This window comes from Scyliorhinus torazame, chromosome 13 (genome assembly GCF_047496885.1).
Source record: "Scyliorhinus torazame isolate Kashiwa2021f chromosome 13, sScyTor2.1, whole genome shotgun sequence".
Classification (NCBI taxonomy): Eukaryota; Metazoa; Chordata; class Chondrichthyes; order Carcharhiniformes; family Scyliorhinidae; genus Scyliorhinus; species Scyliorhinus torazame.
The window spans coordinates 195,643,032-195,787,210 of NC_092719.1; the positions used below are offsets into that span (position 1 = coordinate 195,643,032).

Below are 144,179 nucleotides of genomic sequence, written 5' to 3' on the forward strand. Positions count from 1 at the left end.
CCACATTGGAGGCATTACCTGGCCGGCAGGAGTTTCACTCTCCTCACTGACCAACGGTCGGTAGCCTTCATGTTCAACAGACAGCGGGGCAAGATCAAAAATGACAAAATCGTGCGGTGGAGAACCGAGCTCTCCACCTATAACTACGAGATTAAGTATCGCCCTGGCAAACTCAACGAGTCCCCAAACGCCCTATCCCGAGGTACATGTGCCAGCGCACAGGTAGACCGACTCCGGATCCTGCACGACAGCCTTTGTCACCCAGGGGTGACTCGGTTGTACCACTTCATTAAGGCACAAAATTTGCCCTACTCCGTCGAGGAAGTAAGGACGATCGCCAAGGACTGCCAGGTCTGTGCGGAGTGCAAACCGCACTTCTACCGGCCGGACCACGCGCACCTGGTGAATGCCTCAGCGTGGATTTCAAAGGCCCCCTCCCCTCCTCCGACCGACACACGTATTTCCTCAGTGTGATCGATGAATACTCCCGTTTTCCCTTTGCCTTCCCATGCCCCGACATGACGTCTGCCACCATCATTAAAGCCCTTAATTCTATCTTCACTCTGTTCGGCTTCCCCGCCTACATCCACAATGACAGGGGATCCTCATTCATGAGTGATGAGCTACGCCAGTTCCTGCTCAGCAAGGGTATCGCCTCCAGCAGAACGATGAGCTACAACCCCCGGGGAAATGGACAGGTAGAAAGGGAGAATGGGACGTTATGGAGGGCCATCCAGCTGGCCCTACGGTCCAGAAATCTCCTGGCCTCCCGCTGGCAAGAGGTCCTCCCTGATGCACGACGTTCCATTCGCTCATTACTTTGCACTGCTACTAACAGTACACCACATGAACGCCTTTTTGCCTTCCCCAGGAAGTCCACATCCGGGGTATCACTCCCAACTTGGCTCACAGCTCTGGGAACCGTGCTTCTCCGTAAACATGTGCGGCTCCACAAGGCGGACCCGTTGGTGGAAAGAGTGCACCTGCTCCACGCAAACCGTGGAGTTGATTTCAGCGGGAGCGGAGCAGGTTAGTCAATTTCAGCGGGAGCAGTGCGCAAGTGATTTCTGGGAGGTAAGTCTCTCCTTTAAAAACACTTGTCTTTGCAGGAGCAGGCCAGTCGATTTCAGCGGGAGCGGAGCAGGTTAGTCAATTTCAGCGGGAGCAGTGCGCAAGTGATTTCTGGGTGGTAAGTCTCTCCTTTCAAAACACTTGTCTTTGCAGGAGCAGGCCAGTCGATTTCAGCGGGAGCGGAGCAGGTTAGTCAATTTCAGCGGGAGCAGTGCGCAAGTGATTTCTGGGAGGTAAGTCTCTCCTTTAAAAACACTTATCTTTGCAGGAGCAGGCCAGTCGATTTCAGCTAAAGCGGAGCAGGTTAGTCAATTTCAGCGGGAGCAGTGCGGAAGTGATTTCTGGGAGGTAAGTCTCTCCTTTAAAAACACTTATCTTTGCAGGAGCAGGCCAGTCGATTTCAGCGGAAGCGGAGCAGGTTAGTCAATTTCAGCGGGAGCAGTGCGGAAGTGATTTCTGGGAGGTAAGTCTCTCCTTTAAAAACACTTGTCTTTGCAGGAGCAGGCCAGTCGATTTCAGCGGGGGCGGAGCAGGTTAGTCAATTTCAGCGGGAGCAGTGCGGAAGTGATTTCTGGGAGGTAAGTCTCACCTTTAAAACACTTGTCTTTGCAGGAGCAGGCCAGTCGATTTCAGCGGGAGCGGAGCAGGTTAGTCAATTTCAGCGGGAGCAGTGCGCTCGTGATTTCTGGGAGGTAAGTCTCTCCTTTAAAAACATTGTCTTTGCAGAAGCAGGCAAGTCGATTTCAGCGGGAGCGGAGCAGGTTAATCAATTTCAGCGGGAGCAGTGCGCAAGTGATTTCTGGGAGGTAAGTCTCTCCTTTAAAAACACTTGTCTTTGCAGGAGCAGTCCAGTTGATTTCAGCGGGAGCGGAGCAGGTTAGTCAATTTCAACGGGAGCAGTGCACAAGTGATTTCTGGGAGGTAAGTCTCTCCTTTAAAAACACTTGTCTTTGCAGGAGCAGGCCAGTCGATTTCAGCGGGAGCGGAGCAGGTTAGTCAATTTCAGCGGGAGCAGTGCGCAAGTGATTTCTGGGAGGTAAGTCTCTCCTTTAAAAACACTTATCTTTGCAGGAGCAGGCCAGTCGATTTCAGCGGAAGCGGAGCAGGTTAGTCAATTTCAGCGGGAGCAGTGCGGAAGTGATTTCTGGGAGGTAAGTCTCTCCTTTAAAAACACTTGTCTTTGCAGGAGCAGGCCAGTCGATTTCAGCGGGAGCGGAGCAGGTTAGTCAATTTCAGCGGGAGCAGTGCGCAAGTGATTTCTGGGAGGTAAGTCTCTCCTTTAAAAACACTCGTCTTTGCAGGAGCAGGCCAGTCGATTTCAGCGGGAGCGGAGCAGGTTAGTCAATTTCAGCGGGAGCAGTGCGCAAGTGATTTCTGGGAGGTAAGTCTCTCCTTTAAAAACACTTGTCTTTGCAGGAGCAGGCCAGTCGATTTCAGCGGGAGCGGAGCAGGTTAGTCAATTTCAGCGGGAGCAGTGCGCAAGTGATTTCTGGGAGGTACGTCTCTCCTTTAAAAACACTTGTCTTTGCAGGAGCAGGCCAGTCGATTTCAGCGGGAGCGGAGCAGGTTAGTCAATTTCAGCGGGAGCAGTGCGCAAGTGATTTCTGGGAGGTAAGTCTCTCCTTTAAAAACACTTGTCTTTGCAGGAGCAGGCCAGTCGATTTCAGCGGGAGCGGAGCAGGTTAGTCAATTTCAGCGGGAGCAGTGCGCAAGTGATTTCTGGGAGGTAAGTCTCTCCTTTAAAAACACTTGTCTTTGCAGGAGCAGGCCAGTCGATTTCAGCGGGAGCGGAGCAGGTTAGTCAATTTCAGCGGGAGCAGTGAGCAAGTGATTTCTGGGAGGTAAGTCTCTCCTTTAAAAACATTGTCTTTGCAGGAGCAGGCCAGTCGATTTCAGCTAAAGCGGAGCAGGTTAGTCAATTTCAGCGGGAGCAGTGCGCAAGTGATTTCTGGGAGGTAAGTCTCTCCTTTAAAAACACTTGTCTTTGCAGGAGCAGGCCAGTCGATTTCAGCGGGAGCGGAGCAGGTTAGTCGATTTCAGCGGGAGCGGTGCGCTAGTGATTTCTGGGAGACCTTCACAGGAGCAGGCTAGTCAATTTCAGCGGTAAACACTTACCTGGTCCCGTTTTCGGTCCCTCTTTGCTGTTTTTTTTTAATTTTAGTGTTTAAGGCGGGAACAGGAAGTTCGACCCGCGGACTTCTGGGAAGACCCTCACCAATAAATTCTGGTGGAGAGGAAACCCGAGACACTACACGTGTAGTGTCTCCCACCCGCCCTCCTCCTCTAACCTAATAATAAAACCCATTGGTGTGAGGTAAGTACCATATTATTTTATTATTATTATTACTTTTTTAAAAATTTAATTTAGTTGTTAGCCAGATCTTGGTAGAAAGTTCGAGGGATGGCAGGGAAGGGAGTGCAATGTTCCTCCTGCAGGATGTTTGAGGTGAGGGATGCCGTTAGTGTCCCTGCTGATTTTACCTGCAGGAAATGCTGCCATCCCCAGCTCCTCCAAGACCGAGTTAGGGAACTGGAGCTGGAGTTGGAAGAACTTTGGTTCATTCGGGAGGCAGAGGGGGTCATAGATAGCAGCTTCAGGGAATTAGTTACACCAAAGATTGGAGATAGATGGGTAACTGTAAGAGGGACTGGGAAAAAGCAGTCAGTGCAGGGATCCCCTGCGGTCGTTCCCCTGAGAAACAAGTATACCACTTTGGATACTTGTGGGGGGGACTGCTTACCAGGGGTAAGCCATGGGGTACGGGGCTCTGGCACGGAGTCTGTCCGTGTTGCTCAGAAGGGAAGGGGGGAGAGGAGCAGAGCATTAGTAATTGGGGACTCGATAGTCAGGGGCACAGATAGGAGATTTTGTGGGAGCGTGAGAGACTCACGTTTGGTATGTTGCCTCCCAGGTGCAAGATAACGTGATGTCTCGGATCGTGTTTTCCGGGTCCTTAGGGGGGAGGGGGAGCAGCCCCAAGTCGTGGTCCACATTGGCACTAACGACATAGGTAGGAAAGGGGACAAGGATGTCAGGCAGGCTTTCAGGGAGCTAGGATGGAAGCTCAGAACTAGAACAAACAGAGTTGTTGTCTCTGGGTTGTTGCCCGTGCCACGTGATAGTGAGATGAGGAATAGGGAGAGAGAGCAATTAAACACGTGGCTACAGGGATGGTGCAGGCGGGAGGGATTCAGATTTCTGGATAACTGGGGCTCTTTCTGGGGAGGGTGGGACCTCTACAGACAGGATGGTCTACACCTGAACCTGAGGGGCACAAATATCCTGGGGGGGAGATTTGTTAGTGCTCTTTGGGGGGGGGTTTAAACTAATGCAGCAGGGGCATGGGAACCTGGATTGTAGTTTTAGGGTAAGGGAGAATGAGAGTATAGAGGTCAGGAGCACAGATTTGACGTCGCAGGAGGGGGCCAGTGTTCAGGTAGGTGGTTTGAAGTGTGTCTACTTCAATGCCAGGAGTATACGAAATAAGGTAGGGGAACTGGCAGCATGGGTTGGTACCTGGGACTTCGATGTTGTGGCCATTTCGGAGACATGGATAGAGCAGGGACAGGAATGGATGTTGCAGGTTCCGGGGTTTAGGTGTTTTAGTAAGCTCAGAGAAGGAGGCAAAAGAGGGGGAGGTGTGGCGCTGCTAGTCAAGAGCAGTATTACGGTGGCGGAGAGGATGCTAGATGGGGACTCATCTTCCGAGGTAGTATGGGCTGAGGTTAGAAACATGAAAGGAGAGGTCACACTGTTGGGAGTCTTCTATAGGCCTCCAAATAGTTCTAGGGATGTAGAGGAAAGGATGGCGAGGATGATCCTGGATAAGAGCGAAAGTAACAGGGTAGTTATTATGGGAGACTTTAACTTTCCAAATATTGACTGGAAAAGATATAGTTCGAGTACATTAGATGGGTCGTTTTTTGTACAGTGTGTGCAGGAGGGTTTCCTGACACAATATGTTGACAGGCCAACAAGAGGCGAGGCCACGTTGGATTTGGTATTGGGTAATGAACCAGGCCAGGTGTTGGATTTGGAGGTAGGAGAGCACTTTGGGGACAGTGACCACAATTCGGTGACGTTTACGTTAATGATGGAAAGGGATAAGTATACACCGCAGGGCAAGAGTTATAGCTGGGGGAAGGGCAATTATGATGCCATTAGACGTGACTTGGGGGGGATAAGGTGGAGAAGTAGGCTGCAAGTGTTGGGCACACTGGATAAGTGGAGCTTGTTCAAGGATCAGCTACTGCGTGTTCTTGATAAGTATGTACCGGTCAGGCAGGGAGGAAGGCGTCGAGCGAGGGAACCGTGGTTTACCAAAGAAGTGGAATCTCTTGTTAAGAGGAAGAAGGAGGCCTATGTGAAGATGAGGTGTGAAGTTTCAGTTGGGGCGATGGATAGTTACAAGGTAGCGAGGAAGGATCTAAAAAGAGAGCTAAGACAAACAAGGAGGGGACATGAGAAGTATTTGGCAGATAGGATCAAGGAAAACCCAAAAGCTTTCTATAGGTATGTCAGGAATAAGCGAATGACTAGGGAAAGAGTAGGACCAGTCAAGGACAGGGATGGGAAGTTGTGTGTGGAGTCTGAAGAGATAGGCGAGATACTAAATGAATATGTTTCGTCAGTATTCACTCAGGAAAAAGATAATGTTGTGGCGGAGAATGCTGAGACCCAGGCTAATAGAATAGATGGCATTGAGGTACGTAGGGAAGAGGTGTTGGCAATTCTGGACAGGCTGAAAATAGATAAGTCCCCGGGTCCTGATGGGATTTATCCTAGGATTCTCTGGAAGGCCAGGGAAGAGATTGCTGGACCTTTGGCGTTGATTTCTATGTCATCATTGGCTACAGGAATAGTGCCAGAGGACTGAAGGATAGCAAATGTGATCCCTTTGTTCAAAAAGGGGAGCAGAGACAACCCCGGCAACTATAGACCGGTGAGCCTCACGTCTGTAGTGGGTAAAGTCTTGGAGGGGATTATAAGAGACAAGATTTATAATCATCTAGATAGGAATAATATGATCAGGGATAGTCAGCATGGCTTTGTGAAGGGTAGGTCATGCCTCACAAACCTTATCGAGTTCTTTTGAGAAGGTGACTGAACAGGTAGACGAGGGTAGAGCAGTTGATGTGGTGTATATGGATTTCAGCAAAGCGTTTGATAAGGTTCCCCACGGTAGGCTATTGCAGAAAATACGGAGGCTGGGGATTGAGGGTGATTTAGAGATGTGGATCAGAAATTGGCTAGCTGAAAGAAGACAGAGGGTGGTGGTTGATGGGAAATGTTCAGAATGGAGTTCAGTTACAAGTGGAGTACCACAAGGATCTGTTCTGGGGCCGTTGCTGTTTGTCATTTTTATCAATGACCTAGAGGAAGGCGCAGAAGGGTGGGTGAGTAAATTTGCAGACGATACTAAAGTCGGTGGTGTTGTCGATAGTGTGGAAGGATGTAGCAGGTTACAGAGGGATATAGATAAGCTGCAGAGCTGGGCTGAGAGGTGGCAAATGGAGTTTAATGTAGAGAAGTGTGAGGTGATTCACTCTGGAAGGAATACCAGGAATGCGGAATATTTGGCTAATGGTAACGTTCTTGGAAGTGTGGATGAGCAGAGGGATCTAGGTGTCCATGTACATAGATCCCTGAAAGTTGCCACCCAGGTTGATAGGGTTGTGAAGAAGGCCTATGGAGTGTTGGCCTTTATTGGTAGAGGGATTGAGTTCCGGAGTCAGGAGGTCATGTTGCAGCTGTACAGAACTCTGGTACGGCCGCATTTGGAGTATTGCATACAGTTCTGGTCACCGCATTATAGGAAGGACGTGGAGGCTTTGGAGCGGATGCAGAGGAGATTTACCAGGATGTTGCCTGGTATGGAGGGAAAATCTTATGAGGAAAGGCTGATGGACTTGAGGTTGTTTTCGTTGGAGAGAAGAAGGTTTAGAGGAGACTTAATAGAGGCATACAAAATGATCAGGGGGTTGGATAGGGTGGACAGTGAGAGCCTTCTCCCGCGGATGGAAATGGCTGGCACGAGGGGACATAGCTTTAAACTGAAGTGTAATAGATATAGGACAGAGGTCAGAGGTAGGTTCTTTACGCAAAGAGTGGTGAGGCCGTGGAATGCCCTACCTGCTACAGTAGTGAACTCGCCAACATTGAGGGCATTTAAAAGTTTATTGGATAAACATATGGATGATAATGGCATAGTGTAGGTTAGATGGCTTTTGTTTCGGTGCAACATCGTGGGCCGAAGGGCCTGTACTGCGCTGTATCGTTCTATGTTCTAAACCCACAGTACGCCCACGTGGTGTTCCCCGACGGCCGCCAGGATACCGTCTCCTTCAGGGACTTGGCACCAGCAGGTTCCGCCCCCACACCAACCCGTCGCCCCCGGCGACACCCTCCCGTCCCCCGCCACCCCCATCACACCCTGGCTAGGACCGTCCGTCCTCCCCCTGCCCACCCCTGTTGATGAAGAGGATTTTGGCACGCTCCCGGAGTCAACTTAGACCACGACAGCACCAACATCGCTGGCTCCACTTCGTCGATCCCCAGGATGATCAAGGTGCCGGACCGGCTGAACCTCTGACCGGCCCACCGGATAACCAGAGACATTTATTTTTCACTGTTCTGTAAATATTAAAGGTTGCGAATTGTATATAATTATCCACCAGCCCCGCTGGACTCAATTTTAACAGGGGGTGAATGTGGTAAACCACTGTGTTCCTATATTAAGGGTGTACGGTAGAACCTGCACTACAGGTTCACCTGGGCCCCTGCATGCTAGCTCCGCCCAGGATCCGGGTTATAAATATGCGTGACATTCAGCTCGCAGCCATTTTGTCAGCTGCTGTAGGAGGCCACACTTCAGGTACTAATAAAGCCTCAGTTTGAATTCAACTTCGTCTCCAGCCAAATTGATCGTGCCTCAATAAGTGTTTTCCAGAATGCATTGATGCCACTGTTGAGGTGCTGCAGAATTGTGATTTGCAGTCAAATCGGGACCTGCCGCGATTTTGCCATTGGTACCGATTCTCTGCCCGTTTGCCTTTCTTGATTTTGAATCCCGCCCCAAATGTAATGGAGGCTGAGTTGAAAAGACTGAGATTGTGCATGCACTGCCACATTTGCATGGGGAGTGATGTGCATGCTTGTGATGTTGTAAGGTAGTCTTAGTTGCATCTGCTATTCCATGTGCTATTTATAGTTTATACTGACTGAAATTAGTCTAGTAATTCATGTTTAATTTATGTTGACTTTGATTAATGTCGAAGTAAAAGTTTAAAAAATTTAATCTTGGTGGAAATTTCTTCATTTAGGGGTCATTTCGTTATTTTAGTTCAGTTTCCCCACAGAGATTGTAACATTTTTTTGATTGCCGTTCTGCAATAGTTGGGCACATCGACTGTCAGATCTGCTAGATAATCTTCAACTTACTTATCAACTATTCAACACCATTCACATCCACCATTATGTTATCTACCTTTTCTTCCTATGTGTAGTGCTTTACAGAACAAAATAATTGAATAATTTTTCACGTGCCTGCATAAAATTTCAAGTTCCTTCATTTATTGGTAGACTTAGTAGTCTTACAGATAGGTCCTGGTGAAAATGATGAAAATTAGTCAAATAAAAATATTTCTAAAAAACAGTAGGTCTTGGTTAAAATGACATGTTTTGTGCTTTTTTAACTTGTTTTCTATGGGAAGTGTGCCTAGAGTACTACTTTACACTTATGCATATTAAATTTAATCTGCCCACTTACATATTTTGTAACTCTTGAACTGAATCATGAGAATCAATCGTTTCTCATAGTTTTTAGACGGTACCAATTTTTCTTCAGTTTCTGACTCCAAATGATTAACAATAGATGTTCCAGCACTGATCCCTGAGGTATCTCACTCCATGGTCCCACCAACCCCCCTTTAGCAAATAATCCAGTACTCTCTTAACCTTCGATCAATATTTATCAATTTCCAAATTCTATTCACAATCGTCACTGCTTTGATTTTATCGCAGAATCCCTGCAGTGAAGGAGGCCTTTCAGCCCATCGAGTCTGCACCAACCCTCTGAAAGAGCACTCCACCCAAGCCCACTTCCCCCCCATGCCAATAACACCTTAACCTAACCTATACATTCCTGAACATTAAGGGGCAATTTATCATGGCCAATCCATCTAACCTGCACATCTTTGGACTGTGGGAGGAAACCCACATAGACACAGGAAGAATGTGCAGACTCCACATAGACAGTCACCCAAAGCCGGAATTGAATCCGGGTCCCTGGCACTGTGAGGCAGCAGTGCTAACCACTATGCCACCGTGCCACCCTCTAACCAGTGTTTCAGGTGCAGCTTTATAAATTATTTTTGGAAGCCTGGGTTCACCATATCACCGCTTTACAAAGTTCTTTTCTTAAAAACACAAAGACCTTTGTTAGGTATCCTCTTCCCGCAACTGAGGGCATTTGCGAGGCAACAGGTAAGGGAATTCCCGCAGCTCCCGACGCAGGAGATTCAAGATAGAGTGATCTCAGGGACATGGGTGGGGGATGGTAGGGTGTCGGATATATATAGGGAAATGAGGGACGAGGGGGAGATCATGGTGGATGAGCTGAAGGGGAAATGGGAAGAAGAGCTGGGGGAAGAGATTGAGGAGGGGCTGTGGGCTGATGCCCTACGTAGGGTAAACTCGTCCTCGTGCGCCAGGCTAAGCCTGATACAATTCAAGGTTTTTCACAGGGCGCATATGACCGGAGCAAGGCTCAGTAAATTTTTCGGGGTAGAGGATAGGTGTGGGAGATGCTCGAGAAGCCCAGCAAATCACACCCACATGTCTTGGTCATGCCCGGCACTGCAGGGGTTCTGGGTGGGGGTGGCAAAGGTGCTTTCGAAGATGGTGGGGGTCCGGGTCGAGCCAGGCTGGGGGTTGGCTATATTCGGGGTTGCAGAAGAGCCGGGAGTGCAAGAGGCGAAAGAGGCTGATGTCTTGGCCTTTGCGTCCCTAGTAGCCCGGCGAAGGATATTGCTTATGTGGAAGGAAGCCAAACCCCCGGGCGTGGAGACCTGGATAAATTACATGGCAGGGTTTATAAAACTAGAACGGATAAAGTTCGCACTAAGGGGTTCGGCTCAAAGGTTCACCAGGCGGTGGCAACCGTTCATTGACTACCTCGCAGAACGATAAAGGAAATGGGAAGGCAACAGCAGCAACCCGGGTGGGGGGGGAGAGAGCTCGGGTGGGTCCTCAGGGGTGTTTTTGTATAGATATTTGTACTTGGTTATGTATATTGGATTGTTTGATTTTATCTCTGGAGAGTTATTTTTGTTATGGCAGTTGCCATTTAGTTTATATATTATTTATTTATTTGTTAAAACGGTCACTGTTATTTATATTGTTTTATTGTTGGAAAAAGGAAAACCTTTGTATTGTTTTGTTTGGCCGAAAAATTTGAATAAAATATATATTTTTAAAAAGGTAGCTTCTTCCCATTCTGAGTTTTTAAAAATTCGTTCATGGGATGTGGTCATTGCTGAGCCAGTATTTATTTAAACGTCACCACATTGCTGTGGTTCTGGAGTCACATATGGGTCAAACCAGGTAAGGATGATAAATTTCCTTCTTTAAAGGCCATTAGTGAACGAGGTGGGTTTTTATGACAATCGACAATGGCCTCATGGTCATCATTAAACTTTTTAAATTTCAGATTTTTTATTGAATTCAAATTTCACCAGGGTGGGATTTGAACCCATGTCCCAGAGCATTACCCTGGGCCTCTGGATTACTAGTCCGACGACAATACCACTACGTCACTCACTCCCCTTGAATCTGTGTTTGCTCCTGCTTACTAGCTTATTATCATAGAGGTAATGCTCCAATTTACTCCTGAAAGTGAGCCCCATTATTTGACCTATTACTGAAGTGAGAATAAGAGATTAATAGTTGCGTCCACTTTGTTACCAGTCGTACCTGGCCATGCAGTCAGGCTCCATTATTGGAACATATCCAAACATAATAGCCTGATTTTAGTTTCTTGTTCCACTCTTACAAGATGGCAGTGTTTTGTGTGCAGGCGATGACTTCTCAGTCTGATCGATTACATGTAAGATTATCTGCTGTAGCACTAACTCAGGCACATGCGTGTAAATAAAGAGCCAGTTTGAGGAACGCAATTGTAAACTCAGCATTTTATGCTATGGTTTTGGAAAATCACTGATTTGGTCTGAGTCTCAAACCAAATCCTACCTTCTGATCAGCGAATAATAAGTCAATATTGTGAACCCAATCTGAGCAAAATATGCATGTAAATAATTCACAGAACTATTTAACAGTTCAGCCTCATCACTAACATAAACAAGTTTCTGGTAGCAAATCTCCTTAGCCTCAAAGAAAAGTGACAATAAATCTAATTACTTTGCTGTGTCACCTTCTTGATATGTCCCATGGATGACATCTTCTTTATTATTTCAGTGGGAATAACTTGGCTGCAGTTTAGGGAGAGTTGTACCCATATCCTATTCACTTTTCCTTTAAATTGTTACAGATCTCCTGGGCCTTATTATAAACATCTTGTGTGTCTTCAAGTTCCATTATTGAGAAAATTCTCCCTATATTATCTTTTCCAGAGCTTCTATTCCCTCTGGCAGTTTGTGGTTCTACTTCTTCGGTCTTACCCAGCTCCAGCAAGTCTTCCTCTGAAGCTGAACTTGAAATGCCACCATGTTTACTCTGAGTGAAGAGTCTTTTGCCTTCTGCTGTGAGGTCTAGAAGGTCAAATGAGTCACTAGAAATGATGCTGTCGTCACTAATTACACTCGAGGGGCGGCTCATACTTCTCTGATCTCTCCCGTTTGATAAGATTAGGTCTTTCAAAGAAGCAGAAAGTTTTAGTGATGAACAATCATCTGGCAGATCTAGACTGATGGAAAACTTCCCATTGCGTTTTAGAATTCCCTTTTTCCTGTATTTAACTGGTCCTGATGGAAACATTTCTGACTGTTTTCCATCTGCTTTGGAGAGAATGGCAGCTGTATCGCTGTCTATAGATTCACTGCGTTCTGGAGAAGAAGAATAGCCAGACTCTCTTTGGTACGAGTTCTTGAGGATCCCTTTCTTTGGTGTACTAGTGAAGACTGTAGTTTGCACCATGTGCACCTTGTGAGAGATGTTTGCGGGTTTTATGACGGCTTTGCAGGTTTCAGTCAGTTGTGATTGTATATTGATAGCTGCAGATGAAAGAAGATCATTGTCAAAACTACTCCTGGTTTTTAGAATCCCCTTCGGCTTTCTCTTTGCGTCTTTGGAAGTTGGTTTCGGCTGTTTCACATCTTGCTGTGGTTGCGTCATATCATTTTCTTTCTTTGACTTCTTTAAGCAAGCCTTTTGCCTATCCTCTGCAATGTGAGTAGATATCTCATGCCCAGATCTCTCCATTCCTTGAATATTTTCAGTTTCCTTCATCCCTTGATTTGCATACCCTTCCCTGTTTTGCCAGTCAATATAACGGGCCAGTAGTGGCGAATGGCAGTCTTTATCAGAATTACAGTCACAAATTGATGTATCATAACCCCAGTTGACCCACCAATGGTTTGCAATATCTTCAATTGTTGCACGTTTCTCTGAACTTGCTGTTAACATCCAGTCAATCAGGCCACACGCATCTATTGGTGAAAACATGCCACCATGTTATAATCAATCAACAAAAGACTTTACAATTCTTACATTCATACAAAAGAGCACCCACTGTAGTCCATCGGTAAAAATACTTCATTACAACAGAACAAATCACCATTTCCCCCCAGACCCCCCAACTCTTCCATTGTCTAAACAGGAAAAACTAAGCAGGGGAGTTGCTGAAATAAGATTGACTTCATGGGAACAAGAGAGGGAAGGCGAGCACAATGATGTGTATTTTCATTGTTCAATGACATTTTATTATGTCACATTTTAAATTATTTCCCTTGCATTCCATCACTTTCTTTTCCCCTCCAACATCAGTATATTGTAACTTATCTATGTAAAATTCACAAATTGTAGGCTGTCGTCAATTTAAGTGCCAGCAAAAACATTTACTTGTAATTCTGTTCCCTAAGTAAACTTGGCCCTATTATATGGAAAACAAATAGTAACATCGGCTGTGATTAAAACAACTGATCCATTGACCTGGTGTATTTGTTCTTTCACAAAACCATTAAAAACCATTTTTACTCAGTAGATACCTCTTGAGTTTGAAGATTATGACGTCAATCCCAATGTCGACTTTGAGCACATAATCTAAACTGACATCTTAGTACAGTAAATGATGTGAAACTAAGGTTTCAACTGCCGATCAAAGTTAAAAATCCCATGATGTTTTTCAAACAGAATAGAATTATCATGGTGGTCTTGCTGACATTTCTCTTTCAAACAGCACCGTCACTAGTGGATTAGTTGGTCATTTATTTAATTTGCTGGTTTCTTTTTTGTATGCAAACTGGTTGTCATATTGTCTCCATAACAAGTTATTACACTTCAAAAGTATTGCATTGGTTTTGAAGTACTTTGGGATATCCTATATCCTAGTGTTACATAAATGAAAATGTGTTAGTGCTCCAGAGGTTTAATTATTTTTTTTAATTTGCTCTTGACATGGATGCCAGCAAGGCAACATTTTTTGCCCATCTGTAGAGGCAGTAAGAGGTTAACTACATTAAGACTGAAATTATCTATGAGTCTGATCACATAGGGGTGGCAAATTCCCTTAACTGAAGGACATTAATTAACCGATTGTGTTTTCTCAATGGTCTGCAAACTTTCATGGTCATCATCTGGCTACCAGAACAATTCAGTTTCACTAGCTGTTCAGTTAAGACTTGAGCTCAAGTCTTCCAGTTCATAATTCAGCACCATAAACCCCAGACCATCAGACCTTTACACAGAAACATGCCATTGTGGAATCATCTTTCGTGCAGAAACCTGCAACTACTTTGTGAGATGATGTGTTCACTGAAATCTCTGTAATTCCTTACCCGAGCGTTGGTGCGGTTTCCTGTATTCTCCATGACTGATCTGCTGTATCAAAGTTTTGTAACTCCTACTATCAAATGGCATTGTTCCGTACACCAGTGTGTACAACAGAACTCCCAAGGCCCAGCAATCAACCTAACACACAGTAAAATATTTGATCATCAGTCCAGTGAACAGAGCAAATGGAAGATAGTCTCAAATACGACCAGATAATTCCACTTCAAAGGGTATCAGCATGTGTTCCTTTGTGTTAACTAAACAAGATTTGATTTTTAATTAGCAAGTGCCAGTCAACTTTCAAAACTGTCAACTTTCTAACCGACTTATGCTGTGATGTGACAGTAACCTCTCTCAATCTGAGGCAGGTGCCACGTCTGTACTGCAAAATACATCCGTGCTCACCAAAATATTTGGATGTCCCCCAACCTAGGAAGTGTACTGCTTGCAGGCAATAAAAGAGCCGGGAGTCTATGTTTTGCAGCATCTTTGGGTTGTGGAAATGCTTTTTAAAAGATGACGATTTATTCCGAATTAACAGCCCATTTGTCTCCCTTACCTCAGGTCCTTGATAAGGAAATCCATTCACTATTTCAGGTGAGGCATAAAGGGGGCTTCCACAGTATGTCTCCAACAGCTGATCCTTGTGATATAAATTCGATAAGCCAAAGTCAGCAAGCTGAAAAACACCAAGAAATAAGGAAATGGGATTATATGATAGCCAGTGTAAACTCAACGCCTCACTCACATTTGAGGTTCACAGAAAAGGGGTTAAATAATTATATTTGGTATAATGGCTTGCAATATGTACCTTGAGTCGCTCATTATAAAGCCAATGGTCACACTAATCAAGTTTCTATCAAACTGTAGTGCAAATGCAGCTGGGTAAACCAGAGTTGCAGTACAGGATGATGAAAAAGTCTGACATTTCCAGCAATTTTCCACCACTTTTATTTAAGACCTATGAACAATGATGTGCAGTAGTTAGCATATGCTTAATATATAAGTAACGTTCAAAATGGTATGGAATTTAGGGGCAGTTCATACAGCCGTTTAGCTTATCTCTCATCTGGGCATCATGGGGACTCTTAAATGTTGTTGTGTGCACGGTAGCATAGTGGTTAGCACAGTTGCAGCACAGCTCCAAGTTCGATTCCCACTGTCTGTGTGGAGTTTGCAAGTTCTCCCCATGTCTGCATGAGTTTCCTCCGGGTGCTCCGGTTTCCTCCCACAGTCCAAAGTTGTGCAGGTTAGGTGGATTGGCCATACCTTAGTGCCCAAAAAATGTTAAGTGGGGGTTATTGGGTTACGGGGATAGGGTAGATATGTGGGCTTCAGTAGGGGTGCTCTTTGTAAGGGCCGGTGCAGACTCGATGGGCCAAATGGCCTCCTTCTGCACTGTAAATTCAATGATTCAAAGTGTGAGAGAATGAAAATGGTGTGCAAGTAAAATTTTTATTGCTGAGGTGCACATTGTGAATTTTAACATGCGAAGATTGACATTCTTCAAATTTCGCTTATTTATTTTAGTCTAGAAGTCCTTGCCAAATAAGGCATTGTGTTCTTAGCTATTTTTAAATTATTTAGAGAAGTCTGGAAGCTAACCTAATGTTTTGTATTTGTTTCAATCAGTTAAATTCATTGAAGAAAATCAGAGGTTAAAGAATGGCCATATTTCAATTGAATCTTATCCCAAATACCTTTTATATGGTTGTCTGTTAAAACGTCTGCCACCATCTATAATTTTAAACTCAACGTTTATCATTCACGGTAAACTGCCAATATTATGGTGGCACATGTTTATATTTTCCATCAATTACTGTTTGTTTTTCCTCTTCACTGTCCTCAAACAGGGTCCCTGCTGGACATGGAAAACCTGACAAAGTTACAGAATTTTATAAAGACAGGGATGAAACTTTTCTGACTTTGGGCAGAATTCCAAGCTTTTCCAGTGTTTTTTCCTGATGCCCACTTCCCCCCTTCTCTGTTATCATTTGGTTTGTCAGCATGTCTGGAATCCTGTACAGGTTTTGTTTTGTTCCTGCCTGATCCTGCCTGTCAACCCCTGACTGGCTGCTTTGGAGATGGCCAGAATAACAACGGTAACTGGCCGAGTAGTTTGCACCAAATTCCCCAGTCCTTCCTTTCTTGCTTTCTTCATGAGGAGAGCTGTGTTTGTTGGTGACACTTATCTATTTTTGTTGTTGTGGAGGTGGAGGACTCAGCAGCCACTTTCTTCAGGATTTTTAAAAATTCATTCATGGGATGTAATAATCTTTATTGTCACAAGTAGGCTTACATTAACACTGCAATGAAAATCCCCTAGTCACCACATTCTGGCGCCTGTTCGGGTACACTGAGGGAGAATTCAGAATGTCCAATTCACCTAACAAGCATTTATTTTGGTACTTGTGCAGGAAACCCGTGCACCCGGAGGAGGAGGAGGGGGATTGAGAAGGATAGCGTCAGCAAATACGGGAATTGAACCCACCCTGTTGGCGTCGCCCTGCATCACGAACTAGCTGTTCAGCCAACTGAGCTAATTGACCTTTAAAATCTTACAGAAAGGGAGCTGAATGGCTCATGGAGAGGGAACAAATGGTAACCAGAAGGTCAGCAAGAATTTGATCTACCTCTTTTGCACTGATAGAATTAACATATAAGAGGCCCGGTGATAAATATTATAACTTCCTCAAAGAAAGATCTTCTCAAATTGCATGTAAACATCTTAATTATATCAAAGAAGTACTGATGCGAATAATTGTTGTCAGTGGACAGATTCAATGTGGTTAGATAAATAACTAGACACCAAAAATAACTATGAAAGAAGCCAAAGCCATCCAATTCTTTGCTGCTGAAACTATAAAAGTTTGGGAACATTTAGATAGGAATTAGCTCCACAGACTCTCACCATTTAATAGTGGAAGTATAAACTATATTTGCCAGATGCAGTGACTGCACTAAAGGGAAACATTTACTTGATTGTTTATTTAAACCAATAGATCTTTTATGGCTGTAAATATCACAGTGACCTTACAGCTCTCCTCTTCTTGTGGCTTTGTCCTTATTTAGCATTGAATTGATCTCATGGAAAGGGGTATTTACAAAGGCATTGTAAGACTTCAAATGCATGTAAGTGTCCATGGGCAGGATTTTTTGGATGGCGTGATTTCCTGCCCACGTGGGTGGGGAATACATCCCTGCCAACCACACCATCCCAAAAGCTATTTATTGGTTTGAGGAGTGTTAACTAACTTGCACCTCACTCGAGTAGAAGTCCAGGCCAGTCCAGAGAGCTGCTGGTCAATCTGATTGGCCGTCAGCTGTCCAATACCAGTAATGTCAGCTGCAGTGGACACGGCTGGGAATGCTAAGTCTAAGTCCCGGTAGTCCAGGAACAGATAAGTGCTGGTCTCGGGGATGGGAAGGAAGTGAGGTGCGAGTGGACATGTTTATTTTTATAATATATTTTATTCAAAATTTTGTGGCCAAACATAACAGTACATAGTTTTTCTTTTGAACAACAACAAAGCAATATAAATAACTGTGGCCAATTTTAAACAAATAAATAAATAATATATAAACAAAAACAAAACTAAGTGGCAACTGCCTTGCGAGTGGACATGTTGATAGAGACGCCAGGGATGGCTGAGATGCACTCAGGAGCCAGACCCGATTTGGGGGACGTATCCAATGTTGAAAGGAAGTTGTTGTTGGAGGTGCACCCCCCGCCCCCCACCCTCTTCCACCTGAGGCTTGAGCAGGGTACATTTTCGGGCTCCCTGCCACCCATAATTTCCTCTCACCAACCTGAAAATTGGAGCTGGGCAGGAAACAGCCGTTAAGTGTTTATTCATTGGTCACCTCGTGGTCTCAATTGGGGCAAGGATGGGTGGACCGGCCCAGGCTTTCTGTACCACTGTATAATTGTGGAGAGGTAGAGACAGGCAGCAACCTGGTGAGAAGGACATCTGAGGAGAAATGTTACGGGTTTCTCCCTGCCTGAAAACCCAGGGGTGGGGTAGAGGGGCTTGTGTAAAATTCTGCCCAATAGGTGTAATTGCGAAAATGAAAAGGTTACCCATACAATATGTAATAAGCCATTTGTCAAAATGTTTATGATGTAAGAACTTGTTGTATTTCAGAGTTAACTCCAACCTTCACTACAATAAAACTTTATTTTTATCCAATGGATATATGAGCAAATCTGTGCTTTCAAATGAAATCTGTATTTTCTTCAGGTAACCCCTAATTAAAACAGAAACTGAAAGAAGATGAGAAACAGAAAGAGAAACAGAAAAGGTAAACATAGAAATGAAACTGACCCTCTCTGTTTCTACAGAAACAAGAAATAAACTGAGTGGCAAACTGAACCTAGTTGAAAGATATAAAAGATTACAGATCGGTCCAAGCTGAGCAGTAGCAGTTGATGAGTCCGCTGGTGCAGTACAAGCAAGCTGAAGACTGAAGAAGACTGCCCAGTTCCAGACGCTAAGCTGCACCTTTTTCTGTTATTTGAAGATCACATTGGTTGATCTACCCCACCTAGAGTGAGTTGAACAGTTTCTGCAGACTTGGGGTGCCATATGTGATAGAAGGCAACATGCCCACAGAACTTGAGTTGGTTGTGCGCTGCTGTCGGTTAATAGAGAGGAGTGGAGCTACGATTCCTCATGAGGAAGAGAGATTTGAAAGACCATGGGCGAAATTCTCCGTTATCGGCGGAAAGTCCGCCGATCGGCGCAAAAAACGGCGCAAATCCGACTTGCGTCACGTCGGAAAAATGGGTCGATAGTCTCCGGCCCGAAATGGGCTAGCAGCGACGTAACGGGATCCGCGTTTGCGCAGTGGTTCACGCCATGCAGCGTCATACGTGCTGCACGGCGTGACGGCTCATAAGGCCGCGCTGCTCCCCCCCCACCCAACCGCAACACCCGACTGGATGGCTGGCCGTCGCTCAGCCCCGAGGTTCGAGTCACGCGATGTGGAGGCGCTCCTGGACGCGGTGGAGCAGAGGACGGACGCCCTGTATCCCGGGCACGGCCGCAGAGTTGCCCCACGCCACAGCCGGCATCTGTGGAGGGAGGTGGCAGAGGCCGTCACCGCTGTGGCCCTGACACCATGGACAGGCACCCAGTGCCACAAGAAGGTGAATGACCTCGTCAGAGCAGGCAGGGTGAGCCTCCCCCATATCCCCCCCTCCCCATATCCCCCCTCCCCCATAATCCCCCCTCCCCCATATCCCCCCTCCCCCATATCCCCCCCTCCCCCATATCCCCCCTCCCCCATATCCCCCATATGCCCCCTCCCCCATATCCCCCCTCCCCCATATCCCCACCTCCCCCATATCCCCCCTCCCCCATATCCCCCATATCCCCCTCCCCCATATCCCCCCTCCCCCATATCCCCCCTCCCCCATATCCCCCATATCCTCCATATCCCCAAGTGAATCCAGCCCTAACCTTAACCTCTGCAATGCACGCGCAACCGATGGCGTGCATTCATATACCTGCCTAACACTGTTGCCTTTTACCCCTGCCCCCCCCCCCCCCCACAGGAGAAGCGCGCACACAACAATAGGGAGCATGTGAGGACTGGAGGAGGGCCCGCTGACGAGAGGCCACTGACCGTACACGAGGAAAGGGCCCTGGAACTGGCTGGCGGACCTGAGGACCGGGAGGTTGCTGATGCAGAGGTCGGGGGCGTACTAGCGAGTGAACCACCGACAGCCCGTCCCCATATCCCCCCTCCCCTATATCCCCCTCCCCCGTATCACCTGATCACTGCCTGATGTCTAACCATGCATGCTTCATTGTGTATCGCAGGACCAAACGTCCAGGCACCCATCCCCGCAGATGCAGACCGCCCGCATGGTGCCCCTCGGAGACCACGGGAGACGGAGAGACCCGCACACTCCAGCATGCGACGCCCGCAGGATGCCCCTCGGAGACCACAGGAGACGGAGAGACCAGCACCCTCCAGCATGCGACGCCCGCAGGATGCCCCTCGGAGACCACGGGAGACGGAGAGACCCGGACCCTCCAGCATGCAACGCCCGCAGGATGCCCCTCGGAGACCACGGGAGACAGCGAGACCCGCACCCTCCAGCATGCGACGCCCGCAGGATGCCCCTCGGAGACCACGGGAGACGGAGAGACCCGCACCCTCCAGCATGCGACGCCCGCAGGATGCCCCTCGCACACCACGGGAGACGGAGAGACCTGGAGCAACAGGGAGACGACACCCCCGTCACGTGCGGGAGCGACCACCCAGCGACGAGGGGGGCAGCCACAGGCCCCCGTCACATCCGAGCCAGGACACCACTACCCAGGACACCACTACCCAGGACACCACTACCCAGGACACCACTACACAGGACACCCCTACCCGGGACAGCACTACCCAGGAAGACGAAATACCGGACAGTGAGTCAGAGTGGATGGGTGGAGACGAACCCCCACCCCAAAGTGGCATGGACTCAGAGTGGGACGAAGAGCATGACACAACGCCACTGCTGTCACCAACACCTTCCACCATCGCAGAAACACTCACCACGGTTGGGCACTTTAGTGATGAGGCGTCTGGTACACTCACTGGTGCGCACAACTCAGCCGTCCCGGTACAGCAGGTGGAGGTAGGAGCAGCAGAGGGACCGGGCGGTCAGAGGGCAGCCCAGCCCAAGCGAACATCTGCCGCCCAGATGGATCCCGGGTTCCTGCAGTTACCACACCCACACATAGATCCGATGCAACCACCGACCCGGAGACGAGCGAAGGGGGTGACGGGCGGCTGCGGTCGCAGGTGGAGGAGTCCACCCGCGTCCAGGAGCTGGGAGTGGTGCCGGTCATGCGTGCCACCCAGGCTGACACCGCACGGGTGGCGTCCGCGGTGGAGGCAATGGGTGCGACGGTGTCAGACATGGGGAACGGTTTGCGAGGCCTGGGGCCTTCCGTGCAGGCGGCGTCTGTGGCCCAGGAAATGGCTGCCCTCTCACAGGAGGCCATGAGCCAGTGCCAAACAATTAGACACTGAGTAAGTTGGCACGGGTGCAGGGCACAGATGTGTTTTAGGGGCTAGGGCACGTGCATGAACTCCTTTGGTTATTAAAGTCAATGTTACACCTACTGAAGCTGCCTTTGTGCTCTGTCCAAAGTGTGCGGGGGTGTCATGTACGTTGAGCGCAAGTGTGTGTGGGAGGGGTGGTCTTACCTCAGCCCCAGGTGAGTCTGCCCCCTTCCCCCTGGGCCGCCATCAACATCCCCCGGGCAGAGGACGGGACCGTGCGCTGCAGTGTCACAGCCGCATGCAGGGATGGTCCGGGTGGATGGTGGTACTGTGGCCATGGGTCAGACATAGTCCAACGATGTAGAGCCAGGAGCTCATCGCAGGGCGGGTTGTCATCATCCTCCATGGCCTGCGATAGACACGCGTCCACCCGCAACTGTGTGAGCCCGGCCCGTTGTGCCGCAGGTGGATCGGCAATGGGGGGGGGGGGGGGGGGGGGGGGGGGTGGCGGGGGGTGGTGTGCATGCGGGTGGGGTGGGTGGGGTTGGGGAGGGGGGGTGAGGGTGCTGGGTGGTCGGCTGTTGCCATGATGTGCGGTCTGTGGCCATACTACCCGATTCCCACGCCCATCTAGTCAGTGAAGCGGGCGTCTATCAGTCTGTCCCGTGCCCGCTGGGCCAGCCGGTAACGGTGGACAGCCACCCGCCTGTGTCTACCCCGTCTGCCCTGACCATTGGCCCCATCCCCCTCATCTGGGGAGGACTGGGCCTCTTCCTGCTGCTCCTCCACTCCGCCCTCCTCTGCCTGCGGCACATCGCCCCTCTGCTGGGCTATGTTGTGCAGGACGCAGCACACCACAATGATGCGGCCGACCCTATCTGACCGATACTGGAGGGGGCCCCCAGAGAGGTCCAGGCACCTGAAACGCATCTTCAGCACGCCAAAGCACCTCTCGATCACTCCCCTTGTCGCTACATGGGCATCATTGTAGCGGTTCTCCGCCTCATTGCGTGGCCTCCGTATAGGCGTCATCAGCCACGATCGCAATGGGTAGCCCCTGTCGCCCAGCAACCAGCCCCTCAGCCGGGGATGGCGTCCCTCGTACATGCCGGGGATGGATGACCGCGACAACACAAATGAGTCGTGTACACTGCCTGGGTGACGGGCGCAGACGTGCAGGATCATCATGCGGTGGTCGCAGACCACCTGTACGTTCATCGAATAGGTCCCCTTCCTATTAGTGAACACGGCCCTGTTATCTGCAGATGGCCGCACGGCGACGTGCATCCCATCGATCGCGCCCTGGACCATGGGGAACCCGGCCACGGCAGAGAAGCCCACGGCCCGGGCATCTTGGCTGGCCCGGTCCACGGGGAAGCGGATGTAGCGGTGCGCCATGGCATATAGGGCATCTGTCACTGCCCGGATGCACCGGTGCACCGATGTCTGCGATATGCCGGACAGGTCCCCACTCGGTGCCTGGAATGACCCCGTTGCATAAAAGTTCAGGGCCACCGTAACCTTGACGGACACGGGGAGAGGGTGTCCCCCCGCCAGTGCCACGCGGTGACAGGTATGCCAGCAGGTGGCAGATGTGTGCCACGGTTTCCCGGCTCATCCGGAGTCTCCTCCTGCATTCCCGGTCCGTGAGGTCCTGGTATGACTGCCGGGGCCGGTACACACGGGGCGCCCTCGGGTGCCTCCGTTGCCGTGGGGCCGCGACGTCCTCCTCCCCCTCCTCGTCCTGTCGGTCAGGTGTCCCTCCAGCCTGGGCGGCTGCCGCCTGCCCCTCTGCGGCAGCCTGCGCCGCCTCTCTGGCACGCTCCTCCTCCTCCTCCTCCTCCTCCTCATCCAGGGCAACATAGACATGAGCGGCTGCCACCACGGCGGCCAACATCGCTGGATGATCTGAAAACATGACGGCCTGGTGGGGGGGAGGGGAACGACGACATGTCATCATTGCCCATATCCCCTCCTCCCCCCAGCCAGGTGGCATGGACCGCATGGGTCCAACTGTTGGAGGCTGGCACCTGGCAAGGTGGACCAAATCACTTGCCCTCCCAACCCCCTCCTCGGCACGGACCCCCCCCCCAACGCCCAACCTCCACCCCGGCACGGCACGGACCCCCCCCCAACCTCCACCCCAGCACGGACCCCCCCCCAACCTCCACCCCAGCACGGTCCCCCCCCGAACCTCCACCCCAGCACGGACCCCCCCCAACCTCCACCCCGGCACGGACCCCCCCCCCCATCCTCCACCCCAGCACGGACCCCCCCCCCCAACCTCCACCCCGGCACGGCACGGACCACCCCCAACCTCCACCCCAGCACGGACCCCCACCCAACCCCCCAACCTCCCCCCCGGCACGGCACGGACCCGCCCCCCCAACCTCCACCCCGGCACGGACCCCCCCACAACCCCCAACCTCCACCCCAGCACGGACCCCCCCCCCAACCTCCACCCCAGCACGGCACGGACCCCCCCCAACCTCCACCCCAGCACGGACCCCCCCAACCTCCACCCCGGCACGGCACGGACCCCCCCCAACCTCCACCCCAGCACGGACCCCCCCCAACCCCCAACCTCCACCCCAGCACGGACCCCCCCCCCAACCTCCACCCCGGCACGGACCCCCCCCAACCCCCAACCTCCCCCCCCAACCTCCACCCCGGCACGGACCCCCCCCTCAACCCCCACCCCGGCACGGACCCCCCCTCAACCCCCAACCTCCACCCCAGCACGGACCCCCCCCAACCCCCAACCTCCACCCCGGCACGGCACGGACCCCCCCAACCTCCACCCCAGCACGGACCCCCCCCCCACCTCCACCCCGGCACGGCACGGACCCCCCCCCAACCTCCACCCCAGCACGGACCCCCCCCAACCCCCAACCTCCACCCCAGCACGGACCCCCCCCCAACCTCCACCCCGGCACGGACCCCCCCCAACCCCCAACCTCCACCCCGGCACGGCACGGACCCCCCCCCAACCTCCACCCCAGCACGGACCCCCCCAACCTCCACCCCGGCACGGACCCCCCCCAAACCTCCACCCCAGCACGGACCCCCCCCAACCTCCACCCCGGCACGGCACGGACCCCCCCAACCTCCACCCCAGCACGGACCCCCCCCAACCTCCACCCCAGCACGGACCCCCCCCCCCCAACCCCCAACCTCCACCCCGGCACGGACCCCCCCCCCCAACCTCCACCCCGGCACGGACCCCCTCCCAGCACTCCCCCGGAGCCCAGCCTACTCTAACCACGCCCCCCGCCGCACACACACACACACACACAACCCGAGACGCACCTCTCCTCACGCAATCAGACTGCGGCCACGCCATTGCCTGCCCAGAGCCAACCCCCCAGGCCGTCACTCACCTCCACGCTGGTCGGCGTGAGCCTGGAGCACCGGGTCACGCCGATGAAAAGGAGGTTTGATTCACGTCGACGTGAACGGTCATCATGTCGACGGGACTTCGGCCCATCCGGAAGGGAGAATATCGGCAGGCCGAAAATCGGCTGCCTTGCGCAGACACGTGTCATTCTCCGCGGCAGCGGCGCCATTAACGCCCCGCCGACTTTTCTCCCTTCGGAGACTTCGGCAACCGGCGGGGGCGGGATTCACGGCGGCCAACGGCCATTCTCCGACCCGGCGGGGGGTCGGAGAATGACGCCCCTTGGCTGCAACACCCCCACCCCCCACCCCCGCCCCCCCCACATCCCCACCTACGTGGTGGGTTTTCCTGCAGCGGAGGCGGCGCGCCATTGGCTGCTGGTGGGATAATCTGGTCCCACTAAATTCAATGGTTTTTTCATGGCTCTCCCGCCCCCTCCACTGGTAAACCCATGCCGGGTGCTGACTTCGGCAGGACCTAAAGATCCCATCAGTGGGGAGGGCCAGATCCCACCCTTTGTGACTGAGTGTGATCCCCAAAATCTGAGTAAACTGCTGAGTCAGTTCATAACTGTCCTGGTTGCATCTACCATTTGATGTGCAATTTATAGTTTATAATCAACCACAATTTTCCTGTTAATTCGTATTTACATTCACATTCTGGATTCTGGCGTATCGATGATGGTATTTAATGCTTGCTTTGTTTGACTCTTCTGTAGCAGTAAAAAATATTCAAACTGCGGAATCTTGTGGCTCCATTCTTTTAGCAAATAATTGGGATTTGAATTCTGTCAATTTTTAAAAAAAGTTACTGGTTTCTTGAGATCGTAACACAAGAGTGATAGGCGCCTTCATCTCTGAATTCATGGGCACTATTCTCCCCCCCCCCCCCACGCCGAGTGGGAGAATCGCTGGGGCGCCGCGCGAATTGCGCCACGCCGCCCCGACCCCCGCACGCGATTCTCCCAACCCCCCGGAAACCAGCGCCACGCGATTCGCACCGGGCCGCTCGGAGAACCGGTGAGCAGCGATTCTCCGGCCCGGATGGGCCGAGCGACCGCTACGACACGACAGGTTCCCAATGGCGCAGTCCACCCCTGGTCACTGCCGGTGGGAACTCTGCGGGTACGGTGGGGGAGCGGCCTGTGTTGGCTCCTTCACCGGGGTGGCCTCCGATGGGGTCTGGCCCGTGATCGGGGCCCACCGATCGGCGGGCCGGCCTTTCCCCCCGCCTGGGCCTACCTCGTTCCGTGCACGGCCCCAGAACACCGGCTCCATGTTGGTGAGGGGCCGGCGTTTGTAAGACGTTCCCCTCGCATGCGCAGGATGGCGCAGCCCAACTGCGCATGTGCAGGATTGGGCTGCCACAACTGCGCATGCGTGGGTTCGCGCGGGCGCCGCGTAAGGACGCTGGTCCCCTGTGGGCACCAGAATAGGTCGTGTCCAGGCCCTGTTTGCGCCCTTGTGAAACGGGACGGCGTTCACAACGGCGCGAACATTTGGCCTCAATATCGGAGAATCGCCCCCATAGTCTACTTCAGAATTCAGAGTAAAACCAACAGTTTTCTGTAACAAATGCTGGCAAGTCATTGAAGGAAAAAAATGTGTTTTGAAGAGATTAATTCAACAACACAAAAAGGGTAAAAGTGATATTAAAAAGCATCCAACCTTTACATTAAAGTTTTCATCCAGGAGAATGTTCTCTAGTTTCAAGTCACGGTGCACAATTCCTTTCTGTGTGGGAAAAGACAAATACCAGGGTCAATGGTTTGAATCAATTTGGTTTGGTTAGATGTAAAAACTTTAAAAACCTCAAAGCTAAACCCAGTCCCCCTCGGAGCTGTCCCTTCCAGTTTTAGCAGAGACAGGAACAGGGCTGGACAACGAACCCACTCCCAGGAGGCAGGTTCATAATGTAAATATTAAAATAAGGCTGCATGCCTCAAATTCTATCTTCCTTCTAGGTTTACCCATGGCAGACTGGGTTTCCGGGGCCTCAGGAAACCCAGCGGTTGAAAGGAAACAGAAACTGCAGCATGGAATAGGTACGTGGGTTTCCAGCACTGCTTGTGGGTCAGAAGCTAGAGTGCTTCCTCCCAAGCTAACAAGCTTACCTGTTGCCTCCAGGATTGTTTGATCCTCTCCCTGGGATCAGACCCTGTTCAGGTTTGCTGCACCGTTCTTTTTTTAACATAAAAATAAATCTACTTTAAGAATATAAGGAAGTACATAGCGGTAGATTTTTCGGTGCCGCCCGCTGTGGGAATCGTTGCAGGTGGAATGGACAATTTGAAGGATGTTTAAAGGTCTGTTGACCTCGGGTGGGAACTTCCAGTCTCAGGGTGGGCGCAACTGGAAAATCCCGCACAGAATGTATCAGAATACCCACAACCCAGATGTGCTGGGCTCAACCCTTCATGTAAATTGCTCAAAATTAGCAATTCATTTCAGTAAAATTTCTGAAATTATTCCTTAAGGGATGGTCAAATAGATTAGATTCACTACAATGCAGGAGGCCATTCATCCCATCGAGTCTGCACCAACCCTCTGAAGGAGCACCCTACCTATGCCCACTCCCACGCCCTAGCCCTGTAACCCCACCTAATCTTCACGTCCCTGAACACTAAGGGGCAATTTTATCATGGAGAATCCACCTAATCTGCATGCCTTTGGACTGTGGGAGGAAACCCATGCAGACACAGGGAGAAAGTACAAACTCCACACCTACAGTCACCCAAGGCTGGAATTGAACCCGGATCCTTGGCACTGTAAGGCAACAGTGCAAACCACTGTGCCTCTGTGTTAATAATTTTAAATCATACTTATCTCTATCAGTGAGTTCACTGCTGCTTCACAGCCTCAGTGACCCGGGTTTGATTCCCGACTTGGGTCACTGTCTGTGTGGACACTGACACGTTCTCTCCGTGTCTGCGGTTTCCTCCCACAAATCCCGAAAGACATGCTTGTTAGGTGAATTGGACATTCTGAATTCTCCCTCGGTACCCGAACAGGCGCCGGGGTGTGGCGACTGGGGGATTTTCACAGTAACTTCATTGCAGTTTTAATGTAAGCCTACTTGTGACACTAATAAAGATTATTATGCATGTGTATGTGCGTATTTATGGTTATCGGTATTGCTGCGTGCTGCTTATGGTAGCCGCTAGAGTATTTTATCATTGTAGGTATTGCTTTGGGTGTAATTACATCGTTGTCTTTAAGGCTGCGCCCATTGCTTGTTATGATGACTGCAGAATTTGCTGTGGGTGGGCTCATTGTTGCCCTGATCACAGTGTCTATATTTATAGCTGTACATAAAGATCAAGGTGTGTTTATATGGGTGGAGAATTACTATGCGGTGTACTGTGTAAATGCCTCTGTTTTGGTGGCAAGAGAGGGGAGGGAACAGACAGAATGGAACTATTCTATTGCGACTGTGTAATCCTGTAGCAATTTAGAATTTATAATGAATTCGCATCACCCCCCCCCATCACCTCTACTCTCATCAATCCTTCTGGGCAGAGGTATACAAATGTGTAAGGATTTATTAATATGGTAGCATTGGGAAGTGTAATTTGTGGGCACCAGTCAGAAAGCTCCTGCCAAGAATATGGTGGAAGTATTTTTTACCTTATGACAGTAGTGAATTGCTGAGACGATTTGCCTGAAAGCTTTGCGTGCTTCATTCTCGGAAAGTCTGTGACGCTCATTTACATAATCATACAGTTCACCATTACTGCAGTAGTCCATTACAATGACAATCTTGTCCTTATTTTCAAAAACTGCAGAAAAAACACAAATGATCACTGAATCTGGAACATATTGGGCAAAATTCTCCCCAAACTGCGCGATGTCCGCTGACTGGCGCCCATAACGGCGCCAATCAGACGGGCATCGTGCCGCCCCAAAGGTGCGGAATGCTCCGCATCTTTGGGGGCCGAGCCCCAACATTGAGGGGCTAGGTCGGCGCCGGAGGGATTTCCGCCCCGCCAGCTGGCGGAAACGGCGTTTGTTGCCCCGCCAGCTGTCGAGGAAATGACATCCCCGGGCGGCGCATGCGCGGGAGTGTCAGCGGCCGCTGACAGTTTCCCGCGCATGCGCAGTGGGGAGAGTCTCTTCCGCCTCCGCCATGGTGGAGACCGTGACGGAGGCGGAAGGGAAAGAGTGCCCCCACGGCACAGGTCCGCCAGCGGATCGGTGGGCCCCGATCACGGGCCAGGCCACCGTGTGGGCACCCCCCCGGGGTCAGATCGCCCCGCGCCCCCCCCAGGACCCCGCCCACGCCGCGTTGTCCCGCCGGTAAATACCTTCTTTAATTTACGCCGGCGGGACAGGCGATTTCTCGGCGGGACTTCGGCCCATCCGGGCAGGAGAATCAAGCGGGGGGGCCCGCCAACCGGCGCGGCCCGATTCCCACCCCCGCCCAATCTCCAGTACCGGAGACTTCGGCAACCGGCGGGGGCGGGATTCACGGCGGCCAACGGCCATTCTCCGACCCGCGGGGGGGTCGGAGAATGACGCCCATTGTCTTTCTGCAAAGAAAAACCAAGGGCGGGATTCACTGATCCTGAGGCTAAGCGTTTCTCGACGGCGTTAACATGGCCTCAGGAGCAGCAATTCTGACCCCTACAGGGGGCCAGCACGGCACTGGAGCGACCCACGCCGCTCCAGCTGCCGATCCCCAGCAGCAGATAGGTGCCACGGGCCTGCGGCAACACGTGTATGCGCAGTGGGACCGGCGTGATTGCCGCGCATGCGCAGTGGCTCCCTTCTCCGCGCCGGCCCCGATGCAACATGGCGTAGGGCTACAGGGGCCGGCGCAGAACAAAAGATCCCCCAGTCCGAGAGTCCTGCCTGCCGATCGGTAGGCCCCGATCGTGGGCCAGGCCACAGCGGAGGCCCCCCCCCCCCCAAGGGTCCGATCCCCCTCCCCCCCCCCCCCACCCCCCGGGGTCGGACCCCCCCCCCTCCCAACCAGGCCGCCCCCAGATGCATTCACGCCGAAAGTCCCGCCGGCTAACAGCTGGGGCGTCATTCTCCGCCGGCGGGAGTCTCCGTTTTGCCGGCGCCCGGGGGTTTCCCGACGGCGTGGGGCTGCCCCACAATGGGAAACCCCATTGACCGGCCGGTGTTACGGAGACTCCCGCCGGCCGGTCGGGGCAGAAATGTGGCGGGGCGGGTAGGAGAATTTCGCCCCAGGTGTGGCCGGCGCCGGCGGGAAGGGACTCGCTGTTTTTAGCATGGCCGCTTGGCCCATCCCAGACCGAGAATCGCCAGGGGCCCCCCGCAGAGCGGCCCCCTACCAGTGCCAATGGGGCCGGTTCTCCGCTCTCCGGAGAATCGGCGGACAGGCGTCGGGATGGCATGGCGCGATTCGCGTCGGACCCGGCAATTCTCCGGCCCGGTCCCGGGGTGAGAGAATCCCGATCAGAAATCGGAACTCTTAAGGTCATTTTCATGGCATTTGCAATAAACACAATAAAGAAATTATTTCCTTGGGAAAGCAATCAGCATGCTCCAATTCCCAACGGTTGGGATTTTACAGTATCCCTCCACATCAAAGTATAGAATCTGGGCACAAGTCCGTTCTGGGTGGGATTAACGGTGCCGTTCTCGGGGCTTGTAGCGCCTCCCGGGAACAATGCCGTCATCTAAAAGCATTCCGGGGGGTTTATTGGCCCTCAGGGGGGGAACGCCCCCACGGAAGCCGCACTCAAGTTGTATTTCCTGCACTGAAGAACTCCGCTTGTCAGTGCAGGGAGAGATCAGGGCTGGTTTAGCACAGGGCTAAATAGCTTGCTTTTAAAGCAGACCATGGCAGGCCAGCAGCGCGGGTTCAATTCCCGTACCAGCCTCCCCGAACAGGCGCCGGAATGTGGCGACTAGGGGCTTTTCACAGTAGCTTAATTTGAAGCCTACTTGTGACAATAAGCGATTTTCATTTCATTTCATTTTGCATTCATTATTAAATGGCACCCCAATCTCTCAACCCCCCGACTCCCCAACTCACTAGTTGGGGGGTCCTCGAGCACCCCATACCCCTCCTCATATGGGCAGGGCACTCCCGGGCCCGATCCTTGGCATGGGCAAAATGCTACCTTGGTACTGAAAGGCTGGCAGTGCCACCTGGGCATCCTGGAAGTGCCAGGCTGGCAGTGCCAGGCTGCCCCGGTGGCATCAGCAGTCCTATGGTGCCACCCTGCCCAGCTACCAACCACCCAGTGGCCTCCGATCGTCTAGGTCTGGAGACACCCCCAAGTGCTGTTTTGCCAATGCTAAATGGAACCCGGTTGGGGTCTCCTCAGCGAGGCCGGTAGATCCCGGGAGCCGGTTTGATATAGCGTACGCAGAGCTCACTTAACTCTTCAAGTCTGGATCCTACCCGTTGTGGGTGGGATCTAGATCGCAAACTCTCACAAGATCTCACGGGGCGTAACGACCGTCGAGAATCCTGGAAGAGGCCTCTCGCGGTTCTACTGGCTGCGTCCCATCCCGATTCTGGCGGGATGCGTTCAGTAAATCGTGCCCTTGATTTCTCTACCCCTTCTGAAGACATTAATAATATGGGTGCGATTCAGCGATTGCGTTGTGTCCGGAGCAGAGCAGGGCGCACCGGGTGTATCCTAGGGGAGCCCCAAATCAGGCTCTGCACCAGGCTGATCGCGAGTCATCTGACTCGCTCCACCTGGATCTCACCGTCACTGGGCGAGAACCAGTTCTGCATATTTAAATGAGCCGTTTTGGGATATTTAACTACCCGGATGCCGGATTCACCCGGCTCCAGGGACTCAACGACTGCGCCTATGAGACCTCACCAGGGTGCTGTTTAGTTCTGGTTCACACAAACGTGAACCAGGCGTAACGGCATCTCGTAGGGTATTAGAGACCCCAGGTGGTCAGCGACAGGGAAGCTCCCCTTGCACTGTAGCACTGCTAGCCTGGCACCATCAAGGTGGCACTGCCAGATTGCCAGGTTGGCACCTCCAGGGGTTGGGCCTGGCCGGGGGGGGGGGGGGGGGGGGGGGGAGGATGGATCGCGTCTGCTGCTCACAATGGTGCGCCAATCTACGAACAGACGTTCCTGCTGGTGAGATCAGCTCGCCAGCAGGAAATCTCTCTAAATGTTGCCTCGGTGGGGACAAACTCCCCGAGGCCAAAAAAAGCGGCAAAGTTATGTTGAATAGTGGGGTGATTCTCGGCGCTGACTTAAACTTTTGTCCACTGAATCGTGCCCTGTATCTCGCCATCCCATAGGTACAGAGTAATATAGTCCCTCTAAAAGTATCAATATTGTGTCTCGCTAACACATAGCTAGAGGGCAATGTTCACTGTGGACAGTAATGATGTAGCCCAACCCACACATTGACAGTAATACCTTTCAGTCTTACAGACATGTGCTGATTCTAGCACTTGGGGCTGATTTGAAATGTTGATGGGTGTGGAAGATGGGCAGTAGCAGACTGACTGATCTTCATTCACTCTCCCTCATTTTCCATTCTGGGAGATATAGCCCATCTGCTATCATTGGTTTTCCACTCAAGCCAAAAGTTAAAATCGACACTGTTTTTCTCTCAAGGTCACTGACAGATGTTCGCACTCTGGGGATAATCATCATTTTCTGATTTTACTTGACTGGTAATATGACAGACTATGGGTTGAATGATACCTGAAAGTGTTAAATATTTTGCCTCTTGAGCACATTTTCATCCCCTCCTAGAGTAATAATGACACTCACCTTCATAAATGCGTATGATATTAGGATGATTAAGAGATGCCATGATCTCCATTTCTCGCTGGATGTGGATCCGATCTAGTTCCTCTTGAACTTTATCCTTTCGGACAGATTTAATAGCTACCTATGAACAAGAATTCAAGATAACTCATAAGAACCCAAATCAGATGTTGATAAAAATTTCTGTTCAATATCTTCACAAGATGTAAACAATTATTTCAGACCCTCCAGATATATAAAGGAATTACTTGGTTTAGAATTGCTCCTGCTCTGCTATGTTGGAGGATATTTTGCAAACACCTTGTTCCAGTGGACAGCAAGAGCACGTTGAAGAACTGGGGCTATGGGTGCTACCCGATTGCTGTCCAATCCTAACTGTGAGCAAGGATCTTAACTGAGAACCAAGGATCACAGATTATAGGTATATTTTTCCACTGTACACAGCCAGCATGTTCATGTTTCCGAGACCCAAGCATCCTAGTGTTTTCACTGGTATACTACGCAAATACTTAAGACACTTGTGCACACTTGTGGGGATGAGATCTTCTTCTGTTCACTGTAATGGCGTCATAAGCAAAGCTTTCCTCTGGCTTAGCATTTTAAAATTAAATTCTTTAATGTTTTTCTGAATTTGCTGGAAATAGCAAGCAGAAGAAATCTTGCTACAGTTAATTTTTTTTAAAACAACAACTAGAGGGAATCAACCTCACTGATGAGTCAGAGTGTCAATTCTTTACCGAAACCCCATACACAAAGGTTTCTGCTTTATTCTATGTTGCTAAGTTCTACTGCAATTCTCCTTTTGTTAAGCAACACTATGCAGTGCTGTGTCTCTTTGGGGCACTGTTCACTTAGCTCCTCCTCAATTATTTGACCGAGCCTAAGCATTCCAAATTCAGATTTGGTATTGTCATTCTGAATTTCTCCTCTGGTCCAATCACGTTTCATTGAAGGAGATTTAAAAAAGTACGAGACGGCTATCACTATCGGACACAATTCAAGTTCTCAAGCAAGATAACATTGTTTTCAATAGGACTCCACATACTTTCTGATAAGTTTTATCAGACAGTTTGTGTTGTTGTACCACTCCAGGTTATTTTTATACAATTATCAACTGGGCAAATGGAAAAGCGCCTAACTCAACAATTCCAGAAATACACAAAGGTTATTTCAAGAATGCATCACGCCAGGAATGTTTGCAGATACCATTACTGAATTTCAGCTCTTGACATTTTGTGACTGGGAGCTTGGGAACAGTTTATGTTCAACACTAATAGTAAGAACTCAATAAATCTTCACTAATGGTGAAAACGAACTGTAAATATTAGACTTGCTGCTGACTTAATGAACGTTTCTCTATTTACTCTGCCCTTTAGCTGCTTGACGATCACTAAATGAATGTTTCTCCAACTGCTAGGTCAACAGTGCCCTCGGACACTTATTTTTATAATATTTTGCTTGTTAAGAACATTCCGTCACTATTTTCTTGCAGGTGTCTTTATCCGATGCTGCTCACATCAGAGTCCTCCTGTAAATCTATTTACCCTCATCAACCCGCAGTGTGTACAAATAAATCTAAAGGTTAAATTCTCTATTGTAAATAGTGGCTCAGTTATTGGTCTTCTTCCCTTATTTCCTCATCTCACCTGTGCCTTTCCTGTCTAAGCTTTCATTGAAAACCTGCAGCTCCTCATGACCTTATCTTGCCTCTTTCATGGTTTTCCTTATCTTGCTTCAACTCTCCTTCTTTTCCTCCCTTTGGTTGCCTTTTCAAATCACCTTTTAACCTTTCTTTTCACACAACTCCATAAATATGGGGCAGGATTCTCCCAAAGGGCGGCTAAGTGCCGACGCCGGAGTAAAAACGGGAGTGTTTTACTCCAGCATCGGCGCCCGTTCCGGGACCCCATTCTGCGGCCCACAGGGGGCTAGGACAGCAGCTGCCGATCCCAGCCGGAACCCGGCGCCGCAGGATATGCGCATGCGCAGTTGGACCGGCGCCAACTACGCATGCGTAGTGGCCTACTTCCCCGCGCCGGCCCCCACGCCAAATGGCACAGGGCTACAGGAGCCAGCATGGAGGAAAGGAGGCCGTGGGGCAGAGAGGCCAGCCCGCCAATCGGTGGGCCCCGATCGTGGGCCAGGCCACTGCGGAGGCCCCCCCCACAGGCCGCCCCTGGACCCTTCAACACTGAGGTCCCGCCGGTGCCATTCTAACATCCTCTGAGCCGTCGGGACCTCGGCGTTGAAGGGTCCAGGGGCGGCTTGTGGGGGGGGCCTCCGTAGTGGCCTGGCCCGCGATCGGGACCCACCGATCGGCGGGCCGGCCTCTCTGCCCCCCGGCCTCCTTTCCTCCGCGCCAGCTCCTGGAGCCCTGCGCCATTTGGCATCGGGGCTGGCACGGGGAAGAAGACTTTTTGATGACGGCCGCTCGGCCCAGAGAATCGGCGTGCTGGCCTGTGCCGGAGAGTCGCCGCATACCCCGACCGGAGTTGCGCCGACCATGCTGGCGACGATTCTCCGCACTGCAGAGTATTGCGTCCCGGCATCGGGGCGGTGTGGCGCGATTCGCGGCGCCGCGCCAATTCTCCGACCTGGCGGGGGGTCGGAGAATTCCGCCCATGACCTCTCTGGGCTAAAATACATAATTGACATTCAGAACCAAAAAATTGCTCTTGAGCCGAATTCTCCGAACATTGGGATTCTCTGTTCCCACCGGAAGCACACCCCGCTGGCGGGTTAGCCGGCGGTGTGGGGTGGCATTAGCGGGAGGGATTCTCCAGTCCCCCGGCTGTGACGTGTCATTCACTGGCGGCAGGATTCTCTACTCCCGTCGATTGTCAATGGGATTTCCCATTAAAGACACCCCACACCACTGGGACACTCAGCCAGGGAATTCAGGCCCCTATTAACAAGCGGTGACAGGAGGGAATCCCACCGCCATAGAACGGCGCACCACCGAGAATCATGCGGCTGGGAGAACGGAAAACCCTACCTGTGGTGTTATTAATGGATCAGTACTTAGCATTCCTTGATGGAATTCCTTTATTTGCTGTTTTAATGAGACACTAGCTTTAAAATAACAAATTGCAATTTGTATAAGCTTTGTACAAAGTTAGGATGAAATTGGTCATGGCTAGTAGCATGGTAACAGGGTGGTTGAAAGTCAGCTTTCTATCTTACACTATCCTCAAATTTCGTTCCTATTAAAATTGAACAATTCCACCCCCAGGCTGCTTATATCGTAACCAAAATCTTCTGTATCTCCTTTATTTCGCTCTAGATCAATGGCTGGATTCTCCGCTTTACGAGGCCAGAAGAGCGAATCGCGATCGGGCGGAGAATTGTGCAAAATTGAAAAATCAAGGTTTGCGCCTGGCGCCGATTCCAATGCCATGTTGCAGTCCCTCACTGCCGGAACATTGATGTTTGTGTCCTGCGCCAGCAGATCCAAGCAAAACCGATGGAGAATCCCGCCCAATGCCTTTCATAACCTCAGAGCATCCCAAACTGTTTTACAGTCATTGAAGAATTTTTGAAGTGTATTTATCGCTGTAATGAATAGTTGCTTCTGGAGGTGACAGCACTTTTACATGCTGTCACCTCAACCAGGTATTGCACTGCAAGAGTGACTGCACTTCAACAAGGATACGGACGAGCATTTCAGCAATAGATGAGCCCAGGCAAGGTGGAAGTGGATGCTACAGAGATGGCAAGAGGTAGCCTGGGTGGTTGAAAGAAGATAGGAGATCAGTGCTAAGTGATGTGAGCAAGTGGTTTGCGATGGTGATGTCATTAGTGGGACCATGGGAGCAGAGAGAGACCACGTGGAAATGGCAGATCAAGCGGGTGGACATCTGGGGAAGTCCATATGGAAGGAACATTCAAGGCAGGCCAATGAATTTGTAGGAGAGACTGTAAGGGGATTTGAGATGAAGATTGAAAATGTTGTGATGAGAAATTGCTTGTGGAGAGGCTCTGGAAAGGAAGATTAGGAAAAATCTCAATGGTATTTTAGAAGTAGATAATGGTTTTAAAGAAAATGCAAGAGATGCTGCAACAGGCTGACGTGTTTATGGGAGAATAGGATATCAGAGGAGTGCTGGGGGAGACCAAGTTGTAACTTGGCATTGAAAAGCAGTTGGAAACTGTGATGGAGAAATCATTATTTTCTACGTAAGGTTACACTAGATAGGCCAAATAGTTTATTTTATTTTTTACCAAGACACCACCCTCAGAATAACCAACTGAGCCTTCATCATTGCAAACTTTTGCTCTGGCATTTCACATTCGCTTGTATTCAAAGCATATTGTGTACTCTTATCTTCTTTTCAGGCCTTATAGTTTTGTCCAGAGTCATACTGCGTGGCATCATTGTGTTTCTAAGGGATCTGTAGCTTAATTTGATTTGGCAGCATTTGACTTCACAGAACGTGTGAAGCATTAAGGGCTTTGTGTGTTTATTCCAATGGAAACCTTCTGCTTGACATCTTGTTTAGATAATTTAATCCCTTTCTTTATCGGAAGTTCCTCATTGCTCACACATTTCTCCCCACCACCCTCAGAACACGCAAGCCACAGATTAACCATTTTCAGAGTTAGTTTCTCGCTTCAATGCAACCAATGCTCTTGTTCTAATTCCTGAGTCCAGCCACGCGCCTCAAACCGGTGGAAGATTAATGACAGTAGACAGATTGGGGGTGAGGACTGGGAGGGGGGAGGTCTCAGTACTAATAAATCCTCTCATTCTCGTGTGCTTACGCAGATGGTTTTTCTCTGCACATCAACAATGGCAACAGACAGAATATTAAAACAAGGATCATCAGAACTTTCTCCAAGGGAGTATTTTAGAATAACTTGTACAACAGTGTTGAGTCCTAATTCCAATAGCTGTGGTTTGAATATTTCATTCTCTTGCAGGAACACATTTGGTTAGTCACTAAGAACATTTCACTTATACCAGTAAAGATTTACTTAGGGCGGGATTTACCGGCTGTTCATGCCCATGCGAAATTCCAGTCTCATGCCGGAGCACGGGTTTCCCAATGACGAGGGGTGCTGTTGACAGGAAATCCGGTTGCCAGGCCGCCTCTCCCCCGTCGAAAAACACTCAGCGGAGTGGGTGGTAAATCCCGCCCCAAATGTAGTAATTGTCATCAATATTATAAATAGGGGGGCAGCACAGTGGAGTAGTGGTTAGCACTGCTGCCTCACGGCACCGAGGTCCCAGGTTCGGTCCCGGCTCTGGGTCACTGTCCCGTGTGGAGTTTGCACATTCTCCCCGTGTTTGCGTGGGTTTCGCCCCCACAACACAAAGATGTGCAAGGTAGGTGGATTGAACACTCTAAATTGCCCCTTAAATGGAAAAAATGAATTGGGTACTCTAAATTTATTTTAAAAAAATATTATAAATAGGGGGTGGAAACTGTTCTTCGACTTCTTTAAGGACTATTTAGTCGTCAGCGGAGGGGGGTTCTTTTTTCTGTTTGGTTGGATTAGAACTTTAAAAAGCAGGGGGGAGGGGGGCACCGGGTGGCAGCAGGTAGAGTGGAACATGCTGACTTTTGATCAGATTATGACTTTCCAAAATAAACTGTTATTCTCTCCTTAATAATTTTAATATTTTCCCAATAATGGAAGTTAGACTAACAGGCCTGTAGTTTGCTGCATTTTGCCTCCTTCCGTTTTTGAACAAGGGTACCACATTGGCAGTTTTCCAATCCTTTGGCACAGTTCCAGAAGCCAAGGTTTTTTAAAAAATGCTTACCAATGCATCCACGATCTTTGGAGCTACCGCCTTTGAGATCCTGTGGCACATCACTCGTTGCACCTTGCCAAACAGAAAATTACCCATTTATGCCGACCCTTTGTTTCCTGTTAGCTAGCCAATCTTTAATCCAAGCCAATATATTACCCCCTACACCCATGTGCTTTTATTTTCCGCAATGTGGCACCTTATCAAATGCCTTCTGAAAATCTAAGTACAGTACATTATATCCATCCACTCCCATTTATCCACAGTGCATGCTACTTCTTCAAAGAACTCCAATAAATTGGCTAAATATGATTTCCTTTTCACAAAACCATGTTGACTCTGCCTGACTACCGTGAATTTTTCCAAGTGCCCTGCTATAACAAATTTAATAATAGCCTCTTTTAACATTTTCACTTGTGCAGATGTTAAGCTAGCTGGCTTGTAGTTGCCTGCTTCCTGTCTCCCTCACTTTTTGAATAAAGGAGTTACACCCGTTATTTTCCAATCCAATGGAATCTCGGGAGTTTTGGAAAATTAAAACCGATGCGTCAACTATTTCAGGAGCCACTTCTTTTAAGACTCTAGGATGAAGTCCCCGTGGGTGCAGGGATTTATCAGCCCACAGTTCCAACAACTTTCTCCTTGCCGCGTGGTTGTAATTTTCCAGGGTTTCTCCCTCCCTTTAATTTTCTGATTTACAGCTATTCCTGGGATGTTACTTGTATCCTCGATAATGAAATCTGATGAAAAATACCTGTTCAATTCATCTGCCATCTCCTTAATTTCCATTATTAAGTCTCCCCCTCACCTTCTATAGGACTAATGCCCACTTTGTTAACTTTTCTTTTTTAAATATCCATTAAAACTTTTACAATTTGTCTTTATATTTCCAGCTAGCTTTTTCTCAAACTCTTAATTTTTCCCTCCTTATTAATCTTTAGGACATTCATACATTCTGTCCAATCTTCTGGCCCGCCTCCCATCTTTGCACAATTATATGATTTTCTTTAAGTTTGATATTGTTAACTATTTTAGTTAACCACAGACGATCCTCCCCTTGGGGTTTTTCTTTCGTATAGGAATCTATATAGGAATTTGTATCTATTCTGTGTTTTCTGAAATATCCCCTTAAGTGTTCGCCACTGCATCTCTATTGACCCATCCCTTAACCTAATTTGCCAATTCATTCTCCTTTCATGCCCTCATAATTGCCCTTATTAAAGTTTAAAATATGAGTCTTGGACCCATCCTTCTCTGCCTCAAACTATTGCAAAATTCAATCATATTATGATTGCTGCTCCCTAAGAGTACCTTCACTATGATGTCATGAATTAATCCTATCTCATTGCAAAATGCCAGGTCTAGGAAAGCCTGCTCCCTGATTGGTTTCAGAACATGCTGTTCTCAGAAACTATCCCCAAAACATTCTATGAATTTCTCATTTTTCAATCTATATATAGCTTAAGATCCCCCATTATCATCGGCATACCTTTCTGACAAGCTCCCATTATTTCTTCCTCATCCCCCCTCCTACCGTATGGTTATTGTTAGGGGGCTTTAGGCCACACTTGTCATAATATCCGTTCATGTATATAATGAGATGCAGACAGGCAGTGATTGACACACAGGATAACCAATGAAAACACACGACACATAACAACCAATCACCAGACAGGACACCACCACTATACAGCACCCAGGGCATTAAGACTCTCCCTCTCTCTACAGGACACAGCTACTGAGATAGGAAGAGTGCACAAGCCAGTGAGCACTATCACCATGAGGTAGAGAGTTAGTCTGGTCAAGCCAGTAGGAGGTTATCAGTTAGATTGATGGAGTGTCAACTCACAGCAGACTATGTACAGCAATCAGGAAGTTCAATAAAACAGTGTTGGACCATCTCCTGTGTCAGAAGCCTGTTTCTAATTTCACTGCATGCAGTTGCAGTTAACGTTGAACCAACTTACTTAACACATCATGGTACCAGAGTGCTATTAATCCTAACAAACCTACCTTGAGTGCATCTGCAACGACCAGCAAGCAGCCATCCAGCGGCATGGAAAACATCCAGCCTCCTTCGCAACTCCGGATCTCCGGCAACCTCGGCGCCAACTGGAAAATCTTCAAACAAAAGTTCCTCCTGTACATCGAGGCCTCCGACCTCGAGGCAGCATCGGATGCCAGAAAGATTGCACTGTTCCTGCGGGGGATCACGCCATCCACATCTATAACTCGCTTACGTTTGCCGATGGCTAAGACAAGTCAAAGTTCAAAACAGTTCAGCTGAAATTCGACAGCCACTGCGACATTGAGGTGAATGAGAGCTTTGAACGGTACATCTTCCAACAGAGGCTTCAGGGTAAGGATGAACCTTCTTGACCCATTTCCACATCCTAGCACAGTCATGTAATTATGACTCGACAACTGATTCCATGATCTGGGATCAGATTGTTTTTGGGGTCCAGTCCGACTCCCTGCGGGAGCAGCTCCTCAAAATCAAACAGTTGACCCTCTCCGTCGCCATCAAAATGTGCGTTGTCCATGAGCATGTCAGAAATCGCTACTCCTGCATCAGGGCAGCAGAAACTGCAAAGCTGGCCTCCCACGAGGCATAAAGGGTGCAGGCCATAGCGAAAATGCAAGGCCTGAGCATCGAGGAGAGTGGCCGTTCCGCGCGCTTTTCTCGGTTCCCCACGCATGCGCGCCACGACCGGGTGGACGATGAGGCCAAAGACCCTGAGGCGCATGCGCAAACGTCGGCCGACCGCACTGCGCATGCGCGATGGTGCACAGAACGTGCTGACATCAGCGTCCGCTCCACTGTACAACAGCCAGCGATCCCAGCTGCAGCGCAGTGTGTCTGCTGCATACAACAAGGCATGCAGGATTCTGATCCAGACAGCCCAACGGACCCCAATGCTGACTGCCTCGAGTCTCCATATCGGGTGGGCATCATCACCACACGCGAGTTGGTCTCTACCGTGCCTGCCAACCACCTTTCGATCCTCAGTGTGGATCCTGACGACGGGTGGTGTGCCGTCATCACAGTCAATCAGTCTCGCATCCGATTTAAATTGGACACTGGCGCGTCTGCGAACCTCATATCACAGTCGGACCTCGACAGCATCCGACACCAACCTAGCATTCTTCCACCAGCCTGCCAGCTCCTTGACTACAATGGTAATGCCATAGCTGCCAGTGGGTCGTGTCAGCTAGGTGTCTCTCACAAGGCAATCAAGGCGACGTTGAGATTCGAGATCGTCCGGGCTGACAAGGCATCTCTGCTCGGTGCTCGCGCATGCAAACTCCTAAATCTGGTTCATGCCATGTCCTCGACACCGGCGACAGCCTCGCCCAATGCGACTCTCCAGGCTGAGATAGATGACATTTGATGTGTTGGGTGTTCTGGATCACATACAGGTCACCAACACTTGAAATAGTGCAGCACTATTTTATTGAATCATTAACTGTTTAAACATATTCAGACTGTGGGTTAATACGATACTAGCTTTAACTAAAGATCTTTGCCTTGTCCTAACCAGTCGATGCACTCAGCACATGGTGAATGTCTGTGTTGCAGGCTGTGAGCTCTGTCTTCCTAGCTAGCTGCAACTCAAATGAGCAGGAACTCTGATGCCACTGTCTTTATAGTGCGTGTGCTCTCACTGGTGATTGGCTGCGGTGTTGTGTGTGTGATTGGTCCCACTGTGTGTCCATCAGTGTGTGTCTGCACCATGATATACTGGTGTATATTATGACAACATGCTCACACAATATCACAGTGTGTTTAATGGGATGGGCACGCTCCCATATCGCTACAAGATATTGCTCAAGCCGAATGCCACCCCAGTCATCCATGCACCACGCCGGGTGCTGGCTCCTCACAAGGATCGTCTGAAAACACAGATACGAGAGCTCCAAGTCCAGGGCATCATCTCAAAGGTCACGGAACCCACAGACTGGGTCAGCTCCATGGTCTGCGTCAAGAAACCCTCTGGCGAACTCCGCATTTGCATTGATCCCAAAGACCTGCATCACAACATCATGCGAGAATATTACCCGATCCAGAAGTGTGAAGAATTGACCTGTGAGATGGCTTACGCCAAATTCTTTACCAAGCTGGACGCCTCCCGTGGCTTCTGGCAAATTCAGCTGGACGAGTCCAGTCGGAAGCTGTGCACTTTTACCACTCCGTTCGGCAGGTATTGCTACAACCACATGCCTTTTGGTATCATATCAGCTTCCGAAGTATTTCATCGCAGAATGGAGCAAATGATGGAGGGCATCGAGAGGGTGCGAGTCTATGTGGACGACGTGATCATCTAGTCCATGACGCCCGAGGATCACATTGCTCGCCTCAAACAGGTTTTCCAGAGGATTCATGAAAATGGCCTCCAGCTCAACAGGGCCAAATGCTCGTTTGGGCGGTCCGCGATCAAGTTTTTAGGTGACCACATTTAACAGCGAGGTGTGCAACCTGACGCCGACAAGGTGCTGGCAATCAATGCCATGAAGACACCAGAGGACAAAAAGGCGGTCCTCCGCTTCCTTGGGATGGCAAATTTTCTCGGAAAATTAATTCCCAATATGGCATCCCACACCACGGCCCTCCAGCATCTCGTTAAAAAGTCGACAGTGTTCCAGTGGCTTCCCGCACATCAAGCGGAGTGGCTTGAGCTGAAGGCGAACCTCACCACAGCCCCAGTACTGGCGTTCATTGACCCAACCAAGGATACCAAGATATCCACAGACACAAGCCAGGACGGCATTGGGGCGCTGCTCCTCCAGCGAGACGATTCCTCGTCCTGGGCTCCAGGGCATATGCCTCCAGGGCCATGACCCCTACCGAACAACGGTATGCCCAGATCGAAAAGGAGTGTCTGGGTCTCCTGACAGGAATAGTCAGGTTTCATGACTACGTATACGGTCTGCCGAAGTTCACGGCGGAAACAGACCACAGGCCTTTAGTCCACATAATCCAGAAGGATTTAAATGACATGACACCTCGGCTGCAGCGAATTCTTCTTCGTCTCCGCCGATATGACTTTGAACTCGTCTACACACCGGGCAAGGAGCTGATCGTCGCGGATGCCCTATCCCGATCCATCACCATGCCGTGTGAACCTGGCGACTTCATTCGCCACATCGAGGCACAGGTGCAGTTGTGTGCCAGCAACCTCCCAGCCACTGATGAATGAGTTGTCCAGATACGCAAAGAAACTGCCAAAGATCCTCCACTGCAGCGTGTGATGCAACACCTTGCCCATGGCTGGCAAAAGGGGCAGTGCCCCCAGATCTTCAACTTTAAGGACGAGTTAACGGTTATCGAGGGGATCCTTCTTAAACTAGATAGAATTGTCACTCCCCAAAGCATGCAAGCCATGGTGCTCAGACAGATCCATGAGGGTCACCTTGGGGTCGAAAAATGTTGACGCAGAGCTCGGCAGGCAGTCTACTGGCCTGGCATCAGCCAGGACATTGCCACACGGTCCTCAACTGCACAACATGCCAGAAGTTTCAACCAGCTCAGCCCAAGGAAACACTGCAACAGCACGAGATCATGACTTCTTCATGGTCCAAGGTGGGGATAGACCTCTTTCACGCAAATGGGCGTGATTACGTGCTCCTGGTCGACTACTTCTCCAGCTACCCAGAAGTGGTGAAACTGTCGGACCTCACGTCCAAGTCAGTGATTGAAGCCTGCAAAGAGGCGTTTGCCAGGCACGGCATACCACTCACAGTAATGAGTGACAACGGCCCATGTTTCTACAGCCAAGAGCGGTCTGACTTTGCACGATCCTACCACTTCAGTCACATCACATCCAGTCCCCATTACCCGCAATCAAACGGGAAGGCCGAATAATTGTCAAGCGGTTGCTGTGCAAGGCTGCAAACTCTGCCTTGGACATCAACCTGGCGCAGTTGGCATACAGGGAAACCCCTCTGTCGACTAGTTTGACTCCGGCGCAGCTGCTCGTGAACCGCAACCTGAGGACGACTGTTCCAGTCATCCATGTTCCAGACCTTGACCACCTCACGGTGCTGCTGAAAGTGCAGCGATCCAGGGACCAGCAGAAGATCACGTATGATGCTCATGCCAAGGATCTACCTGCGCTGGCTCCAGACGATGTTGTTCGCGTCCAGTTGCCTGAGGGGGGTTGGTTAGCCCCAGCTACTGTCGTCAGGCAGGCTGCCCCCAGGTCCTTCGTTGTCCAAACGGCTGATGGCTCCATTCTATGGCGCAACGAAAGGTTCCCTGCCCACCGCCTGGCCGCACTCTCTGCATGTCATCATGCCTCCTCCGGACATCTCGCACCACGAGGCCACCGATCTGGCAGCGATACCAGCTCTCCATGAGCCACCAACATGGCAGCAATCCCGCCTGTCCAAGTGCCGGCGCCCCCCCTCCACCTCTGAGGCGATCAACAAGAATTTGTCGCCCGCCACAAAGACTGAATCTATAGACTTAAATCTTGAACATTTTGTTTAGTTTGCTCTGTATCTGCACGATAGACACCTTCCCATGTACATATGTTCATTCACTCACCACTTGTATATAATTATGCATGTATATATATCGCTATGTTCCAAAATTTACTTCAAAAAGGGGAGATGTCATAATATCCACTCATGTATATAATGAGATGCAGACAGGCAGTGATTGACACATAGGATAATCAATGAGCACACACGACACATAACAACCAATCACCAGACAGGACACCACCACAATAAAGCACCCAGGGCATTAAGACTCTCCCTCTCTCTACAGGACACAGCTACTGAGATAGGAAGAGTGCACAAGCCAGTGAGCACGATCACCATGAGGTAGAGAGTTAGTCTGGTCAAGCCAGTAGGAGTTATCAGTTAGATTGATAAGAGTGTCAACTCACAGCAGACTATGTACAGCAATCAGGAAGTTCATTAAAACAGTGTTGGACCATCTCCTGTGTCAGAAGCCTGTTTCTAGTTTCACTGCATGCAGTTGCAGTCAACGTTGAACCAATTTACTTAACACATCAACTCCCACCAGTGATTTCCTGCTGTTATCATTTTTCATCTCTTCCCAAACAGTTTCTACATCCTGGTTTCCTGAGCTTCGGTAAACCCTTTCTATTGTGCTAATACCACCCCATCACATTTTCTTAACTTCCTGTCCTTCCTACATGTCACATTCCTTTCAATATTCAGGTCCCAATCTATGTCACCCCACGGCCATGTCTCTGTAATTACTATCAGATCATACGTACTTATTTCTATTTATGCTGTCAGTGCAGCTGTTTTATTTTGAATGCTAAATGCATTCGGACACAAAGCTGTTAGTTTTGTCCTTTTATTATTTTTGTAATATCTGGCTTTATCTGCTGATTTATTCTTAGGTTCTGTGCTCTCTGTCCCATTCCTGTCATGGTCTGTTTATCTTTTCCCACATTAATACCTCTCTCTCCTGCCTTGCCTCTTTTGTTTGATTTGCCACATCATTCCAGATTTAATTTCTCTCTATTTCTCAACTGATTCTCCCACGACCACTATATTTTCACTTCGACCCTGAGCAAATGTCCTGAGCCCTGGCATCTGGCAGGCAGCATAGCCATCTGGACTCCCACTCTTCGCTGCAAAGAACAATGTCAATGTGATGTCACTTTGAGGGAGATGATGCAGGAAGTTTACAGGTAAGCCTGTGGGGCCAAGCCAAAACACTCCTGCTGGCCCACAAGCAGTACTGTAAAGGTACTTATCTTATGGATCTCACTCCTTGCCATTTTCTTTTTGAATTTTCTGCCAATTTTGGGGATTTTCCAAGGCTCGGGAAACTAGCCAAAATGGGTTACAAAAACATTGAACGAGTGGAGGCGTGCTTAAAAGATTTAAATGACCAGCACATTTCTTAAGAGTGGATTCAGCACTCGTCTCCTCCTCTTTGTTAAGTAATAGTACATAGAACATTACAGCGCAGTACAGGCCCTTTGGTCCTCGGTGTTGCGTCGACCTGTGAAACCACTCTAAGGCCCATCTAAACTATTCCCTTATCGACCATATGTCTATCCAATGACCATTTGAATGCCCTTAGTGTTGGCGAGTCCACTACTGTTGCAGGCAGAGCATTCCACGCCCTTACTACTCTTTGAGTAAAGAACCTACCTCTGACACCTGTCTTATATCTATCTCCCCTCAATGTCCCCTCGTGCTAGACATCACCCTCTGAGGAAAAAGGCTCTCACTGTCCACCCTATCCAATCCTCTGATCATCTTGTATGCCTCAATTAAGTCACCTCTTAACCTTCTTCTCTCTAATGAAAACAGCCTCAAGTCCTTCAGCCTTTCCTCATAAGATCTTCCCTCCATACCAGGCAACATTCTGGTAAATCTCCTCTGCACCCTTTCCAATGCTTCCACATCCTTCCTATAATGCGGCGACCAGAATTGCACGCAATACTCCAAATGCGGCCGCACCAGAGTTTTGTACAGCTGCAACATGACCTCATGGCTCCGAAACTCAATCCCTCTACCAATAAAAGCTAACACACCGTACGCCTTCTTAACAACCCTCTCAACCTGGATGGCAACTTTCAGGGATCTATGTACATGGACACCAAGATCACTCTGCTCATCCACACTGCCAAGAATCTTACCATTAGCCCAGTACTCTGTCTTCCTGTTATTCCTTCCAAAATGAATCACCTCACACTTTTCTGCATTAAACTCCATTTGCCAACTCTCAGCCCAGCGCTGCAGTTTATCTATGTCCCTCTGTAACTTGTAACATCCTTCCGCACTGTCCACAACTCCACCGACTATAGTGGCATCTGCAAATTTACTTACCCATCCTTCTACGCCCTCCTCCAGGTCATTTATAAAAATGACAAACAGCAGTGGCCCCACAACAGATCCTGTTTTGTAATGGGTTAAGAGACATTCCAATTAGTTCTCTCATTTATGTTGAGTATCCAATAATTGACACTGATAAGTAAAGGGGCTTCAGGTGGCCTTTGTGTCAGGTGATGTGAAGATAGCGTTTTGTGCAGAGTCTGTTAAAGTGAAATAAAGGTGTTTGTAAAAAGGAGCAGAACCGTTAACTGTTTATACAGCTAAACGTCTAACAAATGGTAGAAGAGGATGGTTGCTGTGCATATGTGAAGTGTTGAAAGATACATCTTTTACAGACCAAACCAAGGAGTGAGTGAGAAGAAAAAAAAAAGAAGATATATGGCTGAACCGAGGATAAAGATGGACAGATATGACTACCCCCCTTTATTTTCTGAAAGAGGTTTGTACGACCAATGGAGAAGTGCAGTAGTTATGTGGACTAAGGTAACTGCCTTGGGAAAGAGAAAACAAGGTATGGCATTGGTTCTTTCTCTACCTTATGACAGTAAAATCCGAAGCAAAGTGTTTTCTGAGCTGGAATTGAAAGAGTTAGACTCAGAAGAAGGTCTGGAGACTTTATTACATTATATGGATAAGATTTATAAAAAGGATGATTTGTTAAGTGCATATGAAGCATGGTCGGATTTTGATAGGTTCCGGAAAATAGAGGATTTCTCCATGGAAGACTATATAATGGAATTTGGCAGACTATATAAAAGGCTGCAGAAACACAACCTGGAATTTCCACAGTCTGTGTTGGCCTTTAAATTACTTGACTGTGCTAGAGTGAGCAACATGGATAGGCTCCTGGTTTTGACAGGAGTTCAGTTTGCGGATAAGGAAACCTTATTCGATCTGGTGACAGAAGCTTTAAAAAGGTTTCCGGGGAAACATTCGATTCTGATGGCTCTGATGACCCAAATAGGTCAGTCTGCAATAAAGCAGATCCGGCAATGTTTTACCGACGTTATAAAGGAAATCTTTCTGGCATCTTTATGATGCAAGTCAATGATTTTTTTTGTGGGGTGGGACTAGTGATTTCGAAGCTATTGTAATCTCTAGTTTGAGGTAAGAATTCAGGGTCGGAAGTCAGGCTTCCAGTGCATTTAAATATATTGGACTGGAAATCGGACAGACTAAGTTAGGGGCAACTTTACGTCAGCAATCTTATTTGGAACGCATCAGCCCAATAGCAATTAGTCATGGCCGGGTTTCACAAAAAGACGCAATGGTTTCAAAGATGGAAAAAGAGCAACTGCGAACCTTAATTGGGCAACTGAACTGGTTAGGTAAACAGACTGGACCAGACGTGAGTTTTGATGTCTTAGAGTTTAGTACAAAAATGAATGATCCCAAAGTGGAAGACATAATAAGAGCAAATAAAGCGTTGGCCAAACTAAAAATGCAGGAGTGTGTTTTGAGGTTCCCGGTTTTAGGTGACCTTAGGCACTTGAAACTCATAGTTTATAGTGATGCGTCCTATGCAAATCTATGTGATGGGGTTTCAAGCGCAGGAGGTTTTATAATTTTCCTTTTGGGGAACAATGGTAAATGTTGTCCTCTTGTGTGGGAAACAAAGAAAATAAGGAGAGTGGTCAAAAGTACTTTGGATGCTGAGACGTTAAGCCTTGTAGAGGCTGTGGAGATGGCCTTTTATATATCTCAGATAATGACAGAAATTTTGGGATTAGGGGATTTGGGTAATATACCTATTGACTGTCACATTGACAATAAATCCCTGTGGGAAAATGTGCACTCTACAAAAAGTGTCAATGAAAAAAAGTTAAGGATAGACATCGCAAGTTTGAAGCAGAAGTTGGACAGAGGGGAAATAGCAAAAATTAAATGGGTCGACAGTAGCTATCAATTGTCAGACTGTTTTATAAAAAGAGGGGCTAGTTCACAGAAACTTTTGGATATTGTTAATGAAGGGTGCCTTTTCTGTGACTGTTTTTTTTTCTTTCAAAACAAAAAAAAAGGGGGGGGAATTGCTTGTGTGTTTTTGTGTTTCTTGAAATTTTGTTTTCACCAAATAATTTTGTTTTCTCCAAGGAGAGACTGTTGCATAATGGGTTAAAAGACATTGCAATTAGTTGTCTCATTTATGATAAGTATCCAATAATTGACAGATATGTAAAGGGGCTTCAGGTGGCCTTTGTGTCAGGTGATGTGAATATAGAGTTTTGAACAGAGTCTGTTAAAGTGAAATAAAGGTGTTTGTAAAAAGGAGCAGAGCCTTTGACTCTTTATACAACAGCAGCTAAACGTCTAACATTCTTGTCTCATTCAACTTCCATATAACCAGAAGTGGGCAGATAAGAGACAGGTTGGATTCCTCCTTCAGATTTTAAACTTCCTATTTAATAGGTTTATAACTCTTTGCACTGAGTATATACCAGAAATCAGCTCCCAGTTTTTTAACTGGATGATAGTCAATCTCTCAAACTATTTGATGGTTATGCATTAGTTAACATCACAAACTAGTTCAAGACTGTCATTTCTGGTTTTAGTTTTCTGGTATATCTTTTAGTTGACCACCAAATGCCTACGTTACCTCTGAGATGCAGAAAATTTGCACGATTATGCCACTAAATGAGATGTTCATACTTTGCCGCTTTATGTCTTCCCCTCTTGTGTAACTTTTCAGCTCCCACTGGAACCAGTTTCCCTAACAGTATGGCATAAAGCTGCATTGATCCTCAAGGCGACAATAAAGTGTAATGAAGAAGTGAACAGGCCTTTTGTCAGCATCAGGACAACTGCTGTTTAAAGGATGTGATGCTGGCTCCAGTTTAAGTTGGTGTTAATGTCAGAACTTTGGCACCAGATAAATCATAGAAAATTATGGAATCCAGAAAAATCCTCCAGAGTCCCAGCCCACAGCTGTTGTAAAATGGAGTTGATAATCACTGACACAGTTCATTTTCCACACTTAGATTAAGCTGCCAGATACCAAGAGCTATTTTGCCATAATATGGCATAAATTCTGGATAGATCGCAAAGATCCACCAGGAAAATACATAAATGTTCTGTTGCTAATTCAGGTGGAAAAATAAATGGTTTCAAGTGAAAGAGAGCGATTAGCCTGCTCTGATCTCAAGTTTAATTCTTCTCCACTGAAAGGTCACTTTTGTATCTAAGTAAAACTGTCCAATAATAAATCTAAGACTAACAACACTAAATAATTGAACAGAAGATGGATTTTCCTGGTAAAATGTGGTAAACCTTATAATAAAAAAACTTTTGAATGTGCATCAAACGTTCAACCATTCAGTTACTTCAAAGTAAAGTTTGCCAAAGTGATCATTGGCCCTTGTTATTTGAAACTAAGTTTATCAAATAGCTTGCTAGTTGGTACATAAAGTATCAAAGCCATGCATTTTCCATAGAATCCCTACAATGCAGAAGGAAGTCATTCAGCCCATCGAGACTGCACTGACCCTCTGAAAGAGCGCCATACCTAGGCCCACTCTCCCGCCCGCCCTATCCCCATAACCCCGTAACCCCACCTAACCTGCACATCTTTGGACTGTGGGAGGAAACCCATGCAGACACGGGGAGAAAGTGCAAACTCCAGACAGCCACCCAAGACCAGAATTGAACCTGCGTCCTTGGTGCTGTGAGGCAGCAGTGCTAACCACTCTGTCTCCCCACAATATATTTTTTTTAATTTTCAGGTGTATTTGAAAAAGCAAAGAAAATGTGATCTTTTTGAAATTTTCAAACTACGCAAGGATTTGATCAAATTGTTCAGCGTGATTTGGGGCTCAAAAGCAGGGGATAGCGTTAAACGTTTGGTAAGCATGTGGAACCTTTCCATTGGGTAACAGATGTTGTGAAAGGTTGCCATCCAAAAGGCAGAATAAATGGATCCAAAATACAATTGGATGCATTTCTCAAAAAAGTGGAATGAAAAAGGTTGGCAGGTGAGGCTGATCGATGAAGAAAAAAAGAATGGACCTTTTTTGGCTCTAGTTGGATTTTCTCTTTCTGAATATTTTCATAGAATTTACAGTGCAGAAGGAGGCCATTCGGCCCATCAAGTCTGCACCGGCTCTTGGAAAGCGCACCCTACCCAACCCCACACTTCCACCCTATCCCCATAACCCAGTAACCCCACCCAACACTAATAGCAATTTTAGACACTAAGGGCAATTTAGCAAGGCCAATCCATCTAACCTGCACATCTTTGGATTGTGGGAGGAAACCAGAGCACCCGGAGGAATCCCACGCACACACGGGTAGAACATGTTGACTCCGCACAGACAGTGACCCAAGCCGGGAATCGAACCTGGGACCCTGGAGCTGTGAAGCAATTGTGCTAACCACCATGCTACCGTGCTGCCCCTGTACTTACATTCTTAGTTTGGGTGGTGGATATTTCCTGTAAACATCACAATCTAAGGAATTTCTCGACTGTGAAAAGTTCGACATTAATTTTGGGTGATTGCCAATTGTATCTGACTGCAATTACCATTCAAAACACTGCACCTTGCTAATATCTTCAGATAGCAGTCAAGAGTCAACTACATTAGTGTGGGATCAGAATCATGTATAGGCAGGGCAAGAATCAAGTGTAGGAGGGACTGACTTACATACAGGCTAGACTGAGTGAAAGCCAGTTGAATTCCTTCCTTAATTAGTGAACCAGTTGGGTACCACATCCAATGGGCTAAATTCGCTGCCTCGCGCTGTAGCAGCATTACTGATGAGACGGAGAATGCAATGGTATTGAAGAAACCGTTTCCATGCTCAGTGCCCTCCCCACCCCCACCCCCCACTGGCGCCAGGATCGAGGTTTGCAATCTGCACTCGCACCCTGCACCTTAACTTAACGGATCTGGGACTGTATTCTCTGGGCCCGCCTGATTCTCCAGTCCTTAAGGCAGGGAAACACGTGGCTGAGAATCTCTACTCATCCTGACAAATGTGTACCTGGCACGGTGGATCTCACGGTGGGCCAAGGGGGTAACTCTTTAAGAGAGATGACCCAAAGTCCATCAAGGACCACCCTACCCCCACCAATCCAATCACCTCCCTACACTGTTGAGTGATTTTGAAGTGGTCAGCTAGAAATTGACAACATTCAATTCTATTTGAAGTGGTCCAAGAGCTGTCAATCAGAGCTTGATGTTTATAAACATTGCCGATTAGAGCACTTTAGCGTTACTCAACCATGAAGGGAGCTGAATGGAACAATGCTGACAGCTGTGGTGTGGAGAAGCTGTCAACCACAGCCCAGTAAAATCAATATCAAAGAATGAATGGCTTGCAGATCAAATATCTGCGGGGGTTTAAACCCAGCTGACTGATTTTCGCTTTCCAGGAATTGACAGATGCTGCTTCCTCTCTCTGAGCCAGCAGGTATATTGCCCAGGTGAGTGTTAGAGCAGTGTTTTTTTTTTAAACTGCCTCCATCTGGACTGCTCTCCAGCTTCCAGATAGGGATTTCTATTCGGGGGGGGGGGGGGGGGGGGGGGGGGGGCGGCTTCCTGACAGGGGTCTCTTTTCTGAGGGGCTTCCTGACAGGGGTCTCTTTTCTGAGGGGCTTCCTGACAGGGGTCTCATTTCTGGGGGGGGGGGGGGGGTCTGCCTGCAGATCTATATATTTAGTGGGTCTCTGTGGGACAGTCTCTTCATTTAGGGAGTCTCTGTGGTGGGGTGTGAGGTGGGTCACGTCACCCTCATACTGACGAATGGGGGCGGACCTAGAAAATCCAGGGGTGAGGGCTGAATTGCGATGCAAAGGAGGGGGTGGCCATCCGCGGGACCTCACTATTGGGCTACCCACTAAAAATGGCGGCCCAATCGCAGGATTCTCTTGGGAATCCCTCGCAATCCTCACCGTGCATAAATTTGTATGGTGAAGGTTTGGGAATCGTTTCCTCACAGCAGGAGCAATAAACAGGTGCATTTCAGCTCCAGCGGGAGAACGGTGTTCCAAATGGAGAATTCTGCCCATTGGCTTAATGATCATTTTAACTGATAATTGCATTTTATTTACAGATTTTATAACAAAGAATGAATTCAAACTTTCAAAGTGCCATGGTGCAATTTAACTCATATTCTTTGGGTTATTATTAGCCCAATAACATAAAAACTCATTCACTTAATTATGTTGTCACCAAACTCAGAACTATACAAGATACAGACCTGTGCTCACTGGGAATGAAGATGTATGTGAATCATTTTCAAATTAACTAAAATATGAAACTCTTCATCAGGGTCAGTAACTAAAGGTGTTTCCTCTGTAACTAACCACATTCTTACCACATTCAATGTCAGCTACATAGTGACAAACGCCTCTGCTGCAGTTACATGCGAAATAAGTTAGTTTGCTAACAAGCCACAGATGTGTAATTTGATCATCTGTCTGGAACAGTCTGTAGATGATATGATTTCTTTTCGCAACTTTATGGTGAATTTGAGCTTAGAAATTTGATTACTGAGTGCCCACAGAGGGAGAGGAGCATCATAAGGAGGTTGGAGTCAGAGGAGTGAAGCACAGGAATTGGGGGGGGGGGGGGGGGGAAGGATGGGCTGAATGACTACAAGTACTACAACTGCGTACGGCCAAGATGGCTGCCATGGTTACAATTTTCTCTCATCCACTTTTCTCATGGTCACAGCAGAAAAACTGTTTTCCTAAACTTACTGAGTCTACGATGAAACAAAACGCATGTTTTTAGGTGTATGTTATTGTATGTAAGCACTCATTTTTCATCGTGGGAGAAATGCCATGTACAATATATATATTGGCTTTTTAAAAATTCATTTGCGGGATATGGGCAACGCTGCTTAGGCCAGCAATTATTGCCCATCCCTAGTTGCCCTTCAGAAGGTGGTGGTGAGTTGCCACACCTGTATTAATTTCTCAATGGAAGTGCATTTCTGTAGTTTAAATAGGTTACAGGTGCAGAACAGGGCGAGAGAGAGGTCCACAGTCGAGTGTCAGCCGTGACTCTGTTAGCAGCACTCTTACCTTTGAGTCACCAGAAGATTCTAGGTTTACAGTCCCATTCCAGCACTGAGCACAAAAATCAAGGCTATTCCAGTGCAGTGCTGAGGGAATGCTCCTCTGTTGGAAGTTCTGTCTTTACGATCAAACATTGAACCTGGACCTCATCTTCTTGCTTGGGTGGATGCGAAAGGTCGCATGGCAATATTATAAAGTATTCTCCTCAGTGTTCTGGCAAATATTTATTCCTCAAATCAACATCACAAAAACAGATTAGCTGGACATTGTCACATTGCTGTTTGCGAGGGTTTGCTATGCTCAAACTGGCTGTTGTGTTTGTACTTCATTGATAATGAAGTACTTTGAAATGTTTGCTGGTGATGTAATTGGGCAGCACGGTAGCACATTGGTTAGCACTATTGCTTCACAGTGCCAGGGTCCCAGGTTCGATTCCCGGTTTGGGTCACTGTCTGTGTGGAGTCTGCACGTTCTCCCTGTGTCTGCGTGGGTTTCCTCTGGGAACTCCGGTTTCCTCCCACAAGTCCCGAAAGACGTGCTGTTAGATAATTTGGACATTCTGAATTCTCTCTCTGTGTACCCCAACAGGCGTCAGAATATGGCGACCAGGGATGTTTCACAGTAATTTCATTGCAGTGTTAATGTAAGCCTACTTGTGACAATAAAGATTATTATTATAAGTGGCGATATAAATACAGGTCTTCCTTTTTTTTGTTTACATTCTATGAAATTATAGGATGGAAATGCACTCAAGCCAATCCATTTCATATAATACAAAAAATAGTTTTGTGTTACACTTTTAGTTTGTCACTTCAAATTTCCTACCAGCTTTCGAACTGGCGCATGCTGTGACCTAACTTGAAGCTAAATGATATAGATGTAAATTCTATCAAGGAAAGGGTATCCAGATTACAACTACTTATCCTACTGGATCAACGTCTGTGAAGAATCAATTTAAATTACTTAATTACCTGTTAGCTAGCTTATTCAAAATAAGATCCGACTCCTGCTGGTCCCACAACTCCCATGAAAATTCTCAAGAAACGTTCTGGTGTGAATAATGCGGTGGACAGATCATTGAGGTTCCCTTAGAACACTACACATTTCACATACCCGCCATTAAGCTTCAGTAGCAACAGTGCTGCACATGATTAACCTAGGCTGTGAGGTGACAAGACAATGGAATCCAGGTGGAGAAGAAGGGAAATAGCTGTCTCTAGACCAGAAATTTTCACAAAGGGGCTTGCTGAAAACTGGGAGACTTTACTGCACTTTCAAGCTTCAGGTTTCAAACAGTAACACTCTGGAGATGAAGTTAGGAGAGTTACAAGTCTCCAGGACATGATTGGAAAGATAGGACCCCGAGACCAGAGTAGGTCAGGAAATACTACCAACTATATATCATATCATAGAATTTACAGTGCAAAAGGAGGCCATTCGGCCATCGAGTCTACACCGGCCCCCGGAAAAGTACCCTACCCAAGGTCAACACCTACACCCTATCTCCATAACCCAGTAACCCCACCCAACACGAAGGCCAATTTTGGACACTAAGGGCAATTTATCATGGACAATCCACCTAACCTGCACATCTTTGGACTGTGGGAGGAAACCGGAGAACCCGGAGGAAACCCACGCACACACGGGGAGGATGTGCAGACTCCGCACAGGCAGTGACCCAAGCCAGAATCGAACCTGGGACCCTGGAGCTGTGAAGCAATTGTGCTATCCACAATGCTACCGTGCTGCCCGCGGGGTCTTGTGACATAGTGGCAGTGTCTCTGCCTTGGAGCCAGAAGCTCTGGTTTGAGTCTCACCCCAGGACTTGATGGCTAAGGAAGGTGTGTTCATAATGTGGTCAAACAGATTGAGTGTGATGACCTGCAAACCCTTCCAATGCACCAATGGCTGGTGGTAGAGTGAGAGACTCCTGGAGTGGTGCCCCCAAGATACTGACCTGTTCAGGGAAATACTATCTATGGAAATGGACAAAAGTCTGCCTTAGTGTACCACTAGGTGTGGGAAGAGGATTGGAATATGGTGTAAGAATATTTAAAGATCATGACCTAGATGTGTGTCCAATTTTGGGTGTACTGAGTGCATGCCCAACTTCTGAATGGTGAGGCTTGAGGCAGCCTCAAATATTGGGCCCCATTACAATGGAACCAGCGTGGGTCAATAGCCAGCTGGCAAACAGAGCAAGATCAGGCTGCTACTAACATTTCAGTGGTCCTCAAGTAAGTGAAGTTGAGATCAGGATTGGACACTTGTGTGTGTGCGTTTGGGGGGGGTGTATTTTCTGAGAATTATAGGAGGCTGCAGAATGGGTGTCAGAGGTCAGATGGGATGGTAAGAGATTGGGTGTCAGGTCAGGAGGATGGGGTTGGATGGAGGGGGTGCTATTGTTTGGAAAATTGCTGCTGTGTGGCCAAATCTATTAAATGAGGTTCAAGAGCCACCAGCTTTCAAAGCAGACCGGGGAGATATATTAGCCACGAAGACTAAACCTAAGGGATTATTGTCCTGGGGAATGAAGTTGCAAATGATACCAGCCAGCCAGTCAGGTTGGAAGCAACATCAACCCCACATACTGAGGATGTTGGACAAACGAACACACTGAGCTGGAGGAAATATCAATCTCTGAGGATTGAAACTGTAAAAAGTAATCATCCCTGAGACAGGCTGGCAGTTTGGAGATGTTTATTGGCTCCATTCCAGAGTAATTAAAGCAAATCTGGAAAGTTTCCCATCCCTCATACATTTTTAGCCAATCTTACTGGAATACATTTTCCAAAAATAACGTAATATTGTTTGAGGAAATGTGCGGAATGCGGTTCCTGTGTAAATTAACCTTGTATAGAAATATGAAGACTGACAAGAAGCCAAAAATATTCACTTGTGTTATTGCCCTGTTGAAAGTACCAATGCACTGAGACAGTCTGGCACTAGAAACCCAGTTGAGTTCTAACGTGGGAGGTCTTGTAAATTTGAGGTGCTGCTAAGCATGACGTTATGGCTTTCCAAAGATGTTTGTGATCACGTTGAATATACTTGCCTCATTTACTGCGATTGATTGAGGCAGTGGTGTGTTTCATTCTTGTTCAGCCTTGTCAACATAAATATGTCAATCACACATACCTGACTAAGTACTGCAACATTGATTCCAATTATTTGACTATATCTGATTAATGAACAGCATTTTGAAGCAAAAGGATAGCCTCCGCATAAATTGATTTTTTTTGTAGAGCTCTTTGGCAATTAAAGGAATTATGCATTTTTTGACATTTTTAAACTTTTGCTGCAGGTACTTAGTTAAAGGTAAACAGTGGTGATCACGTGAGAGGTTAGATGGATAAGGCTCAGTGAGTAACATCAATACTTAACTTCTTGTCTCAACACCGCAGAAATAACAGAAAGTGGCCTTGCTGTTCGTTCAGGTTCTTACCCTCCATCTCATTTGAAATGACTGACAGTAGAATCAGCAATTTTGATGGAGTTCGGCACCAAAGAGTCTGAACCGAGATCAAAGGAGGCCCAGGGAAAACCCCTCCAGAGACTGGTGATAGAACTGACAAGACAGAGAATGGTCATGGCTTTTTAAGATTAATCATATTAACCTCAGGACATGACTGCAGGAATTCCTCAGGGAAGTATACGTGGCCCAACCATTATCAGTTGCGTTATCAATGGTCTTCCCTCCATCATAAGGTCAGAAGTACATTGTTCACTGCTTGATTCTACAAGTGTTCAGCTTCATTTACAACTCTTCTGATGATAAAGCAGGCATGTCAGCCTACAGCAGGCCCTGTGCAACAGCTATGCTTAGGCTCACAGTGGCGGATAACAATCACATAATACAAGTGCCAGGAAATAACAAACAAGGAAAGGCCTAACCACTTCCCTCATATCCCTGATAGTACATGGTATCATCAGTAATAACATCCTGAAGAGTCACAATGGATCATCAGCTTAACTAAGCTGACCATTTTAGCAATATATCGGCACGAGCAGATGAAAGCCTCGGCACTCTGCAATGTGTGACTCACTTCCCATCCATTAATGTCTCTCCACCAGCTACAATACTCCAGAAGGACTGCAATAGAATATTCGCCAGTCACTTGAATGGGTTCAACTTCTTAAAATGTCTTTATTTAATGTGGATACCACTGGAACGTTCAGCATCTATTACCCGTTCTTAATTTCCTGAGAGACGGTGGCAGTGAGCAACTTTCTTGAACCACTGCCGTGGGTAGGGTGAAGGTCCTCAGGCGCTGTTGAGAGTTCCAGGATATTGGCCCAGTGATGTTGAAGCAGCAACGATATGTTTCCAAGTCAGGACAGTATGAGGCTTGGAGGGGAATTGCAGATGGTGGTGTTCCCATATGCCCTCTGCCCTTGTCCAGCCGGTGTTGGTTGTGCGTTTGGGAGGCATTGTTGGCGAAGTGTTGCTGAGAGGCTGCAGTGCACCTTGTCGGTGATACAGACTGCTGCTGCACTGGTGGTGGTGGAGTGAGGGAATGTTTAAGGTGGCGGGTGAAGTGTCGATGAAGCAAGCTGCTTTGTCCTGCATGGTGTTGAGCTTCTTGAGTTTTGTTACAACTGCACTCACCCAGGCAAGTGGAGAATATTCTATCGCACTATGACCTGTGTCTTCTAAATGGTGCAAAAGGCTTTGGGGAGCCATGGGGTCAGTTATTTGCCACAGGATCTCCATCCTCGGACCTGCTGTTAAAGCCATAGAATTGTATGACTAATCCAGTTATTTTCTACTCGATTGTGACGCCCAAAGATGCTGATAGTGGGGAATTTGGCAATGGTAATGCCATTGAACAGCATCAAGGAGAGATGGTTAGATTTTCTCTTTTTGGAAATTGTCACTGCCCAGCACTTGTGTAATGTGAATTTTATGTGAAGATCTTGCATAGGCTGCTCAAACTATGAGGAGTTATAAACGGATCTGAACATTGTGCATCCCACTTCTAACCTTGGGAGGGGTGGGGGCCATTGATGAAGCAGTCGAGATGGTTGAGCGTAGGTCACTGCCCAAAGGAATTCCTGCAGTGATGTCCTGAGGCTGAGGTAATTGGCCGCCAACAACCGCAACTATCTTCCATTGTGTTCAGTAAGACTCGAGCCAGTGAAGAGCTCCTCCATGATTCCTACTGACTTCAATTTTGCCAGGGCTGCTTGCTTTCACTCAGTCAAATGCTGCCTTAATGAAAAGGGCAGTCATTCACCAAAGGAATTCAGCTGCTTTGTCCATGTTTGGGGCAAGATATAATGATGTCTAGAGCTGAGCAACTCTAATGGAACAGAATTGTTGACTAAGTGCTGCTTGATAGTAAGGAAAATTACACATTCAACACATTGCCAATGATTGAAATGTGATTGATGGAGAAGTAATTGATCAGCTTGGATCTGTTCTGCTTCTGATGAGCAGGACATATCAAGGCAATTTTCCATTTTGTTGGGTAGATACTGGTGTCGTACCTGTACTGGAACAACTTGACTAGAGATGAGTTTTGTTCTGGGACACATATTTTCAGCACTACAGCCAATATGGCACAGAATTGGATGGAAATTGGGTGATGATGATGATCTCAGTAAGGAGGCTGAGGTGGATCATCCACTTGCCATTTCAGACTGCACGTAGTTGCAAATGCTTTATCCTTGTCTTTTACAATTTTGTACTTGTCTCCACTATACTTGCGGATCGGGGTGTTGCTGTTCAACCAAAATATATTCCATCAAAAAAAAACCTCAGTAAGAACGAACGTGGCTTACTAGGAAGTTAAGGATAGCATTAGATTAAAAGGGCTTATAATTTTCCAAAAAATAGTAGTAAACTTGAGGATTGGAACAGTTTTAGAACCAGCAAAGAGCCTCCTTCTGCACTGTAAATTCTATGATAATCTATGAAAAAGGAAAACGATGGCCTGAATTTTACTCTCTCCCCTCTGAGGTGGGTTTTGAGATGCTGGGATGGGAGGGTGGGGGTGGGGGGGGGGGGGGGGGGGGGGGTGCATACCCCTCTGAGATCCCACTTGCTACAACCTGGGCACAATTCTATCATGGGGTGGGCAGGGTCTTGGGCGGGAAGCCCATCCTTGCCCCTATTAACCCCTTAAGTGGCCACTGAAGAGTCTTTTCCTGCCCAGCCTCAATTTTCAGGCTGGCCGGCGCCACATATCTCAGGATGGGAAACAGAAGACGTCAATAGCCTTGGTCCCAGATAGGAAGTGGGAGGACGCCTCTATCAGAAGCCCCCCTTCTGACTGGGAGGCACCCTCCCCTCATGGAGTGGACACCTCCAGGCCACTCTCTCCCCCCCTCCCCCCGCTAACCCAAGGTCTATACCCTGATTACCCAATCCCCGTGACCTGCACAAGACATCCCCTACCCTCCTCTCCCCGGGACCCCTGCTACTTACATTACACCAGCTCTTTGCACTTAGTCCCAAGCAGGGTGCTCCAGTGCCTCTTCTGGCCACTGCAGCGCTGTGTGTGGAGGTGCTAGAGAACATTTGGCCAATCTGATTGATTGACAGCTCTCCCAGGCAGGATTTTCTTCCAGGGGCAGGTGGAACTAAAAAGAAAACAGAGTCCCGTTTTGGGCACGTTTAGCAGGGCGTTTCCAGGCGCCTGCAGCACGGAGAATGATCCCGCCATTAAACAGGACTCTCTTTCTTTATAGGACCTCAGCGAGGAAAGCCCCACCGAGGCCACACTTTTCCTGCACTGAGCTCATTAATGCAGGAAGAGATCAGGCTGCCATCTTTTAAGTGGTGCCCCGATCTCTCGATCCCCCGGATCCCCCCCAACATGCCAACATACCCATTAGGGGGTCCTCGAGCCGGTCCTCACCCTACCTCATAAAGGCAGGGCATCCCTCAAAGGGGAGATCAGCCTATGGTCATCTGGGACTATGGTGACTTTACTTACTTACCAATTGTCCATCACCATTTATGACTGGATGCAACAATACTGTAGATCTTCTTTTGGATCTGTTTGTTTTGGGATCCATTTTGCTCTGACTATAGCATGCTGCCTCTGCTAGTTAGCATGAATGTAATCCTAAATTGTAGCTTCCACAGGTTGGTACCTAATTTTGAAGTACTCCTGGTGCTGCTCCCCAAATACTCCTTTACACTTCTCATTGAACCATGATTCATCCCCTGACTTGATGGTAATGGTAGAGTAAGGAATATGCTGGGTCATGAGTTTGCTGCTGATGGCCCACAGTGCCCATTGATGAAAGAAATCTGAGCTGCTAGACCTATTCTGAACCTATCCTATTTAGCATGGTGATAGCAACAAGTAGCACAATGGAGGGTGTCCTCAGTCTACCAATGGGCTTTTGTCTCCACAATGTATCTGCAACAGATAGATAGTTGTGCTTTTTCCCTCGTGTTGGTACTTTCAACATATGTTTCAAGCCCAGCCATATCTTTCCGTGCGCGGCCAGCTCGATCAGTGGTGGTGCTACTGAGCCACTCTTAAGTGTCCCCCATCCAGAATACATTCTGTATCCCCAACAACATTTAGGACAGAGTAGTCAGCTTGATTGGTGCCATTGAGAACACTCAATGTTCTCCCCCCTTCATCACTCTCTTTTGTCAAGCTTACCACCCAGTCCTGCAACCTCAGCCATCAAGAAGGACAAGAGCAACGGGTTTATGGGACCATCATAGTTTCCAGCTTCCCTTCCCAGCCACTCCTCATTCTTAATTAAACATATACTGCCATTCCTTCATCATTGGTGTGTCACGGTCAAGGAAAGTTAAATGTTCTTTTGCCAGTATTGCCCATATCCTGCGAATAAATGTGAAAACTATCTAATTGATCAGTCAGGATCTGAAGAAATTCTACAAACGTTACTGCTAAATGGAATATCTGGGATATAGGAGGTGGCATCACTGGGAATGATGATTTGATAAGTTGCGATGTCTTAAATCACTGACACTGAAAGAAAACGCATCATGAGCAGATTCAAAATCAAACTCATTTCCAAATAAGTATTTGTCCATATACCCTTCAACTTATTATCTTTTAAACGTGCCAATTTAAAAAATAACACTCACCTGTGTAAGTGGAAACATAATTTTCTATTTTGCTGAAATATAATTCTACTAAATGATATGCTGGATTGTGTTCACTGTACTGATTGTTAACTAATCATATTTTATCCTATATTGCTAAATTGATCTGAACTCTACTGATGGGATTGTCTTGTGATTGTGTTGATTAAGATTGAATTCTTTGGGTGATTATTGATCTTACCCTGATGGCATTTCAAGCTTGAAACTGAAACTGTCACATCTAGAATTTGTGCAATGTTGACAATGGATGACTGGACGTGAATACAGAACTGGTTTCTAATATTATTATGGTTGTTAGTTCCAAAATCATACATTGATGCGCTCGGAAGGAGTGATAGAAAAATAGACTGAGCTTCTCTTTTGCTAACACTCAGGTTAACATTTGTTTGCTGTTCATCCTTCTGTCATCACACTGGTACATTCCTTATTAGCTCTCCAAACCAGAGCTACTTTAAATCCCATAATCCACGTAATTCAGACAAACTGAAAGCACCAATCTGTGCTAAATTAGCTGTCCTCAGCTGAGGTGGCAGCTGGGACATTGCAATTGGTCTCAGTAGTGCCAGAGTAGGGTGGAAAAAATTGGCTTGGATTCTAGCTCCTGATCACAATCCAGCAATCCTCATGGTGCGAATGGATGAAATCGGGATTGGTCACAGTTGTAATGCCCATGTGGTAAACTAGCCTGCAGGCCCGAGGTGGTAGAAATGCATTGTGCACATTTATCAAGTGTAAAACAGAAATAATGCTCACAATTACCGTCCCTAATCTGTGTATCTATGAACGTATATATCCGGAACAAGAGTAGACAACACGGCCCCTCAAACCTGCTCCCCTATTCAATAAGAACATAGCTGATCTACTTGTGGCCCCAACTTCCCATGTCACCCCCCCCCCCCCCCCCGAAATCTTTGACTCGCTTCTTAGTCAAGAATCTATCTCCCTCTGTGTCAAAAATATTCGATGACCCTACCTCCGCCACTCTCTGGGGAAGAGAGTTCCACAGACTCAGTACTCTTGGGTGAGAAGAAAATTCTCCTCACCTCAGTCCTATGTTGAAACTGGATCCCCTAATTCTAGTCTCCACGTAAGCATATCGGTCACTGTTAAACTGACACGGACAACTTTATTCTGCAGTTGCTACCAAAATGTGTTGATGAAGAGCAGAATTTCCACCATGATCACCCACTGCCACACGTTGCATGTCACAACCACCGCACAGAAAGTACCTTCAAAGCCAATGACTCCACATTGGCATTTTCAATGTGCAGAGTGCCTTGCACTGAAATGTATACTGAGGTCCAACATTGACTGGCCCTTGGACCTCCTGGTTGGTTTAGCTGTGCAGCGCTGAGCCTATAACACAGACCTGACTGAATTTCTATGAAAAAGGTATCCGGGGATATCCTGCACTGTACTCTAGCAAGCTGCTTCAGAAGCAAGGGGAGGAGGTTAACAAGAACAAGACAAAATATAGCTAAATACAAACAGAGCTAGCAAGAAATAGGGTCATGTGGGATCTGGAACGTTAACCTTGAGATTTTGATAAGGTGCCTGTTTACCAAGAGCTTGGATGCAAATGACAATAATAATCTCACACTAACTATCCAGTAGTAACCTGCGTTTATAGAAAACCTTTATTTATGATCACATCCCAAGGCACTCCCCCGAGACAGTTACAGAATAATCAGAGAATTACAGAATCCCTACAGTACAGAGGAGGCCATTCGGCCCATCGATTCTGCGACGACCCTCTGAAAGAGCACTCCACCCAAGCTCACTTCTCCAACTATACCTATAACCCCTTTGCCTAACCGACACATCACTGGACACTAAGGGGCAATTTTGCACGGCCAATCCACCTAGCCCGCACATCTTTGGGCTGTGGGAGGAAACTGGAGCACCCGGAGGAAACCCACAGAGACACGGGGAGAACATGCAGACTCCACAGAATCACCAAAGGCCGGAATTGAACCTGGGTACCTGGCGCTGTGAGGCAGCAGTGCTAACCACCGTGTCTTCCCTTAGGAATCCTAGGAATACCAAATGCACCAAGATATGTATCCCGAATCCTGGCCCCTTCTTACTACAACAGCCCAGTTCATTTAATTCCGTGGAAACTTTTGGAAATAGACTAGACATATTTACATATCTATTTAGAAACTATTTGCATCGCCAGCACAGCATGGTTGCACTGTGGTTAGCATTGTTGCTTCACAGCTCCAGGGTCCCCAGTTTGATTTCCGGCTTGGGTCAATGCCTGTGCGGAGTCTGCACATTCTCCACGTGTGTGCGTGGGTTTCCTCCGGGTGCTCCGGTTTCCTCCCACCGTCCAAAGATGCGCAGGTTAGGTGGATTGTCCATGCTAAATTTCCCTTAGTGTCCAAAAAGGTTAGGTGGGGTTACGGGGATAAGGTGGGGTTGTGGGCTTGGGTGGGGTGCTCTTTCCAAGGGCAGGTGCATACTCCATGAGCCGAACGGCCTCCTTTTGCACTGTAAATTCTATGATTCAATGATCTCCTGTTGCTGTATTGGTTTTTTTCATTGGGTTGTCCCTTGTCTTTTAGTTCCTGGTAGTGGAGAGCCTGGTTGTTGGGGTCAGTGTTTGGAACCAACACACTGGACTTTCACAATAACTGAGAACTCTCTCCAAAAACAAACTTCTGTGTTGACCTCTCCAATCCCACAAACCCCCAAGCTCAACCCACACAGTCCGTTTACAAGAGATAATTTCCACACACACTTTATTCTGATGGGATTACTACTTACTGTCCTGCCAGTGGCTGTCTCCTGTGCTTTCTTGACTTTCCCATAGGCTCCGCTGCCCAGAGTCTGCAGGATCTGGTACCTGTGCTTCAGGTTGTGTTTGTGTTGGTGTTTCTTTACAGCGCGGCACAACTTGTTGTCGGAAGTCTCTTTGCAGTCCTGCTCCTCGGCACTGTCGTGTTTCCCCCTGGTTATCATCTCGCCTCGCTGACACTTCTCTTTCTTCATCTTTTCCTGCTCGCTCCCTCCATCCGCTCTCAGCCCAGTTGTCCTGGATCAGGGCTTGCAGTCGATTGCACAGGGGAGGGGTAGACTCCTCGGGGAGTCCCCACACACACAGTAACCAAACACTTGGGAAGGTCGAGAAGTCAAAAGTCAGGAAAGCTGAAAGAGTTTTATCTACATGTGTGTGTGTGCACAGTGGCTCGGAGTGAAACAATGTTCCAGCCTGGTGGCTGTGTGAAGCCAAATTGCCGCCCTTAAACACTAACTTTCAAAGCCCCAATCGCCTCTGGCCAGGGTCGGGACTCAGCTCTTGGGCAGGTCAGCAATGAATCAGCCCTCAGACAGTGCAGAGCATTCCACACGCCTGGCTCACCGCAGCTCCTGTGCAATCTCTCCACAGCCACACTCCTCCACAGGCAGACAATGCCACAACACATTCTCTCTCTCTCTCTCTCTCTGCCTCTCCACCCCCCTGCGCTTTATCTTGCCTTGTGTCTGCCTCATGATCCGTGTCCCCGCCTCTTTATCTCCTCCAGTCTCGCCATCTGTTTGCCAGCCCCTTGGTGTCTGGCATTGTTTCCCCTCCCAGTCAGTCCACGCTGCTTGCTGGGTACTCCCTTGCACACACTTCCCCGCTCCCAGAGCCCACCCTGCAGCTCTGTTCTCTCTCATTCTCTTCTCTAAATGTTTCACTTTCAGTTGTAACAACACTCCCAATATATAAAACCTTCTGTCCTTAAAACTTTCAACTCTTCAGTATTTTGGTAGCTTTGCTCTAAAAGAGTTGATGGACTGCGGGTCATGCATGTTTGATTTATTCCCAGCTGCGTGTTCCCGATTTAATTTTTTTTAAAATCAATTGGATTCATCCAAATGGGGATCAGAAACCGACCAACCAGCACCCTCCTGAAGCAGGCGAATTGCTTTGTCTGTGGGGGTAATCTGTGAACACCACACTGAACTCAGTGGGGATTACGGAAAAAGGGATTTACAAATGGCCCAAGCAAAGATTTGGTAAAATTAGCAAAATACTGGGGATGCTGGATTCTGAAAGAAGCTGGAAAACTCAGCAGGTCTGGCAGCATGTATTAGGAGAGGAAGCAGAGTTAACAGGCAGCATTTTCCAGGGGTCCCACCATGTGGTCCTACGAATCGTGAACCCGGCATGGCGGCTGTAGCGGTGTCCAGCGGTGCCACGCTCGGCCGGGATCCGTACCACTGGCCGGGCGGCTTCAGCGAGGGCTGGGGAAACTGGCAGGAGTGGCCAGGGGGTGAGCTGTGGGGGCGCAGATGGCGGGTTGGGTCTGCCCACGGCCAGCGTCATGTTATACGGCGCGACCCCTGCAGGTCGTCAGCCATGCGCGTACGCAGCCCGGGACCCAGCCATTCTCCGGACGTTTTCACCGCAGGAGGCAGGGGTTTCACTCGGCGCCGGTGCTAGCCCCTCACCAGTCTCAGAATGGATGAGGGTTGACAACAATTTTTTGGTCATAAAAGATCACACGCTTCGCTGAAATGGAGAATTTAGCCTAGAATCTTTAAGAACAAAAGACCGATGGCCTGGCATGGGAGGGGGAAGGTATGGGTTGCATTGAGATAATTCCCACAGGTTATATTTGATGCATGATCAATGACCACTAAAGCGAGGTTGTAGTCCAACTGAAAGCTTTAATAAGCTAGATGTTTCCCCCAGCAGCTCAGGTACAGAAAGCAGGTTGTTGGGGCGGCACGGGCTCTTATACCCCGCCTTGCAGGGCGGAGCTACCATACAGCTTGACCAATAGGAAGCATACAATATCTACCAATGGTGTTCCAGCATTACCAGGTACCGTAATACCTCTACACAGACTACCACATTCACCCCCTGTTAAAAAAGAGTCCGGCGAGAGTGGTGGGTTGATATTACAACATGGTAACGTGGTAGAAATTATAGTTATGGAGGTACCGTAATACCTCCGTACAGCGTCTTGCAACTATTTACAGATTCACAATTAACTATACACTTTAAAATGAAGCAATCAGTCGATCGGGGGCCCTGGGTGTCCTCTGTGATCGTCAAAGCTTCGGTGGTGACGCCGGTGGAGGCTCGGGCGTCTGTGACTCCAGGAGCGTGGCCTCGATCTCTGTGGCAGCTTCAACACCCCTAGACGGTGCTGGTGGGGGAAATGGTTGACCTGGGAAGGGATCATCTGCGGGGTGCGTCGGTGGGTGGGGGGGCCTAGACGGGGCCGGCAGAAGGACCGATCCTCCTGTAAGGTGCACTGGTGGGAGGGAGGGTGGGACTGGTGGCTGGGGTGTGCGTGGGATCCAGCGGGCGCCAGGTCTCATAGGGAGACCGTATCTTGTCGGCCGTTGGGATACTCCACGTAGGCGTACTGGGGGTTAGTGTGGAGAAGATGGACCCTCTCGACCAATGGGTCCGACTTGTGCACCCGCATGTGTTTTCGGAGCAGGATGGGTCTGGGAGCTGCCAGCCATGTCGGGAGCGAGGTCCCAGAGGAGGACTTCCTGGGGAAGACAAGGAAATGTTCGTCAGGTGTTTGGTTGGTCGTGGTACAAAGCAGTGACCGGATGGAGTGGAGGGCATCCGGGAGGACTTCCTGCCAGCGGGAGACTGGGACATTCCTGGACCGTAGGGCCAGGAGGACGGTCATCCAGACTATTCCGTTCTCCCTCTCTACCTGTCTGTTACCCCGGGGGTTGTAACTGGTCGTCCTGCTCGTGGCGATGCCCTTGCTGAGCAGGAATTGACGCAGTTCGTCGCTCATAAAGGAGGACCCCCTATCACTATGTATGTAAGCGGGGAACCCGAACAGTGCAAAGATGCTATGGAGGGTCTTGATGACGGTGGTTGCGGTCATGTCTGGGCAGGGGATGGCGAATGGGAACCGGGAGTACTCATCAGTCACATTCAGGAATTACGTGTTGCGGTCGGTGGAGGGGAGGGGGCCTTTGAAGTCCATGCTGAGGTGTTCAAAGGGACGGGAAGCCTTTATCAGGTGCGCTTTCTCTGGCCGGTAGCAGTGCGGTTTGTACTCCGTGCAGATTTGGCAGTACCTGGTGGCTGTCCTGACCTCCTCGATGGAGTAGGGCAGGTTGCGGGTCTTGTTAAAGTGGAAAAAGCGAGTGACCCCCCGGGTGTCAGAGGTCCTCGTGGAGGGCTCGGAGGCGGTCCACTTGTGCGGTGGCATATGTGCCGTGGGATAGGGCGTCAGGAGGCTAGTTTAGCTTCCCGGGACGATACAAGATCTCGTAGTTGTAGGTGGAGAGTTCGATCCTCCACCGTAAGATCGTGTCATTTTTTATCTTGCCCCCACTGTGCATTATCGAACATGAAAGCAACTGACCGTTGGTCAGTGAGGAGAGTGAATCTCCTGCCAGCCAGGTAATGCCTCCAATGTCGCACAGCTTCTACTATGGCCCGAGCCTCCTTTTCGACTGAGAAGTGGCGGGTTTCGGAAGCATGGAGGGTACGTGAGAAGAAGGCCATGGGTCTGCCCGCTTGGTTGAGGGTGGCTGCCAGAGCTACGTTGGACGCATCGCTCTCGACCTGGAAGGGGAGGGACTCGTCGATGGCGTGCATCGTGGCCTTTGCAATGTCTGCTTTGATGCGGCTGAAGGTCTGGCGGGCCTCTATCTACAGGGGAAAAGCTGTGGATTGGATCAGGGGATGGGCCTTGTCCGCATAGTTGGGGGCCCACTGGGCATAGTAAGAGAAAAACCCGAGGCAGCGCTTCAGGGCCTTGGAGCAGTGAGGGAGGGGGAACTCCATAAGGGGGCGCATGCGTTCAGGGTCGGGGCCTATAACTCCATTTCGCACTACGTAGCCGAGGATGACTAGGCAGTCGGTGCTAAACACGCATTTATCCTTGTTATACGTAAGGTTAAGGATCTTTGCGGTCTGGAGGAATTTCCGGAGGTTGCTGTCGTGGTCCTGCTGGTCGTGGCCGCAGATGGTGACATTATCGAGATACGGGAATGTTGCCTGTAAACCGTACCGGTTAACCATTCGGTCCATCTCGTGCTGGAAGACCGAGACCCCATTGGTGACACCGAAGGGAACCCTTAAGAAGTGATAGAGCCGCCCATCTGCCTCGAAGGCAGTGTATTTGCGGTCACTAGTGCGGATGGGGAGCTGGTGGTAGGCGGACTTAAGATCCACCGTGGAGAAGACCTTGTAATGCGCGATCCTGTTTACCAGGTCGGATATGCGGGGGAGAAGGTACACATCGAGCTGCGTAAACCTGTTGATGGTCTGACTGTAGTCGATGACCATCCTATGCTTCTCCCCGGTCTTTACCACCACTACTTGAGCTCTCCAGGGACTGTTGCTAGCTTCAATGACTCCTTTCCTCAGTAGCCTTTGGACCTCTGACCTAATAAACAGACACTGTACCGTCTGCTCCTGGTGGCGACGGGTTTGCAATCCAGGGTGAGGTTCGCAAACAGGGAAGGCGGATCGACCTTGAGGGTCGCGAGGCCGCAGACAGTGAGGGGGGTATAGGGCCGCCGAATTTGAAAGTTAGACTTTGGAGATTACATTGGAAGTCTAAACCTAGGAGTGTGGCCGCGCAGAGGTGGGGAAGGACGTAGAGCCGGTAATTTTTAAACTCCCTTCCCTGGACCGTGAGGTTTGCTACACAAAACCCCTTTATCTCTACTGAGTGGGAACCGGAGGCCAGGGAGATTTTTTGATTAACGGGGTGGACGAGGAGAGAACAGCGCCTTACCGTGTCGGGGTGTATGAAGCTCTCCGTGCTCTCAGAGTCGATTAAGCAGGACGTCTCGTGCCCGTTGGTTAGTACTGTTGTTGTAGCAGTTGAGAGTGTTTGAGGCCGGGACTGGTCCAGGGTCACCGAGGCTAATCGCAGCAATTGAGTGTTCTCTTCGGGCGGTGTGCGGTAGCCGAGCTGGGGTCCTGGGAGTCCATCTAAGATGGCGGCGCCCATCCATCGAATGTGGCGCCCGCGGGACAAGATGGCGGTGCCCGGGAGCCGCATGTGGTCCTGGAGGAGGAAGATGGCGGCGCCCGCTGGCCACACGGGGACCGTGGAGAGGTTTGTGGTGGCGGTCCGCATTCGCCGCCGCAGACCGCGGCGACCGCACGGGCCTGGCATACCACCATGAAGTGGCCCTTTTTACCGCATCCTTTGCAGGTGGATGCGCGGGCCGGGCAGCCCTGACAGAGGTGCTTGGCCTGACCGCAAAAGTAGCAGCGGGGCCCCCCGGGGTTGCCAGGCCGCCTTGAGCACAAGCTTGTGGGGGGATGGGGGATGTCTTGGGGTCGGCTATGGAGGCGTTCCACGCTGCCCAGGGGGCTGCCGCGCAGTCGGGAACGTAAGCGCGGGCATTTCTGGAGGCCACATCCAGGGACCCTGCAAGAGCCCGTGCCTCCTTGAGGCCTAGGGTGTCTTTTTCCAGCAATCGCTGGCGGATTTGGGAGGACAGCATACCTGCCACGAAAGCGTCCCGGATCAAGAGTTCTGTATGGTCGCTCGCCGAAACTTGCGGGCAGCTGCAGTTTCTCCCCAACACCAGGAGCGCACGGTGGAATTCTTCCAGCGATTCCCCAGGGATTTGTCGCCTCGTTGCTAGCAGATGTCGGGCGTAGACATGGTTTACCGGGCGAATATAATGTCCTTTTAGCAGATCCATTGCTGCATCAAAGTCGTCCGCGTCCTCGATGAGGGTGTCAATTGCAGGACTTGCAATTTCTGTTCTCCCGTGGGTGTGTTTTCGGCCGTTCCGAGATATCCTTTAAAACATGCCAGCCAGTGCTTGAAGGTTGCCGCTGAGTTCGCCACGTGGGGGCTGAGTTGCAGACACTCCGGCTTGATTCGAAGCTCCATCCTTTTAAATCTAGCTTATTAAATTGATGCACGATCAATGACCATTAAAGTGAGGTTATAGTCCAACTGAAGGCTTTAATAAGCTCGATGTTTCCCCCAGCAGCTCAGGGACAGAAAGAAGGCTGCTGGGGCGGCACGGGCTCTTATACCCCGCCTTGCAGGGTGGAGCTACCATACAGCTTGACCAATAGGAAACATACAATATCTACCAATGGTGTTCCGGCATTACCAGGTACCGTAATACCTCTACACAGACTACCACAATGTTTTTTTGAAGATTTAAGATGGGAGCGAAAGGTCACAATCTAAAGCTGGCGAACAAAACGTTGAGCCCCGAGGGCTGCCAAGTGCCCAATCGGATCTGGGGTAATGCCCCTGCAGTTTGCAGTAGGAGTCACTGGAGAATTGAAGCAGGCCAAGAGCGGGCATGTGGGCATGATAGCAAGGTGCTGAGTTAAAGTGGTAAGTAACAAGAAGGCTGGGGTTATGCTCACAGACTGACCAAAGGTGCTCTGCAAAGCGGTCACCCTGTGTGATGTATCCGGTAAAGTCCGTTTCACTGGCCCAAATGCAGAAGTCCCGTCAGCGAGCTTGGCTCCTTGAACCTCCTCATTTTGCCCCTCCCTGGGCTGTGTTTTTTCAATGATGGATTTTGTTTTCTTGTTTTGCTTCTTTTCGATGCTAAAACCAGATTCACTAAATAAATAAAAAAGTCTCTTCGAATGCCGAATATTTCAGGGGAAAGAACATACATCTGAAATGAAATGAAATGAAAATCGCTCATTGTCACAAGTAGGCTTCAAATGAAGTGACTGTGAAAAGCCCCTCGTCGCCACATTCCGGCGCCTGTTCGGGGAGGCTGGTACGGGAATTGAACCGTGCTGCTGGCCTGCCTCGGTCTGCTTTAAAGCCAGCGATTTAGCCCTGTGCTAAACCAGCCCCTCTTGTCGGTATCAGGGAAATGTAAATGGCCGGAATTCTCCAGCCTTTGCAATTTGTTTTTCCTGCTGGAAGCGCATCCCTCGCACGTGGATTTCCCAGCGGCGTGGGGCAGCTTCAATGCAAAATCCCGTTGACAAGCGGCGGGAGAATAGAATCCCACCGCCAGCGACCGGCGCCACTGAGAAACACGTGGCTGGAGGAACCAAAGAATCCAGCCCGATATGGAAATGCCATAAATTGTATCATTGTTTAAATTACTTGATTTATTTGTTAATGCCAAGATGTGCTGCCATTTGATGTGATCCAGCAACTCAGGTTTTTGATAGGGTTTACTTGTATTCATTTCCAGTAAGCTATTGACACAGGGATTTAAGTTGGGCAGAGTCCGATGTTATCACCTTGAAGACAGTATCTGGGAAGCTCAGGCGTTTGCTAAGGATGTTTGGCAACCTGATATATATTTGTTTTCTTTTGTTCACTCTTTGGACTGCAGAGGACTTGGAAGGTGTAATTCCAAACAATTTTTATCTCAATTCCGCAATCTCTCTGAAACCAAGAAGGAGTTTGGGGGTGGGGGTGGCAGTAAAAGTTGTAATCTAGGACCTAAACCCAGATTTTACACATCTATTTCCAACAAGACCAGGCCCTGTAAGGGGTTAAAAGATCATCAGTGTGGCAGTCACCTCGCCCCAGTCGTACCGTGTGCCATTTTAACAGACCTGTTTTCAAATGCAAATATTGGATTCTATTGAGGAGGTCATTTAGATCTGGCAGGATTTTAACGTTTTCAATAGAGTTAGGCCTGGTGCAACAGGCCCAGAAGAGTCCCTGAGAAGATGTGTTTATTTCTTATATTGTGGGTCAGGAAAGGGCAGATGAGATTCCCCTCTCTATTCTGACTGTGATGCCCTCCATACCCCTTCATCAGCTGACTTACCTTAGTCCTGGAGCATAGTCCTGTGAATCTCTGGAGCAGCCTCCTGCTACAAAGTCCAAAGATGTGTGGGTTAGGTGTGATTGTGGAGATAGGGCAGGGGAGTGGGCCTAGGCAGGGTATTCTTTAAGAAGGTCGGTGTAGACTTGATGGGTCAAATGGCCTCCTTCTGCACTGTAGCAATTCTTTGGTTCTATGGTGCACTTGCCCTGGACCTGCCCATCAGCCTCATGTCTTTGGTTTGGAAAATGTCAGGACTGGAGTATTTAAATGAGGACCAGGGGCGTCATTCTCCGACCCCCTGCCGGGTCGGAGAATGGCCGTTGGCCGCCGTGAATCCCGCCCCCGCCCCCGCCGAAGTCTCCGAAGGGAGAAAAGTCGGCGGGGCGTTAATGGCGCCGCTGCCGCGGAGAATGTCACGGGTCTGCGCAAGGCAGCCGATTTTCGGCCTGCCGATATTCTCCCTTCCGGATGGGCCGAAGTCCCGTCGACGTGATGACCGTTCACGTCGACGTGAATTAAACCTCCTTTTCATCGGCGTGACCCGGTGCTCCAGGCTCACGCCGACCAGCGAGGAGGTGAGTGACGGCCTGGGGGGTTGGCTCTGGGCAGGAAATGGCATGGCCGCAGACTGATTGCATGAGGAGAGGTGTGTCTCGGCTTGTGTGTGTGTGTGTGCGGCGGGGGGGTGGGGTGGTTAGAGTAGGCTGGGCTCCTGGGAGTGCCGGGAGGGGGTCCGTGCTGGGGTGGAGATTGGGGGTTGGAGGGGGTCCGTGCCGGGGTGGTGGTTGGGGGGGGGGGTCCGTGCTGGGGTGGAGGTTGGGGAGGGGGTCCGTGCTGGGGTGGAGGTTGGGGGTTGGAGGGGGTCCGTGCCAGGGTGGAGGTTGGGGGTTGGAGGGGGTCCGTGCCGGGGTGGAGGTTGGGGGGGGGGGTCCGTGCTGGGGTGGAGGTTGGGGAGGGGGTCCGTGCTGGGGTGGAGGTTGGGGAGGGGGTCCGTGCCGAGGAGGGTGATGGAAGGGCAAATGAGTTGGTCCACCTGGCCAGGTGCCAGCCTCCAACAGTTGGACCCATGCGGTCCATGCCACCTGGCTGGGGGGAGGAGGGGACATGGGCAATGATGACATGGCGTCGTTCCCCTCCCCCCCACCAGGCCGTCATGTTTTCAGATCATCCAGCGATGTTGGCCGCTGTGGTGGCAGCCGCTCATGTCTATGTTGCCCTGGATGAGGAGGAGGAGGAGGAGGAGGAGGAGGAGCGTGCCAGAGAGGCGGCGCAGGCTGCCGCAGAGGGGCAGGCGGCAGCCGCCCAGGCTGGAGGGACACCTGACCGACAGGACGAGGAGGGGGAGGAGGACGTCGCGGCCCCACGGCAACGGAGGCACCCGAGGGCGCTCCATGTGTACCGGCCCCGGCAGTCATACCAGGACCTCACGGACCGGGAATGCAGGAGGAGACTCCGGATGAGCCGGGAAACCGTGGCACACATCTGCCACCTGCTGGCACACCTGTCACCGCGTGGCACTGGCGTGGGACACCCTCTCCCCGTGTCCGTCAAGGTTACGGTGGCCCTGAACTTTTATGCAACGGGGTCATTCCAGGCACCGAGTGGGGACCTGTCCGGCATATCGCAGACATCGGTGCACCGGTGCATCCGGGCAGTGACAGATGCCCTTTATGCCATGGCGCACCGCTACATCCGCTTCCCCGTGGACCGGGCCAGCCAAGATGCCCGGGCCGTGGGCTTCTCTGCCGTGGCCGGGTTCCCCATGGTCCAGGGCGCGATCGATGGGATGCACGTCGCCGTGCGGCCACCTGCAGATAACAGGGCCGTGTTCACTAATAGGAAGGGGACCTACTCGATGAACGTACAGGTGGTCTGCGACCACCGCATGATGATCCTGCACGTCTGCGCCCGTCATCCAGGCAGTGTACACGACTCATTCGTGTTGTCGCGGTCATCCATCCCCGGCGTGTACGAGGGTCGCCATCCCCGGCTGAGGGGCTGGTTGCTGGGCGACAGGGGCTACCCATTGCGATCGTGGCTGATGACGCCTATACGGAGGCCACACAATGAGGCGGAGAACCGATACAATGATGCCCATGTAGCGACAAGGGGAGTGATCGAGAGGTGCTTTGGCGTGCTGAAGATGCGTTTCAGGTGCCTGGACGTCTCTGGGGGCGCCCTCCAGTATCGGTCAGATAGGGTCGGCCGCATCATTGTGGTGTGCTGCGTCCTGCACAACATAGCCCAGCAGAGGGGCGATGTGCCGCAGGCAGAGGAGGGCGGAGTGGAGGAGCAGCAGGAAGAGGCCCAGTCCTCCCCAGATGAGGGGGATGGGGGCAATGGTCAGGGCAGACGGGGTAGACACAGGCGGGTGGCTGTCCACCGTTACCGGCTGGCCCAGCGGGCACGGGACAGGCTGATAGCCGCCCGCTTCACTGACTAGATGGGCGTGGGAATCGGGTAGTATGGCCACAGACCGCACACCATGGCAACAGCCGACCACCCACACTCCCCACCCATCCACCCACCCAGCACCCTCACCCCCCTCCCCAACCCCACCCACCCCACCCGCATGCACACCACGCCCCCCCCCCATTGCCGATCCACCGGCGGCACAACGGGCCGTGCTCACACAGTTGCGGGTGGACGCGTGTCTATCGCAGGCCATGAGGATGATGACAACCCGCCCTGCGATGAGCTCCTGGCTCTACATCGTTGGACTATGTCTGACCCATGGCCACAGTACCACCATCCACCCGGACCATCCCTGCATGCGGCTGTGACACTGCAGCGCACGGTCCCGTCCTCTGCCCGGGGGATGTTGATGGCAGCCCAGGGGGAAGGGGGCAGACTCACCTGGGGCTGAGGTAAGACCACCCCTCACACACACACTTGCGCTCAACGTACATGACACGCCCGCACACTTTGGACAGAGCACAAAGGCAGCTTCGGTAGGTGTAACATTGACTTTAATAACCAAAGGAGTTCATGCACGTGCCCTAGCCCCTAAAACTCATCTGTGCCCTGCACTCGTGCCAACTTATTCAGTGTCTAATTGTTTGGCCTTACGGGCCCTTTGACTATGTCTACGTGGTTCCCCAGACGGTACAGCAGAATTGGAGGTGGACTCCTGTGATTCCTGCCCTCTGACACTGGATCCCTTTGGCGGCCGTTTCCTGGGGCGTCCTGGCCTAGATGGGCCAGGCTGCGGCCCGGGCGACTGGGATGGCGAGCTGCCAGCCTGTCCTGCCCGTTGCCCACCCGATGCACCTGGGACGGAAGGGGGGGAGTCCGAGGTGTCGCGGTGTACCGGGACCTCCCCTACAGAGGGAGCCGGGACGGACCACACCACCTCCTCCTCCCTCGGGGTGCCCGATGGCCCCCAGGCCTCTACATGGGTGGGGGATGCGAACGGACTGGCCATCCGACGCCCCCCCGACATCTGGCGCTGCCAGTCCTGGAGGCCCGTGCTGGTATCGACAGGGGTCTGCAGGTTTGCAGCCATGGAGCCCAGGGTGTTGGCCAACCCTGTCTGTGACAGTGCGACGCCGGCTCGCACATGGCCACAGGCGCCGATGCCCTCAGCGATGGCCTGCTGAGACTGGGCCATGGCCTGCAGAGACTGGGCCATGGCCTGCTGAGACTGGGCTATGGCGTTGAGCGCCTCTGCCATCTGGCGCTGGCACTGGCTCATGGCCTCCTGTGAGAGGGCAGCCATTTCCTGGCCCACAGACGCCGCCTGCACGGAAGGCCCCAGGCCTCGCAAACCGTTCCCCATGTCTGACACCGTCGCAACCATTGCCTCCACCGCGGACGCCACCCGTGCGGTGTCAGCCTGGGTGGCACGCATGACCGGGACCACTCCCAGCTCCTGGACGCGGGTGGACTCCTCCACCTGCGACCGCAGCCGCCGCAAGCCGCCCGTCACCCTCTTCGCTCGTCTCCGGGTCGGTGGTTGCATCGGATCTATGTGTGGGTGTGGTAACTGCAGGAACCCGGGATCCATCTGGGCGGCAGATGTTCGCTTGGGCTGGGCTGCCCTCCGACCGCCCGGCTCCTCTGCTGCTCCTACCTCCACCTGCTGTACCGGGACGGCTGTGTTGTGCGCACCAGTGAGTGTACCAGACGCCTCATCACTAAAGTGCCCAACCGAGGTGAGTGTTTCTGCGATGGTGGAGGGTGTTGGTGACAGCAGTGGCGTTGTGTCGTGCTCTTCGTCCCACTCTGACTCCATGGCACTTTGGGGTGGGGGTTCGTCTCCACCCATCCACTCTGAGTCACTGTCCGGTATTTCGTCTTCCCGGGTAGGGGTGTCCTGGGTAGTGCTGTCCCGGGTAGGGGTGTCCTGGGTAGTGCTGTCCCGGGTAGGGGTGTCCTGGGTAGTGCTGTCCCGGGTAGTGGTGTCCCGGGTAGGGGTGTCCTGGATAGTGGTGTCCTGGGTAGTGTTGTCCTGGCTCGGATGTGACGGGTGCCTGTGGCTGCCCCCCTCATCGCTGGGTGGTCGCTCCCGCACGTGACGGGGGTGTCGTCTCCCTGTTGCTCCAGGTCTCTCCGTCTCCCGTGGTGTGCGAGGGGCATCCTGCAGGCGTCGCATGCTGGAGGGTCCGGGTCTCTCCGTCTCCCGTGGTCTCCGACGGGCATCCTGCGGGCGTCGCATGCTGGAGGGTCCGGGTCTCTCCGTCTCCCGTGGTGTGCGAGGGGCATCCTGCGGGCGTCGCATGCCGGAGGGTCCGGGTCTCTCCGTCTCCCGTGGTCTCCGAGGGGCATCCTGCGGGCGTCGCATGCTGGAGGGTCCGGGTCTCTCCGTCTCCCGTGGTCTCCGAGGGGCATCCTGCGGGCGTCGCATGCTGGAGGGTCCGGGTCTCTCCGTCTCCTGTGGTCTCCGAGGGGCATCCTGCGGGCGGTGTGTCTGCGGGGATGGGTGCCTGGACGTTTGGTCCTGCGATACACAATGAAGCATGCATGGTTAGACATCAGGCAGTGATCAGGTGATACGGGGGAGGGGGATATAGGGGAGGGGGGATATGGGGACGGGCTGTCGGTGGCTCACTTGCTGGTGGGCCCCCGACCTCTGCATCAGCAACCTCCCGGTCCTCAGGTCCGCCAGCCAGTTCCAGGGCCCTTTCCTCGTGTACGGTCAGTGGCCTCTCATCAGCGGGCCCTCCTCCAGTCCTCACATGCTCCCTATTGTTGTGGGCGCGCTTCTCCTGTGTGGGGGGGGGGGGTGGTGGCAGGGGTAAAAGGCAACAGTGTTAGGCAGGTATATGAATGCACGCCATCGGTTGCGCGTGCATTGCAGAGGTTAAGGTTAGGGCTGGATTCACTTGGGGATATGGGGGATATGGGGGAGAGGGGATATGGGGGAGGGGGGATATGGGGGAGGGGGGATATGGGGGAGGGGGGATATGGGGGAGGGGGGATATGGGGAGGGGGATATGGGGGAGGGGGATATGGGGGATGGGGGATATGGGGGAGGGGGGATATGGGGGATATGGGGAAGGGGGGATATGGGGGAGGGGGCATATGGGGGATATGGGGGAGGGGGGATATGGGGGAGGGGGGATATGGGGGAGGGGGGATATGGGGAGGGGGGATATGGGGGAGGGGGGATATGGGGGAGGGGGGATATGGGGGATATGGGGGAGGAGGGGATGTGGGGGAGGGGGGATATGGGGGAGGGGGGATATGGGGAGGGGGGATATGGGGGAGGGGGGATATGGGGGATATGGGGAGGGGGGATATGGGGAGGGGGGATATGGGGAGGGGGGATATGGGGGAGGGGGATATGGGGGGGATATGGGGGATATGGGGGAGGGGGGATATGGGGGAGGGGGGATATGGGGAGGGGGGATATGGGGGGGATATGGGGAGGGGGGATATGGGGGATATGGGGGAGGGGGGATATGGGGGAGGGGGGATATGGGGAGGGGGGATATGGGGGAGGGGGGATATGGGGGAGGGGGGATATGGGGAGGCGGGGATATGGGGGAGGGGGGATATGGGGGATATGGGGGAGGGGGGATATGGGGGAGGGGGGGATATGGGGGAGGGGGGATATGGGGGAGGGGGGATATGGGGAGGGGGGATATGTGGGAGGGGGGATATGGGGAGGGGGATATGGGGGATATGGGGGAGGGGGGATATGGGGGAGGGGGGGATATGGGGAGGCTCACCCTGCCTGCTCTGACGAGGTCGTTCACCTTCTTGTGGCACTGGGTGCCTGTCCGTGGTGTCAGGGCCACAGCGGTGACGGCCTCTGCCACTTCCCTCCACAGACGCCGGCTGTGGCGTGGGGCAACTCTGCGGCCGTGCCCGGGATACAGGGCGTCCCTCCTCTGCTCCACCGCGTCCAGGAGCGCCTCCACATCGCGTGACTCGAACCTCGGGGCTGAGCGACGGCCAGCCATCCAGTCGGGTGTTGCGGTCGGGTGTTCCGGTCGGTTGGGGGGGAGCAGCGCGGCCTTATGAGCCGTCACGCCGTGCAGCGCGTATGACGCTGCACGGCGTGAACCACTGCGCAAGCGCGGATCCCGTTACGTCGCTGCTAGCCCATTTCGGGCCGCAGACTATCGTCCCATTTTTATGACGTGACGCAAGTGGGATTTGCGCCGTTTTTTGCGCCGATCGGCGGACTTTCCGCCGATAACGGAGAATTTCGCCCCAGGTGTTAGAATAGCTTGGGCCTTGTCCACATGATTTGGGGTGAGCTTGATGCTTGCCGCACCATCTCAAACTCATCACTCACCCATCTGGGGCTCCAGACTCGAGTCCAATTTTTATGTGAGATGTGATTGGTCATTATTTTCTGTGTGTTAAGGAGAATTAGTTATATTAATGCAAATTTACAGTCTGCCTTTGCTCTTGTTCTCTGCCCCGTTTATTGCTTGTTCTGCAGTTTAAAACTCAGGACACAGCCTGGTGGATTTTTTATTCCACAGCTTTATAAAGTAAAAGAGATCATGGGCTGAACACTGTACTTCACAGTGCCGGAAGGGCGAATCGCGATTGGGCTGAGAATTGCGCAAAAGGAAAAAAATCGGTTTTGTGCCTGGCGCCGATTCCGACACCATTCTCCGGTCCCTCACTGGCAGCGATATCAATGTTTACACCAGCGGATCCATGCAAAACCGTCACTTGTGTGAAATTTAATCTCATTAATGGCTTGGATACTTCAAGCTCCACCCCTCTGTAATGCTCTGCCCCTCTTAGGCGGATGGCTCATCGATGCAAATGAGTGCAAGTATTTACAAGCGGAGCGTGGGCGTCATGGCTGCAGTGGGGGGGCTGGAGACTAAAGAAACTCTGCAAAAGCCTCAATGTGTCTGGCATGCTGGGAGGTGGCTGCCAGGGCCAGGAGCAGTAGTGGGGAATAATGTGGAGCCAGGTTCATGAACTCGGGTGTCCCCTCTGGAAGGTCTGGCTCAGACCAATTGCTGCTTTAAACCCCTCTGCTGCTACTCACAGGCACCTGGCTGCTCACACTGCTGAGTGCTGCCTGTATCCTTTGATGGCTTTGACAGCTTTTGGTGATGTTGGAGCCCACCCAAGCCTCATCTCTGGACTCCCTCATACCGTCAATCCGGGGTCCACCAGGTGTGGGCACTCCTCAGAAGCGCTTCCCCACTGCAGAGGAAGCAGGGGATCAGCAGAGCTCACTCCAACCAAAGGACACCTGCACAGTGGCCTTTGGAACCCTCCCTGGTTCTCTGCCCGTCTCATGGCAGAGACCTCACCCGTGGCCTCCAGTCCTCAGGCTCACCACTGTCTCCTGCCGGTAAGACTGGCAGCACTGACTGCCTCTGCCACCAGCTCCAAGGCACTGTTGAAAAGGGTGGGCGTGAGGTTGCGGCCCACCAATGGGAAGAGGGTGTCCCTCCTCTCCTAACTGGCATGAAGTTGTGGGTCCACCTCGGACTCCCGAACTTGGAAGGCAGGTCTTCTGTGAGCCATTGTCGTAGCTGCAGTGCGTGTGTGGCAAATGGAGTGCTTAAAACAGCTGCAGCTGCCAGGCTCTTTGGCGTTAATTCCCATCCCAGCGGGTACAACGCCCACTGGGCCGGGAACTGCTCTTACTTCGGGCTGGCAGAGGGCTGGCCAATTTGCATTTCCTGACTTGCTTACTGAATAGTGTCCCCAATGGAAATGCGAATCGCACGTTTTCAGTCCTGACGGGAACACTTTAGGCATGTTTTAATGGAAACATTTCTAAGTGCTATTTTGGGCGCGATTGATAGGGTGTTTCTCGATGGCCGTGTTGGCAAGATCGCAGCTCATATTTTTCAGCACATAGTGCCCATATTTTTCAGCACATAGTGCCGGAAGAAAACAACCCACAAGCTTCATGCCATTACTGGCTGCCTCGCCGTCTGATTCACCAGACTCACGCCTCAGTGACTCGCCACTAAGAAGGGGGAGCTGCATTTGAATGCTCCCTCAGCACTCACTCCCAGTCAACACACAAGCATGGCAACGCAAATATCTACTCCTTGCTTTGGCGATGCCGACCTGGACAGGCTTCTCGACGCTGTGAATGAGAGACGGGGAATCCTGTTCCCCGAGGGATTTGGAAGACCAGCAGTAGGGCCATGAATACCGCCTGGGAGGCAGTGGCAGCGGCTGTCAGTGCGGGCAACATGACCAGGGGAATCAGCATCCAATGAAAGAAGAAGACCAACGACCTCCAGCGAGCTGCAAGGGGAAGTTACCACCTCTATCCTGGCATCAATTCTGCCTGCCACCCTTCAAATTCCCAGCCTCCTCCGCCACAAATCACTGGCTGACACCTCACACCCTCCCCACATCCGATCTTTATGCTCGTTCCTTAGCAACCCCTTGCATCCACCAGCACAGCCCCTTCATGTCTAGGTGAGGTGTCCACACATGCCACCTGCTAAAGACCCACTGATCCATCAAGCACACATCAAGCTCCTGTTTCCTCGCATAAGTCCCGAAAGACATGTTGTTAGGTGAATTGGACATTCTGAATTCTCCCTCTGTGTACACAAACAGGCACCGGAGTGTGGCGACTAGGGGCTTTTCACAGTAACTTCATTGGAATGTTAATGTAAGCCTACTTGTGACAATAAAGATTACACCAAGTGTAGTACTACTCAGTAGAGAAGATGCGTGGAGATCAATCCTGTCCATAAGAGGATCATTCAAGAGTCTGGTAACAGCGGAAAAGAAGCTGTTTTTGAATCTGTTAGTTCATGTTCTCAGACCTTTGTATCTCCTGTCCGATAGAAGAGGTTGGAAGAGAGAATAACTCAGGTGGGAGGACTCTTTGATGATGTTGCCTGCTTTCCCAAGGCAGCGGGAGGTGTAGACAGAGTCAATGGATGGGAGGCGGGTCCGCGTGATGGACTGGGCTGTGTTCACGACTTTCTGTAGTTTCTTACGGTCTTGGGCCGAGCAGTTGCCATGTCAGGCTGTGATGCAGCCAGATAGGATGCTTTCTATGGTGCATCTGTAAAAATTGTTAAGAGTCAATGTGGACATTGGATTGGATTTGTTTATTGTCACGTGCGGACATGCTGAATGTCCTTAGTTTCCTGAGGAAGTATAGGCGCTGTTGTGCTTTCTTGGTTGTAGCATCGATGTGAGTGGACCAGGACAGATTGTTGGTGACGTGCACACTTAGGAATTTGAAGCTGTCAACCATCTCCACCTCGGCACCACTGATGCTGACAGGGGTGTGTACAGTATTTTGCTTCCTGAAGTCAATAACCAGCTCCTCAGTTTTGTTGATGCTGAAGGAGAGATTGCTGTCATTACACCACGCCACTAGGTTATCTATCTCCCTCCTGTATTCTGACTCGTCGTTGTTTGAGATCTGACCCACTACGGGCGTGTCATCAGCAAACATGTCGATGGAGTTGGATCCAAATCTTACCACACAGTCCTGTGTGTATAGGGAGTATAGTAGGGGACTAAATAAGCAGCCTTGAGGGGCCCCGGTATTACGGACTGTCGTCGAGGAGCCATCATTGTTTATCCTTATTGACTGTGGTCTATGGGTCAGGAGAGTCAAGAATCCAGTTGCAGAGTGAGGAGTTTTGATATGAGCTTGGTTATGATTATGGTGTTGAAGGGGAGCTGTAGTCAATGAGTAGGAGTGTAACGTCGGAGTCCTTAATGTCGAGATGACCCAGGAATGAGTGTAGGGCCAGGTAGATAGCGTCTGCTATGGTTGTGGCAGTATGCAAATTAGTGGATCAAGGCATTCTGGGAATATGGAGTTGATATGTCTCATGACCAACCTCTCGAAGCACTTCATAATGATAGATATCAAGGCCACCGGACGGTAGTCATTAAGGCACATTGCTTGGTTCTTCTTTGGCATCCATATGATGATGGTCTTCTTGAAGCAGATGGGAACATCGGAATGGAGTAGGGAGAGGTTGAAGATGTCCACACTCGCCAGTTGGTCTGCGCAGAATTTGAGTGCACAACCAGGGACTCCATCAGAACCCATTGTTTTTGGAGGGTTCACTTTCAAGAAGGCCAATCTGACTTTGGAAGCTGTGACGGTAGGTATGAGTGTGTCTGAGGCTGCTGGGGCAGTTGACAATGGTTTGTTAGTTTCCTGCTCGAAACGAACATAGAATGCATTGAGTTATCGGGAGGGGTGCGCTGTTGCTGGAGATTCTACTCAGCTTTGCTTTAGAAGTAGTCCGTGATGTTGTTTAAGCCTTGCCACAACTGACGAAAGTCTGTGACGTCTAGCTTAGTCTGGTATTGTCTCTTGGCATCCCTGATGGCTTTGCAGATGTCATACCTAGATTTCTTGTCCAGGTCAGGGTCACCTGTCTTGAACATCTCAGACCTGGCTTTCAGCAGGGAGTGAATTTCCCAGTTATACCATGATTTCCAGTTGGGGAACACACTTCTTTGGCATTGTTGCTAACTTTTGGTTGGCTCTTAAATCGTAATTTTCTGTTTGTTTAACCTTTGCTCGAGAGTCGCCAGGTATCTTTATGATACCGCCACGAGGTTCAAGTTCAAGTAATGATCAACAACTCAACACACCAATTAGTAAGATTCAAATCAAAGCATATTTATTATACACAGTAAATCACTACTCATGCATAAACTCTACTTTCTAGGTTATTTCTATAACTAACAGGCCTATACTTAGCTTTGGACTGGCCCACCAGGTCAGGGGAACAAATGGCCTTTCGTTCAGGTCCTGAGTCTGCAGGATTCAAAAGCTGGTATGGACTGGTAGCTAGGAGCGCCTATCTCATAGCGAGCGTTGACTTGACACTTACTTGGTTGATGAGGCAGCTTGAGCAGTTCACTCTCAGGGGTTGATTCGCTGCTGAGTGACCCTGCCAAGAAAAACGATTTGAACTTGGGAGCTTTACTTTATAGTCCCCAGGGGCTTCCCGTCCTTCGGGGCGGACCCTGTACCTGGTTCCAAGTGATTGGACTACTTTCCGATCACTTGGATCGATTTCTCCAATCCTGGAGCGGTTCCCTGATCGCTGGGCGGTCCTAAGTGTCCGTTGGCCTTCCTTTGTCTTGGCTCCTGCTGGCGCCGAGGAGTCTGGCTTGGCTTTACTTACCTTAACTGTTGCCATTGTGCCTGGGTATCGCACATTACTATGCAGATGGCTGCTGTATTACTATGCAGATGGCTGCTGGTTTCAGTGCTGTTTGGTTGTTTTACAGGTTCCAATATACATGATTTCTGTATTTCCTAGTCTTTGCCTGTGTTGGCTGAATTTCCCTTCGGCCTTTGCGGTTCTCCATTTTAAGTCGGGAAGTGGCCAACTCAGGTGGTTACATACCCTCCTTGTGATCCTAACGCGAAGCGTGAAGGATCACATAACTGCATTGTCTTCATTCCCTGACCCGGCGAGCACTCTTCTATGGCCTCTACACTGACTATAACTATGCAAGAAAAATTTTAACTAACAATTTCTAAGTGGCGCTATGTCAAACAGGGACATGCATTACAAAATAAGAAAACGGTACCTCTAACTGTCCTTAATAAACTACACTCACTCAAACATTCAATCATACTAACTTCCTAAACAATACAAAATGAAAGCAGCATTTACATTTTTCCTGGCTTGGCAGTCAAGCACAGGGGTGTACAATCTTTCCATTTCTTTATTTACAGAAGAACGCAAACGAATGTCCTTTATTATAGATCGAGGGGTTCGGGGGCCTGGTGAAAACCGAAAATAGGGGATCTCATTCTGTATACCAGGGTGCTAGTGTGGTAGGCTCTCCTTCGCCATTTCCTCATGCGGATAGTCTGCATGATGCTGCAGAGTATCGCCAACACTAATAGGGATTTGACTATGTAGGAACGGGATTACCACGTTATGAACTTTTCACATCATGATGGTGTGGTGTTGCCTGTTACTGGGCTCTGGGTGCTATGGGGAAGTGAATCAATAACGGCTGGGGAGTCAGGGGGTTCGCGTTCGCGCGCAACCAGTTGTTCATTCGGGTGATGAGCAACACGGAGGATGTCCTCATGGTTCTTCTTCTTTCTCTTCTCCTCTTCGTTGGAGCTTCTGGGGTACTGTGGGATCGAGCATAGTGTCTGTTACTATCTTGGTTTAATATCTCGTCTGTTAGTATGTCTGTCCTTCAGTGCCAATTCTCCCTTTACAATTTGTCACCTTGTGTGATTCCCTCATTTTTTAAAAAAACGAATATTCAGGACAAGACACACTTAAAAATACTGAAAGAGTGCGAGCCGTTTCGCAGGCTGTGCGATTTAACATCCAAATGTTTGAGGATGTAAATAGCACAGGGATAGCAACCTAAGGGTCGCCTGAAAATAAAACAAAACGTTTTGAACCCAAAGTACCGAAATGAGGTGCGTATGGGCCGCGACGGGTAAGAATTGGATGGAATCCCCGGGTAGGACGGCGACCAATGCCGCGTGTGCTCTACCCGAGCGTAGCTGACCAGAGTGGGGGTCCTCAGGCAGGGCGGAGACCAATGCCGTTTCTCCACTGCCTGAGCAACCGACAAGAACGGGCAAAAATGTAGTCATTGTGGGGGGTTGCCGTATTGGTTCTACCTTCGAACCAGAAGAGCAGTTATGAACGGGGGCTGGCAAGCTCTCAGCGGTTTCGGCCGATGAGTGAGCTGGCACATTCTCAAAGGTTACTGCCGAAAAATATGGCGTGTGACCGTGGAAAAAATTTCCGATCTTACGTACAACATTTTACACTAACAGTAACAAACAACATTAAACATGCTGCAGGTTCCATCAGAAAGGACACCGTTTTCTCCCAAGCGGTTCCTTTTTAAAACATCATCTGGACACCTGTTATCAGTTGCGAACAGGGTCGCAAAGGGGTTCTCGCTTAGGGAGTCAGATTCAAAGTCGCCATCTTCTCCCGGATGCCAAACTCTAGAGTGTATAAGGGCGGATAGGGCTGCATGGTGCGATTTGGGCTTTATGAGCCTGTATGAGTTGGCGCGGTGCCAAAAGGTGGTGTCTAGTTCTGTGGGGACGGAATCGGGGTCGTAATCGTAGGGCGGTGGTGTTTGGTGGGGTTTGTTGAGGAAAATGATGAGGAAGGGATCACTCGAATCGTGGTCAGATTTGCTGGGTGTGGGTCCTGTTGCCTGGGGATAGTAGGGAGGCGTGCTGTGGCTATTGTCTGAGTCACAGTCGCCGTCTCTGCTGTTGCTGTCTGTGGGCATTCCGGGGTGGAGTCTAGAGTTCGGGGGTGGAGTCGAGGGCGAGTCTGTGGATGTGGTGGGTGTGTTGGGGGAGGGTAGGGATACGTTGGCTGTGGGCGGGGTATGGTCTGCTGCGCGATCTGACGTGATGTGCGTGGTTCGACTGTGGTCCATATGCCTTAAGCTGGTTAATATGGAACCACGCAGTCTTTCCGTTGGGGTACTTTATTTTGTAGACGGAAGGGCTTAGTTTGTCCGCAATGGAGTACGGACCCGAATATTTAGGTGACAGGAATGTACTGGGGTTGTATATGGAGAGCATGACTTGCTGTCCTACACTGAACTCAGTCGCATGTACTGTCTTATCGAAACAGGCCTTGCTCTGTTTCTTTTGTGTGCCTAATCATACCGCGGCTGCTAGCTGAGCCATTTTAAAATTCTCTACCAGTTGTTCTACTGCTTTCTCGTGTGTGAGGGCTGTCACTTCGGGGCTGGTCAAATCTAATCCCAATAAAAATTCTGTGCCTTTCATGGGGCGTCCGGTCAGGAGGGTGTGTGGGGTGTAGATGTTGAAACTGTATTTCGCAAAAACATCAGCGCAAAAGGGAGGACTGAATCCCAAGTGGTGTTGTTTTGCTGGACCATTTTTCGGAGAGTAGCTTTTAGGGTCCGATTCATGCGCTCCACGATACCACTCGACTGGGGGTGGTATGCGATGTGGAATTTTTCAGTAATGCCAAATATCGTGAGGACGTTCTTCATGACACGTCCTGTAAAATGGGAACCTTGGTTGGATTCAATGCTGCGGGTGAGTCCCCATCTCGTAAAGATGTGGTGGGTTAAGATCTTTGCGGTGGTCTTTGCCGTGTTCGTACTGCATGGGAATGCCTCTACCCATTTCGTAAAAGTGTCTATGACAACTAATACGTATTTGTAACCATTCCTGCAAGGGGGTAATAGTCCTATAAAATCGATCTGGAGGTTAGTCCAGGGGCCATTAACGGGGCGGGTGTGACTAAGCTGAGTTTTCTTGGCATATCTGTCCAGATTGTTCTGGGCACAGATAAGGCAATTCTCAACATAGTGTGTTAAGTCTTCTTTTAAACTGGGCCACCAACAGAGCTGCCTGAGGTGGGCTGTAGTGGGATCAATTCCCTGATGTCCATGACTGTCATGGAACAAACAAATGAGTTGATTCCTGTCCTGTTCAGGAACCACATAAAGGGTGTCTTTTAACACCACACCGTCATGTGTGGTCAGAGTATTTTCAAATCTATCGCAAGGTGCCATAAATTTTCCTTTCAAAATCTCCCTGAGATTGCTATCCTGCTTCTGGGCCTGCACTAAATCCTCGATATTAGTCTGCAAGACGTGAACTGCATTCACTGGTGTGCCCTCGGGGGGTGTCCAAAAATATCCATGCCTGGAACCTGCTTTTGCCAGTGCATCGGCTTTTACATTTCCAGGGGGGGAGGAACGGTGGTGACTTCGAACTTTAATGATTCCGAATGTCCTGTCCTGTGTTTTTTCTAAAATGTGGCGGAGCAATGGGGCTGAAGGGAGGGGTTTTCCGTCTGCAGAAACAAAACCTCTTGCTTTCCACAGGGGTAGGAATTCTGTGAGGCTGTTGCAGACATAGAGGCTGTCCGAGTATATGTCTGCTGGGCTGGGGAAGGAATCTGGGTGATGTATAATGTACGCCACGACTGCTAGTTCTGCTGCCTGCGCGCCTAAGTGGCCTGGTAGCTTTAGTGATATTTCTTCTAGGGCACGTCCCTGCGTGTCCTCGACATAAATGCTGCATCCTGTAATGCGCTTCCCTTCTAAGACTGAGGAAGAACCATCCACATATATTCGCAAAGGTGCACACGTGTCTGTGTGCTGGGGGCTCTGGGGTGAACTATCTATCTTTCGGGGGGGTGTTTTCGCGATAAAGGGGCCTGTGTTGTGGTGTGGTGAGATGATTTCACATTTGTGGGGGGTGCTTGGGTACTGAAGGTTATCGGCAAAGAAAGTGTGGGTCTTGGTCCTTTTAATGGTGATGTCCCGTCCCTGCAAAAGAAGGGTCCATCTGGCTGCTCTAATCTGACTAACTGTACCGTCCTTGTGTCGTCCGTCAAGTAAAAGTTGGGTGAGGTTTAGTCCGGTTATGTATGAAAAATATTGTACTGCCCAAAAAACTGCGAGCAGGTGCCTTTCACAGGCTGAAAATCCCTGCTCCACAGCATCTAAGACTCTGGAGGCGTAAGCCACGGGCCTTAACTGTTCGTACCGTTCCTGGAGGAGAACGGCCGAAAGGGTGCGGTCTGTGCTTGCTACCTCTATCGCATAGGGGGAAAGCGGGTCTGGAACTTGTAGTGTGGGGGCTGCTGTGAGTGCTCTTTTCAAAGAGTCCACAGCATCCGCATGCTGCGGAAGCCATTCCCAGGGGGCTCCTTTCTTTAGGAGGTTTGAGAGGGGTGCTGCCTTACTGGCGAAACCGTCAGTGTGGTTACGGCAATAGCTAACCAGTCCTAAAAATGACCAGAGGTCTGAAACGTTCTGGGGAAGGGGCAATTTGGCAATCGAGTCAATCCTTTTATGCTCGATCTCGCGTTTACCGTGCGTGATAATTGTACCCAAATATATCACCTTGTTCTCCAAAATCTGGGCCTTTTTGGGGTTTACTTTGCAACCAATTTTCTGTAGGAGTTCCAGAGTTCGGACAGAAGCTCGATGTGCTCTGCCTTGGTGTCTGTCTGCAGTAGTAGGTGGTCCACATACTGGACCAGACATTCAGGCGAGAAAATTTTGATAATCCATTTGCCAGCTGTCGGTGGAAAATGGAAGGGGAGTTGTGGAATCCTTGTGGAAGGCATGTCCACGTGTACTGCTGATTTTTAAAAGTGAAGGCAAATTTGTATTGGCATGCTTTTGCCAATGGAATGGACCAGAATCCATTACTGATGTCACAAACCGTAAAGTATTGTGAGTTGAGTCCCTGTTTGAGCATGAAAAAAAATGAAAATGGTCTCGGGACTTGTGGCTACCGTGGGGGCTGCTGCGGGGGTGGCTTTGTTGAGTTCCCGGTAATCGATGGTCAGTCGCCATGATCCATCGGGCTTTCTCACTGGCCAAATCGGGGCATTATTAGTGGAGCCTACTGATCGGAGTACGCCCTGCTCTCATAAGCTGCCGATCACTTTTGCGATTTCTCCCTCTGCCTCTTGGGGAAATCCGCATTGCTTTTGGGGTCTGGGGTCAGGTCCTGTGACTTGAACGGAACCAGTCATCTGGCCACAGTCGTGTTTGTGGGTCGCGAATGCTGTCCTGTGCTTCTGCAGAACTGCCCTAACCTGCTTGTCTGTGCTAATTGTGGTCGGGTCAAACCAAAATTCGCCAACTGCGCTAATCTTGTTGGCGTATTCACCTATTGTGAGCGTTGCGGGGGCTCTTGCAGATTTTGCCATTCTCCAAACACATTGGTTGACAGGATCAAAGGATAGGTTGTGGGAATTCATAAAATTGATTCCCAAAATGTGTTCTGCTGTGTGGGGCAGGTCGACTAAGACTATGGGGTGCTTGGTGGTGATGTTGCCGATTTGAATGGGTACAGGGGCGATGATGTGTCCCTGTTGTGAGTGGCCTGTAAAGCCGCTGAGGGTGATGGTGGCTGTAGTGGGCCACGTGTCTTTCTGGAATATGGTGGAGGAATTGATTGTGGTGCGGGACCCTCCTGTGTCCCAGAGAAATTCGATGGGCTGCCCCCGTATCTTTGCTGCAACTACTGGTCGGCCGGACCTATCCCAAAGGGTGTCGCGGACCCAACTGGGGGAGCCCGAACACCGTCAGTCCGTTCAGATCTGTCTGGTCTGAACAGGTGCTCACACTATGTATGGGCTTTGTCCTATTCTTATTCAGAGTGCCTGCCTGCTGGGCTCTCTGTGGCTTTCGTGGGGCATTGCATTCTTGTGCAAAGTGTTCTAACTGTCCACAGTTGTAACATCCTGTGGCTTTTGTGGGGGGCTGTTCCTGCCTTCGTTCACCCATGTGGGGTTCTGGTGAGTTTTAACTGTGTTTGGTGTCTGCTTCTGCCTGCTGTTCCTCGGGTTTCCTAACTGCGGGTTTGTTTTGTACAGACTGCTCCCAGGCGCGGGACAATCTTTTTAAAACCCATTTCTCGTTGTGGGCTTCCTCTGAGGGGTCATAATTCATACAGGCTTTTTGTCCCTCCTCTGTGGCATGGGAGATAAGGGTGTGGGCCCATTTGGCCATACTGTCTTGGGACAAATGGGCACGTTCTAAATTACCGAAAACTGCTGTGAAATGAATCCACAGGCGTCCAGCAAATGCTGTGGGGTATTCTGTCTTTTTCTGCCTGCACTTATTCAAGCCTTCTACGGGGTCCCCTCTGTTGTAGCCGATCGCATCTAGGATCGCTGCGTGCATTTCCTCAAGGGTGCCTCCTCCTACATTCTGTGGGTCGGGTAGGGCTGCTACGACCGAAGGGTCCAAGCTTAAAACTGTGAGCTTCACGTGCTCACGCTCGTCCAGGCCTGCTGCTTTACTCTGGCAAAGAAGTGGTGGGGGTCTGAGATGGGGAGGAACGGTTTGATTTTATCGCACGCGTCCCGTAATTGGGTCACTGTTAAGGGGGTGGTGTACGGAAATTCCGTGTCGTCCGATGTGGCTGTGCAGTGGGTGGTGTCTGGGTTCATTGGTGCCTGAACTATCTGCGATGTGGGTGGTTGGGGCGCTTTTCTCTTCTGGGGCTTTCCCTGCGCACATGTTCCATGAACCTATCTCTGCGCTGTCTCACTCAAATCTTCCTCATCTAACTGTGATCCAAAGGTTTCCTGGAATCCTTTTTGAACTGAAAGCAGAGATTGCAGTTCTGCAATCTGCTTCCGGCACTTTGCGTGGTCTAGTGAGCTTTGTCTTTGCTCCGTGGTAGCAGCATGGAGTACTCTTATGTAGCCTTCAGGTCACTACACTGCCTCTGCAAAGCTTCTACCTGCTTCTCGGTTTCCTCTCGTACCAGGACTGCACGTTGAGTGTCCTGATAGGCCTTTTCGTACTGGGATTGGAAGCTGCTTAAGTGTGCCAGACAAGACTGGTGTGCCCACTTGGCATCATCCACCTCTCCATCTTTTGCTGCTAACTTCCTCGTTAACTCTACGTTCTCTTTCTCGACCTCACTGACATCGACCTTGTTCATTCGATGTATGCCTTCTATCTCTTTTCGGAGCGTCCTAACGACCTCCTCTGTGCCTCGCAATTGTGCCAAACAGGACACGATTGCCATCGGCTTGCAAGCTTTTCCTAAGCTCTTCTTGTGAATCTCGCTCAGGTTCTCCCACCAAGTATGTCCTATACTCCCGGGACCGGTTTCCTCATTTTCACAGAATTCACTCCAAAGGGGCCATCCTTTCCCTTTGAGGTACTTTCTGATTTCTTCTTCCCAAATGGGACACTGTCCTACTCTACTGCTGGTCGCTGCGACCATGAATTCTTCAGGATTCATGAGGCATTGCATTGCCAGCATTGCCATCTTTCCTCTCTAAATACTTCTCTTAAAATTTGGAACGAGGGGTATTAAGGCGGTGCTGTAATTACGGGTACGACTTTCGCTATTTTCCAGAATACAAACTCCCGACAGTTTTGTCGCAACAAAAATCTATCAGTTTACCGTATAGCCCTGTTAGTTACGCATGCATTAACACACTTCCGACTTATGAGGATTGATCAGAACTGCTTGAACACTTGTGGTTTTCTGTTCCCAATTGGATTTCTAATTCAAATTTTGGGTTCTCCCAGAGTGGTTAAGCCACTTCTAGATCGGGTCCCGTCAGGATGTCGCCAGTAATATGTTGCTAACGTTTGGTTGGCTCTTAAATCGTAATTTTCTCTGTTTGTTTAACCTTTGCTCTTGAGTCGCCAGGTATCTTTATGATACCGCCACGAGGTTCAGGTTCAAGTAATGATCAATCACTCAACACACCAATTAGTAAGATTCAAATCAAAGCACATTTATTACACACAGTAAATCACTACTCATGCAGAAACTCTACTTTCTAGGCTATTTCAATAACTAACAGGCCTATACTTAGCTTCGGACTGGCCCACCAGGTCAGGGGAACAAATGGCCTTTCGTTCAGGTCCTGAGTCTGCAGCATTCAAAAGCTGGTATGGACTGGTAGCTAGGAGCACCTATCTCGTAGCGAGCGTTGACTTGACACTTACTTGGTTGATGAGGCAGCTTGGGTAGTTCACTCTCAAGGGTTGATTCGCTGCTGAGTGACCCTGCCAAGAAGGACGATTTGAACTTGGGGGCTTTACTCTATAGTCCCCAGGGGTTTCCCACCCTTCGGGGCGGACCCCGTACCTGGTTCCAAGTCATTGGACTATTTTCCAATCACTTGGATCGATTTCTCCAATCCTGGAGCGGTTCCCTGATTGCTGGGCGGTCCTAAGTGCCCGTTGGCCTTCCTTTGTCTTGGCTCCTGCTGGCGCCGAGGAGTCTGGCTTGCTTTATTTACCTTAACGGTTGCCATTGTGCCTGGGAATCGCACATTACTATGTAGATGGCTGCTGTATTACTATGCAGATGGCTGCTGGTTTCAGTGCTGTCTGATTGTTTTGCAGGTTCCAATATACATGATTTCTGTATTTGCTAGTCTTTGCCTGTGTTGGCTGAATTTCCCTTCAGCCTTTGCGGTTCTCCATTTTAAGTTGGGAAGTGGCCAACTCAGGTGGCTACAGCATGCAATCTACTACACGATGAAGCCTGTGACGGTGGTGGCATACCCGTTTCGGTTGGCCACTGAGTTCTTGAATATGACCAGTCCACTGACTCCAAGCAGTCACGTAGGAGCTCTTCTGTTGCCTCGGATCAGCTTTGCCCGACCTTCTTAACCGGATTCTCCCGCTTAAGTTTCTGCTTGTATGCCGGGAGAAGGAGCACCGTCTTGTGATCCAGTCACCCAGTTTCTCTGGAACTGTGAACAAGGGGATCAATTTGTGCCTCTTTGCGGGATTTGCCTTGCATGAAGGGGCACCATTGCCTCAATTCCTGATTTCCTGCATTGACATTGAAAGGCTCCTAACATGTCTCAGCTCCCCATTTGATACTGCACAGTTTAGTTCAGTAACCCGCACAGTGCATGCACCTTCTCTCCAATCTGCCCAAAGCCCTTACCGGTAAAGTTTCTCCTCAATTTATTTTATACTACATCATAGCTGCAGGTTGGAAGATAGTGGTGCAGAACTCTCACTGCCAGACCAGCATAGAACCTCCTTGTGTGAGTATGGAAACCCCTCCCAACGTCCCAGAGGAGCTCAATTACCCTCCATCACAGACCCCTCAATCCTCTCCCTGTATTCCTTGGAAGTGGAAAATCCCGGCCATTGGTTATGTAAGGGCACGCTTTGGGTGTGTGAGGTGAAAGGACTTGCTTACAGTCATGGTTGCTGAACATGAGTAAAGTATCTTGAGTAAAACTCCAACGAGCAGGAGATCTCTCCGAATGCCCTGGCCAACATTTATTCCTCAATCAGCACTGCTATATTATCTGGCCATTTATCACATTGCTATTTGTGGGACTTTGCTATCTAAAAATTGGCTATATTACAGCGACTGCCAATATTCCGTGAGTGCAGCAACCTTAAGGTTTCATGCTGGCTGCGTACATGTCAGCACCTTAGATATCATGGGGACACAGCTACGCAAAGAGGGTACTTTGGCAACTACACTTCAAAATTAAACTATTCCAGTGGCTGTAAAATGGGCGACCTGAAGGTGTGAAAAGTGCTACGTGAATGGATGTTCTTCTGTGATATCTCACACATTGAAAGACTGCCAGAGATTCTAAAATAGAGATTTTGCTAAGGCTCTGTTTATACATTTTTCTCTTTCTCAATGTAATTCCCATTCAGATTCTCCTATTGTTATCTCGCTCAATACCCCATAATTTCACCTTGGTCTTTACTCTAGACAGTTGCTGCACTTTAGGGTTCCATAAATTGCCGTAAGTTCTTCAAAACTGGTATCGTCCACGATGTTGGTTTCAATCATTCATTTTAACCTAAACCTATCTCCTATAACTTCATCCATGTATTCCGTCTACTTTACAAGTGTTATTGTTTAAATATATAAATAAAACAAATATGAACTTATCTGCTGGAATGAGAGCACTTTTTAAATGACGGTCTGGCATTTGAATTATTTCCTATTTCCTGTCAGCAAAGTCTTAACAATTTTAAATAGTGAAATTCTTCCTCTCAACCAGCCATCCAAAATTATTTCAACAATTCCCCAGGATTTGCATTTTGGAAGTGGTAGTTCTACAGTCTTTTGTACCCTCAGACAGAGTCAAAGCTTTTTCTTTAATCTCTGAATCACTTGAGTTTTTTGACATTTGGAGGATGAGGTGAAGAAAAAGAAGGTGGTTGGTGACTCAACCTCAGATTTTGGGTCTGAGATGAGGTAAACAAGGCTTGATTATTCAGCACTCAAAGCTTTGTAAAATAGCGAATCTATTCAGTTAGTGTGAGTCATCTTAGCATTCAGTAACACTGCACGTAATCTTTGGACATTTAAATCTGTATCCCAAAGGCAGAAATTTATTCAAGCGGAGTACACATTAAATAAGTGTAATTGCAATTTATTTCAATGAAGAGAGGGCAAATTAAAAAATATAGATTTTTAAGTCTATTGTTACGATCTCCATAGAGACTAATCTTTACAAAGAAACGAATCCCGCCAACCCCCTCGTTGTTGGAAGGGGCGTTGAAGGCAGGGGGAATGGAGAAGGGGGTGGTGTCGGCGATTTATGGAAAGATTCTGGAGGAGGACGGTGTGTCCATGGAGGTGATTAAAGCCAAGTTGAAAGAGGAGTTGGGGGAGGTTATGGAAGACGGTTAGTGGTGTGAGGTGCTCCGGAGGGCAAACGCCTCAACCTCATGTGCGACGTTAGGGCTGATATAGCTGAAGGTCTTGTATAGGGCGCACCTCATGAGGGGGAGGATGAGCCGACTCTTTGAGGGAGTGGAGGAAGCATGTGAGCGCTGTTGGACGGGCCCCCCAAACCATGTTCATATGTTTTGGACCTGTCCGAAGCTGGAGGGAGGTTTTTAGTATCATCTCAGGGGTAGTACACGTGAATTAGAACCAGATCCCCAAGAAGCCATTTACCGGGTATCGGACCAGCCGGGGCTGTAGGCGGGTGCGGGGCAGATGCCTTTGCCTCGCTGATTGCCCGGAGGTGGGTCCTGTTGGGGTGGAGGTCAGCTTCTCTGCCCTGTGCCTCGGCATGGTCGGGTGACTTACTTGAATTTCTGACCCTTGAGAAGGTGAAATTTGAGCTAAGGGGGATGAAGGAGGGGATCTACAATTCATGGGGACTGTTTATTTTGCACTTTTGGGAACTGGTTCCCATTGAACATTGGGTGGCGGAGAAGGGGTGGGGCGTTGGGTTAATTATTGTTGTTTTTGTTGCATTGTTCATTGTTTGATTGTTAACTTTTACCTGGTGTCGCAGGATCCCCTTTTACCTCCACCCCCGTGGGCTTCTACCAGGCTTGGCACCCCGTCGTCCAAGCCCCACCACTGCCCGGGTGATCCTCTCTCTCACCGGTGGATTCGCTACCACCTGTGCCTGCTTCACCAGAGCAGCGCCCCAAGGAGAGAGAGGAAAGGAAAACCTCTGCCCACCTGTACCTGGCAGCCTTTCCTGAGTGAGCGGGTTCGAATCGCCCAGGGATTTCCCTCAGTTCTTGACACCGAATTTATGGTAAGGAGTATTTTAATAGAGTGACTTGGCTAGAGCGCGTTGGTGAGGGATTGAAGGAATTGAGACAGACTCCAATTCCAAAATCCAAACACATATATTTATTAATTGCCAAGATCAACCACCACCAAATACAGAAAACACACAATTATCTTATACTTTAATGACTATTACTATGGAAGGAATACTATCGCAGCACAACGTAAAACTTACATACACAATTTTAGCAATCTTTTTAAAAAGGACAAAATAGGAGCATGCACCCCCTTTCCCCAAAGCCTCAAACCACTATTCTAGTCCCGGGAGCTTCGCAAGCTGCTGCGGGATACTTACAATCCAAGGCTGATGTTGTTCAGAGAGAGAGTTCAGCACGAGCAGAAGATCCTAAGAGAGCGAATGGCCGTTTGACCACCCTTTTTATAGTCCAAAATCCAAGTTTTTTCGCTCCAGTCCAGCTTCTTTTGTGTGAGCATGTCAGTTAGCATTTCAAAGTTCCCGCAGGTCCCGCCCCTTCTCCTGATAGGTCCAGGTAGCCAGCTCCAGTCTCCGGGCAGTTTCCCTCCAGGGTAAACTGCTTCCTGCCCACTCCATTGTCCTGGGAGATCGCAGTCTTCCACACCTCGTTAAGAAGATGGGATTTTTGAGTCTGCCATTCGCTCGAGATTGCTGCCATTATGACCTGATTATGCTGATGGGTTTTTCAGCTCCGATGGAGACAAGGTCATTATCATATGTAAGGAGTTCTTACCAACACATTGTTTCTTGGCTGGGGGAGTTTCAGGGCTATTAGCATTCCCATTGTGCTCTTTGCTGATCTAATTAGTGCTGTCTGTCTACTGATGAGTTGTAAGTCCAGGGGGGGTTGCTGCAAACATTCCTTTCACACTCACAGACAGCCCTGCAAGCCAAGCTTGCTGGGAAAAATTTGGCCAAGAAAGGTGTCCATTTTACAGTTTGAGTTTAAAGTCCGGTTTCCCAGTTCAAGGGGACCAGGGGTTGCCCGAGATTCTTACACTGGAATGCAAATGGATGCACTGGATTGTATATTGAGGGGGATCAGTATCCAGGCAGTGCTCGGGGGTGCCCAGGCAGTTACCTGTTGTTGCTGGGGGATTGTTATTGTGGTTGTTCTTTTTTATTTGTTTTTCTTTTGTTATTTATTGGATGAAAATGTGGCGAGTAAAAAGATTTTTTTTTTAAACCAAGAAAGGAATCCCCTCAATACCAATGGAAAAAAAATAATGGACAAGATTTCACTTTTTAAATCCTTTACTGTAACAAACTAAGATCAACATAATTCAAACGCTAAAAGGTGAATGCTTTCTGAAAAAGGTAAATTTCACTTTAAATAGTCGATACACAAAGGTTTACAATCTTAGTGTTTCCAACACAGCCTCCAGTATGTAGGGTCTCTCACTTCTTGCTCAATGGATTTGGCCCTTAAATTGGTTTCAGTGATAGCTCTGCTCTGAGGTATCTGGCTATGGTTAACACTGACAACATAGATTTCCAGAAATCTTTTTCAACTGACCAACCAACACACACATTTCTTGGTCTAGTCCTCTGATACAACCACTAAACTTGTTGCTTCACCAAGATGGAGTTGTATTTTCTTCTTAGCGTCAAACAGAAAACTAATCTATTCATAGAGAGCTTTGCTTGCTTCCCTTCACATGAAGTGCAGGTTCTAAAACCAGCTGCAAGTTGATTTCCATTTAGTTTTTTATTTACCCTCTACTTTTTAGCTTTTATTCGAACAACCGGAGGCCCCGTGAGAATTTCTTGGAACTAAAATGCTTGCTAGCAAGTTCAATTACACTCTTTTCAGAATACGGAACAGTTACACTTTGGAAATAAAGGGACATACCCAAAAGAAAATACAGGCTTCTTCCCAGAGCACAAGGGTCATCACAATATTATGGGTAAGATTTTCCCGGATACCGGCAACAGCTTATGTTGGGTAGGTAAAACGGCATAGAAGCTGCCAACAGCAATGGTGGCTTTCTCAGTCATATAGTCCGGGACTTTGATTCGCCTGCCCTGCCAGCAACTTATAAATGTGACGATTGGGGTGCCATTTTTAAAGGTCGCGGCAGTGCACAGCGGGCACTACCTCGGCTATACTGCCATTGCCCGGGTCCCCTACCGGCATTATCCAGGCAGTGCTAGGGGGTGCCAAGGCAGTACCAGGATTACCTGTGCACTGTTGGGAGGGGTTGCCTGGGCAGTGCCAGGGGGTTCCCAGTCAGTGCTAAGGGGTGCCAGGGCAGTGGCATGGTACAACCCGGGCATGACCCTCTCCTCCTTACAGTCACTTGAGCTGCCCCCCCCCAAGACCACTCAGGTTCCACATTCAGCGTCAGGAAACGTGCCTGGTCACTGATTAGGGGAGGGGACAATCATGTCATGCGTTTATATAAAACGCGGTTTTGTACCTCATGATATTTCCCGTTCCTATCACTGAACCAGCCCGATATAAATGGGAGCAGAAAATGTAGCTTTAAAAATTGATGTTAAAAATATGTTGACATTTTTAAATAGATTTTCATTTTGTAATCTCCCATAGATGATGCAAAATAAATATCTGATTTGAAAATATGTTTACTGTGGTGTTCAGAACACAATGTATTCATGTATAAATATTTGAAACAGTTGAATGTGCATTCCCATTGTAAAAATTAGTAGCATGAGTTGCCTGTCACATATGCTTTGGTTGGGTAAGTTTTATCAGAACAAATCCCTGGGCTACTTGTCTTTAACATCTGCCTGTTTCAGCTGGGTGGGTTTTATCACTTCTCATCCCAGGGGTCCCTTTCACACTCATGGACCTAAGCAAATTACATGACCAAGGGTCTCAAGACTATTTGTCACTTATCCCATACCTCAGTGGGGTGAACTCCATTAGGTCTGTCAAGTCACCAGATAGATCATCAATTAAATAACATTCCAACGAGGGGTGAGGAACGTGAAAACAAGGCCATCTGGCTTTCTCTGCTTGAAACTCACTAAATGATAATTTATTCCCCATCTGAAGGAGAAATCTGTCAGGAAACACTGACAGACACACTGTTATAAACATTCAACCCCCCCCCCCCCTCTCCCCATCCACCCCCCACCCCCATCAGATTGGTATTAAAATCAAAACCAAGCTGAAGTAAACAATTGGTAAAAGTGACCAAATGAAAAATAACAAGAATTATAAAGTAAGCTTGACCCTATCCATCACGGTCAATACCCCGAATTTTATGCACATTCACATGGAGTGAATAATCCTGTTGCTCTGTCCGGATCTATAGTCACAGCATATAGAAAATAATTAGACAGGGAACATATCATGCTCATATGGAAGTCCATCTAATTTTATGTGCATTAATTTAAATGGACTTATAATTGAATGTGCTCACTTATGGACCTGCATTGGGCCCAAATGAAAGCACAGGAATGTCTGCCTTATGTTTTTTAATCCTGTTTACTGAGAGAAAAGGTAACTCCTTTCTCCTACATTCAGAAAGCCATGTAGACTAATGGTTCAAAATAAGGGCGGCCAAATCCTGGGATTGTCACTGGGGTGGAAAAAAGCCACGATCCCCAATCCTAACCCTAACCCTAATCCTCCAAAAGCTGCCGGCAACAATCAAGCTGTTGGTGGAATGGAACATCCTTCAATTCTTTTTAAAATAGAGCCATTTTAAGTCATTTGCTATCTTTGTCCCAGATGGAGTAGCGAACAGTTCCCCACCCACCAGGTGAATTGTCGACTTTGCCAAAGCGAATTTAGTTTATCTTAGCTCACTTAGACAAGCATTCCATGGGAAGCAGGGCAGGAAATAAATTCTGGAAATTAAGTAAAAGGACAATACAGTTCAAAAAAAATCAAAAATTAAATAATGAAAATGAAGTTAAAACCAGGGATATTCAAGGAAGAATCAAGGGACAGGATGACGCTGTTCAAATAGGGGAAGAAAAGAGATGAAGATGAATCAAAAATGGTAGTTTGATGAAGTGAGCAGTCATGTTAAAAAGGTAAAGATGTTTTGGAAGAAAAAAACTCAAGAATAAGATGATGAGTCGCAACCAGAAATATTTATTTCCTGAAAGAAAATATCACAGGAGACTTCCGGTTGCGGCTATGAGGAGCTAAGCCGCACGATTCGGCAGCTCCCGCTACTACGGACTTTCGGACTCATTGGAGGAGCCCCAACAGAATTTTTTTGACGACAATCCATGGGGAAGTGAAGAGAGAGGTCCCCCTCCAACTTTTATGGACCGGACCAGAAATGCAACGGCCAAAAAAGCGGCATTGGAGCAGCGGGAGAAGCGAGGGAAAAAAATCAAAATGGCGGCGGCCGGGGACAAAGTGGAGTGCGGGCCGGAGCTGCAGGAATTCATCAAGCGCTGCTTCGAGGAGCTGCGGAAGGAGATGCTGGCGCCTATGCTGGTGGTAATTGAAGGACTAGGGATAACCCAGAAGGCCCACGAGGTGAAAATCCAGGAGGTACAGAAAAGAGTGAGTGAGAATGAGGATGAGCTCTTGGGCCTGGCGGTGAGAGTGGAGCGGCACGAGGCACTGCACAAGAAGTGGGCGGGAAGACTCGAAGACCTGGAGAACAGGTCGAGGAGAAATAATCTGCGGATCATGGGTCTCCCAGAAGGAGTGGAGGAGGCCGATGCCGCGGCATACGCGGGCACGATGATCGGGGGATGATGGGCGCGGAGGCCCCTTCGAGGTCGCTGGAGCTGGATGGGGCACACCGGGTGCTGGCGAGGAAGCCCAAGGCAAATGAGCCGCCAAGGGCGATGGTGGTGAGATTTCACCAGTTCACGGACAGAGAGAGGGTCCTGAAATGGGCCAAGAAGGAGCGGAGCAGCAAGTGGGACAATGCAGAGATCCGAATATACCCGGACTGGAGCACGGAGGTTGCTAAGCGGAGAGTGGGTTTCAACCGGGCCAAAGCGGTGCTGCATCGGAAAGGAGTGAAATTTGGAATGCTGCAGCCAGCGCGACTGTGGGTCACATACAAGGACCAACACTACTACTTCGAAACGCCTGAAGAGGCGTGGACCTTTATACAATCTGAAAAGTTGGACTCTAACTGAGGGTTTGTGAGGGTGGGGGTGTTTGAGGGTTGATGTGTGATGGTTGTTGTATATAGGGGGTCAATCACGCGCAGGAAATGTTATGTGGGCTGGGGGAGAGAGACAAGGCCGCGATAGGAGCTGCGCCAGAGGGGGCAGGGCAGGCTTTGGAAGGCGCGGGGTTTTTTCCCACGTGCGGGAAGAAAGGCGGGAAGGGGAACGAAGGAATGTATATTGGTTGGGCGACTCCCACACGGGGGGGTCAAAGGGACGGCGGGGGAAGCCGGGGTCAGCAGGTGTCAGCTGATTTACGGGAGTGATATGGGGGAGCAAAAAAGCTAGACAGGGGTCTAGCGGGGGGGCTGGGGAGGGGGGAAAAAGGGTTGCTGCTGCACTGGCCGAAAGGGAATGGGACACAGAAGAGGTGGTCGGGACGGAGGTCCCCCGGCTGGGGGACTGGAGGGTGAGGGAGACGCGGACACGGGACTGGCCCAGAAAAGGAGATGGCTAGTCGGCGGGAGGGGGGGCCTCCACTCCGGCTGATAACGTGGAACGTGAGGGGCCTGAATGAGCCGGTGAAGAGGGCTCGAGTGTTCGCGCACTTGAAGGGCCTGAAGGCAGACGTGGCTATGCTCCAAGAGACGCACCTGAAGCTGGCGGACCAGGTCAGGTTAAGAAGGGGATGGGTAGGACAGGTATTTCACTCGGGACTGGACGCGAAAAATAGAGGGGTGGCATGTGTCATTTGAGGCCAAGACTATCGTAGCGGATAATGGAGAGAGATATATGATGGTGAGCGGTAGGTTGCAAGGGACGTGGGTGGTGTTGGTAAATGTATACGCCCCGAACTGGGATGATGCTGGATTCATGAAGCGCATGTTAGGGCGCATTCCGGACCTGGAGGTAGGAGGCCTGATAATGGGAGGGGACTTCAATACAGTGCTGGACCCAGCACTGGACCGCTCCAGATCAAGGACAGGAAAGAGGCCGGCGGCGGCCAAGGTACTCAGGGGGTTTATGGATCAGATGGGGGGAGTGGACCCATGGAGGTTTGCAAGACCGCAGGCCAGGGAATTTTCTTTCTTCTCCCACGTGCACAAAGCCTACTCCCGGATAGATTTTTTTGTTCTGGGCAGGGCGCTCATCCCGAGAGTGGAGGGGACGGAGTGTTCGGCCATAGCCGTTTCGGACCACGCCCTGCACTGGGTGGAACTGGGGCTGGGAGAGGAGAGGGACCAACGCCCGCTGTGGCGGCTGGATGTGGGACTGTTGGCAGATGAGGTGGTGTGTGGGAAGGTGAGGGGGTGTATCGAAAGGTACTTGGAGGCCAATGACAACGGGGAGGTGCGAGTGGGGGTGGTATGGGAGGCGTTGAAGGCGGTGATCAGGGGAGAGTTAATCTCCATCAGGGCTCATAGGGAGAAGACAGAGGGCATGGAAAGGGAGAGGTTAGTGGGGGAGATTTTGAGAGTGGACAGGAGATACGCAGAGGCCCCGGAGGAAAGATTACTTCGGGAAAGACGACGGCTCCAGACGGAGTTTGACCTGTTGACCACGGGGAAGGCGGAGGCACAGTGGAGGAAGGCGCAGGGGGCGACCTACGAGTACGGGGAAAAGGCTAGTCGGATGCTGGCACACCAGCTCCGTAAGAGGATGGCAGCGAGGGAAATAGAGGGAATCAAAGATGGAAGGGGAGCCACGGTTCGGAGTGTAACGAAAATAAACAAGGTATTCAAGGCCTTCTATGAAGAGCTGTACAGATCCCAGCCCCCAGTGGGGGAAGAGGGGATGAGACGATTCCTAGACAAACTGAGGTTCCCGAGGGTGGAGGAGCAAGAGGTGGCTGGTTTGGGGGCACCAATCAGGTTGGAGGAGCTGAGCAAGGGTTTGGGGAGTATGCAGGCGGTGAAGGCCCCGGGGCCGGACGGGTTCCCGGTGGAGTTCTACAGAAAGTACGTAGAGCTGTTGGCCCCGCTACTAGTGAGGACCTTTAACGAGGCAAGAGAGGAGGGGACGCTGCCCCCGACAATGTCGGAAGCGACAATTTCCTGGATTCTAAAGCGGGACAAGGTACCACTGAAATGTGGATCGTACAGGCCGATTTCGCTCCGCAATGTGGACGCTAAGTTATTGGCAAAAGTGCTGGCCACGAGGATTGAGGACTGTGTCCCGGGGGTGATCCATGAGGACCAGACGAGATTCGTAAAGGGCAGGCAATTAAACACTAATGTGCGGCGGCTCTTAAACGTGATAATGATGCCATCGGAGGAGGGAGAGGCGGAGATAGTGGCAGCTATGGACGTGGAAAAGGCCTTTGACCGAGTAGAGTGAGAATACCTCTGGGAGGTGCTGCATAGGTTTGGGTTCGGGGGAGGGTTTATCAGCTGGGTTAAGCTCCTTTACAGAGCCCCGGTGGCGAGTGTAGTGACGAACCGGCGGAGGTCGGAGTACTTTCGGCTGTACCGAGGAACAAGGCAGGGGTGCCCCCTGTCCCCCCTGTTGTTTGCATTGGCGATCAAACCCTTGGCCATGTCACTGAGGGAGTCTAATAAATGGAGGGGGGTGGTCCGAGAGGGAGAAGAGCATCGGGTGTCGCTATACGCGGATGACCTGTTGCTGTACGTGGCGGACCCAATGGAGGGGATGGTGGAGGTCATGCAGACTCTAAGGGAGTTTGGGGAGTTTTTGGGCTATAAGCTCAATGTAGGGAAGAGTGAGCTCTTTGTATTACAGGCAGGGGACCAAGAAAGGGGGATAGGGGACCTACCGCTTAGGAGGGCGGCGGGGAGTTTTCGGTATCTGGGGATCCAGATAGCCAGGAGTTGGGGGGCCCTACATAAACTGAATCTGATGAGGTTGGTGGACCAAATGGAGGAGGACTTCAAAAGATGGGACATGTTACCGCTCTCGCTGGCGGGTAGAGTGCAGTCGGTCAAAATGGTGGTCTTTGTGTTTCAGTGCCTTCCCATCGTGATCACCAAGGACTTTTTTAAGAGAGTAGGTAGGAGTATTATGGGGTTTGTGTGGGCGAATAAGACCCCGAGGGTAAGGAGAGGGTTCCTGGAACGCAGTAGGGACCGAGGAGGGTTAGCGCTGCCAAACCTAAGGAGCTACTACTGGGCAGCAAATGTGGCGATGATCCGTAAGTGGGTCATGGAGGGAGAGGGGGCGGCATGGAAGAGGATGGAGATGGCGTCCTGTAAAGGAACGAGCTTGGGGGCGTTGGTGATGGCACCGCTGCCGTTCTTGCCGTCAAAGTATACCACGAGCCCGGTGGTGGCGGCAACGTTAAGGATCTGGGGCCAGTGGAGACGGCACAGGGGTGCAGTGGGAGCCTTGGTGTGGTCCCCGATCAGGGGTAACCACCGGTTTGTCCCGGGGAAGATGGACGGGGGGGGGGGGTTCCAGGGCTGGCATCGGGCGGGGATTAGAAGAATGGGGGACCTGTTCATTGACGGGACATTTGCGAGCGTAGGGGCACTGGAGGAGAAGTTTGAGTTATCCCCAGGAAATGCTTTTAGATATATGCAGGTGAGGGCTTTTGTGAGGCGACAGGTCAGGGAATTCCCGTTGCTCCCGGCACAAGAAATTCAAGACAGGGTGATCTCGGGTGTATGGGTCGGGGAGGGCAAGGTGTCGGCAATACACCAAGAGATGACAGAAGAGGGGGAAGCGCTAGTAGAAGAGTTGAAGGGTAAATGGGAGGAGGAGCTGGGGGAAGAGATCGAGGAAGGTCTGTGGGCTGATGCCCTGAGTAGGGTTAATTCCTCCTCCTCGTGTGCCAGGCTCAGCCTGATACAATTTAAGGTGGTTCACAGAGCACACTTGACGGGGGCAAGGTTGAGTAGGTTCTTTGGGGGTAGAGGACAGATGTGGAAGGTGCTCAGGGAGTTCGGCGAACCATGTCCATATGTTTTGGTCATGCCCGGCACTGGAGGGGTTCTGGAGAGGAGTGGCTGGAGCAATATCTCAGGTGGTGAAAGTCCGGGTCAAGCCAAGCTGGGGGCTAGCAATATTTGGAGTAGTGGACGAGCCGGGAGTGCAGGAGGCGAAAGAGGCCGGCATTCTGGCCTTTGCGTCCCTAGTAGCCCGGCGAAGGATCTTGCTAATGTGGAAGGAGCCAAAGCCCCCTAGCGTGGAGGCCTGGATAAACGACATGGCTGGGTTCATAAAGCTGGAGAGGATTGTTTGCCTTGAGAGGGTCCGCGCAGGGGTTCTACAGGCGATGGCAACCGTTCCTAGACTATCTCGCGGAGAGTTAGAGGAAGATCGGTCAGCAGCAGCAGCAACCCTGGGGGTGGGGGGGGGGAAACGTCTTGGGAAAGGGGGGGGAGGAGTGGGGGGAATGGGGGATTGCTTGGGGGGGATGGACGAGCAGGAGATAACATGAAGGCCGGGGGAAACTGGCTCGTGCGGGAGAGAGCCAGTGTATAAAGCTATGTAAATATGCCATTTTGCCATGTATACATCTTGCTCAGTGCGATTTTGTGTTATTTTGTTCCGGGGGGGGGGGGCGGGGGTTATTGTTTGTAAGGGGAAAAAATTGTGTTGTTGAAAAACTTTAATAAATATATTTAAAAAAAAAGAAAATATCACAGGAGATGAAAGCAACTGAAAAAAGAATGGTGAGGTAAATGGAACGAGAAATTGTTGAATCCCATTGACATCATGATAATTTCTGGATCTTTCAAAATATTTTTAGGCTCCTGAACTCGTGGCCACAATTGCGCGTTGTGCTTTTCTAAACTAATTTGATGAGCAAATTTTCATTTCAGCTTCAATTTCATGAACAAAGTGAAATTAGTTTTCTCTCACAATCTCTTTGTGGCTGGCAGTGAAAGAGTTCTCCGTTATATTGAGAAAACCCTGCTGAGAACTTCCCTTACAGGCCCTCAGCAGGCTCCAACCCCATCTGCTGCCTTTGATGTGGATGTTGCTACTGCTGATAGTGCAATGAGGGCATTTTCTCCCTATTCAGTGGGACTGGCAGCATCAAAACAGCAGGTGGGACCAAACCCTGCTGGGTAGCACAACAGAAGCTAGATGGGGCCCATTTGGTCCCACGGCCATGTCACAAATACCCCGGCCTACTGTCCAACATTACAGAGATGTGGTCAGGGAAACAGCCTTCAAAATGATTAAAAATGGATCAGCACAACAGATGTTATTGATGCTTAATATGGACCTCCATGGTTATGTCAGAAACTGAAACAGTTGTTGCATTTAAATTTCAATCGCATTGCTATTTTATAAGGGACACTTCGAATAAAATGACTTCATTAAAACAGCAGAGAAAAAATTGACAATAGTTTGTTGAGAATTTTTACGTAGCATTGGCTTAAATTTTAATAAAAAATATTGCAATAGAATATCAGTGACAAAGGTTTGCAGGTGGCTTCTCTTGTCAGCCAAATTCTCTCACAGCCTGTTTAATCACGGACCCTGTCATTTATATATGGAATTTAAACATCACCTGCTGAATCAGGGACGTTTGTATGACCGCTGAGGTTCTTCAAATTGTGCCGCATTGCCTGGTAAATCCCTCTATTCTTTTATTTAAGTCATTTATAAATATAGTGAAAAGCTGAGGCCTCAGTTCAGACAACTGGGGAACATCATAAGTTACATCCTGTCAAATTGAGTGCATACAACCCCAACCCTTAGAAGAAATTTTCAGAACTTTAATACAAGAGTATACAGATTATGCTTCAGTTGTACAGGGCACTAGTGAGAACTGTTGGTGTTTTTTCCCACCCAGTGACGCCAATAATGTTGCTCTGTTTCGGTCCTAACAGCGTCACCAATACTGTGGGTATTTCTATTTATCTTAGTGAACCACAAGCCTTCCCTTATATCGATCAAATGACCACACGACTAGCTAGTTAGTTCAAAAGATGGTTTATTTACACACACTCTCAACATGCAAACACAATATCTACTACGAGTTAAACTACACCTATCAGCTACAATAACCTATACTTAACTTCAGGGCGACCGGCACTGTGCAAATGGATAAGGCCTTTATCTGGATTTCACTTGGCTGGTTCTAAGAAAGTGCTCTGTCTCTGCTGGGCTCATCCGCCAGGTAGCGATCGTTAGTTTTGAACTTGGCTGGCTGTTCCTGCTACAATTGGGTTGGTACAGGCCGGATCCAAAAGAGACAGAACACATTGCTGTGCTCTCTTTTATCCCTCTGGGATTTTGCGCTCTTTGGGGCGGTCCTTAACCTTGGACCCAATAGTTCGACAGGGCTTTGATCACTGTCTTTGATTTTGGCCAATAAAGGGGCGGGTGCCTTGGTAGCTGGGCAGGTCCTTAGCGGTCATTGACCTTGGCAGTTGGGCTTTCTGAGTAAGGGGAGTGGCGCCGATCAGTCTGTGGCTGTACCGGTTGCTTGATTGGAGTTCTATTGTCCTGGGAAAATGGGCCATTAAAATGCAAACGAGTGGGGGTTTCAATCAGGTCTGGTTACCTGTGTTTTAGATACACATAGGCTGTGTATCTGTCTGAGTCCTGGATTGGCCATAATTCCCATGGTCCTTTGCAGGTGGCCATCTTAGATGGCTACAGAACATATTTGGACTGCTGTATACAGTATTGGTCAGCTTATTTAAGGAAGGAATTAAATGCGTTAGAAGCAGTTCTGAGAAGGTTTACCAGACTAATAGCTGTCTATTGGCTCATTAACCCAAGCCAGTCCAAAATGGCCATATTCTCCATCCTCACCTAGTTAAATGAAAAACCACTGCGTAACCAGCCCATTCCCCCCCCCCCCGACAACCCCCCCGCTACCCTCCGCAGCACCCACCCCCACATTATTTGTGTTCACTAGCATACCCAACCACCCTATATAAAAACCAACCGATTGCACTCCCATTATTATATGCACGTCTCATATCTTAAAGGTACCAATAATAACAAAAACACAACAGTGGAAGGTACAGATATACAAAACAATAACATCGCATAGCCATTAAAAATAAAAATTGGCATAAACATGTTGTCATAAATCATACAAAAGTCTGAACATTAGCCCTCCCCAACCCATGCTCCTTGACAAAGTCATTCGCCTCATCTGGCAGCAGAAAGTAATGTTCCTGGCCCTTAAAAGTTACCTAAAGTTTGGCTGGGTACAGCACCCCAAACCGAACCTTGCTCCAAAAGAGCGCTGCCTTGGCCCGATTGAACCCTGCCCGTTGTTTGGCCAGGTCAGATCCAATTCTCCTCCCAGCTACAGTCCCGAATCTGCTTGGCCCACATAATCTTTTCTTTAGCCTGGAATTTGTGCATTTGCATAGTCACTACCTGAGGTGGCTCCCCAGCCCTCAGCTTCTGTCTGGGACAGATGGGCACGATCCACCTCTGGGGCCATATCGAAATCTTCTCCTCCACTAACGCCCAAACATCCTTAAGACGTAGCCCGTGGCACTCATTCCCTCAACTCCCTCCGGCAAACCACCGATTTGCAGGTTCTGCCGCTGGGGCCGATTTTGCTGGTCGTGCTCCGTGCTCGTTGCTGAAATCTCGCCTCTGTCTGCTCTTTATTGAATTCTCACCTCTTTCTCCACGCTCATTCTTGAAATGTCACCCCTCTCTTTCCACCTCGCCTCTCTCTTTCCGCTCTTTATTGAAATCTTGCCTCTCACTGCTCTTTATTGAAATCTCACCTCTCTGCTCTTTATTGAAATCCTGCCTCTCTCTCTCTCTGCTCTTTATTGATGTCTCGCCTCTCTCTCTCCATGCTCCTTGTTGAAATCTCGCCTCTCTCGCATTTCTCTCTTCGCACTAGTCATTGAAATCTCTCCCCTCTCTGCTCTTTATTGAAATCTCGCCTCTCTCTCACCGCACTAGTTATTGAAATCCTGCCTCTCTCTCCGCACTAGTTATTGAAATCCTGCCTCTCTCTCCTCACACGTTATTGAAATCTCGCCTCTCTCTCTCCGCACTAGTTATTGAAATCCTGCCTCTCTCTCCGCTGTTTATTGAAACTCACCTCTCTCTCCTCGCACGTTATTGAAATCTCGCCTCTCTCTTTTAAAAAAAAATATTTATTAAGAATTTTAACACAGTTTTTCACCCTTACAAACAACCCCCCCCCCTCCCGCCAGTAACAAAAAGAAGGAAAGCGCACATAGCAAGACATAAACATGGTAAATCGATATGATACAGAGCTTTGTGCATTGGATTCCTCCCGTACATGTCAGTTTTCCAGATCCTTCATGTATTTTCTTGCTCGAATACCCCCCAAACAAGCCCCCCTTCCCCCCCCCCCCACCCCGGGTTGCTGCTGCTGCTGACCGGCCTTCATCTAACGCTCCGGAAGATAGTCTAGGAACGGTTGCCACCGCCTGTAGAACCCCTGCGCAGACCCTCTCAAGGCAAACTTTATCCTCTCCAACTTGATAAACCCTGCCATATCATTTATCCATGCCTCCACGCTGGGGGGCTTTGCCTCCTTCCACATTAGCAAGATCCTTTGCCGGGCTACTAGGGACGCAAAGGCCAGAATGCCGGCCTCTTTCGCCTCCTGCACTCCCGGCTCGTCCACTACTCCAAATAGTGCTAGCCCCCAGCTTGGCTTGACCCGCACTTTCACCACCTTAGATACTGTTCCCGCCACTCCCCTCCAGAACCCCTCCAGTACCGGGCATGACCAAAACATATGGACATGGTTCGCCGGGCTCCCTGAGCACCTTCCACATCTGTCACCAGCGCCCCCAGGCTCGTTTCCTTGCAGGACGCCATCTCCAACCTCTTCCATGCCGCCCCTTCTCCCTCCATCACCCACTTACGGATCATCGTCACATTTGCTGCCCAGTAGTAGCCACCCAGATTCGGCAACGCCAATCCTCCTCTGTCCCTACTGCGCCCCAGAAACCCTCTCCTTACCCTCGGGGTCTTATTCGCCCACACAAAACCCATAATACTCCTGCCTACCCTCTTAAAAAAGGCCTTGGTGATTACAATTGGAAGGCACTGGAACACAAAAAGAAACCTCAGGAGGACCACCATTTTGACCGACTGCACTCTACCCGCTAGCGGGAGCGGCAACATGTCCCATCGTTTGAAGTCCTCCTCCATCTGCACCACCAGCCTCGTCAGATTAAGTTTATGTAGGGCCCCCCAACTCCTTGCTATTTGGATTCCAAAGTACCGAAAGCTCCTTTCCGCCCTCCTCAGCAGTAGATCGTCTATCCCCCTTTCCTGGTCGCCTGACTCTACTACAAAAAGCTCACTCTTCCCTACATTAAGCTTATAGCCCGGAAAATCCCCAAACTCCCTTAGAGTCTGCATGACCTCCACCAACCCCTCCACTGGATCCGCCACATACAGCAACAGGTCGTCTGCATAAAGCGACACTCGATGCTCCTCTCCCCCTCGGACCACCCTCCCCCATTTCCTAGACTCCCTTAATGACATGGCCAAGGGTTCAATTGCTAATGCAAACAACAGGGGGGGACAGGGGGCATCCCTGCCTCGTCCCACGATACAGCCGAAAATACTCCAACCTCCGCCGATTCGTAACCACACTCGCCACCGGGGCTCTGTATAGGAGCTTAACCCAACTGATAAACCCTCCCCCGAACCCAAACCTCCGCAGCACTTCCCAGAGGTACTCCCACTCTACTCGGTCAAAGGTCTTCTCCGCGTCCATAGCCGCCACTATCTCCGCCCCTCCCTCCACCGATGGCATCATTATCACGTTTAGGAGCTCCTGCACATTGGTGTTTAGCTGCCTGCCCTTTACAAATCCCGTTTGGTCCTCGTGAATCAGTCCTCGTTCCTCGTAGCCAGCACTTTTGCCAGCAACTTAGCATCCATGTTGAGGAGCGAGATCGGGCTGTATGACCCACATTGCAGTGGGTCCTTGTCCCGCTTCAGGATCAAATAGATCATCGCCTCAGACATTGTCGGGGGCAGGGTCCCTCCCTCCCTTGCCTCATTAAAAGTCCTCACTAGCAACGGGGCTAACAGATCTACGTACTTCCTATAAAACTCAACCGGGAACCCGTCCGGTCCTGGGGCCTTCCCTGCCTGCATACTCCCCAGACCTTTGATCAGCTCCTCCAAGCCAATTGGTGGCCCCAAACCAGCCACCTCCTGCTCTGGTGCCCCCAAACCAGCCACCTCCTGCTCCTCCACCCTCGGGAACCTCAGTTGGTCCAAGAATCGTCGCATCTCCTCTCCCCCCACTGGAGGCAGGGATCTGTACAGCTCCTCATAGAAGGCCTTGAATGCCTCATTTACTTTCGTCGCACTCCGCACCGTAACTCCCCTTCCATCCTTGACTCCACCTATTTCCCTCGCTGCCATCCTCTTACGGAGCTGGTGTGCCAGCATCCGGCTCGCCTTCTCCCCATACTCATACGTCGCCCCCTGCGCTTTCCTCCACTTTGCCTCTGCTTGTGGATAGCACAATTGCTTCACAGCTCCAGGGTCCCAGGTTTGATTCCAGCTTGGGTCACTGTCTGTGCGGAGTCTGCACATCCTCCCCGTGTGTGCGTGGGTTTCCTCCGGGTGCTCCGGTTTCCTCCCACAGTCCAAAGATGTGCAGGTTAGATGGATTGGTCATGATAAAATTGCCCTTAGTGTCCAAAATTGCCCTTAGTGTCCAAAATTGCCCTTAGTGTTGGGTGGGGTTGCTGGGTTATGGGGATAGGGTGGCGGTGTTGACCTTGGGTAGGGTGCTCTTTCCAAGAGCCGGTGCAGACTCGATGGGCCGAATGGCCTCCTTCTGCACTGTAAATTCTATGAAAAAATTCCCTGTGGTCAACAGGTCGAACTCCGTCTGGAGATGCCGCCTTTCCCCAAGTAGTCCCTCTTCAGGGGCCTCTGCGTATCTCCTGTCCACTCTTAAAATCTCCCCCACTAACCTCTCCCTTTCCATGCCCTCTATCTTCTCCCTATGAGCCCTGATGTAGATTAGCTCTCCAACGATCACCGCCTTCAGCGCCTCCCATACCACCCCCACCTCCACCTCCCCGTTGTCGTTGGCCTCCAAGTACCTTTCAATGAACCCCCTCACCCTCCCACACACCGCCTCATCTGCCAGCAGTCCCACATCCAACCTCCACAACGGGCGTTGGTCCCTCTCCTCTCCCAACTCCAGTTCCACCCAGTGCGGGGCGTGATCTGAAATGGCTATGGCCGAATACTCCGTTCCCTCCACTTTCGGGATCAGCGCCCTGCCCAGAACAAAAAAATCTATCCGGGAGTAGGCTTTGTGCACGTGGGGGAAAAAAGAAAATTCCCTGGCCTGCGGCCTGGCAAACCTCCACGGATCCACTCCCCCCATCTGGTCCATAAACCCCCTAAGCACCTTGGCCGCAGCTGGCCTTTTTCCGGTCCTAGATCTGGAGCGATCCAGTGCTGGGTCCAACACCGTATTAAAATCCCCACCCATTATCAAGCTTCCTACCTCCAGGTCCAGAATGCGCCCCAACATACGCTTCATGAATCCAGCATCATCCCAGTTCGGGGCGTATACATTTACCAATACCACCCATGCCCCCTGCAGCCTACCGCTCACCATCACGTTTCGACCTCCATTGTCCACTACGATATTCTGGGCCTCAAACGACACCCGCTTCCCCACCAATATTGCCACCCCTCTGTCCTTCGCATCCAGCCCTGAATGGAATACCTGTCCTACCCATCCCTTTCTTAACCTGACCTGATCCGCCACCTTCAAATGTGTCTCCTGGAGCATGACCACGTCTGCCTTCAGTCCCTTTAAGTGCGCGAACACTCGGGCCCTCTTTACCGGCCCATTCAGGCCCCTCGCATTCCACGTTATCAGCCGGATTGGGGACCCCCCGCGCCGACTGGCCATCCCCTTTTCTAGGCCAGTCCTGTGCCCGCGGCGCACTCACCCTCCAGTCCCCCAGACGGGGGACCCCCGCCCCGACCACCTCTTCTGTGTCCAATTCCCCTTCGGCCAGTGCAGCAGCAACCCACCCCCCGCTAGACCCATGTCTAGCTCTTTTGCTCTCCCCATAGCACTCCCGTAAGTCAGCTGACTCCTGCTGACCCCGGCTTCCCCTGCCGTCCCATTGACCCCCCCGTGTGGGAATCTCCCAATCAGTGTGCGCTCATCCATTCCCCCCCCCCTCCGTCCTTCCCTAGCACGGGAAAAAGCCCGCGCTTTCCTAAGCCTGCCCCGCCCCCTCTGGCGCAGCTCCATTTCGTCGCGGCCTTATCTCATTTCCCCCATCCCCGAGCCTCCCCTCCCTCCAGCACCGACGCCCACCGTCTCGCACAGTCTTCTCACCCGGTCCCTTTCCCCATCCCCATCCATCACCCAACGCGTGGAACATTTCCTGCGCGTGATTAACACCCTGTGTACAACAAACATCGAACATCCCCCCCCCCACCCTCACAAACCCTCAGTTTGAGTCCAACTTTTCAGTTTGAATAAAGGTCCAAGCCTCCTCAGGCATTTATAAATAGTGATGTTGATCCTTGAATGTGACCCACAATCGTGCTGGCTGCAGCATTCCGAATCTCACTCCCTTCCGATGCAGCACCACCTTGGCCCGGTTGAAACCCGCTCTCCTCTTTGCTACCTCTGTGCTCCAGTCCGTTTAGATTCGGATCTCCGCATTCTCCCAGCTGCTGCTCCGCTCTTTCTTGGCCCATTTCAAGACCCTCTCTCTGTCCGTGAAACGGTGAAACCTCACCACAATCGCCCTTGGCGGCTCGTTGGCCTTGCGCCTCCTCGCCAGCACCCGATGTGCCCCATCAAGCTCCAGAGGCCTCGGAGGGGCCTCCGAACTCATCAGCGACTCGAGCATCGTGCTCGCATATGCCCCGGCATCGGCCCCCTCCACTCCTTCAGGGAGACCCAGGATCTGAAGATTCTTTCTCCTCGACCTGTTCTCCAGGTCTTCGAATCTTTCCGCCCACCTTTTGTGCAGCGCCTCGTGCGCCTCCAACTTCACCGCCAGGCCCAGGATCTCATCCTCGTTCTCATTAACTTTCTTCTGCACCTCCTGGATCTTTACCTCGTGGGCCTTCTGGGTCATCCCTAATCCTTCAATCGCCGACAGCATAGGCGCCAGCATCTCTTTCCGCAGCTCCTCAAAACAGCGCTTAATAAACTCTTGCAGCTCCGGCCCGCCTTCCACTTTATCTCTGGCCGCCGCCATCTTGTTTTTCTTCCCTCGCTGCTCCAACGCCACTTTTTTAGCCGTTTCACTTCTTGTCCATTCCATATACGGTGAAGGGGGACCTCGCTCTCACCTTCCCACACGGAACGTCTTCAAAAAATTCCCATTGGGTCTCCTCTGGAGAGCCCGAAAGTCCGTAATCGCGGGAGCTGCCAAATCGTGCGGCTTAGCTCCGCATCGCCACAACCGGAAGTCCTCCCGCCTCTCTCTCTTTGCACTAGTTATTGATATCTCGCCTCTCTCTGCTCTTTATTGAAATCTCGCCTCTCTCTCCGCACTAGTCATTGAAATCTCTCCCCTCTCTGCTCTCTATTGAAATCTCGCCTCTCTCTCCGCACTAGTTCTTGAAATCCTGCCTCTCTCTCTGCAGTTTATTGAAACTCGCCTCTCTCTCCTCGCTCATTATTGAAATCTCGCCTCTCTCTTTGCACTAGTTATTGATATCTCGCCTCTCTCTGCTCTTTATTGAAATCTCGCCTCTCTCTGCTCTTTATTGAAATCTTGCCTCTCTCTCTCCACGCTCTTTATTGAAATCTCGCCTCTCTCTCTCTGATCTTTAATGAAATCTCGCCTCTCTCTCTCCACGCCAATTATTGAAATCCCGCCTCTCTCACTCTGCTATTTATTGAAATCTCGCCTCTTTCTGCTCTTTATTGAACTCTCGCCTCTCTCTCCACGTTCATTGTTGAAATCTCATCTTTCTCTCTCATCTCTTTATTGAAATTCCACTTCTCACTCTCCCTGCTTGGTAATGAAGTCTCGCATTTCTATCTCCGCTCTTTATTGAAGTCTTGCTTTCCACTCGTGATCATTATCGAAGTCTCACCTCTCACTCAATTTGCTATTTATTGAAATCTCGCCTTTCTCTCTGCTCTTTATTGAAATCACACATCTCACTCTCCACTCTTTATTGAAGTCTCGCCTCTCTCTCCACTCTTTATTGAAGTCTCGCCTCACTCTCCACTCTTTATTGAAGTCTCGCCTCTCTCTCCACTCTTTATTGAAGCCTCGCCTCTCTCTCCACTCTTTATTGAAGTCTCGCCTCTCTCTCCACTCTTTATTGAAGTCTCGCCTCTCCCTCCACTCTTTATTGAAGTCTCGCCTCTCTCTCCACTCTTTATTGAAGTCTCGCCTCTCTCTCCACTCTAATTGAAGTCTCGCCTCTCTCTCCACTCTAATTGAAGTCTCGCCTCTCTCTCCACTCTTTATTGAAGTCTCGCCTCTCTCTCCACTCTTTATTCAAGTCTCGCCTCTCTCTCCACTCTTTATTGAAGCCTCGCCTCTCTCTCCACTCTAATTGAAGTCTCGCCTCTCTCTCCACTCTTTATTGAAGTCTCGCCTCTCTCTCCACTCTTTATTGAAGCCTCGCCTCTCTCTCCACTCTTTATTGAAGTCTGGCCTCTCTCTCAACTCTAATTGAAATCACACATCTCACTCTCCACTCTTTATTGAAGTCTCGCCTCTCACTCCACTCTAATTCAAGTCTCGCCTCTCTCTCCACTCTTTATTGAAGTCTCGCCTCTCTCTCCACTCTTTATTGAAGTCTCACCTCTCTCTCCACTCTAATTGAAATATCGCCTCTCTCTCTCCACGCTAATTATTGAAATCCCGCCTCTCTCTCTCTGTTATTTATTGAAATCTCGCCTCTCTTTCTGCTCTTTATTGAACTCTCGCCTCTCTCTCCACGTTCGTTGTTGAAATCTCATATTTTTCTCTCATCTCTTTATTGAACACTGTACGAAGTCTTACAACACCAGGTTAAAGCCCAACAGGTTTGTTTCGATGTCACTAGCTTTCAGAGCGCTGCTCCTTCCTCAGGTGAATGAAGAGGTATGTTCCAGAAACACATATATAGACAAATTCAAAGATGCCAAACAATGCTAGGAATGCGACCATTAGCAGGTGATTAAATCTTTACAGATCCAGAGATGGGGGTAACCCCAGGTTAAAGAGGTGTGAATTGTATCAAGCCAGGACAGTTGGTAGGATTTTGCAGGCCAGATGGTGGGGGATGAATGTAATGCGACATGAATCCCAGGTCCCGGTTGAGGCCGCACTCATGTGTGCAGAACCTGGCTATAAGTTTCTGCTCGGCGATTTTGCGTTGTCGCGCGTCCTGAAGGCCGCCTTGGAGAACGCTTACCCGGAGATCAGAGGCTGAATGCCCTTGACTGCTGAAGTGTTCCCCGACTGGAAGGGAACATTCCTGCCTGGTGATTGTTGCGCGATGTCCGTTCATTCGTTGTCGCAGCGTCTGCATGGTCTCGCCAATGTACCACGCTTCGGGACATCCTTTCCTGCAGCGTATGAGGTAGACAACGTTGGCCGAGTCGCACGAGTATGTACCGCGTACCTGGTGGGTGGTGTTCTCACGTGTAATAGTGGTATCCATGTCGATGATCTGGCACATCTTGCAGAGATTGCCATGGCAGGGTTGTGTGGTGTCGTGGTCACTGTTCTGAAGGCTGGGTAGTTTGCTGCAAACAATGGTTCGTTTGAGGTTGCGCGGTTGTTTGAAGGCAAGTAGTGGTGGTGTGGGGATGACCTTGGCAAGATGTTCATCGTCATCAATGACGTGTTGAAGGCTGTGAAGAAGATGACGTAGTTTCTCTGCTCCGGGGAAGTACTGGACGACGAAGGGTATTCTGTCGGTTGTGTCCCATGTTTGTCTTCTGAGGAGGTCGGTTTTTCGCTGTGGCGCGTTGGAACTGTCGCTCGATGAGTCGAGTGCCATATCCCGTTCGTACAAGGGCATCTTTCAACGTCTGTAGATGTCTGTTACGCTCCTCCTCGTCTGAGCAGATCCTGTGTATATGGACCGCTTGTCCATAGAGGATGGCTTCTTTACTGTGTTTAGGGTGGAAGCTGGAGAAGTGGAGCATCATGAGGTTATCCGTGGGTTTGCGGTAAAGCGAAGTGCTGAGGTGACCGTCCTTGATGGAGACGAGTGTGTCCAAGAATTCAACTGATTTTGGAGAGTAGTCCATGGTGAGTCTGATGGTTGGATGGAACTTATTAATGTCATCGTGTAGTCGTTTCAGTGATTCTTCGCCGTGGGTCCAAAGGAAAAAAATGTCATCGATGTATCTGGTGTATAACGTCGGTTGAAGGTCCTGTGTGGTGAGTAGGTCCTGGTCAAACTTGTGCATGAAGATGTTGGCGTATTGGGGTGCGAGTTTGGTCCCCATGGCTGTTCTGTGCATCTGGATGAAGAACTTGTTGTCGAAGGTGAAGACGTTGTGATCCAGAATGAAGCGGATGAGTTGCAGAATTGCGTCTGGAGATTGGCAGTTGTCGGTGTTGAGTACTGAGGCTGTTGCAGCAATGCTGTCGTCATGGGGGATGCTGGTGTAGAGTGCCGAGACGTCCATTGTGACGAGGAATGTTCCTGGTTCAACTGGTCCATGGGTGCTGAGTTTCTGTAGGAAGTCCGTCATGTCGCGACAGAAGCTGGGTGTACCTTGTACGATGGGTTTCAAGATGCCCTCGATGTAGCCAGAGAGGTTCTCACACAGGGTCCCATTGCCTGAAACGATAGGGCGGCCTGGTGTGTTGGCCTTATGTATTTTCGGGAGGCAGTAGAGATCTCCAATGCGGGGAGTACGTGGGATGAGAGCATCTTTATTGAAATTCCACTTCTCACTCTCCCTGCTTGGTAATGAAGTCTCGCATTTCTATCTCCGCTCTTTATTGAAGTCTTGCTTTCCACTCGTGATCATTATCAAAGTCTCACCTCTCACTCACTTTACTATTTATTGAAATCTCGCCTTTCTCTCTGCTCTTTATTGAAATCACACATCTCACTCTCCACTCTTTATTGAAGTCTCGCCTATCTCCCCACTCGTTATTGAAGCTTTGCCTCTCTCTCTCCACTCTTTATTGAAGTCTCGCCTCTCTCCACTCTTTATTGAAGTCTCGCCTCTCTCTCCACTCTTTAGTGAAGTCTCGCCTCTCTCTCCACTCTTTAGTGAAGTCTCACCTCTCTCTCCACTCTAATTGAAGTCTCGCCTCTCTCTCCACTCTTTATTGAAGTCTCACCTCTCTCTCCACTCTAATTGAAGTCTCGCCTCTCACTCCACTCTATATTGAAGTCTCGCCTCTCTCTCCACTCTAATTGAAGTCTCGCCTCTCTCTCCACTCTTTATTGAAGTCTCGCCTCTCACTCCACTCTATATTGAAGTCTCACCTCTCTCTCCACTCTTTATTGAAGACTCGCCTCTGTCTCCACTCTAATTGAAGTCTCGTCTCTCTCTCCACTCTTTATTGAAGTCTCACCTCTCTCTCCACTCTAATTGAAGTCTCGCCTCTCTCCACTCCACTCAGGAATGTTCATCCTCCACTGCAGTGGACATTCCCATCCCCCACACAATGATGAAGAAATGAAAGAAACAATGAAGAGACAAATGCAATGTTCGTCCACCCTGTAAGAAACAGGTTAGGGTAGCAACCACTGACCAACGCAACAGTCAAATGCAGTTCAACACAAAACAATGGAAGAAAAGGGTGAAAACATACCCAGATGGCAGAACCACCTCCAAACTTATAGGAAGAACCAACGATGACACAGCCGACCACTCCTCTGACAGTAGTGTGACTGGGAGAGAGGTGTAGTATAAGGGTCTGACACATACAGGGTTAATATGGGACTGTGTACAATATCATCCACACAGTGATCCAAGAGGCACATGACCCCACCTAGGGTCAGTCAAATGTTGGACAGAGCTGTGTGTACCAGCGAGCATGAAATTTGTATCCTTTACTGTACATTTGTAAATAGTTTTTTTTAGTCAATAAAGACTTACAGTTAACTTAGGTAAGTCGGCAAAGATTTGTTCAGACCTACCAAACTGTAACCAGCACTCGACAAAGGTACATACGTTCTCCTTTGGACACACCATGATCTGTCTTGCTCCCTTGGAGCAAAGCATCTGACCCTGATGTCATCATCCTTGTCCAATTAACATAACCATTAAACCTTTACTCTACAGGTTCTCTCTCTATACTGTATTTCTTGACTTAGGCTCTTTTAACGCAGATGCTAGCCTCACAATGGTTTTTGTAACTGTTTGCTTTTGGATCTACATGAGGTCAATAAACAAAACCTATGAACCAAATCCAGTCAACTTAATGTAGTTGATTACTAACAGCTGTATGCGTTTCAATCCATAATAACGGAGGAAATCAAGATGCTGGGAACATTCAACACTATGCTGTTAATCAATGATATGGGATAGAGTTTGGGAATTAGTACTCCTGGGACTTTATGTAACAGGAGCACAAATCAGGAATTTCAGCTGTGGTTTGATGTGCCTAATTTGGATCTTGCTTGATTTAATGTCTAAATAAGTTGCATGCATAGATAATTGGGTGAGCCACAAACTGGGCACTTTCACCTCTGTGCCTAGTATTCTGACTGATTTTCTTATCGCACAAAGCTTTGTGCAGGAACCATGTGCCTTAGACTGAGCCACGATAGATGCTGAAGGCAAGATTCAGCTGCACAGGTACACTGCCCTTGCAATTCTCAGAAAGCAGGGACGTGATTCTCCGCTCCTGCGACTAAGTGCCCACGCCGTCGTGAATGCCGTCGAGGTTCACGACGGCGCGAAACGGCCCCGATCCCGACTGATTCAGGGCCCGAAAATGGGCTAGGATCGGAGCCGGGAGAAACTCGGGGGGGCGTGTCGCGAAAGCCGCGTCGTCACCGCGCGACCCTCGAATGACGCGGCGCTGCGTCATAAATGGCGCGATCCGCGCACAGAGGACCCGGAGGAGAAGAGAGAGGAAGAGATGGCTGAGCCCCGACGAGCCGCACCGAGGTTCCGGGACACGGACCTGGACACCCTGCTGGATGAGGTCGAGCACAGAAGGGACACCCTCTGCCCAAGACGTGGGCATCACCAGCCATTCAGTGCGGTGAGGCGCGGTTGGTGTGAGGTTGGCACCGCTGTGAGTGCTGTGGGGCAGACCCCCCGGACGGGGGAGCAGTGTCGGAAGAAGCTGCACGACCTCACTCGGGCTGCGAGGGTAAGTGCCATGAGGGTGCCTCCCAGCCCCCCTCTTCCCCCCCCCCCCCCCCCCCCGGCACGAGGGGGGGAAGTGGGGTGGTGGGGGGTTGGGGAGGGTTAGGGGGGGGTTGGGGCATCGGGGGCGGTGGTGGGGGTCAGGGGGGGCTGGAGGGGGTTCTCCTGTGCTGCACTCCCTAAACGTTCACGAGCAGAGGGCCCTGGACCTCGCTGGGGGATCCGCCACCCGGGAAGTCGCGACATGCCAGCTCGGAGGCGCAGAAGCAAGTGAGACAACCCTGCATGTCCTCGCCCCCTCCCCCAACCCGTCATCATCTCCCTCACCCATTGCCCACTGCAGCCTTGATCCCCTCCCCCCTCACACTCTGGCCACTGCACCCTCGATCCCATCCCCCATCACACTCTGGCCACTGCACCCTCGCTCCCCTCCCCCCTCACACTGTGCACCCACCACCACCATACACCCGGGCCACCGTGTCTAACGAACCCCGAATCTTTATGTTCCCAAGGACCAGCCGCCGAACGTCCAGGGACGTCTCGGCAAAGAGACTGCGGAACATCGCCAACGACAAGTGCATCCAGGGACGCACGCCAGAGGTTGGCAGTCGGTCGGACAGGAGGGCAAACCTCTCAGTATGGGACGCAGGACCGGGACGCTCACACCACCGAGAGAGGCAATAGTGAGGGGCACAGGGCGGACATTCATGAAGAATCGCACATCACGGCCACACACCCGCTGGATTCACCTGGAGGTCAGCACGACATGGCCGGCATGGAGCTTGCGCCGGGCCATGAGTGGGAGGAGAACAGACAAGAATTCCTAACGGATGATGACCTCGAGCTTGCGGCACTGCTGTCCCCCACACCATACACCATCACAGAGACACTCACCTCGGTTGGGCATATAAGTGATGAGGCTCCCGGGTCACGGTCTGGTGCGCACCCGACAGCCGAGCCGGTACAGCAGGTGGAGTTTGGAGCAGCCGAGGGGCTGGACGGTCATAGGGCAGCCCAGGCCCAGCAAACAGCTGCCACCCAGATGGTTCCCGGGTTCCTGGATGTACTTGACCCACCCGGACAACCGATGCATGTGGTCACCCAGGGACTGGATAACGGGATGAGGGCCATCTTCCAGGACCTGCACACGCAGTTGGAGGAGTCCATCCGCGTTCAGGAGCAGGGAGTGATGCCGCTCATTGCAGCCTCCCAGGCCGACACCGCACGGTGGCATCCGCGGTGGAGGCAATGGGTGAAATGGTTTTGGCCATGGGTCAGGTTCTGCAAGGCGTTGGGCTTAATGTGCACGCATCTTCCATGGCCCAGGAGCGGGCTGCCCTCTCACAGGTAGCCATGCGCCAGAGCCAACACGACATTGCTGCCGCACTCCGGGCCCTGGCCGAGTCTCACCATGCCACGGCCCGGTCCCAGCAAGCGATGGCACAGTCCCAGCAGTCAGTCACGGAGAGCATTGACTGCCTGGCGCACGTGATGGATGGCGTGGCGCACTCACAGGTTGAGATCGCACAGTCCTCGGCAGGAATGTCGCACTCCCTGGGCTCCGTCGCTGCGAGCATTCGGACCGTGGTCGATACCGCTGCAGGCCTCCAGGACTGGCAGCGCCAGGTGTCGGTGGTGCCACGGAGCATGTCTCCGATCACATTTCCGTCCCACAGTGAGGCCCGGGGGCCACCGGGCTCCCCGAGGGAGGAGGAGGTTCTGGGGCCCGTCCCGGTAGCTCCATCAAGGGACGTCCCGGTACACCCGGCCTCCCCCCGTTCCATCCCTGGCGCATCTGGTGGGCAGCGGGCAGGTCAGGGTGGCACAACGCCATCCAGCACGCCCGCAGAGCAGCCTGGCCCATCGAAGCCGGGCCGCCCCAGGAAACGCGTGCCGACGGGGAGCCATGTCGAAGGGCGTGATTCACAGCAGTCCGCCTCCACTCCTGCTGTACCATCTGGGAACACACCTAGACGTAGTGGTAGGGCCCGTAAGGCAAAGAAGTTAGGCACGTAAGAAGTTGGCACGGGTGCAGGGCACAGTTTAGTTGTAGGGGGTAGGGCGCCTATGTTAATCACACAAATAAACTCACTGTTGAATTTGACTTGTAAGACTCTGTGCTATGTCCGGTGCCAGGGGGCTCGAGAGGATGCCCGATTGGCGTAGTGGTATACGAGCCGTTCAAGGTCTGTTCCGGATGTGCTGACCCTTTCCCCCCTGCCTCCCATAATCGGACACCATTGTCCTCGGCACACCGATGCCAGCCCCCCCACACGGGCATGTGGTGAAATATCCGTCACGAAGGCTGTGACCACCGGAGTGTATGGTTCAGCTATAGCCATGAGTCAGACCTCGGCTGGCGGATCTGAGCACACAGCTCATCGCAGAGCGGGCCGTCATCATTCAACATGGCACTGATCACACCCGCTTACCCAATCATCACTGTTGTGCAACCCCGTAGTGCCGCAATGGTAAGGTGATGTGGGAATTGGTGCCGTGAACGCGGTGCGGGGGTGCGAGGGGGGGGGGGGGTTGGTGGGCGCTGTGTGATGCCCGTGTGCAGGAGTGATGCTGTGTGGTCCCCCTGGACTCCCGGGTCTTCCAACACCCCAAATATCGCTGTGTGATGCCAGGTATGTAGGCCATATATCCCAATGATTGGCTGATCAAATCAAAAAGCTTGTTCATAATAGGCAGCGTATAGATTGTACTCAACCAGCCTGTGCTTGCAAAATTTAAACAAAATGTATACTGTCAGATGTGTTTCCGCGATTGGTCAGCACTGTTGAACAATCCTGAATGCGCTCATATTTACACTAACAACCAATTTAAGTTGAGATTATAACGTAGCTCATTTATACTTGTTAATTACCTCATAGATTCATAAACCCATTCCCTGCAGACAAAAGGAATATGTTCAATACTTAGGCCTTTTTTTGAATTATCTGGGAGCTTGGGGAGCCTGTTACATGTTAGTTTTCCATCTTTCCCTGTTGTTTTCTCCATAGAAATGCCTTTAGTATAAATTGTTGCGATCATTTGAAATTTGGTATTCTTGTATCTGTCCTGATAAGTGCCAGATGAAAAGCTTTGGCAACATGACTCTTTTTTCAGCAATATACAAAAAAAATGGTAATTGCAACATGGTTCTCAGTGATAGTCCTGGGTTGTGTAGATAAAATTGTCTTGGGTTTTCTATGTATGATATATATGTGTACCTACATAGGAGGCAGTGACTGTATAACAAATTGTATCTTAAGCACTCTGGGGCATTTCTGAGATGCATGTTAAGGAGTTATATAAAAACAAGTTCTTTCTTTTGAGGTAATTTTTTGGGCATATCAAATGAGTCAGAATACAGGAGGGAGATAGAGAATCGAGTGGAGTGGTGTAACAACAACAATCTCTCCCACAATGCAAGCAAAATTAAAGAGCTGGTCATTGACTTCAGGAAACAAAGTACTATACACACCCCTGCCTGCGTCAATGGGGCCGAGGTGCAGATGGTCGACAGCTTCAAATTCCTAGGTGTGCACATCACCAACAATCTGTCCTGGTCCACCCACGTCGACGCTACCACCAAGAAAGCACAACAGCGCCTATACTTCCTCAGGAAACTAAGGAAATTTGGCATGTCCACATTGACTCTTACCAACATTTACAGGTGCACCATACAAACATCCTATCTGGCTGCATCACAGCCTGGTATGGCAACTGCTAGGCCTAAGACCACAAGAAACTTCAGAGAGTCGTGAACACCGCCCAGTCCATCACACGATCATGCGTCCCATCCATTGACTCTATCTACACCTCCCGCTGCCTCCCACCCGGCTTACTCACACTTCCAACTTCTTCCATCTGGCAGGAGATACAAAAGTCTGAGAACACGCACAAACAGACTCAAAAACAGCTTCTTCCCCGCTGTTACCAGACTCCTAAACGACCCTCTTACGGACTGATCTGATTAATGCTACACTCCTGTAGGCTTCACCCGATGCCTGTGTCTATGTATTTACATTGTGTACCTTGTGTTGCCCTGTTACGTATTCTCTTTTCATGTACGGAATGATCTGTTTGAGCTGCTCGCAGTAAAATACTTTTTACTGTACCTCTGTACACGTGACAATAAACAAATCCAATCCAACCAAATGACTGATGCTAGTACTGAACAGAATTGAATACTTTTCCTTCTCTGTATCAACATGCACTTCCAGGCCAAGCTAAAGCACAAGTTAGATAAAGAGCAAAGTTTCCATTGTTCAATCTGATTAATGTTTCTTAACTCCCGGTGACATTTCCATTTACTGGCCAGACCATCAATATGTCCTGTTTGAATGAGATTGACAACGTAGTGCTAACTTATGTTCATTTGCAGGCAGTTATTTGTTGCCTCGGTCTCCTATAGTACAAGGTGAGTTGCAGAATCCAAACGGAGTTCAAATTCCTTACAGCCAATAGAAAGGAGCCTTTCATCTCTGGTTGGATTCAAACTTGGGTCACTGAGAGGACAGGACACTGCGGTAACACGGTGTGCGTTCCTTTACTTGGCATGTTCATTCTGGTGAGGGAGGGGGTTACGTACACCCTGGGCACGATTCTCCGCTCCAGCGACTAAGTGCCCACGCCGTCGTGAACGCCGTCGAGGTTCACGACGGTGAACGCCGTCGAGGTTCACGACAGCGTGAAACGGTCCCGATCTCGACTGATTCAGGGCCCTAAAATGGGCTAGGATCGGGGCCGCGAGAAACTCGGGGGGGGGGGGGGGGGGGGGAGCATGTCGCGAAAGCAGACTCGTCAGCGCGCGCCGGGCATTGGCGCCACGTAAATGATGCGGCCGGCGCCGCATAACTGGCGTAACTGGCGTCACCCACGCATGCGCGGGTTGGCCAGCGCCAGCCAGCGCCAACCCACGCATGCGTGGTTGCCGTCCTCCCCGAGGCCACCCCGCAAGAAGATGTCGGATGGATCTTGCGGAGCGCGGAGGAAAGGAGGTCCTCCTTCAGAGAGGCCGGCCCGCCGATCTCCGCGAACTGGCGGGGCGGGCAACTCCTCCCCACCTTCAGGGGCTAGGCCGGTGCCGGAGTTGTTTGCATCACTCCGGCCAGCGCGGAAGGGACTTGGCGCCACGCCAACCGGTGCCGAAGGGCCTCTGCTGACCGGCGCGAGATAGCACATGCGCGGGAGCACCAGTGTGTGCTGGCTTCATCCCAGCGCATGCGCAGGGGGGGGGTTAATCTCCGCATTGGCCATCGCGGACTGTTAACAGCGGCCAACGTGCAGGAATAGAGTGCCTCCACGGTACAGGCCTGCCCGCGGATCGGTGGGCTCTGATTGCGGGCCAGGCCATCGTGGGGGCACCTCCCGGAGCCAGATCCCCCCGCGCCCCCCCCCCCCCCGCCCCCCCACCGAGGATCCCGGAGGCCGCCCGCAGAGCCAGGTCCCGCCGGTAAGTACCTGTTGTAATCTATGCTGGCGGGACCGGCCGTAAAAGGGCGGCCACTCGGCCCATCGCGGGCCGGAGAATTGCCGGGGGGGCCACTGCCAGCGGGCGCCGACCAGCGCGGTGCGATCCCCCACCCCCGCCAAATCCCCGCGCCGGAGAATTCGGCAGCCGGTGGGGGCAGCATTCACGCCCCCCCCCCCCCCCGCGATTCTCCGACCCGGCGGGGGGGCGGAGAATCCCGCCCCCTTTCTGTGAGAAAGAGTAGCTGCATTTTCTTCATGTGACCAGGGTTGATTGTTCTGATCTTTAAACAGTTGGGTGTATTTTCTCGGTCTGTGTTGTTGGAACTGTGACCCACAACCTCTGACAGAGGTAACTGAGTATTATTTGTATTTATCTATTTCTTTGCCTACATTGATTCGCTTAAATTTTGTGCACTGGAGGATTAGAGAGGACTGTTTTTAGCCTCACCTATTGATCATCTGTCATGATTGCTCACTTGGGATGTATATAAAAGAATGTGAACATTAATTTAAGCATAAGTCGTCTGTAAAGCTCCATGGGCAGAATTCTCCCAAAAAATAATGTGCCATTTTGGGCCTATAAATTAGTAAGAATCGCGCCACGATCATTGCAGACTTTAGTGGCTCACAAGATTTCACAATTGTCTAAGAGGAAAGATCTCTGCATTCTGTGCCTGTAAATCTGAACCTTGGGCGTCATTCTCCGACCCCCCGCCGGGTCGGAGAATGGCCGTTGGCCGCCGTGAATCCCGCCCCCGCCCCCGCCGAAGTCTCCGAAGGGAGAAAAGTCGGCGGGGCGTTAATGGCGCCGCTGCCGCGGAGAATGTCACGGGTCTGCGCAAGGCAGCCGATTTTCGGCCTGCCCATATTCTCCCTTCCGGATGGGCCGAAGTCCCGTCGACGTGATGACCGTTCACGTCGACGTGAATCAAACCTCCTTTTCATCGGCGTGACCCGGTGCTCCAGGCTCACGCCGACCAGCGAGGAGGTGAGTGACGGCCTGGGGGGTTGGCTCTGGGCAGGAAATGGCGTGGCCGCAGACTGATTGCGTGAGGAGAGGTGTGTCTCGGCTTGTGTGTTTGTGTGTGTGTGCGGCGGGGGGGGGGTGGTTAGAGTAGGCTGGGCTCCAGGGGAGTGCCGGGAGGGGGTCTGTGCCGGGGTGGAGGTTGGGGGGGGTCCGTACTGGGGTGGAGGTTGGGGGTTGGGGAGGGGGTCCGTGCCGGGGTGGAGGTTGGGGGGGGGGTCCGTGCTGGGGTGGAGGTTGGGGAGGGGGTCCGTGCTGGGGTGGAGGTTGGGGAGGGGGTCCGTGCCGGGGTGGAGGTTGGGGAGGGGGTCCGTGCCGGGGTGGAGGATGGGGGGGGGGTCCGTGCCGGGGTGGAGGTTGGGGGGGGGGTCCATGCTGGGGTGGAGGTTGGGGAGGGGGTCCGTGCCGGGGTGGAGGTTGGGGGGGGGGTCCGTGCTGGGGTGGAGGTTGGGGAGGGGGTCCGTGCCGGGGTGGAGGTTGGGGGGGGGTCCGTGCTGGGGTGGAGGTTGGGGGTTGGGGAGGGGGTCCGTGCCGGGGTGGAGGTTGGGGGGGGGTCCGTGCTGGGGTGGAGGTTGGGGAGGGGGTCCGTGCCGGGGTGGAGGTTGGGGGGGGGTCCGTGCTGGGGTGGAGGTTGGGGGGGGGGGTCCGTGCTGGGGTGGAGGTTGGGGAGGGGGTCCGTGCCGGGGTGGAGGTTGGGGAGGGGGTCCGTGCCGGGGTGGAGGTTGGGGGTTGGGGAGGGGGTCCGTGCCGGGGTGGAGGTTGCGGGGGGGGTCCGTGCTGGGGTGGAGGTTGGGGAGGGGGTCCGTGCCGGGGTGGAGGTTGGGGAGGGGGTCCGTGCCGGGGTGGAGGTTGGGGGTTGGGGGGGGGGGTCCGTGCTGGGGTGGAGGTTGGGGAGGGGGTCCGTGCCGGGGTGGAGGTTGGGGAGGGGGTCCGTGCCGGGGTGGAGGTTGGGGAGGGGGTCCGTGCCGGGGTGGAGGTTGGGGGTTGGGGAGGGGGTCCGTGCCGGGGTGGGTGATGGGAGGGCAAATGAGTTGGTCCACCTGGCCAGGTGCCAGCCTCCAACAGTTGGACCCATGCGGTCCATGCCACCTGGCTGGGGGGAGGAGGGGATATGGGCAATGATGACATGTCGTCGTTCCCCTCCCCCCCACCAGGCCGTCATGTTTTCTGACCATCCAGCGATGTTGGCCGCCGTGGTGGCAGCCGCTCATGTCTATGTTGCCCTGGATGAGGAGGAGGAGGAGGAGGAGGAGGAGCGTGCCAGAGAGGCGGCGCAGGCTGCCGCAGAGGGGCAGGCGGCAGCCGCCCAGGCTGGAGGGACACCTGACCGACAGGACGAGGAGGGGGAGGAGGACGTCGTGGCCCCACGGCAACGGAGGCACCCGAGGGCGCCCCGTGTGTACCGGCCCCGGCAGTCATACCAGGACCTCACGGACCGGGAATGCAGGAGGAGACTCCGGATGAACCGGGAAACCGTGGCACACATCTGCCACCTGCTGGCACACCTGTCACCGCGTGGCACTGGCGGGGGACACCCTCTCCCCGTGTCCGTCAAGGTTACGGTTGCCCTGAACTTTTATGCAACGGGGTCATTCCAGGCACCGAGTGGGGACCTGTCCGGCATATCGCAGACATCGGTGCATCGGTGCATCCGGGCAGTGACAGATGCCCTTTATGCCATGGCGCACCGCTACATCCGCTTCCCTGTGGACCGGGCCAGCCAAGATGCCCGGGCCGTGGGCTTCTCTGCCGTTGCCGGGTTCCCCATGGTCCAGGGCGCGATCGATGGGATGCACGTCGCCGTGCGGCCACCTGCAGAGAACAGGGCCGTGTTCACTAATAGGAAGGGGACCTATTCAATGAACGTACAGGTGGTCTGCGACCACCGCATGATGATCCTGCACGTCTGCGCCCGTCACCCAGGCAGTGTACACGACTCATTCGTGTTGTCGCGGTCATCCATCCCCGGCATGTACGAGGGACGCCATCCCCGGCTGAGGGGCTGGTTGCTGGGCGACAGGGGCTACCCATTGCGATCGTGGCTGATGACGCCTATACGGAGGCCACGCAATGAGGCGTAGAACCGCTACAATGATGCCCATGTAGCGACAAGGGGAGTGATCGAGAGGTGCTTTGGCGTGCTGAAGATGCGTTTCAGGTGCCTGGACCTCTCTGGGGGCGCCCTCCAGTATCGGTCAGATAGGGTCGGCCGCATCATTGTGGTGTGCTGCGTCCTGCACAACATAGCCCAGCAGAGGGGCGATGTGCCGCAGGCAGAGGAGGGCGGAGTGGAGGAGCAGCAGGAAGAGGCGCAGTCCTCCCCAGATGAGGGGGATGGGGGCAATGGTCAGGGCAGACGGGGTAGACACAGGCGGGTGGCTGTCCACCGTTACCGGCTGGCCCAGCGGGCACGGGACAGACTGATAGACGCCCGCTTCACTGACTAGATGGGCGTGGGAATCGGGTAGTATGGCCACAGACCGCACACCATGACAACAGCCGACCACCCACACCCCCCACCCATCCACCCACCCAGCACCCTCACCCCCCTCCCCAACCCCACACACCCCACCCGCATGCACACCCCCCCCCCACCCCCAATTGCCGATCCACCGGCGGCACAACGGGCCGGGCTCACCCAGTTGCGGGTGGACGCGTGTCTATCGCAGGCCATGGAGGATGATGACAACCCGCCTCCGATGAGCTCCTGGCTCTACATCGTTGGACTATGTCTGACCCATGGCCACAGTACCACCATCCACCCGGACCATCCCTGCATGCGACTGTGACACTGCAGCGCACGGTCCCGTCCTCTGCCCGGGGGATGTTGATGGCGGCCCAGGGGGAAGGGGGCAGACTCACCTGGGGCTGAGGTAAGACCACCCGTCACACACACACTTGCGCTCAACGTACATGACACGCCCGCACACTTTGGACAGAGCACAAAGGCAGCTTCGGTAGGTGTAACATTGACTTTAATAACCAAAGGAGTTCATGCACGTGCCCTAGCCCCTAAAACTCATCTGTGCCCTGCATCCGTGCCAACTTACTCAGTGTCTAATTGTTTGGCCTTACGGGCCCTTTGACTACGTCTACGTGGTTCCCCAGACGGTACAGCAGAACTGGAGGTGGACTCCTGTGATTCCTGCCCTCTGACACCGGATCCCTTTGGCGGCCGTTTCCTGGGGCGTCCTGGCCTAGATGGGCCAGGCTGCGGCCCGGGCGACTGGGATGGCGAGCTGCCAGCCTGTCCTGCCCGTTGCCCACCCGATGCACCTGGGACGGAAGGGGGGGAGTCCGAGGTGTCGCGGTGTACCGGGACCTCCCCTACAGAGGGAGCCGGGACGGACCACACCACCTCCTCCTCCCTCGGGGTGCCCGATGGCCCCCAGGCCTCTACATGGGTGGGGGATGCGAACGGACTGGCCATCCGACGCGCCCCAACATCTGGCGCTGCCAGTCCTGGAGGCCCGTGCTGGTATCGACAGGGGTCTGCAGGTTTGCAGCCATGGAGCCCAGGGGGTTGTTGAACCCTGTCTGCGACAGTGCGACGCCAGCTCGCACATGGCCACTGGCGCCGATGCCCGCAGCGATGGCCTGCTGAGACTGGGCCATGGCCTGCAGAGACTGGGCCATGGCCTGCAGAGACTGGGCTATGGCCTGCTGAGACTGGGCCATGGCCTGCTGAGACTGGGCCATGGCCTGCTGAGACTGGGCTATGGCGTTGAGCGCCTCTGCCATCTGGCGCTGGCACTGGCTCATGGCCTCCTGTGAGAGGGCAGCCATTTCCTGGGCCACAGACGCCGCCTGCACGGAAGGCCCCAGGCCTCGCAAACCGTTCCCCATGTCTGACACCGTCGCACCCATTGCCTCCACCGCGGACGCCACCCGTGCGGTGTCAGCCTGGGTGGCACGCATGACCGGGACCACTCCCAGCTCCTGGACGCGGGTGGACTCCTCCACCTGCGACCGCAGCCGCCGCAAGCCACCCGTCACCCTATTCGCTCGTCTCCGTGTCGGTGGTTGCATCGGATCTATGTGTGGGTGTGGTAACTGCAGGAACCCGGGATCCATCTGGGCGGCAGATGTTCGCTTGGCCTGGGCTGCCCTCCGACCGCCCGGTCCCTCTGCTGCTCCTACCTCCACCTGCTGTACCGGGACGGCTGTGTTGTGCGCACCAGTGAGTGTACCAGACGCCTCATCACTAAAGTGCCCAACCGTGGTGAGTGTTTCTGCGATGGTGGAGGGTGTTGGTTACAGCAGTGGCGTTGTGTCGTGCTCTTCGTCCCACTCTGAGTCCATGGCACTTTGGGGTGGGGGTTCGTCTCCACCCATCCACTCTGAGTCACTGTCCGGTATTTTGTCTTCCCGGGTAGGGGTGTCCTGGGTAGTGCTGTCCCGGGTAGTGCTGTCCCGGGTAGGGGTGTCCTGGATAGTGGTGTCCTGGGTAGTGGTGTCCTGGCTCGGATGTGACGGGGGCCTGTGGCTGCCCCCCTCATCGCTGGGTGGTCACTCCCGCACGTGACGGGGGTGTCGTCTCCCTGTTGCTCCAGGTCTCTCCGTCTCCCGTGGTGTGCGAGGGGCATCCTGCGGGCGTCGCATGCTGGAGGGTCCGGGTCTCTCCGTCTCCTGTGGTCTCCGAGGGGCATCCTGCGGGCCGTGTGCTTCTGCGGGGATGGGTGCCTGGACGTTTGGTCCTGCGATACACAATGAAGCATGCATGGTTAGACATCAGGCAGTGATCAGGTGATACGGGGGAGGGGGATATAGGGAAGGGGGGATATGGGGGAGGGGGAATATGGGGGATATGGGGGAGGGGGGATATGGGGGAGGGGGGATATGGGGGAGGGGGATATGGGGGAGGGGGGATATGGGGGATATGGGGAGGGGGGGATATGGGGGATATGGGGGAGGCTCTCCCTGCCTGCTCTGACGAGGTCGTTCACCTTCTTGTGGCACTGGGTGCCTGTCCGTGGTGTTAGGGCCACAGCGGTGACGGCCTCTGCCACCTCCCTCCACAGACGCCGGCTGTGGCGTGAGGCAACTCTGCGGCCGTGCCCGGGATACAGGGCGTCCCTCCTCTGCTCCACCGCGTCCAGGAGCTCCTCCACATCGCGTGACTTGAACCTCGGGGCTGAGCGACGGCCAGCCATCAAGTCGGGTGTTGCGGTCGGGTGTTGCGGTCGGGTGGGGGGGAGCTGCGCGGCCTTATGAGCCGTCACGCCGTGCAGCGCGTATGACGCTGCACGGCGTGAACCACTGCGCAAGCGCGGATCCCGTTACGTCGCTGCTAGCCCATTTCGGCCCGCAGACTATCGGCCCATTTTTATGACGTGACGCAAGTGGGGTTTGCGCCGTTTTTTGCGCCGATCGGCGGAGTTTCCGCCGATAACGGAGAATTTCGCCCATGATATCTGTAAAAAGGTGGCTATAATTCAAAAGTACCAAATTGGCTGTAAAGTGCTTTGGGGCATCCTGGAGTACTGAAAGGAGCTAGATGAATGCAAGTACTTTGTTAATGTAAAGACTGCATTCTCTGTATAGAGAATGATCTGTTCCAGCTGACTATCTATGGTCTCCTGTGAGCTGATGGTTGGTTGGTTGGTCACAGTTGGTTTTGTGGATTTGAAATGATCTTGAACAGCACATGGAGCCGTGAGCTTTTGAGCTTGAAACTGAACACGGTTCAAGCTCAGTCCCTAGGAATTGGTTGAGATGGAAGCTTAAACCTTTTCATCTCTGCGTGTATGATGAAGTATAACATTGTAATTGTCACAACTCTGATCAGATATTGTACTGCGCAAGATGTCTGGGAAATAAAATAATACCAATGTAGTTCATCTGCAGAATTCCGCGAGAACCATCAACTCAGATCATTTGCGCTACAAATACAACATTTTCAGCTGCAAACCAAGGAATTTTAAATATTTCAGAATTTGTCAGGTTTTTGGCAATTCTGAGCTAGAGAAAGCAAAATAAATCAGTGAGGATTCCTGCTCCAGATCCCTACTTAACCTGCTGGAAAAGTGTCGATGTGAAGGTCAGGGAGAATCTGGTCGACTCAGCTGTGATGAACTGTTTTATGACCTTTGACACAAGTTGAAAGTGAGCATGTAATCAAATGAACCGGATTAGCACAGGAGCATCATCTGCTTTTGTTCTGGCTCCTTTTCTATCTCACACTTGGGCAGCCCAACATCTGTGAGGCAGCTCCTGGCCATTACATTGCTAAATGCTGTTATTCCCTTGTCCTGGTGGTGGACTTGGTCAACTCACCAACTTTTTTAAAATCAATATCAATAATCAAAGAGCCAGTGGATGAAAATGGGTCTGAGTTGTATTTGCCCACTTTGTGATATGATTTTAGGGGACTGGGGACTTCAGCTGAATATGCATTTCGGGGTGGGGGAATTCTATTCGCCATTTCCCACTATTCAGATGTGTACAATATCAATTGTAAAGGGCATTCTGAGCTGACGTGAAATCAGCAGTGATAGTAGCTGATTTAAAGAGCTACGGTAGCTACTTTATGAATTTAAACTTTTATAAAATATATATTTTATTCAAGAATTTGCACCAACAAACAACAAACAAAAACAGAAGTAAAATTATACAACGCAATAAATAATCAACGTCCACTCCCCCTCCCGCCCTCCTCCTGTCCTGCCTTCCCCATTTTAACCCCCTTATCCCCTATCTACCTTCTGCTGACCCCTCAATCCTCCTTAAAGAAGTCAATGAACGGCTTCCACCTCCGAGTGAACCCATCAACCGACTCCCTCAGGATGAACTTGACCTTCTCCAGCCTCAGGAATTCCTTCAGGTCACTCACCCACACCCCTGCTTTCAGCGACTGTGAGTCACTCCATCCGAGCAAAATCCATATCCAGGCTATCAGAGAGGCAAAAGCAAGACATCGGCCTCTCTCACCCCCTGGACCCCCGGGTCTTCCAACACCCCAAATATCACAACCTCTGGGCTGGGGGCCACCTTCATCTCCAACACCTCGGAAATTAGGTCCGCAAAACCCTGCCAGAACCCCTTTAGCGTTGGACATTAGTAAAACATGTGGACATGGTTTGTGGGCCTCCCCATGCTCAGCCCACACCTATCCTCCACTCCCTCAAAGAACTTACTCATCCGGGCAGCCATCATATGCGCCCTGTGGACTACTTTAAACTGAATTAGGCTGAGCCTTGCACACAACGAGGATGCATTCACCCTCCACAGAGCCTTCTCCCACATCCCGGCCTCCACTTCCCCGCTCAGCTCCTCCTACCACTTCCACTTAATGTCCCCCACCGGGGCTCACTCCCAATTCATTAGCTCTTTGTAGATCTCAGACACCTTCTCCTCCCCTATCTCCTCATTCAACAACACCTTGTCTTGCAACCTCAAGGGCAGGAACCCGGGAAAGGACGGCACCTCTCTCCTCATGAAATCCCGGACCTGCAAGTACCTGAAACCATTCCCCCTGGGCAGCTCATACTCTTCCTCCAGGTCCTTTAATTGCGCAAAGCTGCCCCCTACGAACAGGTCCCCGAATCGCTCAAGCCCTGCCTGCTGCCACCCCCGAAACCTCGCATCCAGCTCCCCCTGTGCAAACCCATGATTATCACTGATCGTGGCCCACACTGAGGCATCCTCCACTCTCAAATGCTGCCTCCAGTGCCCCCATACCCTCAAGGCCGACACCATCACTGGGCTCACGGACTACCTGGCCAGCCAGAACAGCAAGAGGCGCCGTTAACAATTACCTCAAGCCCGCGGGGTCTTCACCACCCATGCAAACCCAGACATCAGCGCGTTAACCTTTTTAAGGAATGACTTTGGGACAAAGATCGGGAGGTTCTGAAATTTAACAGGAACCTTGGCAACGCCTTCATCTCCACTGTCTGCACCCGTCTCACCAACGACAGTGGCAGCACATCTCACCTCTTAAAGACCCCTTCACCGGCTCCACCAGCCGAGTCTAATTTAACTAATGCAACTGCGCCCAACCATGTGTCACCTGAATGCCCAGGCATCTAAAACTCGCCCTCACTACCCTAAAAGGCCCTGGGGCGAAATTCTCCGGTATCGGCGCGATGTCCGCCGACCGGCGCCCAAAACGGCGCAAATCAGTTGGGCATCGCGCCGCCCCAAAGGTGCGGAATCCTCCGCATCTTGGGGTGCCGAGCCCCAACCTTAAGGGGCTAGGCCCGCGCCGGACTAATTTCCACCCCGCCAGCTGGCGGAAAAGGCCTTTGGTGCCCCCCCAGCTGGCTCGGAAATGACATCTCCGGGCGGCGCATGCGCGGGAGCGTTGCGGCCGCTCACGGCATCCCCGCACATGCGCTGTGGAGGGAGTCTCTTCCGCCTCCACCATGGTGAAGAGTGCCCCCACGGCACAGGCCTGCCCGCGGATCGGTGGGCCCCGATCGCGGACAGGACCCCGGAGCCCGCCCGCGCCACCTTGTCCCGCCGGTAAGGTAGGTGGTTAAATCTACGCCGGCGGGACAGGCATTCTAGCAGCGGGACTTCGGCCCATCCGGGCCGGAGAATCGCGGGGGGGGGTCCGCCAACCGGCGCGGCGCAATTCCCGCCCCCGCCGAATATCCGGTGCCGGAGAATTTGGTAACCGGCGGGGGCGGGATTCACGCCAGCCCCTGGCAATTCGCCGACCCGGCGGGGGGTCGGAGAATCTCGCCCCTGATCCCCTCCCCTGCCCTCTGGCCTCAATCGGGAACACCTCGCTCTTTCCCATGTTCAACTTGTACCCGGAGAACCGGCCAAAGTCCTCCAAAATCCCTCTAATGCCCACAACCCAGTGGGCTGAAATAAATAACAACAGGTCGTCTGCGTACAGCAAAACCATGTGCTCGGACGCGCGGGAGGAACTCCCTCCCTACCTGCTGATAGATGCACTTTCACATCAGCAGATAAGACCTCCTTGTGCCTTATATTTTCAGAGAGAGATTTTCTCCCCCAAAATAATCTGGGACGTCAGACCTAATAGCAGCACAACATATGTGAATGCCTGGCTGACCAAAATATTAAATGCTTCTGGGAAACAGCCCCATTGTCATGCTTTCTTTGGCACTGCTTTTAAAAAAATGGCATGTCATTGTAACAATCAGTTGCATAGCCTGATTCACTGCACTGGCCAAGGTATCACCACCCATATCTGTAGAATCTGGTCTACCTCCCTACCTGCCAATGATTGTCATAGCACAGACCAGCACAAAGCTAGATGCAGAGCAATGCCACCTGGATGAGCGCAGCTCCAACACTCAAGAAGCTTGAAACCATCCAGGACAAAGTAGCCCACTTGATTGGCACCCCATCCACACTCATTCACTCCCTCCACCACCGATGAACAGTGGCAGCAGCGTGTACCATCTACAAGATACACTGCAGGAACTCACTACTGCCTGAGCAACTGCAACTTACAATGGGCACATTTAGTGACAATAATTAGCAGTTCCATCATGTTGCAGCCATGCTGAAGTATTGGCCTATCGGGATGTTGCTGTTGAGTTGAATGGTGGGACAAGCTTCTCTCTGGTACATGTGACACCACATTCATCTTAACATAAATAGAGGTTCAGATGCCAAGTTGTTCAGTCACTTGCCTGCATACTCTTTTTTTATTCTTTCAAGAGATGTAAGTGTCGCTGGCTCGGCCAGCATTTATTGCCCATCCCTAATTGCCCTAAAGAAGATGGTGGCTGCCTTCTTGACCGCTGCAATCCATGTGGTGTAGGTATTGTCATAATATGCACCCATGCAAATCATGAGGTAAAAACAGGCAGTGACAGACACCCAGGTTAGCCAATCAACTTATAGGGAAGAACACAACCAATCACCAGACAGAACACCAGAGGGGGGCTTCCAGATATAAAACACACGAGGCATCAGCACTCCGCCTCTTTCCACTGGTGACAACTGTAGTGACAGTCAGGGTGTATATATCAGTCAGCACCTTCTACACGTGGATCAGAGCTAGCCTGGTCTAGTAAGTGAGAGTTAGTACACTTAGAGTAGTAGAGTGTCAACCCACAGCCAGAAGTTCAATAAATCGGATTGAACCAACGCCTACGTTTGGTGTATGCTTTACCGTTCATCTGCATCCTGTTGCAGTCCATGTTACTCCAGGGTGAATAACACGACATGATACCAGGAGTCTACTTCATCTCAGTAATTTACCTTGAATAATTCAATGACGACCAGCAAGTGCCTTCCAGCGGCATGGAGAAGATCCAGGCCCCTCCACAGCTCCGGATTTCTGGAAATCTCGGCGCCAACTGGCGGGTCTTCAAGCAGAAATTCAGCCTCTACATTGAGGCCTCGGGCCTCGAGGATGCGTCCGATGCCAGAAAAATTGCGCTGCTCATATCGACTGCGGGGGACCAGGCCATCCAAATCTTCAATTCGCTCACTTTTGCCGATGGCGAGGACAGGACCAAGTTCCAGACGGTGTTAGCCAAATTCGACAGTCACTGTGAAGTCGAAACGAACGAGAGCTTTGAGCGCTATGTCTTCCAGCAACGCCTTCAGGGTAAGGATGAGCCTTTCCAATCCTTTCTAACTCATCTCCGTAATCCTGCAACTACGGTGACACCGCTGGTTCCCTCATCAGGGATCAGATCGTGTTTCGGGTCCATTCCGACGCCCTGCGGGAACAGCTCCTAAAAATAAAAAACAGACCCTGCCAGTAGCCATCGAGATGTGTAAAGTGCATGACCAGGCAAAAAAGTCGCTACTCCCGCCTTAAATCGGCAGAACAGGACCAACTTGCCTCCCACGAGACAGAGAGTGTACAGGCCATCGCCCGAATGTGGCGCCTTAGCATCGATGAAGGCGGCCATTTCCCGCGCTTTTCCCGGGGTCCCACGCATGCGCACCATAGACGGGAGAATGAAGTGGCCGAAGACCACACTGTGCAGGTGCGAGCGGCGGCTGACCGCACTGTGCATGTGCGACGATGCACGGAGCGTTACGACGTCAACGTGATGATGTGCCCGAACTGCAGCACCGCCCACTTAAAGCGGCAATGCCCAGCAAGAGGGAGGCAATGTTTAAATTGTGGGAAGCCTGGCCATTATGCAGCCTTGTGCAGGTCTGCACCTCCGATCGTGGGCCAGCGATCCCAGTTCCAAAGCGAATGCTTTCGAAGTGTGCAGCGAGAGCTGCTGGATTCGGAATCTGGTAACATCAAGGATCCAGAGGACGACTGCCTGGAGTCCCCATATCATGTGGGCATCATTACCACGTATGACAAGGCCTCCTCAAATTCAGCAACATGCCTACCCATCCTCAACGTGGATTCTGCAGACTCAGCTTCTGACTTTAACCTTGCGCTCCTGGCGTACAGGGCAACCCCTCTGTCCACCGGTATGTCTCCGGCACAATTCCTTATGAATCGTGACCTGAGGACAACTGTTCCGGCCATTCATTTACCTGACCTGGATCACCTTCCAGTGCTGCAAAAGATGCAGCAACTCAGAAACCGGCAAAAGCTGACATACGATGCTCATGCTACTGATTTGCCTGTGCTCTCTCCGGAAGATCCTGTTCACATCAAGTTGCTTGGTGGAGGCTGGTCAGCTCCAGCTGTTGTTGTTCGTGATGTGCCATCAATGAGCACAAGATGAGTAGTGAACGTAACTGAGGCTTTAATAAGCTAAACAGAAAGCCTCCAGGCCTCTGATCCGGAACTGGGGCAGGGGTGGAGATCAGCCACCTTTATACTGAGCGAGAGGGGAGGCGGAGCCATCAGGCAGCGGTTTACCACATTACACGTAATACAGTAGCAGTTTACCACAATACATATAATATACTAACAGTGGTTTACCACAGTTCGACAGGCTGCTCCCAGGTCGTTTGTGGTTCACATGGCTGGTGGATTATCAGGCGCAACAGAAGGGCACTACGCAAACTTGCCTGCCAACCACTGGATCTCACGTTCCCAGCTGTCGTTATGCCTTTTCCGGACACCTCGCCACACAAGGCCACCAATCTGGCTGCAATCCCGCCTGTCAAGACGCCGTCATTCCCACATCCACCTCTCAGGCGGTCAACAAGGATCCGATGCCAGTCCCAGAGATTGGACTTATAAATATTTCCTTTGTACATATCGTTCTGTATCTGCATGCTAGACACCTTACATGTACATATGCCTTCACTCGCCATTTGCTGTAAGTAGTTATATCTGTAAATATGTTGTATATGCTCTGAGCAACCGACAATTTAAAAAAAAAGGGGGATGTTATAATATGCACCCATGCACATCATGAGGTAAAAACAGACAGTGACAGACCCAATGACAGTGAAAGAACTATGATATAGTTCCATATCAGGATTGTATGTAGCTTTCAGAGGAATCTAGATGGAAGAGTTCACCGGTTTAGAAGATGCTGTCGGAGGAAGCTTAAAGAGTTGTTGCAGTGCATCTTGTATATGGTGCGCATGTCTGCTGTCACTGTTTGTCAGTGGTAGAGGGAGGGCAGGAGGGATTGAGTGTTTAACGTGGTGAATGGGGTGCCAGTCAGGTCAATTGCTTTGGCCTGGATCGTGTTATTCGTGCTGCACTCATGCAAGCAACTTGACACTATTCAATCACACTCATGACTTTGTACTTTGTAGATACAGATTTTGCAGAGTCAGGAGGTGAATTACTCATCGCAAAATTCCCAGGGTCTGATCCACTCTTGTGTCCACAGTATTTGTATGGCTGGTGCAGTTACGTTTCTGGTCAATAGTAATCTCCAGCATGTTGATGGTGGAGGATTCAGTGATGGTGATGATGTTGAACATCAGTGTTGGGAGAAGGTTAGCTTCTCTTTTGTTGGGATGGTCATTGTCTGGCACTTGTGTGGGACACATGTTATTTGCCACTTATCAGCCCAACATTGAATGTTACCCATGCCTCGCTGCGAGAGGGCATGTACTTTGTGTTTTGCATTTTGGATTTCCTTTCCCCTTGCTGTTACATGTCATTTCTCTGTTTTCTTTTCACTTCAGCCTCAACAAAATTCCAGTTTACGGACAGGCATTGAGGTAGCACATTAATCTGAAATCTATCCTGCTTAATATTGTAGGAATTTCTCTGCCAAGATACTGAAATCTGCATTCATACCTTTGTCACCTCCTCCAGATACAATTATTCCAATGCTCTCCTGCCGCACCTTCCTGTAAACTTTGGCTCATGAATTTGGATTTAGATTTATAGTCATGTGTACTGAGGTACAGTGAAAAGTATTGTTCTCTGTACAGTCCAGGCAGATTGTTCCATACATGAAAAACATGGGATATGCGATAAATACACAATGTACACAGACATCGTGTGAAGCATACAGAGTATGGTGCTTCAGCAGTAGAGAAGATGGGTAGGGAGATCAGCTCAGTCCATAAAAGGGTCATTCAGGAGTCTGGTAACAGCGGGAAGAAGCTGTTTTTGAATCTGTTACTGCGTGTTCTCAGATTTTGTATCTTCTACCCGATGGAAGAGAGAATAGCCCGAGTGGGAGGGATGTTTGATTATGCTGCCCGCTCTCCCAAGGCAGAGTCAATGGATGGGAGATGGGTTTGCGTGGTGGACTGGGCTGTGTTCACGACTCTCTGTAGTTTCTTATGGTTTTGGTCCAAGCAGTTGCCATACCAGGCAGTGATGCAGCCAGATAGGATGCTTTCTATGGTGGAAAAATTAGTAAGAGTCAATGTGGACATGCCGAATTTTCTCAATTTCCTGAGGAAGTAGAGGCGCTGTTTTGATTTCCTGGTTGTGTGTCAATGTGGGTGGACCAGGACGGACTGTTGGTGATGTGCACACCTAGGAATTGGAAGCTGTCAATCATCGCCACAACGGCACCATTGATGCAGACAGGGTGTGGATGCCACTTCACTTCCTAAAGCCAATGACTGGCTTCTTAGTTTTGCTGACATTGAGGGGAGATTGTTGTTGCACCATGCCACTACAGTCTCTATCTCCCTCCTGTACTTTGACTCGTCGTTGTTTGAGATTCGACCCACTACGGTTGTGTCATCAGCAAACCTGTGGTCGGAGTTGGAGAAGAATTTTGTCACACAGTCGTGTGTGTATAAGGAATATAGTAGGGGGCTAAGTACGCAACCTTGCGGGGCCCCGGTATTGAGGACTTTCATCGCGGGGGTGTTGTTGTTTATCCTCACTGATTGTGGTCTATGGTCAGGAAGTCGAGGATGCAGTTGCAGAGGGAGGAGTCAAGTCCTAGGTTTTGGAGTTTGGATATGAATTTGGCTGGGATTATGGTGTTGAATTTGTTCTGATCCTGTGTTCTATCACCTTCCTGGTCTTTTATTTTTAAGGATAATCTTTCCTTATTCATTGTGCAGAATGTAGATATGTTTTCTGCAATAATGATGCTACATAGATGCAAGTTGTTGTTGCATAATTCTACAACTGAATGGGGAGCGAGTTATCAAAGACCAAAGTACAAAGAACAGTACAGCACAGGAATAGGCCCTTTGGCCCTCGAAGCCTGTACCGGTCATGATACCAACCTTGGCCAAAACCCTCAGCAATTCCTTGTGCCGTATCCCTCTATACCCATCCTATCCAAAAACAATTGCAATCTTGCACAACCCAAAAGCTCTGAACAGGCACAACATATGAGTGTACTGACTGGCACAGATTCACAATAAAGCAGTTTGTTTCAGGACATGAGTCACACAACAACAGTTTATTCACAATACTTTACTAAATGTACCTGCTCACTTGCTGATAATGAGTCACAATACATTAGTTTATTGATTGGCATTAAAAAACAAATGACCCAATCCAAAATTGACAGGACAGAATTACTCAATTAAACTAATCTTTTAAACAAGTTACACAGTATATCAAAGGGGCTGGTTTAGCACAGGGCTAAATCGCTGGCTTTGAAAGCAGACCAAGACAGGCCAGCAGCATGGTTCAATTCCCATACCAGCCTCCCCGAACAGGCGCCGGAATATGGCGACTAGGGGCGTTTCACAATAACTTCATTTGAAGCCTACTGTGACAATAAGTGATTTTCATTTCATTTCATTTCTTAGTCCAGCAATGACAGGCCAAATAATGAAATCTGCTTTCGGTGGAAATGATTATTCACTGGCCAACAATGTGGGTGGATGAAAACATATTCACAGTTGACATTTCCCTTTAATGGGAATGTATTTCCGTATATTCATATTGCTATCGCATTCCCACAATGATGCCAGTCTATTCCATATTAATATTCATAACCTTATGGTAATAATCTTCAAATTTGCTGGAACAATATTTTGAATGTTATTGATTGATACTAAAGCACATCTATGGTAATAGCATCCCACTTGCTGTTTGGAAAATGGAAAGGTGCCATTACATTTTCATTATGTGAGTATAACTGGATGGTCACTGACCTCATATTAACACTTCACAAAATGTACTTGATAGATTACAGACTAGTTATTGTGCCACAGATCATCATTGGAGTCACAGTTGTTAACAGCTGCAACATAGGAATAACCCTCGACTAACCGTGACATTCCGATCAAAGCAGGTCACAAGTAACCATGACAAATGCTTTCTGGACCATTGCTTTTACATTTCTTGCATCATTCTTTTATTTCTGTCTTGTGGGGCAGTGTCGAGTAAATCCGCACCTCTGACATTTTTCACAATCTTATTCCTCTCCCTTCAACGTCCGCTAACAGCATTTGTGTATCTGTCATCAGTATGCCAATGGCTGAACTTATAAGGATGTGGCTCTGACTTTGAATGTAACTAGATATTGCATATGGCATATGAACCAGCCTTTTAATGATTTCAAGAATTTTGTGACCTGAAATGTTTCTGTTGGTGTGATGACAGCAAAGGTCATGTACCACTTCTAATAATAGTTTTCATTGACGTTAGTCAGCTGCTGAATGACAGCGGAGCAGATTTCTGCTACAGGTTTATAGCGAGGTTTCAGGATGTGCGCTTGAGTGTAATTGTGCTCTTATGAAAGACTTGACAGGAAGAATGTGGTTGGCACAACCCTTCCTTCCTCTGGGCTTGTGAGTACGTCTGAGAGCTAGGATTTGGTGGCGATGACTAGTGCAAACATATTGTGGTAGAGGCATATTGGCAATACCAACTATTCTCCAATCATCCCACATTTTAAGGCTCCAATGTGGATGCTTTATTTTTACAGAGGCTAAGATTTTTTTTAAATGTTGAACATAAAGCAAAAAGCTGCAGGTGCTGCAAGTTTGAAACTTAAGCAGGAGATGTGGGAAACATTCAGCAGGTCAGGCAGTTTCTGTGGAGAGGAGGAAATGTGGGGGGGGGGGGGGCATAGTAGCACAGTGGTTAGCACACCTGCTTCACAGCTCCAGGGTCCCAGGTTCGATTCCCGGCTTGGGTCACTGTCTGTGCGGAGTCTGCACGTCCTCCCCGTGTGTGCGTGGGTTTCCTCCGGGTGCTCCGGTTTCCTCCCACAGTCCAAAGATGTGCAGGTGAGGCGGATTGGCCATGCTAAATTGCCTTTAGGTTAGGTGGGATTACTGGGTTACAGGGATAGGATGGAGCTGTGGGCTTAAGTGGGGTGCTCTTTCCAAGAGCCGGTGCAGACTCGATGGGCCGACTGACCTCCTTCTGCACTGTAAATTCTCTGAAACATAGATGTTTTAGGTATAAACCCACCCTCAGAATTAGAAGATATTACAGATGAACGATACTTAAAAAAAAGAGATTGAAGGAAATAAAAATAATCAGCCTGTTAAGTGCACGGGTAGAGAACAGGAGATGGATGGTTCAATAGGAGAAGTGAGATTTGTACTAGACAAAGGGAGGCATAATGAGAGAAATTAAACATTTGTATGAAACACAGGGAGAGTATGAATAACTAAATGCGATGACTGAGTGCTAAGGTATAGTTAAGCAGAAAGGGTAGCATGAAGGATAGGCAAAGGGGAGCTGTCTCCAGTTGTGTCCTATCGAAAGGACAGGGAGATGGGCAGAGTGGGACGGGTTTGTATTGTTAATAAGAAATTAACTTAAATCAATAACAAGAAGCGATAAAGGGTCGGAAGGCGGAGAATCTGTGTGGGTAGAATTGAGGAATCGCAAAGGAACAAAGACCCTGATGGGAGTTATCTGCAGGCCCCCTGGCAGTAGTCAGGGTGTGGGGCAGAAAATAAATCAGGAGACAAAAAAAGGCATATAAGAAAGGCAGTATTACAACAATCATGGGTGACTTCCACATGCAGGTGGACTGGAAAAATCAGGTTGGTAGTGGATCCCAAGAAAGGAAATTTGTGGAATGTCTACAAGATTTGTTTTGGAGCAGCTTCTGGTAGAGCCCAATAGGGAACAGGAAATTCTGGATATGGTGATGTGTAATGAG

At 50.6% G+C, this 144,179-nt stretch overlaps 1 protein-coding gene across 2 annotated transcripts; it reads right to left on the reverse strand.

Moving 5' to 3' along the window:
* Positions 1-8,622: 8,622 nt before the first annotated feature.
* On the reverse strand, positions 8,623-65,446 carry LOC140388489 (NUAK family SNF1-like kinase 1). Of its 2 annotated transcripts, none has more exons than XM_072472764.1 (7): positions 64,674-65,446; positions 32,211-32,331; positions 28,106-28,257; positions 26,147-26,212; positions 14,637-14,756; positions 14,083-14,215; positions 8,623-12,735 (listed from the first exon to the last, which is right to left on the reverse strand). In XM_072472764.1, the coding sequence occupies exons 1-7, from the start codon at positions 64,896-64,898 to the stop codon at positions 11,594-11,596; spliced, it is 1,959 nt and encodes a 652-aa protein (XP_072328865.1). In that variant the 5' UTR covers positions 64,899-65,446; the 3' UTR covers positions 8,623-11,593. The 2 variants fall into 2 exon arrangements, with proteins under 2 accessions (XP_072328865.1, XP_072328866.1); XM_072472765.1 differs by lacking the exon at positions 64,674-65,446 and adding an exon at positions 37,975-38,032.
* Positions 65,447-144,179: the final 78,733 nt, after the last annotated feature.

Bases quoted from the DNA above. Each gene is read 5' to 3' on its own strand.
- LOC140388489 (XM_072472764.1), bottom strand. From the start codon at position 64,898: ATGAAGAAAGAGAAGTGTCAGCGAGGCGAGATGATAACCAGGGGGAAA. The intron at 28,258-32,210 runs GTGAGTGTCATT...TTTTTTCTGCAG, and splicing joins TATCATACGCATTTATGAAG to TTTTTGAAAATAAGGACAAG. The intron at 26,213-28,105 runs GTAAAAAATACT...TTTCCCACACAG, and splicing joins CAATTCACTACTGTCATAAG to AAAGGAATTGTGCACCGTGA.